Source organism: Podarcis vaucheri, assembly GCF_965113315.1.
Source record: "Podarcis vaucheri genome assembly, chromosome: 5".
NCBI lineage: Eukaryota > Metazoa > Chordata > Lepidosauria > Squamata > Lacertidae > Podarcis > Podarcis vaucheri.
Window position 1 is genome coordinate 67085683 of NC_138763.1, and position 113933 is coordinate 67199615.

General features: G+C 42.2%; 3 protein-coding genes and 2 long non-coding RNA genes across 7 annotated transcripts; 3 read left to right on the forward strand and 2 right to left on the reverse strand.

Annotated features, from left to right (window-relative positions):
* Positions 1-2505: 2505 nt before the first annotated feature.
* On the forward strand, positions 2506-21086 carry LOC309532145 (putative lysosomal acid lipase/cholesteryl ester hydrolase). Its single transcript, XM_082222154.1, has 9 exons — positions 2506-2759; positions 3634-3751; positions 8334-8532; positions 10215-10324; positions 11493-11632; positions 13194-13340; positions 14844-14915; positions 16435-16506; positions 20763-21086. The coding sequence occupies exons 1-9, from the start codon at positions 2631-2633 to the stop codon at positions 20994-20996; spliced, it is 1221 nt and encodes a 406-aa protein (XP_082078280.1). The 5' UTR covers positions 2506-2630; the 3' UTR covers positions 20997-21086.
* Positions 21087-21359: 273 nt separating this feature from the next.
* LOC309532207 lies at positions 21360-24740 on the reverse strand. The gene is made up of 2 exons (XR_014219651.1): positions 22653-24740; positions 21360-22606 (listed from the first exon to the last, which is right to left on the reverse strand). It is a non-coding gene; the product is annotated as an uncharacterized lncRNA (long non-coding RNA).
* A 454-nt stretch (positions 24741-25194) lies between these two features.
* Positions 25195-44538, forward strand: LOC309532147 (putative lysosomal acid lipase/cholesteryl ester hydrolase). 2 transcript variants are annotated; one of them, XM_082222155.1, is made up of 9 exons: positions 25198-25395; positions 25720-25837; positions 30904-31102; positions 32208-32317; positions 33444-33583; positions 35189-35335; positions 36867-36938; positions 38690-38761; positions 44134-44538. In XM_082222155.1, exons 1-9 carry the CDS (start codon positions 25267-25269, stop codon positions 44365-44367), a joined length of 1221 nt encoding a protein of 406 aa, XP_082078281.1. In that variant the 5' UTR covers positions 25198-25266; the 3' UTR covers positions 44368-44538. The 2 variants fall into 2 exon arrangements, with proteins under 2 accessions (XP_082078282.1, XP_082078281.1); XM_082222156.1 differs by lacking the exon at positions 35189-35335 and having other exon boundaries at positions 25195-25395.
* On the reverse strand, positions 39465-50914 carry LOC309532203. Its single transcript, XR_014219646.1, has 4 exons — positions 47753-50914; positions 47134-47203; positions 43035-43994; positions 39465-39594 (listed from the first exon to the last, which is right to left on the reverse strand). It is a non-coding gene; the product is annotated as an uncharacterized lncRNA (long non-coding RNA).
* A 14321-nt stretch (positions 50915-65235) lies between these two features.
* LOC309532150 (putative lysosomal acid lipase/cholesteryl ester hydrolase) lies at positions 65236-94237 on the forward strand. 2 transcript variants are annotated; one of them, XM_082222161.1, is made up of 10 exons: positions 65236-65447; positions 73025-73142; positions 79218-79416; positions 80203-80312; positions 82345-82484; positions 84376-84522; positions 86062-86133; positions 87984-88055; positions 92987-93254; positions 94104-94237. In XM_082222161.1, exons 1-9 carry the CDS (start codon positions 65319-65321, stop codon positions 93218-93220), a joined length of 1221 nt encoding a protein of 406 aa, XP_082078287.1. In that variant the 5' UTR covers positions 65236-65318; the 3' UTR covers positions 93221-93254; positions 94104-94237. The 2 variants fall into 2 exon arrangements, with proteins under 2 accessions (XP_082078287.1, XP_082078286.1); XM_082222160.1 differs by having other exon boundaries at positions 92987-94237.
* Positions 94238-113933: the final 19696 nt, after the last annotated feature.

Here is a 113933-nt window from a genome sequence, read left to right on the forward strand (position 1 = left end):
CTCCCTATGGGGAGATCGGAAGACCTATGGATTACAAATTTGATTAAGGAGAAAGTTGGAGCTTTTGGGACATTTGGGACACTTGGACTTAAAAGGAATAAGAAACATGATTTGGGCTCCACTTTTGATTATGGAGGTCTGGTTGGAAGAAACATAGACCCCATTGGGACAGAGCTTCTCCGAGACTCGATGTCCAACATAAAGGACTACCAACAAAACCGGCAGAGAGGGACTGAGAGAGATTTGAGGGCCTCGGACGTGAGGAATCCAGGCTGAGAACTGATAGACTGATGGATATTCTTTGGGGATCGAAACCGGGAAAGGGGGGGGGTGAGAGTTTTGGAATCCAAAGGGTGTATAATTATATGTTGTTTTTTGTTATTTTGGTTTGTAATTAATATAAAAATTGGGAAATTTGTGGAAGGGAATTTGGGTCGACCTTAGAAAAGGGTGTTAATGATGAGTATTGTGGTTTAATCGAGGTCTATAAGTTAAATTTGGTTAATTAAGACGAATTAAGTAAAATATTAAGAAGGTAAAAGTTGGAGATAAGAACTTGCTGAGTTAACTATTGGAATTGGGATGCAAGAAGGGGAGGTGTGGGGAAGTCAGTGAAAGTAGTTAAGAAATTAAGGATTTAAAATTATATTTGTTATTTGTGTTGTGTTTGTCTGTGGTTGTTTATGTTTTTGTGTTTGTCTTAAATACATGTGAAAACTTTAATAAAAATTTTATAAAAATAAATAAATGAACTTTTCCCGAACTGACTCTGACTCAGGCTTTGACCCGGCGTTTTAAATGAACTAAGGGAGGTGAAGCTGTGTTGCAGGAGTGTTCTGCTTGTGCTTGCCTCTGCCCTCTTGGCTTGTGGGTGGGTCCAACTGTGCTGTGTGCCTGCTCTGTCCTCCCAGCTGTGGATCCAGCTGCCCTGCATGCCAGCGGTGCTCCTGGACTGAAACAGACTGGTGGTCAAGATATATTACTCTGCAGATGACTCAATTGAAAGGCACCTAGGGAATCCAGAGAGGAGGGTTCCACCCTCAAGACTCCAGAGACTCTTAAGCCACAGGGCTGGCAGCTGGTTGCAGCAGAGGAGAGGTATCATCCTGTGGCCCCGAGAACACCAGCTGTGGAGGAAACCAGAGGACTCCTGATGCCAAGAGGAACACTTTCTCTGCCACTACAAGTGCTAGCGCAACAGCAAGAGGGCCCCCCCCCTGAGACCATCGGGCATGGCATTGTCATCGAACAGGGCATTTACTGAGCCTGCCCCGTCTTCCTCTGCCCCTCCCCTGATGTTGCCTGGTTGTTCAGGTTGGCACATTCAGAGATCATTCGAGCAGACTCGAGCTGGCACGTGATGCTACAAGAACTTCATCTGCTACAAGAACTCTAGAACTCTTTTGCTTTCCTTTTCCCCCTCCCACCTTCCTTTGCCATTTGTTTTAGTTTTTTATAGTTCGTTGTTTCATGATAATATATAAATTCCTTGTATACTGTTAGGTGTTTGATTGTTGCTCTTTTGCTCTTTAGGTGTTTTTTCTTCCCTTAATGAATAATTCCCTTAATGAATATCTGTGCTCATTTCTTCTTATGCATTTTTTGGGATAAGAAAAATTGTAACTTAGAGAGATTTCCCTGACAGACCTTTTGTTAGACTTTGACAAACAAAATAGCGTGTGACGCAATGAAAAATACAGCCTCTGAGAGCAGAGAGAGAGCAAAAAAGTGGAAGAAGAGATGCTGTATTACTGGATTACAACAAGAAGAATGAAGAAACAAATGGAAGCTTAACATCTCACACAGAAATTTACAGGACATAAACTCCTCTTGCGGAAATAAAAATTATTAAATATGCAATTACGAATGAAAGTTATGAAATCAGTGGTTGTTAAATAAAGGATTGAGACCAGAACTCTTGTAATTGGACAAATCAAGATTATGGAAGCAGAAAGAAAGAAGAACTTTTTACCCTGAACTCCAGCACACGGGACGTCACCCAAAATTGTTTAATTCTGTATTTGAATAATTGACTTTTTAAATTGTATTGTAATTTGGAATTGTGATAATGTGGCTCTTATTGGATTATTGTAATTAAAAATTAATAAAAAAATATTATACACACACACTAAAAATGGACACAATTTTATTGATTACAACTATAGGTGGACTTTGGCTCAGCCATTTTGTGTAGAATTGTGCCTCAGAAGTTGAACAGAATCCATTACGGAAGTCCGTTTGACTTCCGAAACATTTGACTTCCAAAGCACGGCTTCTGATTGGCTGCAGGAAGCCACAGAAGCCCTGTCAGGTATTCAGCTTCCGAAATAACATTCAAAAACTGGAACACTCACTTCCGGTTTTCAATCATTCGGGAGCCAAAAAGTTCTGCCTGGAAGAACGTAAAATGAAACTCAGTGGAAATTACATGAGAGGATTATCCTGGAAGTTAACCAAGACCAAACCAATAATACCAATTAGATATGACTTGCCATTCCAAGTAGGTGGTGTTTGCTCTTGACAAATAATGTCGACATATTTAAAGTCATGTTGTCTGTCATTTCATTCCGCGGAACCTAAGTACATCTTCTCGGTGACTGAGGAGCAGTCTTGTATATCTGGGCTGAAAGATGGATTTGCTTCCACGCAAATCAATGATATGGCTCTTCGTAATGGGGGCAGGCTTGGTCCAAGTGCTTATTAGTTCGGGGATATTGTGGAAAAGAAGAAAGGTAGATCCAGAAGCGACTATGAATATTGTAAGCCATTTTCCTTTTCCTTTCTCATCTTCTTACCTCAAGGCATCTTTGACAATTAGTGTTGCTTAATGGTGCTGTACGCCACATCCTTGAAGTTAATTTTCCACGGACTGCTGGGGTTTTAGGGGACAAGAAAATATTTATTATAATATTTTGAAATACGTAGTAGCCTGCCCTCCCAATGCATCATTGCTGAGGGCAGCTTGGAATTTTATTTTATTTTTAAATCTCAATAAAATTCCCAACATTTGCTTCACGGAACACCAGTGCTCTGTGAACATCAGTTAGGTGCTCTGCAGTAGCTACTCTAGCATCCTGCACAGTGCATTATAATTGTTCAGCAGCAAGAACAAAAATCACTCAGTGGTCCACCAAGTCCCTCAGCAATTTTCAAGTGGTCCAAGGGAGGGGGAGAGGGGAGGAGTTTGGGAACAACAGCCATAAAAATGTAGAACAGCAGCAACAGCAGCAATTGGCTGGGAAGGTATCCTGGGAAGACATTCTGCAACAAAAGGCTCCCTTTTTTTCTAATTTCAGCAGAGGGAGGCAGGTAATCAGTTCCTGGATTTCTTTGGAACTGACAAATAAGTGATTGTGTGAGACGGTTTTACTACCTTATCTGGCTTATCACCCATCTGCACACTCCAGTTATCAATTCTATCATGTGGAAAATAAGTGTTTAGTAATGCTTTTTTTCCAGGGGGTACTCAAGGATACACAGTATCAGCACCTCTGCTTGTTTGTTTGTTTATTTAAAAGTATGGGACTTACTATAAAAACTTCATGGTGAGTACCAGCACCTAAAAAGCAGTGGTCTGTAGACATCTTACAGTTGTTTGTTAACCTGTCCAACCACACCATCTCCACCCTGCAGAGCGAAATTATTTCTTTCAGAGGATATCCCGGTGAGGAATATGAAGTGGTGACAGACGATGGTTATATTCTGAGTATTAACAGAATCCCTCATGGCAAAAGAAATCAGTCAAACAAGGGTGAGTGTGTGCTTTGAGGTATATATTGTGTGTACACATATATACAAATGTTCGATATTTTGGGGATATTATTATTATTATTATTATTATTATTATTATTATTATTATATTATGAATTCTTGCTTTGCTAAAATTTGATTTGGTGCAAAAGAACATAGGCAGTTTGTTTGGTAATGTGCACTATTATGTTTGTTGAGTGTGTCCTTCTTCTATTTTTTCTATAATATTGCAAAAGATAGGCCATATAGGTAGTTGAGGTCAAGTGCTTCTTACTCCTTTCCTGAACTATTAAAGAAGTAAGGACATATGGTGATAAGGAGATGAGGAAGCTGGAATAAATAATTCATAGTCCATGTTGCCAGCAGCCATTTTCTGTGCTGACGTAGCTGTGCTCTCCATACCTTCTCGACCCAAGTCATAGGGAACTGCATGCAATCTTTTTTGTGGGGGGAAATCTCTTTAGTTGCAAAAGAGTGTTTTTGCAGTTATTAAAGATATATGTTCTTCAGCCATTTATTGGGGTCACAGCCTGAATAAAAAAAAAGGAGAAAAACACCAGGGCTGTGAAGAGTTGGTGACACTGCCAATTCCATTGCCCAATGGCTTTGTGTGCTGTATGCAGCTTTTTCTTGAGTGAGAAGTGAAATGCAAGGGGGGGGGGGAACCAAGTCATGCTGGAAATTCCAAAAGATGTAGGGCATCTTCTTCCACATGTGGTAGGCATGTAAGCAAGCCAAATATACTGGGAAATGATTTATGGGGAACTGAAAAAAATATTAAAGATGACACCCCCCCCAAACCAGAGGCCTTCCTCTTAGGAGTAACAAACTCTGATATCCCCAAGTAGGTACTTAATCTCTACCTCTATGGATGTGGGTGATTTGACACTAAATAAAAGTGAAACAAAAGAAGTGCCATGGTCAGATCACTCCTTGGTGCAACTGGACATCTCTGCAACCCTTCCCCTCTGCAGAATGGTCTCCCCCCCACTTAATGGATCCAAATGGTTTCCAGAGAGTGGTAGGAGATATTTTATCCTATGTTGATGGCCTTTCAGCTGATTCCCTGGTGGCCCGCTGGAGTGCAGAGTTAAGTAGGGCTATCAACTGTCTGGCTCCAAAGTGCCCTCTCCAACTGCATGGAGCCTGGACAGCCCCATGGTTTTCCCCAGAGCTGAGGGCAATGAAACAATCATTGAGATGGCTAGAGCACCAGTGACCGAGAATTAATTCTGAATCGGACCGGACACAGGTTAGAGCTCAACATTGAGCCTACCAAGTGGCAATAGTGACGTTGAAGAGGACCTTCTTCACTGCCTCTATTGCATCTGCAGAAAACAGCAGCAGGAGACTCTTTCAGGTGGTTCCTAATTTAACGGAACCACCTGTGCCATTGGGGCCTGATAAGGCCCCCAAGATCTCCTGCAATGATTTTCCAAAAAAAAAAAAAAAAAATGCAGTTAAAGTTGCTCAGATTTGGAATGAGGTAGACTCCACCATGGGAGCAGGGCTGGGGTGGGAAAGTGCTAGAGTCCTGTCTAGTCAAGTTGCATGGGATCAATTCCAATCTGTTAGCTCCAAGGATGTGGACAGGCTGCTTGGACGAGTGAAACCAACTATCTGTCTCCTTGATCTTTGCCCATCCTGGCTAATAAAAGCGAGCCAGGAAGGGCTGGGCAATGGGCACTGCAGGATGGTGAATACTTCCCAGCCCTGCTGAAAGAGGTGGTCATTAAACTGCTTCTTAAAAAAAACACCTTTGGACCCGCCCGATATGGCCAACTATCGCCCAGTCTCAAATCTTCTATTCTTGGGAAAGGTGATTGAGTGGATGGTTGCAGAACAACTCCAGGCATGCCTTGAGAATGCGGACCATTTTGATCCCTTCCAATGGGGATTCAGGCCAGGTCTACCTCTCTTTTAAATCAGAACCAGTGAAGGCAGTGAAGGTCCTGTGTGAGTGCCTGGAGGTGGTTGGAGGATGGATGGCAGCTAACAGATTGAGGTTGAATTCTGACAAGACAGAAGTACTATTTTGGGGGGACAGGGTGTGGGCGGGTATGGGGGACTCCCTGGTCCTGAATCTCTGAAGCACCAGGTGTGCAGCCTGGGAGTCATTTTGGACTCACAGCTGTCCATGGAGGAACAGGTCAATTCTGTGTTCAGGGCAGCCATCTACCAGCTCCATCTGGTACGCTGGCTGAGACCCTTCCTGCCTGCAGACTGTTTCACCAGAGTGGTGCATGCTCTAGTTACCTCCCACTTGGACTACTGCAGCACGCTCTATGTGGGGCTACCTTTGAAGGTGACCCAGAAACTGCAACTAATCCAGAATGTGGCAGCTAGACTGGTAACTGTGAGTGGCCGCCGAGACCATATGACACTGGTCCTGAAAGAACTACATTGGCTCCCAGTACATTTCTGAGCACAATTTAAAGTCCTAAACAGCCTCGATCCAGTATACCTGAAGGAATGTCTCCACCCCCATCGTTCAGCCCTGACACTGAGGTCCAGCTCCAAGGGCCTTCTGGCAGTTTCCTCACTGTGAGAAGTGAGGTTACAGGGAACCAGGCAGAGGGCCATCTTGGTATTGGCGGCCGCCCTGTGGAATGAACTCCCATCAGACGTCAAGGAAATAAACAACAATCCGATTTTTATTTTATTTTTTTAATAACTTTTTATTCAAAATTAAAACATATTATCCAAAAACATATCATCCTTATTACCCCCCATTTTTCCTCCCCTCCCTCCCCCCACAGAACCCACCCACCCACACCCCCTGACTTCCCTCAGTTCCAGTCTTTGATTTCTCTAAAAATGCTATTTTCTGCATGTTACACAGTTGTATAGATCCTCAAACTATTTAGCTGATTATTATCAATAAAAAGTTTGTGAATGTTTATTCAAAGTCAGCCAAGGAGTCCAGTTTGCTTTGTTGCATTTTCAAATACTTTGTAAAGGGTTCCCCTTCATTCCCATTTAAAGTCCCATTTATTTAGAGTGGGGTAGAAATAATAAATTATTATTATTAACCAATAGATTATGTGGAGCTGGCAAGTATGAAAGCAAAAATTTGGGATCAAGAGGGGACACTGGTAAGGAACGAGTGGAAACCCTTTGTAGAGTAATTGAAGAGGTATAACAGTCAGATAGATTTACAAGAAGGACCTGAACTGTGAGCAGCAGAAATTAACAATTTGGGTATTATGTAGAGTGAATGAGGGTGGTTAAAGGCAATTAACATATGTATGTATTAAAATTTGAGGAAATTCTTAAGTAATAATAATGCAAAGGACAGTCTAAGGGTGTTGCTTTTCGGAAAGATATTAGGGCCACCTAATACCTGAGAAGCAAAGGTGGTATAATGAAGGAAGGGCACGAGGACTTAGCCACCTGCTTCCAGTGCCAAGCTCCCAATATAAGATTATAATTGAGTAAAATGGCTTAAAATGTAAGAATAAGATGACTTATTGAATAATAAGATTATATTGAATAAGATGACTAAAAATATATCAGTTCAAGAATTTGTAATGTCACTGGCTCACTTATGCACATGTGGTGGCAATGCCCCCAAGTTTTTTTGTTTTGGAAAAAAGCTTTTTCATGAAGCAGGCCTTATGACAAAACAGCATATCCCTTTGGATTCTGAAACAACACTTCTATCATAATAGTCAGAAATATTTCAACAGCTTTCCCCAAAATGTATCATTAGTCATTTAATGATCGCATCTTGAAGAAGTCACATAACATTCTGAGAGATCCCACCCACCCTGCTCACAACTTCTTTGAACTATTGCCTTCGGGCAGAAGATATAGGACAATGAAAACACGAACCACACGCCTTCTGAATAGTTTCTATCCAAGAGCTCTGATTGCACTAAATAATGATCTCAGGGCCAGTTGCAAGGTTTAGTAAGTAGGGAGAGGAAGGAATGAGATAGGTTTTAGGTTATGTTATGCCTTAAATAGGTCATGCTATATTCTGGACTATGTATGTTTTATAGATTATGTCCAAATAGGATGAGAGCTCGGAGATACGTGCAAATGTATATGTGTACCCGGTCTTTGGGGTGCAAATGTATATGTGTACCCGGTCTTTGGCTGTGCATACTGTGTATATACGGACAATGACAATAAATTTATCTAATCTAATCTAATGACTGCAGTGTAGTATTGCAAGGTGTTGGAGGTTTCTAAAGGCAGACTTGTTTGAGATCTGGATCTCACCACTCTGTGATTTAACATTCATGGACAACCTGACAACCCATGTCTGAAGAGAGCAAAACAGACAAGGCAAGGTTGGGGGAGCTTGACCTGGTGTTGCATGTAGAGGTGAGGGAATTGGATTGGCTCCGCCAACATGCACTTCTCCCTTTCCCTTCTTACTCTCCGTAAGCACCAGCAACCCAGTTTGCTGGGAAGCCATGAGAGTAACATTGCCCCACCTGCACCACTTCACTGGCTGCTACTTGCAATATGGAATGACAACAACTGCCATTCAAGGTTCTGATGGATCACTGTCTTGTTGGAAAGAAACACTGAAGTTACTTCTTATAACTATACTTAAAAGACTTCTATTGCAGATCCGAAGCCCGCAGTGTTTCTGCAACATGGCTTGTTTGGCAGTAGCGATAACTGGGTGTCAAATCTGGACAACAACAGCCTGGGCTTCATACTGGCTGATGCTGGCTATGATGTGTGGCTAGGAAACAGTAGAGGGAACACCTGGTCCATGAAACACATTAACTATACTGTGGAGCAAGAAGAATTCTGGCGATTCAGGTAGAGTGATCTTTCTAAACTTCATTATGTGTTTCTGGTTCCTAGTCTTCCTTTTGGGGTTTTTAATCTGCCATGCTCTTCTCTCTTCTTCTGTTTCAACATTGAACAGCACCCTGACAATCTAAAGGTATAGAAATATATTTCCAAGTAAATATAATTGGTAGTTGTTTCTTTAAACAAACAAACAAACAAACAAACAAACAGCACATATTGTTCATGTGGGGAATTAGATGCTCTGATGAAGACTGGAAGATGATAAGATCCCCCAAAGATGTTCTCTATGGGGAGCTGACTTCAGGCAGCAGGCCCACTGGCCGACCAACTGTGTATTACAAAGACGTTTCCAAACATGATGTGAAGGCTAGCAACATCAACTCCACCTTGTGGGAATCTCTTGCAGACAACAGCAGTGCCTGGAGACAGATAGATAGGTGGTATATCCACAGTAAAGAAGAGAGGAGAAATTACCACTGGGATGAGAAATGGCATGGTACACCTGCATCAGCAGAACCAGATGCCTTGATCTGCCCCAGCTGTGACAAAACATGGCTCTCCTGTACAAGCACAGCAGGCACTGTAACTCTTTGACAAATAAATAAAAACTAAAAAAAATGTCTAGTAGCACCTTAGAGACTAACTAAGTTTGTTCTTGCTATAAGCTTTGACATTTTGACTTCATCCTCGAAGGCACACTCTTCCTGACCCAGATGGATGTTGGCAACAAGACAAAGCACACAGCTGGGATAACTCCAACTGAAAGGATGAAATATGGCATTGCTAAACTCCGTAGATATAAACAGATCAGGTTGGCTTCGGGTGAAACTAGATTTGATGTGGGAGGACCAAGTGCTAGTGCCAAGTTTTTGTTGTGGGTGCTCAGCACCCACACAACAGGGCCTCCAAGGTGACTTCCAGGGCTCCTAGGTGCCACTGTGGAACGTGCAATGTAATGTGACTTCATGACCTCAAGGGGCAATGTGACATCCTGACCTCACATTACGTTGCACATGCTGCTGGGCACCCTTAATCTGTGGCACAAGTCGGCGCCCCTGGGACCAAGTGTGAGTCCTGCTGATTCTGAATAAAGTTACTTGGACAGAATTTGAAGCTCCTCAGATATGCAGGGAGGTGAGGCAGAGCCTCCTGAAACTTTGGTTTTTTAAAAAGCTTTATGTTTCTCCTTTTGCTTCCAGTATTAGTCACACTAGTGCCAACAACAGAAGCATTCCTCTCCCCCTTCTAATCTGCCTGTGTTTTATTTTTATACCACCCAACAGGTTTATGGGCACTCTACTGGCAATTCCTATTTTGTGCAAATGTGTTCTAAAGTCATGACTTATTTGGCTCTCCAGGTGCTGATATTTGAGATTTAGGGACAGCTTGCCTGTTAAAACTGTCACATTGCAGGAACCCTATGGGCACTGTGAACTATTTGGTGGACTTTTAAAGTTTTCAGTGAACAGCTCATAGTGTTGCATTGACTGCTAGTGAACAGTGCCAGTGGAAATATCTAAAGAAGATGAGTCATGGCTTAATTTAAATCAGATTGTTTCACAAATGTTCAGAGAATTGGTAGTCCATGGAGGAGGTGATCTCTGGTTTGCCAAATATTGTATTGCATTGGCTGGAGATGTCTGTATGCAAGTCTGTAAAACAGAGTCTGTTATTCCTTTTCTTTGCAGTTTTGATGAAATGGCTAAATATGACCTTCCAGCTTCAATAAATTTTATCCTGAGAAAAACTGGACAAGAGAAAATATTTTATGTTGGTCATTCCCAGGGCACCACAATGGGTAGGTTAGGAAGCTTCTGAAACACATGTTGCCAATTCTAATAGCAACATGTTTATTTGTACAGTTGGTGTTGTATATTAATTTCAAGAGAGATTTTGGTCATAGTACAGTGGTTACACATAGAGCCACTGGACATGGAGAACCATCTTGAATAACAATCCCTGTGTAGGTTTCCTGCATTTCCTATAAAAGAAATGTTAGTAACATTTCCTATAAAAGAAATGTTTCAAAGCTGCTATGGACTTAGAGAAAGAAGTGTATGGAATATAATACAGTGGAACCTCGGTTTAAGAACTTAATTCATTCTGGAGGTCTGTACTTAACCTGAAACTGTTCTTAATCTGAGGTACCACTTTAGCTAATGGGGCCTCCCACTGCTGCTGTGTGATTTCTGTTCTCATCCTGAAGCAAAGTTCTTAACCCGAGGTACTATTTCTGGGTTAATGGAGTCTGTAAGTTGAAGTGTCTGTAACCCGAGGTACCACTCACAAACCTTGTTTTATGTGCTTTGTGTTGCTTCAGTTCATCTCAGCTGACAAAGTCTTGTTTAATTTGAATAAAATCCTGGATTTCAAGCTGGGATCAAACCTGGTTTGTAGCTGGAATTTAAACAGAAGTTTCTTAGTCTGGATGTAACAGGAAACTGTAGCTTAACAATCCTGGAAGTACGGTACTTTACTAAGGCTCCCAAGAGGAGGGGATATGAGTGTGTACTTTCCAATATTTCGTTTGACTAGAAGCATGTGACCATAAGCCATTCCTCACAGGTCTTACAATAATGTATACAGTCAAACCTCGGTTGTCAAATGTAATCCATTCAGCTTGCGAAACGTTTGACACTGGGGAGTGACTTCCAATTGGTTGCAGGAGCTTCCTGCACTCAAGCGGAAGCCGCCTCTGACATTTTTCTTCCAAGAAATGTACAAAAACTGGAGCATTTACTTCTGGGTTTTCGGTGTTTGGGAGCCGAAATGTTCCAAAACACAGCCATTGAGGAACTGAGGATTGACTGTATTTATTGCTTTTGTGTTATGAGAAAAGGCTAAGATTTTTTTCTTGTATTGTGATCAAGGCAGTAGTGCTTGCTATATTCATTTATCTTCTATTTCTTGCTATATTCATTTATCTTCATTTATCATCTATTTCTATTTCCCATCTTGTTTCTTAGCATTCATTGCATTTTCAACCATGCCACAGCTCGCCCAGAAGATAAAAATGTTCTTTGGATTGGCACCATTGGTCAACACGGTTTATTCTTTCAGCCCAATATCAGCTGTGATCACTCACCTTCCTGAATCCTTGGTTAAAGTATGCATTTTGGACCAAACACTTGTTTAAAATAGAGGGTGCAAATATCTCTGGCTGTAGCTAAGAACTTGGGAATGTATCCATCATTTGACCTGAGGACATTTGTCATTCCCTATAGACACCTAAACTGTTCAAGCTGGTGAATGCTGAAATTTGGTAACAGGGTGTTGCTCAGTCTAAGCTGATCTGTAAAAATTGGGGTGCCCATTTTTCTATCTTGCTGTAAGTAGCATGGGTGCCAGCTCAAAACACCTGCTGCGGGCAGGAAAGAAAGAGGTGCTGGTGTGAGAACAATCCTCAAGTGCCCAAGCAAAAGGACTTGGTACAAACTTACATGAAGATCTTGATAGTATGATGGCAGATTACACCTGAGCGTAACTCAGCTGCCTTTAAAGCAATAATGCTGAACAGTTATAGGAGCGTGTATTTATTACATTATTGGTTTATTTTAAGTATTAAACAATGTATGACTATAGGACAAGAGAGCCAAACCAATCTACTGAGAAATAACTTGGGATGATCACAGTGTGGTGGGCAGTTACAGGGACATGAGCCCATTTTCTGGGCTCAGAAACATTTGCTGATTGTGTTGGAGGCTTTTGGGGGCTTCTTTGTTGGCCAAATGTCCCCCTCACCCACTTTTAGCTCAGTAATTCATACAACATTGTAGCATGATCAGTTTTGTTCCCAGATTAGAGTCTGGTTGGTGGGAGGATTGAGAACGAGAGATTGTGGGTTGTCTAAAGCCCCATACTGACTGTGGCTAGGGGGATACTTGATTACATTGGGGGCTTTATGATTCACAGCTCATCCTTGGCTTCTATGCTACTCTACTTCTAGCCTAGGCAAAAGCAGACTGAAGTGCCCTTTTCAGATTGTAAGAACAGCCACTCCTTGTATTCTCAACCAGGAGAAGTCAGAAGACAAGGCAGTAAAATCATTCTCCCTTATGTTACCATGTAGACAATAGAGAAGGCGTCATTTGCTGAAATTACTAGGGAATTAAGTAGGATTGCCATATTTCAAATTGTTGAGCTTTTTTGCCCAACATCTGGGCACTACTTCTGAATGTGGTATTTTGGATATGTCCAGACGTATGGCAACCCTAAATTAAGTGATTTCAAGCACAGCACAACTATTTGGCTATTGGCTATTTGTGGGTATGTTTGCATAACAGCAAGTCCTTTGCATATTTGGGCTCCTACTAAAATGATGTTCCTGAACCACGTTGCAAGGGCGCCAGTTGCACATTGCATACATCTCAAGATGCACTTTAACTGTGTCATCCTGTCTCTTCGATGGCTGAAATTACAATGTCCATGTCTTGAATATAGCAGAAGGTCCTTGTGTTTGACTATGCATGCGGGATTTAAATTATTGCTGTTATCATCATTATGGCCATGGATTGTTGAATGGGCATTCTAGCCTAACAGTCTGAGTAGAAGATTCTCATTATATTGTTTGTGATATTTTCTGGCTACCCGATATTGCTGGAAGTATCTCAAGGGAAGCAGTCTTGACTAACAAAATGACCTGTGTACTAATGTTTTTGTTTTGACAGGTAATATTTGGAACCAAGCAGTTTAGTGCTCAAAGCAAAACTTCTAAATGGTTTGCTACTAACCTGTGTAATCGTTTCTTACTTGATCATGTTTGTGCCAGTTTTTTCTTCGTAGAGATGGGCTTTAATGTGAAAAACATGAATCTGGTAAGATTTCTAACTACATAATAGGAGGTAAAGAGTGTGATCTAAAGAAAAGTATGTGGAGGCTTCTTTGAAATGGTTGCTGCTCATAACATCCATTTCTTAATTACCCCTGGAGAAGTGGATCCCAGATGACTACTTCATTGAGCACTAGTGGATAGTGTAATTTGTGATATCTTGGGCTGCGTGCGCACACAAAAACCAACCCAGGACTGCCACTTAAATTTAAGTGTTTAATTTGAGTTAAATTGGTCTACCATATTGATTCAAAATGGTGCCCTGCATGCAAACATAGTTGAAGACTAATATATCCACCTCAGGAGTCCTCGTACCAACTTTGGTGATGATATATTGAGAGGCAACCCTGACTGGTTGGAGCTGTCCCACATTTTGGGCAATGATATCTTCAGAGATGTCCAAGTTGGTGAAGGCTGAAATTGTCACCTCAAATTTAAAAAAGACTTGCAGAATGGGGTGAAATATCTTCAGAGGTGTCCAAATGGGCAGAGCTATTATTATTATTGTTGTTGTTGTTGGAAAATTATTGTCTGGTAGCATTAAGGCAGAAACCTTAAGAGGGCACAACTGCCACATTGAGACAATACAATATAACAAATATTAAACACACAATAGAAATAAGAGCAAAAATAAGAACAAAATGAACCAATATGGCTTTGTGTACAGATACATGTAAACTGGAACTTAATATTTGTGTGCCTTGAAAGATGGTGCACATCAGCCCAAGAAACATGTGAAGAGGTGAGAAGTCATGGTGTGCACCAAGGCCTAGTTAAGGTGCTTGGGGGCCCTTGTGCAATTCCCCCTACAGGGGTCCACTTCCCCAAAACAGAATGCAGGTAATGCCTTATGCGTCACAAGAAGGCTGTGTCTTCCTTGCCACCATGATGCAATAGGACCATAGTTAAGAGCAATACTGAGTTTCAGTTCATAGTTCCTGATAAGAGTCTAGGAGTGGCCCTTAATTATGGTTGGTAACACAACTGGACATGGCACCAAAGCAGGGTGGAGTGAATTCATGTCCTACAGGAGGAATGTACACAACAGCCCGGCCCACTGCACAAATGGATGTTATTTGATATGTCTGTAATTGCCCTGGTTGTACTATATAAAGAAAAATATTATAACTGGGGCTGTAATCCTGTGCATAGTTACCTGGGTGTAACCTGGTTGAACACAGTACAATTTACTTCTTAGTAAATGTGCATAGGATTGCAGTATTAGTAGAAATGTATTTATGTTGTGGGGCAATGCTTTGCTGTAAGCAAATTTCCCTCTTGTTTGGTACCACAATATTGGCATTGGCAGCTAGTTTGAAGTGTCAAGTTCATCTCAAAAACTGGCATGTAATTGCTGCACTGATTCCTGCATGATATCCAGATGTTGAGCACTAGAGTGCACTTGTTTTGTTCAAACAAACCAAATGAAATTGAAATGGCTGTTACACTTTGAGATAATTTCAGCTAATCACTTTGCTCTTTCTTTCAGTCTCGAATCAATGTATATTTATCACACTGCCCAGCTGGGACATCTGTGCAGAACGTGCTTCACTGGAGTCAGGTAGCACCTAAATCCTCAGGTGTTGGTAGTGCCAACTTGCTTAGATGACAGCTCCCATCAGCCAGGCCACACTGGCTGGGGTTGATGAGAATTGTAGTCCAGAACATCTGGAGGGTTCTAGGCTAGTGAAGGCTGTGTGTCAGTAGCAGAAGGCTGGCCAAGAAGTGCCATGATCTGGGAGCACCTGGTGTTGAATGTAGTTGCTGGTAATTTCTTCGTGGCCTTGCAAAAACAAAACAGGGTTGGGGAATCTTTTTGATACCACAGGAGTTTTTTTATCAGGATTAGTTTCATAGGTCACATTTAAAAGCAGGGTGGGGCCGCCTACCTGTCAATTACCTTTTGTAGCAATGGAGGATTTCAAAGTGTGTTGCAAGGTGCAGATGAAACTGATCCCTCCTCTTTATTTTCCCTGGAGATTCTGGTGCAGACCTCTTGCTGATCTGTTTTAACAAGTCTTTTAAGAGAAACTCCTTTCTGAATCGGGAAGGGATTTGCATGGAATTCTGGCAAACTGAATAGGATATTCACTCCCACCCACACCCACCCACCCACCCACCCAGCTGGCTTCAGCAGCAATCTCAGCTGGATAGGAGGTGGGAGACTTTGGGAGAAGTGTTTGGGCCAAACTGGATCCCCTGGCAGAATAAGATTGCCTTGTGGCATGGAAGTTCCTGGTCCCTGGTATATATTTTGACTTACTTAAGTCCCCATAAGTTTAATCTTCCATGAAAGATTTGGAGGATGGCCACATAGGAACTGGCCATTTCCCCAGTAGCTTCCCATTTGGGAATGCTTTCCCCAGGGAGGCTCACCCAGCCCCTTCATTATATTTCTTTAGTCACTGAGCAAAAACATTCCTCTTCTCCCTGGCCTTTGGCTAATTACACAACCTATGGCCTCCTCCCCAGTGACCTCCTCCCCAGCCTGTCCCTTCCAGAGAAGAAGAAGACAGTTCAGAATTACAACAGGGGTTTGAGGGAGGTCACAGCTCAGAGGCAGATGAGGGGAAAGCTGGGAAATGGTGGGAGACGTGGAGGAGGAAGAGGAAGCACCAGAGGGAGGACAGCTGACAGACACAATGTGTTTAGAAAGCATTCCAGACCCCCTCTCTCCCAGAACCCAGCGATCCTTGAAGGTAGTAGAGCAAAGAGCTCAGAAACAAAAGGCCCTCCGTGGCACCCGTAGGGAGATGATGACAATGACAAATGAGAAAAGGGGGAGTGGAGAGTCACTCGCGACAACGCCATTATCCCAAGAGGCTGTGTTCCAAGCCTCTCTTTGTAAATATTGACTAAAAAGCAGATGGTAAGAACTTTTTCTTCTCTTCTACGTTCCTCACAACCTGCTGTGCCTGTTGTGTCTGTGCGTATTGTTTTGTTATTATGTTATGTGCTTTTGTGCTTTTATTTGGTAAACTGCACTATGATCCTCAGGTATTTATTGATTAATAATTAACAGCAATAATAATAATTTCCCCATTTAGTTTTTTCAAAATATGGTACACTTCTCTTTTCAGAATAGGAGGAGTAAGGAGTTCAAAGGTTTTGACTGGGGTAGCAAGGAAGAGAACATGGCTCACCACAACCAGGTAAGAATTTTTCACTAATTGCCACCTCTTTCTCCCTCTTTTTCCTCCCCTCCCTCCCTTCTCTGTTTATATGATGGTAGACATTGGTAAGGTATGGCAAAAGCTACTGATGGCAAAGGCTGCTGTTCATATAATACATGGTGGATAAAATGTAGCTGCAATATGAAACAAAATAGTTAAAGGTCATAATCTTTGACGTTTATAACCAGGCTTTATATACACAAAATGTAATGATAATGATAATGATAATGATAATGATAATGATAATGATGATGATAATGATAATGATAATGATGATGATAATGATGATGATAATGATTTATACCCCACCCATCTGGCAGTTTCCCCAGCCACTCTGGCTGGCTTACATCATATATAAAAACATAACAAAACATCAGTCATTAAAAATTTCCCAATACAGGGCTGCCTTCTGATGTCTTCTAATGGCTGTGATGCCCATGAATACGTTAACAAATTCTAATATGTAAATCTATAAACTATTTATCAAAATAATATACCCACAATTATACAATAAACCCTAATAAAATAAAATTTCTGTACAATGCATGAGATGGTCTTATACTTCTTTAATTATATTAATTAGATAGCTGATATTGCTATATAAGATATTTTTAATGTTTTTTAATCAAACTTTCTGGATAACTGAAATACCAAACACATTTTGGCATTTTACGCTTCTTCAGTGGACTATTGTGCTATGCAGTATTCTGCATGCATGAGTTCAGTCTCTCAGTTTTGTTAAAAATTGTAACCAATATCCAAATAAACCAATCACTTTAACTAAAAATCTCACCAAACAAGATCCAAATATTACCTTTGCTTGTGTCGTGGTCAAAATTCAATATCTTCCGTCAGTACAGGCTTGCAAAAAATGCAATCATCTGTTAAAGCAATGCATATAACATTAGAAACATATCTCAAAAATAGGAACGTATGAAAGTAAGTAAGTAAATATAATGAGAAACTTACCAACTAAAATTTCTACACCGCGGGGATCATGAGTGAACTTAAGTGAAAGAAGCTATTATTTTACCCGCAATATTGCACTGTTGATCTGATTATAATAGTTTCTAGCTCCATTCCATAGAAATTCCCCACACTGTGTCAGGGGCGCAGCATGAGGGGGCAGTGGGACAATGGCTCTGGGCACACAATTTTGAAGTGGCACAAATCAGGCACCCCTATGCAGGGATTCCTGCCCTGTTTCTGGGGGTTTCTGGGCCCTGGAATCTGGCCCAGCCTCACTGCTGTGTCCCTGCCCACCTCGCCCAGACAGCACATGCTTGCTCCTCAGTCAGATGGTGAACAGGTAACAACAACAACAACTTATTATTTCTACCCCGCCCATCTGGCTGGGTTTCCCCAGCCACTCTGGGCGGCTTCCAACAAAACACTAAAATACAGTAACCTACCAAACATTAAAAGCTTCCCTAAACAGGGCTGCCTTCAGATGTCTTCTAAATGTTTGGTAGTTATTTTTCTCTTTGACATCTGGCAGGAGGGCGTTCCACAGGGTGGGTGCCACTACTGAGAAGGCCCTCTGCCTGGTTCCCTGTAACATGGCTTCTCGCAGTGAGGGAACCACCAGAAGGCCCTCGGCGCTGGACCTCAGTGTCCGGGCAGAATGATGGAGGTGGAGACGCTCCTTTAGATATATTGGACCGAGGCTGTTTAGGGCTTTAAAGGTCAGCACCAACACTTTGAATAGTGCTCGGAAACGTACTGAGAGCCAATGTAGGTCTTTCAAGACCAGCGTTATATGGTCTCGGCGGCCGCACCAAGTCACCAGTCTAGCTGCCGCATTCTGGATTAGTTGTAGTTTCTGGGTCGCCTTCAAAGGTAGCCCCACATAGAGCACATTGCAGTAGTCCAAGCGAGAGATAACTAGAGCATGCACCACTCTGGCGAGAAAGTCTGCAGGCAGGTAGGGTCTCGGCCTGCGTACCAGATGGAGCTGATAAACAGCTGCCTGGGACACAGAATTGACCTGCGCATCCATGGGCAGCTGTGAGTTCAGAATGACTCCCAGGCTGTGCACCTGGTCCTTCAGGGGCACAGTTACCCCATTCAAATCTGCAAGATGCCAGATGTCTATCTTCAGTCCCTTGTCATAAAATGAAGATATTGTCTACACTTTCCTCCGAGGGTCTTCTGCTGGTTACTTCACTGCGAGAAGTGAGGTTACAGGGGAACCAAGCAGAGGGCCTTCTCGGTAGTGACGCCCGCCCTGCAGAAAACCCTCCCTTCATATGTCAACGAAATAAACAACTATTTGACTTTTAGAAGTTTGATGTTTTATCATGCTTTTTCTATTCCCTTGGGAGCTACCCAGAGTGGCTGGTGAAACCCAGACAGATGGGCAGGATATAAATAAAATAATAATAATAATAAATATTACTATTATATTTTTATATAGCAATATGTCACCATTATACAGACTGCTTCTGTCCAGTATGTATGTTCCTTCAAATTTATCCATATGGAGATTTGCTAACTCAGATGTCTGCTTTGCATGATGATATCTGAAATGTGCAAGAAGGATCTCTTTTAAAACTGAAATATTGTTGATTTGGTGCTCATGTCACTAATGCAAAAATGAAATGGGTTCTCCCTCCTTCCCTCTGTCTCTCTCTATCTGCCTATATGTGTATTACTTCCATTTTGCTTAAAGGATCCTCTATCATCAATATGACTTCCTCCTGGAATGTTAGTATAAAATGAAGCTCCATGAACACTTGGTTATCAGAGAACGATATGATAAAGGAAATAAATAGACAAATTTTGTATGCAACAACCTTCTTCGACCTAGTTCCTTCCAGATGTTTTGAAGGACAGCTCCCATCAACCCAGGAAATAAAGCCAATTGGCTGCGATGATGGGAATTATAGTCCAAAACATCTGAGGGCATAGGCTTGGGAAAGCTGGCCCTCTGAAATATAGAATAATTCTTATTGTCATGTTGTGTTGGCTCTCATAGTTTGACTTAGTGTCACATACAAAACAGCTCATTTCCTCAGAATGCACAAAATGCAGCACATTCCACAAAACCTGATTGAGAGTATGCAAAATGGCCAGAGAATGTACAAAGGATAGTCAATATATGCACATTGTTCAAAGCCTGTTGGAAACCATGTATATTTACCAGGAAATGTGAACAAGTTACTTTTCATGGATGATGTGCTTATTCTCCACAATGCATCTTAAATCTGCACAATGTCCAGTTGTTATGCACTTTAAGTGCTCAGTTTATATTCCCCTTAACATATTTGTTGTTGTTGTTGTTTAGTCATTTAGTCGTATCCGATTCTTCGTGACCCCATTGACCAGAGCACGTCAGGCACTCTTGTCTTCTACTGTCTCCCGCACTGTCCAACCATCTCGTCCTCTGTCATCCCCTTCTTCTTGTGCCCTCAATCTTTCCAAACATGAGGGAGTCTTCTCCTCTCATGAGGTGGCCAAAGTATTGGAGCCTCAGCTTCAGGATCTTCCTTCCAATGAGTACTCAGGGCTGATTTCCTTCAGAATGGATAGGTTTGATCTTCTTGCAGTCCATGGAACTCTCTAGAATCTCCTCCAGCACCATAATTCAAAAGCATCAATTCTTCGGCGATCAGCCTTCTTTATAGTCCAGCTCTCACTTCCATACATCACTACTGGGAAAACCATAGCTTTAATTATATGGGCCTTTGTTGGCAAGGTGATGTCTCTGCTTTTTAAAATGCTGTCTAGGTTAGTCATTGCTTTTCTCCCAAGAAGCAAGTGTCTTTTAATATCATGACTACTGTCACCATCTGCAGTGATCATGGAGCCCAAGAAAGTAAAATCTCTCACTGCCTCCATTTCTTCCCCTTCTATTTGCCAGGAGGTGATGGGACCAGTGGCCATGGTCTTAGTTTTTTTGATGTTGAGCTTCAGACCATATTTTGTCTTCTCTTTCACCCTCATTAAAAGGTTCTTTAATTCCTCCTCACTTTCTGCCATCAAGGTTGTGTCATCAGCATATTTGAGGCTGTTGATATTTCTTCTGGCAATCTTAATTCCAGTTTGGGATTCATCCAGTCCAGCCTTTCACATGATGAATTCTGCATATAAGTTAAATAAGCAGGGAGACAATATATATGTGTTTGTGTGTGTGCGCGCGTGAGCACATGCACATTTGTTTTGATCTGGAAATTTTTTGCAGAGTCCTAACTTATAAAGTATTTTTTAAGCTGTTATTTCCCCCTCTCTTTTAGGAAACAGCACCTTTCTATGATATTAAACAAATGACTATTCCAACAGCTCTCTGGAATGGTGGAAACGACTGGGCTTCAACTCCAAAGGATTTTGCCCTGCTGCTGCCTCAGGTCTCAAACCTAGTTTACCACAAGTTTATACCTGACTGGGCACACCTGGATTTCATCTGGGGCTTTGATGCCCCACAGCGCATGTATAAAGAGATAGTTGAGTTTATGCAGAATTATCAGTGAGTTTGTGATCCTGAAATAGTCCTTCAAGAAATCAGCACCATCAGTCTATGTCTATGATGACGACAACAACAACAACTACAAACACTACAACTTCCGGGTTTGCGATGTTCAGGGGCTGATTTGTTTGACAACAAAGGTATTTGACAACTGAGGTACCACTGTAGTCATGAAGAAAGGACCTATGATCTTCCCAAAATCTGTTATGCAGTGCAGTGTGAGGTAGAGACAAGTTCTTTGCTAACATCTGTGGAATTGACAATATGGAAACATGATTTGGATCGTACTAAACTAAGTTTTATTCAGAGTATATCTATTGAAATGAATTACCATGACTAAATTGAATGCCACCCCACTGGCCATAACACAGTTAGGAAGACCAGCTCTACATTCAAGTGTTCCAAAACACTAAATCTGCATCCTGAAAGCAACCTGACATGTCACAGTTACTGAAAGACTGGCACCTTGAGACTAAGCACAATTGGAAAGAATTTTTGAAATATACACTGATATCAGTCCCTACTTGTTGGAATGCAGGTTTTGTGCATGTATTAGAATCCTGCCCTCCATGGTAGAACACCTGCTTCACACCTAGGAGGCTCCATGTTCTGCCTATAGTATCTCCAGGTGGGATCAGGAAAGAGCCCATTGTGAAGCCCTGGAGAACATCTGCCAGTCAGTGCAGAGCAGTGGTGGGGAAGTGGATGTGATCAGGAGGCTTGGGCCTTATCTTCCCCATCTGTCAATCACCTGACGTCACAATCATGTGAGGTGATTGTCATGTAATATTCTCAAGACTGAAATGGTGTGAATAGTTTTCCTTTACATGTACAGTGGTACCTCGGGTTAAGAACGTAATTCGTTCTGGAGGTCCGTTCTTAACCTGAAACTGTTCTTAACCTGAAGCACCACTTTAGCTAATGGGGCCTCCCGCTGCCACTGCGCCACCAGAGTACGATTTCTGTTTTCATCCTGAAGCAAAGTTCTTAACCCGAGGTACTATTTCTGGGTTAGCGGAGTCTGTAACCTGAAGCATCTGTAACCCAAGGTACCACTTTATGAGCTTTACAATGCGTTTTCCTGAAACATTTTTTGATGTGTCTAGATCCAGCCATGGAATAGGAGGAGAGGTCTTGTTGTGAATTAGTAACTGTTAATAAACATGAAGTAGGAAGTAGAAATAAATGGACAGTTATCCCAATGGAGGGAGATAGATAGTGGTTCCCCTGACTCCAGGTTTGATATTGACCCAGTGTATCGCAGCTGTGAAAAAGGTGAATTCCATATTAGGGATCATTAGGAAAGGGGTGAAGATAAAACTGCCAGTATCATAATGGCATCCTGATCAAGAGAAGATATTGAGGTGCTAGACCAGTGTTTGGAGGCAGTAACAGGATGCCACAAGATGGAGCTGCGGCCCTTATGAGTGATACTTTGTAACTCGTTTATTACATCTTAAGCTGGGAGATGCTGTTCTTGCAACATAAACAGAACATGAAAGAAACCATCCCTCCATTTAAGTACTATATCTTAAAACAAGATTCCCAATATCTAGACTGCCCTGCAACGTCGCTTCCTTTGCAGCAGCAATTTTGTTTGCTTGAGGAAAAGACCTTGTGGGTTCCTGTGTGAAGATGCAAAAACATACAAATACTAGACCTAGTAGCTGCCTCCAGTACTGCAAGTGTTTTTATAGGAAGTATTTTAAAAAGCAAGTTTGAGGCCTTCGGACTCATTCAGGCCTGCCAGTGTAGTGTAATCCTTTAGGGCACACCTGATCAGGAACGTAGCAAGGGGGGGCAGGTCACCCCGGGTGTCCCCACTGAGGGGGGTGACAAAATGGCGTGTGGCATTCACTGCGGGGCCAGCAGTGCGCCCGAGCCACGTGCCTCTCCTGGGAGTGACGTGGTGGCTTGAGCGCCTGCAGGTTCAGCGCTGCCCCCAACAGTCCGCCCGTTGCCTCCTCCTCAGCTGTAGGGGGGCTGAGTGGGAGGAGGCAGGCAGACTCCTCGGAGGCCCCGTGGAGCATCCTGCCCCAGCTTGCCCCGCTGAGTGACTGCTGAGGCATACGAAGCCTATGAAGAGTCATTTGAAAAACACTGAGGTGGCATGGTTCCCTATCTCCCCAGGCAGAACTTTAATGTGTGGCAGCTCATTCACAAGTTGAGAGCTCCTCAATTAGATGTTGGGGGCTCCTACTCCTTTTAACTTTTTAAACTTTTAAACTTTTTAATCTTTTAACCCTCTTCTTATCAAAAGTTTGGCAACCTGGGGTTTTATATCAGAGAACTTGTGGTGTTGGCGCTGTAAATTAGATCTAACGAAGTCGAACAGCTGAACAGCCACCGCCCAGCCTATTTCAAGGACGCGTAACTCTAAACAATTTAATTAATCTTCTGAACTTTCCCCGAACTGACTCTGACTCAGGCTTTGACCCGGCATTTTAAATGAACTAAGGGAGGTGAAGCTGTGTTGCAGGAGTGTTCCGCTTGTGCTTGCCTCTGCCCTCTTGGCTTGTGGGTGGGTCCAACTGTGCTGTGTGCCTGCTCTGTCCTCCCAGCTGTGGATCCAGCTGCCCTGCATGCCAGCGGTGCTCCTGGACTGAAACAGACTGGTTGGTCAAGATATATTACTCTGCAGATGACTTAGTTGAAAGGCACCTAGGGAATCCAGAGAGGAGGGTTCCACCCTCAAGACTCCAGAGACTCTTAAGCCACAGGGCTGGCAGCTGGTTGCAGCAGAGGAGAGGTATCATCCTGTGGCCCCGAGAACACCAGCTGTGGGGGAAACCAGAGGACTCCTGATGCCAAGAGGAACACTTTCTCTGCCACTACAAGTGCTAGCGCAACAGCAAGAGGGGGCCCCCCTGAGACCATCGGGCATGGCATTGTCATCGAACAGGGCATTTACTGAGCCTGCCCCGCCTTCCTCTGCCCCTCCCCTGATGTCGCCTGGTTGTTCAGGTTGACACATTCAGAGATCATTCGAGCAGACTCGAGCTGGTGCGTGATGCTACAAGAACTTCGTCTGTTACAAGAACTTTTTTTCTTTCCTTTCCCCCCCTCCCACCTTCCTTTGCCATTTGTTTTAGTTTTTTATAGTTTGTTGTTTCATGATAATATTTAAGTTCCTTGCTTACTGTTAGGTGTTTGATTGTTGCTCTTTTGCTATTTATGTGTTTTTTCTTCCCTTAATGAATAATTCCCTTAAAGAATATCTGTGCTCACTTCTTCTTATGCATTTTTTGGGATAAGAAAAATTGTAACTTAGAGAGATTTCCCTGACAGACCTTTTGTTAGACTTTGACAAACAAAATAGCGTGTGACACAATAAAAATACAGCCCCTGAGAGCAGAGAGAGAGCAAAAAAGTGGAAGCAGAGATGCTGTATTACTGGATTACAACAAGAAGAATGAAGAAACAAATGGAAGCTTAACATCTCACACAGAAATTTACAGGACATAAACTCCTCTTGCCGAAATAAAATTTATTAAATATGCAATTACGAATGAAAGTTATGAAATCAGTGGCTGTTAAATAAAGGATTGAGACCAGAACTCTTGTAATTGGACTAATCAAGATTATGGAAGCAGAAAGAAAGAAGAACTTTTTACCCTGAAGTCCAGCACACAGGACGTCACCCAAAATTGTTTAATTCTGTATTTGAATAATTGACTTTTTAAATTGTATTGTAATTTGGAATTGTGATAATGTGGCTCTTATTGGATTATTGTAATTAAAAATTAATAAAAAAACATTATACACACACACTAAAAATGGACACAATTTTATTGATTTACAACTATAGGTGGACTTTGGCTCAGCCATTTTGTGTAGAATTGTGCCTCAGAAGTTGAACAGAATCCATTACGGAAGTCCGTTTGACTTCCGAAACATTTGACTTCCAAAGCACGGCTTCTGATTGGCTGCAGGAAGCCACAGAAGCCCTGTCAGGTATTCAGCTTCCGAAATAACATTCAAAAACTGGAACACTCACTTCCGGTTTTCAATCATTTGGGAGCCAAAAAGTTCTGCCTTGGAAGAACATCAAATGAAACTCAGTGGAAATTATATGAGAGGATTATCCTGGAAGTTAAGCAAGACCAAACCAATCATATCAATTAGATATGACTTGCCATTCCAAGTAGGTGGTGTTTGCTCTTGACAAATAATGTCAACCTATTTAAAGTCATGTTGTCTGTCATTTCATTCCACGGAACCTAAGTACATCTTCTCGTTGACTGTAGAGCAGTCTTGTATATCTGGGCTGAAAGATGGATTTGCTTCCACGCAAATCAATGATATGGCTCTTCGTAATGGGGGCAGGCTTGGTCCAAGTGCTTATTAGTTCGGGGATATTGTGGAAAAGAAGAAAGGTAGATCCAGAAGCGACTATGAATATTGTAAGCCATTTTCCTTTTCCTTTCTCATCTTCTTACCTCAAGGCATCTTTGACAATTAGTGTTGCTTAATGGTGCTGTACGCCACATCCTTGAAGTTAATCTTCCACGGACTGCTGGGGTTTTAGGGGACAAGAAAATATTTATTATAATATTTTGAAATACGTAGTAGCCTGCCCTCCCAATGCATCATTGCTGAGGGCAGCTTGGAATTTTATTTTATTTTTAAAAACTTCATGGTGAGTACCAGCACCTAAAAAGCAGTGGTCTGTAGACATCTTACAGTTGCTTGTTAACCTGTCCAACCACACCATCTCCACCCTGCAGAGCGAAATTATTTCTTTCAGAGGATATCCCAGTGAAGAATATGAAGTGGTGACAGACGATGGTTATATTCTGAGTATTAACAGAATCCCTCATGGCAAAAGAAATCAGTCAAACAAGGGTGAGTTTGTGCTTTGAGGTATATATTGTGTGTATGCATATATACAAATGTTCGATATTTTGGGGATTTATTATTATTATTATTAAATTACGAATTCTTGCTTTGCTAAAATTTGATTTGGTGCAAAAGAACATAGGCAGTTTGTTTGGTAATGTGCACTATTATTATGATTGTTGAGTGTGTCCTTCTTCTATTTTTTTTATAATATTGCAAAAGATAGGCCATATAGGTAGTTGAGGTCAAGTGCTTCTTACTCCTTTCCTGAACTATTAAAGAAGTAAGGACATATGGTGATAAGGAGATGAGGAAGCTGGAATAAATAGTTCATAGTCCATGTTGACAGCAGCCATTTTCTGTGCTGACGTAGCTCTGCTCTCCATACCTTCTCGACCCAAGTCATAGGGAACTGCATGCAATCTTTTTTGTGGGGTGAAATCTCTTTAGTTGCAAAAGAGTGTTTTTGCAGTTATTAAAGATATATGTTCTTCGGCCATTTATTGGGGTCACAGCCTGAATTAAAAAAAGGAGAAAAACACCAGGGCTGTGAAGAGTTGGTGACACTGCCAATTCCATTGCCCAGTGGCTTTGTGTGCTGTATGCAGCTTTTTCTTGAGTGAGAAGTGAAATGCAAGGGGGGGGGAGGGAACCAAGTCATGCTGGAAATTCCAAAAGATGTAGGGCATCTTCTTCCACATGTGGTAGGCATGTAAGCAAGCCAAATATACTGGAAAATAATTTATGGGGAACTGAAAAAAATATTAAAGATGACACCCCCCCAAACCAGAGGCCTTCCTCTTAGAAGTAACAAACTCTGATATCCCCAAGTAGGTACTTAATCTCTTCTTGTATGCAACATCAGCAGATTGAGTAATCTATGCACAAAGGTGAAAAGACCAAGAAATCCCAACTAAAGAGGAGTAGCAAAATAAACCTTAGACATGCCTTAGACCTGGTGTTTATCTCTATGGATGTGGGTGATCTGACACTAAATAAAAGTGAAACAAAAGAAGTGCCATGGTCAGATCACTTCTTGGTGCAACTGGACATCTCTGCAACCCTTCCCCTCTGCAGGATGGTCTGCCCCCCCCCCCACTTAATGGATCCAAATGGTTTCCAGAGAGTGGTAGGATAGATTTTATCCTATGTTGATGGCCTTTCAGCTGATTCCCTGGTGGCCCGCTGGAGTGCAGAGTTAAGTAGGGCTATCAACTGTCTGGCTCCAAATTGCCCTCTCCAACTGCATGGAGCCTGGACAGCCCCATGGTTTTCCCCAGAGCTGAGGGCAATGAAACAATCATTGAGATGGCTAGAGCACCAGTGGCCGAGAATTAATTCTGAATCGGACCGGACACAGGTTAGAGCTCAGCATTGAGCCTACCAAGTGGCAATAGTGACGTTGAAGAGGACCTTCTTCACTGCCTCTATTGCATCTGCAGAAAACAGCAGCAGGAGACTCTTTCAGGTGGTTCCTAATTTAACGGAACCATCTGTGCCATTGGGGCCTGATAAGGCCCCCAAGACCTCCTGCAATGATTTTGCAAAAAAATTAATAATTTGCAGTTAAAGTTGCTCAGATTCGGAATGAGGTAGACTCCACCATGGGAGCAGGGCTGGGGTGGGAAAGTGCTAGAGTCCTGTCTAGTCAAGTTGCATGGGATCAATTCCAATCTGTTACCTCCAAGGATGTGGACAGGCTGCTTGGACGAGTGAAACCAACTATCTGTCTCCTTGATCTTTGCCCATCCTGGCTAATAAAAGAGAGCCAGGAAGGGCTGGGCGATGGACACTGCAGGATGGTGAATACTTCCCAGCCCTGCTGAAAGAGGTGGTCATTAAACTGCTTCTTAAAAACAACACATTTGGACCCGCCCAATATGGCCAACTATCGCCCAGTCTCAAATCGTCTATTCTTGGGAAAGGTGATTGAGTGGATGGTTGCAGAACAACTCCAGGCACGCCTGGAGGATGCGGACCATTTTGATCCCTTCCAATGGGGATTCAGGCCAGCTCTACCTCTCTTTTAAATCAGAACCAGTGAAGGTGGTGAAGGTCCTGTGTGAGTGCCTGGAGGTGGTTGGAGGATGGATGGCAGCTAACAGATTGAGGTTGAATTCTGACAAGACAGAAGTACTATTTTTGGGGGACAGGGTGTGGGCGGGTGTGGGGGACTCCCTGGTCCTGAATGGGGCTGCTGTGCCTCTGAAGCACCAGGTGTGCAGCCTGGGAGTCATTTTGGACTCACAGCTGTCCATGGAGGAACAGGTCAATTCTGTGTTCAGGGCAGCCATCTACCAGCTCCATCTGGTACGCTGGCTGAGACCCTTCCTGCCCGCAGACTGTTTCACCAGAGTGGTGCATGCTCTAGTTACCTCCCACTTGGACTACTGCAGCACGCTCTATGTGGGGCTACATTTGAAGGTGACCCAGAAACTGCAACTAATCCAGAATGTGGCAGCTAGACTGGTAACTGCGAGTGGCCGCCGAGACCATATAACACTGGTCCTGAAAGAACTACATTGGCTCCCAGTACATTTCTGAGCACAATTTAAAGCCCTAAACAGTTTCGATCCAGTATACCTGAAGGAATGTCTCCACTCCCATCGTTCAGCCCTGACACTGAGGTCCAGCACCGAGGGCCTTCTGGCAGTTTCCTCACTGTGAGAAGTGAGGTTACAGGGAACCAGGCAGAGGGCCATCTTGGTATTGGCGGCCGCCCTGTGGAATGAACTCCCATCAGACATCAAGGAAATAAACAACAATCCGACTTTTATTTTATTTTTTTAATAACTTTTTTATTCAAATAAAACATATTATCCAAAAACATATCATCCTTATTTCCCCATTTTTCCTGACCCCCTGACTTCCCTCAGTTCCACTCTTTGATTTCTCTAAAAATGCTATTTTCTGCATGTTACACAGTTGTATAGATCCTCAAACTATTTAGCTGATTATTATCAATAAAAAGTTTTTGAATGTTTATTCAAAGTCAGCCAAGGAGTCCAGTTTGCTTTGTTGCATTTTCAAATAGATAGATAAATTTATTGTCATTGTCCGTATATACACAGTATGCACAGCAACGAAAATGAAACACCCACCCAAAGACCGGGTACACATATACATTTGCACGTATCTCCGAGCTCTCATCCTATTTGGACATAATCTATAAAACATACATAGTCCAGAATATAGCATGACCTATTAAAGGCATAACATAACCTAAAACCTATCTCATTCCTTCCTCTCCCTACTTACTAAACCTTGCAACTGGCCCTGAGATCATTATTTAGTGCAATCAAAGCTCTTGGATAGAAACTATTCAGAAGGCGTGTGGTTCGTGTTTTCATTGTCCTATATCTTCTGCCCGAAGGCAATAGTTCAAAGAAGTTGTGAGCAGGGTGGGTGGGATCTCTCAGAATGTTATGTGACTTCTTCAAGATGCGAGACGTGAAGATCTCATCCAGGGTTGGTAGTCGGAGTCCAGTAGCTTGTATGTCAGTTTTGCCAGTTCTGCATAGTCCATCGATTTTTCTTGCCATGATTCTTCAGTTGGGGTTTCTTCAGTCTTCCATCCTTGTGCTATTAAAACTCCCATGGCCGTTGTCGCACACATGAAGATGTTTTTCAGCTTTTTTGGCAGATCTTTTCCTACAATCCCTAACAAAAATGCTTCAGATTTTTAAACAAATGTTAAATGGAACATTTTCTTCAATTCGTTGTATATCATTTCCCAAATTTTTAAAATTACCTTACAATCCCACCACATATGATAAAATATCCCCTCCTTTTCCTAAAAAGACGACTTTTAGAAAACATCTGAAAGCAGCCCTGTTTAGGGAATTTTTTAATGTTTGAAGTTTTATTCTGTTTTTAATGTTCTATTGAAAGCCACCCAGAGTGGCTGGGGAAACCCAGCCAGAAGAGTGGGGTAGAAATAATAAATTATTATTATTAACCAATAGATTATGTGGAGCTGGCAAGTATGAAAGCAAAAATTTGGGATCAAGAGGGGACACTGGTAAGGAAGGAGTGGAAACCCTTTGTAGAGTACTTGAAGAGGTATAACAGTCAGATAGATTTCCAAGAAGGACCTGAACTGTGAGCAGCAGAAATTAACAATTTAGGTATTATGTAGAGTGAATGAGGGTGGTTAAAGGCAGTTAACATATGTATGTATTAAAATTTCAGGAAATTCTTAAGTAATAATAATGCAAAGGACAGTCTAAGGGTGTTGCTTTTTGGAAATATATTAGGGCCACCTAATACCTGAGAAGCAAAGGTGGTGTAATGAAGGAAGGGCACGAGGACTTAGCCACCTGCTTCCAGTGCCAAGCTCCCAATATAAGATTATAATTGAGTAAAATGGCTTAAAATGTAAGAATAAGATGACTTATTGAATAATAAGATTATATTGAATAAGATGACTAAAAATATATCAGTTCAAGAATTTGTAATGTCACTGGCTCACTTATGCACATGTGGTGGCAATGCCCCCAAGTTTTTTTGTTTTGGAAAAAAGCTTTTTCATGAAGCAGGCCTTATGACAAAACAGCATATCCCTTTGGATTCTGAAACAACACTTCTATCATAATAGTCAGAAATATTTCAACAACTTTCCCCAAAATGTATCATTAGTCATTTAATGACTGCAGTGTAGTATTGCAAGGTGTTGGAGGTTTCTAAAGGCAGACTTGTTTGAGATCTGGATCTCACCACTCTGTGATTTAACATTCATGGACAACCTGACAACCCATGTCTGAAGAGAGCAAAACAGACAAGGCAAGGTTGGGGGAGCTTGACCTGGTGTTGCATGTAGAGGTGAGGGAATTGGATTGGCTCCGCCAACATGCACTTCTCCCTTTCCCTTCTTGCTCTCCGTAAGCACCAGCAACCCAGTTTGCTGGGAAGCCATGAGAGTAACATTGCCCCACCTGCACCACTTCACTGGCTGCTACTTGAAATATGGAATGACAACAACTGCCATTCAAGGTTCTGATGGATCACTGTCTTGTTGGAAAGAAACACTGAAGTTACCTCTTATAACTATACTTAAAAGACTTCTATTGCAGATCCGAAGCCCGCAGTGTTTCTGCAACATGGCTTGTCTGGCAGTAGCGATAACTGGGTGTCAAATCTGGACAACAACAGCCTGGGCTTCATACTGGCTGATGCTGGGTATGATGTTTGGCTAGGAAACAGTAGAGGGAACACCTGGTCCATGAAACACATCAACTATACTGTGGAGCAAGAAGAATTCTGGCGATTCAGGTAGAGTGATCTTTCTAAACTTCATTATGTGTTTCTGGTTCCTAGTCTTCCTTTTGGGGTTTTTAATCTGCCATGCTCTTCTCTCTTCTTCTGTTTCAACATTGAACAGCACCCTGACAATCTAAAGGTATAGAAATATATTTCCAAGTAAATATAATTGGTAGTTGTTTCTTTAAACAAACAAACAAACAAACAAACAGCACATATTGTTCATGTGGGGAATTAGATGCTCTGATGAAGACTGGAAGATGATAAGATCCCCCAAAGATGTTCTCTATGGGGAGCTGACTTCAGGCAGCAGTCCCACTGGCCGACCAACTGTGTATTACAAAGATGTTTCCAAACATGATGTGAAGGCTAGCAACATCAACTCCACCTTGTGGGAATCTCTTGCAGACAACAGCAGTGCCTGGAGACAGATAGTTAGGTGGTATATCCACAGTAAAGAACAGAGGAGAAATTACCACTGGGATGAGAAATGGCATGGTACACCTGCATCAGCAGAACCAGATGCCTTGATCTGCCCCAGCTGTGACAAAACATGGCTCTCCTGTATCAGTCTCTACAAGCACAGCAGGCACTGTAACTCTTTGACAAATAAAAATAAAATAAAATAATGTCTAGTAGCACCTTAGAGACTAACTTTGTTTGTTCTTGCTATAAGCTTTCATGTGCATGCACACTTCTTCAGATACACTGAAATGAAAGTCACCAGACCCTTATATATAGTGGGAGGGTGGGGTAGGGTAATGAGATATGCTAATCATCTGCATACCATCCCTTGCCTTTTCCTGTAGGACTAATTGCAGTTGTCAACAGGTTTACTATACCCATTTAGTCAATCATCCGTCTCCTACTACCCGCCAGAAAAGTTTTCAGTGAACAGCTCATACTGTTGCATTGACTGCTAGTGAACAGTGCCAGTGGAAATATCTAAAGAAGATGAGTCATGGCTTAATTTAAATCAGATTGTTTCGCAAATGTTCAGAGAATTGGTAGTCCATGGAGGAGGTGATCTCTGGTTTGCCAGATATTGCATTGCATTGGCTGGAGATGTCTGTATGCAAGTCTGTAAAACACAGCCTGTTATTCCTTTTCTTTGCAGTTTTGATGAAATGGCTAAATATGACCTTCCAGCTTCAATAAATTTTATCCTGAGAAAAACTGGACAAGAGAAAATATTTTATGTTGGTCATTCCCAGGGCACCACAATGGGTAGGTTAGGAAGCTTCTGAAACACATGTTGCCTATTCTAATAGCAACATGTTTATTTGTACAGTTGGTGTTGTATATTAATTTCAAGAGAGATTTTGGTCATAGTACAGTGGTTACACATAGAGCCACTGGACATGGAGAACCATCTTGAATAACAATCCCTGTGTAGGTTTCCTGCATTTTCCCCTTAGTAACATTTCCTATAAAAGAAATGTTTCAAAGCTGCTATGGACTTAGAGAAAGAAGTGTATGGACTATAATACAGTGGTACCTCGGGTTAAGAACTTAATTCATTCTGGAGGTATGTACTTAACCTGAAAGTGTTCTTAACCTGAGGTACCACTTTAGCTAATGGGGCCTCCCACTGCAGCTGTGTGATTTCTGTTCTCATCCTGAAGCAAAGTTCTTAACCCGAGGTACTATTTCTGGGTTAATGGAGTCTGTAAGTTGAAGTGTCTGTAACCCGAGGTACCACTGTACTCCCCTCACAAACCTTGTTTTATGTGCTTTGTGTTGCTTCAGTTCATCTCAGCTGACAAAGTCTTGTTTCATTTGAATAAAATCCTGGATTTCAAGCCAGGATGAAACCTGGTTTGTAGTTGGAATTTAAACAGAAGTTTCTGAGTCTGGATGTAACAGGAAACTGTAGCTTAACAATCCTGGAAGTACTTTATTAAGGCTACCAAGAGGAGGGGATATAAGTGTGTACTTTCCAATATTTCATTTGACTAGAAGCATGTGACCATAAGCCATTCCTCACAGGTCTTACAATAATGTATACAGTCAAACCTCGGTTGTCAAATGTAATCCATTCAGCTTCCGAAATGTTTGACACTGGGGAGTGACTTCCGATTGGTTGCAGGAGCTTCCTGCACTCAAGTGGAAGTCGCCTCTGACATTTGGCTTTCGAAAAATGTACAAAAACTGCAGCATTTATTTCTGGGTTTTTGGTGTTTGGGAGCCGAAATGTTCCAAAACAGAGCCATTGAGGAACTGAGGATTGACTGTATTTATTGCTTTTGTGTTATGAGAAAAGGCTAATATTTTTTTCTTGTATTGTGATCAAGGCAGTAGTGCTTGCTATGTTCATTTATCTTCTATTTCTATTTCCCATCTTGTTTCTTAGCATTCATTGCATTTTCAACCATGCCACAGCTCGCCCAGAAGATAAAAATGTTCTTTGGACTGGCACCATCGGTCAACACAGTTTATTCTATCAGCCCAATATCAGCTGTGATCACTCACATGCCTGAATCCTTGGTCAAAGTATGCATTTTGGACTAAATATTTGTTTAAAATAGAGGGTGCAAATATCTCTCGCTGTAGCTAAGATCTTAGGAATATATCCATCATTTGACCTGAGGCCATTTGTCATTCTCATAGACACCTAAACTGTTCAAGCTGGCGAATCCTGAAATTTGGTAATAGGGTGTTGCTCAGTCTAAGCTGATCTGTAAAAATTGGGGTGCCCATTTTTCTATCTTGCTGTAAGTAGCATGGGTGCCAGCACAAAACACGTGCTGCAGGCAGGAAAGAAAGAGGTGCTGGTGTGAGAACAATCCTCAAGTGCCCAAGCAAAAGGACTTGGTACAAACTTGCAGCTCCCACTGATGGGGAAAACTGTATATATAGAAGTTCCATGAAGATTTGATAGTATGATGGCAGATTACACCTGTGCGTAACTCAGCTGCCCTTAAAGCAATAATGCTGAACAGCTATAGGAGCGTGCATTTATTACATTATTGGTTTATTTTAAGTATTAAACAATGTATGACTATAGGACAAGAGAGCCAAACCAATCTACTGAGAAATAACTTGGGATGATCACAGTGTGGTGGGCAGTTACAGGCACATGAGCCCATTTTTTTGGGGCTCAGAAACGTTTGCTGATCATGTTGGAGGCTTTTGGGGACTTCTGTGTTGGCCAAATGTCCCCCTCACCCACTTTTAGCTCAGTAATTCATACAACAACATTGTAACATGATCAGTTTTGTTCCCAGATTAGAGTCTGGTTGGAGGGAGGATTGGGAACGAGAGATTGTGGATTGTCTAAAGCCCCATACTGACTGTGGCTAGGGGGATATTTGATTACCTTGGGGGCTTTATGATTTACAGTTCACCCTTGGCTTCTATGCTACACTACTTCTACCCTAGACAAAAGCAGATTGAAGTGCCCTTTTCAGATTGTAGGAACAGCCACTCCTTGTATTCTCAACCTGGAGAAGTCAGAAGACAAGGCAGTAAAATCATTCTCCCTTATGTTACCATGTAGACAATAGAGAAGGCGTCATTTGCTGAAATTACTAGGGAATTAAGTAGGATTGCCATATTTCAAATTGTTGAGCTTTTTTGCCCAACATCTGGGCACTACTTCTGAATGTGGTATTTTGGATATGTCCAGACGTATGGCAACCCTAAATTAAGTGATTTCAAGCACAGCACAACTATTAGTCTATTGGCTATTTGTGGGTATGTTTGCATAACAGCAAGTCCTTTGCATATTTGGGCTCCTACTAAAATGATGTTCCTGAATCACGTTGCAAAGGGCGCCAGTTGCACATTGCATACATCTCAAGATGCACTTTAACTGTGTCATCCTGTCTCTTCGATGGCTGAAATTACAATGCCCATGTCTTGAATATAGCAGAAGGTCCTTTTGTTTGACTATGCATGTGGGATTTGAATTATTGCTGTTATCATCATTATGGCCATGGATTGTTGAATGGGCATTCTAGCCTGACAATCTGAGTAGAAGATTCTCATAATACTGTTTGTGATATTTTCTTGCTACCCGATATTGCTGAAAGTATCTCAAGGGAAGCAGTCTTGACTAACAAAATGACCTGTGTACTAATGTTTTTGTTTTGACAGGTAATATTTGGAACCAAGCAGTTTAGTGCTCAAAGCAAAACTTCTAAATGGTTTGCTACTAACCTGTGTAATCGTTTCTTACTTGATCATGTTTGTGCCAGTTTTTTCTTCCTAGGGATGGGCTTTAATGTGAAAAACATAAATCTGGTAAGATTTCTAACTACATAATAGGAGGTAAAGAGTGTGATCTAAAGAAAAGTATGTGGAGGCTTCTTTGAAATGGTTGCTGCTCATAACATCCCTATCTTAATTACCCCTGGAGAAGTGGATCCCAGATGACTACTTCATTGAGCACTAGTGGATAGTGTAATTTGTGATATTTTGGGCTGCGCGCGCACACAAAAACCAACCCAGGACTGCCACTTAAATTTAAGTGTTTAATTTGAGTTAAATTGGTCTACCATATTGATTCAAAATGTTGCCCTGCATGCAAACATAGTTGAAAACTAATATATCCACCTCAGGAGTCCTCGTACCAAGTTTGGCGGTGATATATTGAGAGGCAACCTGATTGGTTGGAGCTGTCCCACATTTTGGGCAATGATATCTTCAGAGATGTCCAAGTTGGTGAAGGTTGAAATTGTCACCTCAAATTTAAAAAAGACTTGCAGAATGGGGTGAAATATCTTCAGAGGTGTCCAAATGGGCAGAGCTATTATTATTATTGTTGTTGTTGGAAAATTATTGTCTGGTAGCATTAAGACAGAAACCTTAAGAGGGCACAGCTGCCACATTCCATGAGACAATACAATATAACAAATATTAAATATACAATAGAAATAAGAGCAAAAATAAGAACAAAATGAACCAATATGGCTTTGTGTACAGATACTTGTAAACTGGAACTTAATATTTGTGTGCCTTGAAAGATGCTGCACATCAGCCCAAGAAACATGTGAAGAGGTGAGAAGTCATGGTGTGCACCAAGGCCTAGTTAAGGTGCTTGGGGGCCCTTGTGCAATTCCCCCTACAGGGGTCCACTTCCCCAAAACAGAATGCAGGTAATGCCTTATGCGTCACAAGAAGGCTGTGTCTTCCTTGCCACCATGATGCAATAGGACCATAGTTAAGAGCAATACTGAGTTTCAGTTCATAGTTCCTGATAAGAGTCTAGGAGTGGCCCTTAATTATGGTTGGTAACACAACTGGACATGGCACCAAAGCAGGGTGGAGTGAATTCATGTCCTACAGGAGGAATGTACATAATGGTACGGCCCACTGCACAAATGGATGTTATTTGATATGTCTGTAATTGCCCTGGTTGTACTATATAAAGAAAAATATTATAACTGGGGCTGTAATCCTATGCATTCTGGGGCTGTAGTCCTATTCTGTAATCCTGGGTGTAACCTGGTTGAGCACAGTACAATTTACTTCTTAGTAAATGTGCATAGGATTGCAGTATTAGTAGAAATGTATTTATGTTGTGGGGCAATGCTTTGCTGTAAGCGAATTTCCCTCTTGTTTGGTAACACAATATTGGCATTGGCAGCTAGTTTGAAGTGTCAAGTTCATCTCCAAAACTGGCATGTAATTGCTACTTAAACACTGATTCCTGCATGATATCCAGATGTAGAGCTCTAGAGTGCACTTGTTTTGTTCAAACAAACCAAATGAAATTGAAATGGCTGTTACACTTTGAGATAAATTCAGCTAATCACTTTGCTCTTTCTTTCAGACTCGAATCAATGTATATTTATCACACTGCCCAGCTGGGACATCTGTGCAGAATGTGCTTCACTGGAGTCAGGTAGCACCTAAATCCTCAGGTGTTGGTACAGTGGTGCCCCGCAAGACGAATGCCTCACAAGACGGAAAACTCGCTAGAGGAAAGTGTTTTCCGTTTTGGAGGAGCTTCGCAAAACGAATTTCCTATGGGCTTGCTTCGCAAGACGACAATGTCTTGCGAGTTCCTGCTGGGGTTTTTTCCTCCCCCCCTTTTTCTAAGCCGCTAAGCCGCTTAACAGCTGATCTGATCAGCAGATAAGCCGCTAAAAGCCGCTAAAAGCCGCTAAAAGCCGCTAATAGCGCTAATCCACTAATCCTTTAATTGGCTTGCTTCGCAAGACGAAAAAACTGCTAGATAAAGAGAATCACAGAACGGATTCTTTTCGTCTTGCGAGGCACCACTGTAGTGCCAACTTGCTTAGATGACAACTCCCATCAGCCAGGCTACGCTGGCTGGGGTTGATGAGAATTGTAGTCCAGAACATCTGGAGGGTTCTAGGCTAGTGAAGGCTGTGTGTCAGTAGCAGAAGGCTGGCCAAGAAGTGCCATGATCTGGGAGCACCTGGTGTTGAATGTAGTTGCTGGTAATTTCTTCGTGGCCTTGCAAAAACAAAACAGGGTTGGGGAATCTTTTTGATACCACAGGAGCTTTTTTTATCAGGATTAGTTTCATAGGTCACATTTAAAAGCAGGGTGGGGCCGCCTACCTGTCAATTACCTGTTGTAGCAATGGAGGATTTCAAAGTGTGTTGCAAGGTGGAGATGAAACTGATCCCTCCTCTTTATTCCCTGGAGATTCTGATGCAGACCTTTTGCTGATCTGTTTTAACAAGTCTTTTAAGAGAATCTCCTTTCTGAATTGGGAAGGGATTTGCATGGAATTCTGGCAAACTGAGTAGGGTTTACACCCCCACCCCCCACCCACCCAGCTGGCTTCAGCGGCAATCTCAGCTGGATAGGAGGTGGGAGACTTTGGGAGAAGTGTTTGGGCCAAACTGGATCCCCTGGCAGAATAAGATTGTCTTGTGGCATGGATGTTCCTGGTCCCTGGTATATATTTTGACTTACTTAAGTCCCCATAAGTTTAATCCTCCATGAAAGATTTGGAGGATGGCCACATAGGAACTGGCCATTTTCCCAGTAGCTTCCCATTTGGGAATGCTTTCCCCTGGGAGGCTCACCCAGCCCCTTCATTATATTTCTTTAGTCACTGAGCAAAAACATTCCTCTTCTCCCTGGCCTTTGGCTAATTACACAACCTGTGGCCTCCTCCCCAGTGACCTCCTCCCCAGCCTGTCCCTTCCAGAGAAGAAGAAGACAGTTCAGAATTACAACAGGGGTTTGAGGGAGGTCACAGCTCAGAGGCAGATGAGGGGGAAAGCTGGGAAATGATGGGAGACCTGGAGGGGGAAGAGGAAGCACTAGAGGGAGGACAGCTGACAGACACAATGTGTTTAGAAAGCATTCCAGACCTCCTCTCTCCCAGAACCCAGTGAGCCTTGAAGGTAGTAAAGCAAAGAGCTCAGAAACAGAGGGCCCTCCGTGGCACCCGTAGGGAGATGATGACAATGACAAATGAGAAAAGGGGGAGTGGAGAGTCACTCGGGACAACGCCATTATCCCAAGAGGCTGTGTTCCAAGCCTCTCTCTGTAAATATTGAATAAAAAGCAGATGGTAAGAACTTTTTCTTCTCTTCTACGTTCCTCACAACCTGCTATAATAATAATTTCCCCATTTAGTTTTTTCAAACCATGGTACACTTCTTTTTTCAGAATAGGAGGAGTAAGGAGTTCAAAGGTTTTGACTGGGGTAGCAAGGAAGAGAACATGGCTCACCACAACCAGGTAAGAATTTTTCGCTAATTGCCATCTCTTTCTCCCTCTTTCTCCTCCCTCTCCCTCCCTTCTCTCTTTATATGATGGTAGACATTGGTAAGGTATGGCAAAAGCTACTGATGGCAAAGGCTGCTGTTCATATAATACTTGGTGGATAAAATGTAGCTGCAATATGAAACAAAATAGTTAAAGGTCATAATCTTACATGACGTTTATAACCAGGCTTTATATACACAAAATGTAATGATAATGATAATGATAATGATGATGATAATGATTTATATCCCACCCATATGGCAGTTTCCCCAGCCACTCTGGCTGGCTTACATCATATATAAAAACATAACAAAACATCAGTCATTAAAAATTTCCCAATACAGGGCTGCCTTCTGATGTCTTCTAATGGCTGTGATGCCCATGAATACGTTAACAAATTCTAATATGTAAATCTATAAACTATTTATCAAAATAATATATCCACAATTATACAATAAACCCTAATAAAAATAAAATTTCTGTACAATGCATGAGATGGTCTTATACTTCTTTAATTATATTAATTAGATAGCTGATATTGCTATATAAGATGTTTTTAATGTTTTTTAATCAAACTTTCTGGATAACTGAAATACCAAACACATTTTGGCATTTTACGCTTCTTCAGTATTCTGCATGCATGAGTTCAGTCTCTCAGTTTTGTCAAAAATTGTAACTAATATCCAAATAAACCAATCACTTTAAATAAAAATCTCACCAAACAAGATCCAAATATTACCTTTGCTTGTGTCGTGGTCAAAATTCAATATCTTCAGTCGGTACAGGTTTGCAAAAAATGCAATCATCTGTTAAAGCAATGCATATAACATTAGAAACATATCTCAAAAATAGGAACGTATGAAAGTAAGTAAGTAAATATAATGAGAAACTTACCAATTAAAATTTCTACACCGCGGGGATCATGAGTGAACTTAAGTGAAAGAAGCTATTATTTTAACCGCAATATTGCACTGTTGATCTGATTATAATAGTTTCTAGCTCCATTTCATAGAAATTCCCCACACTGTGTCAGGGGCGCAGCATGAGGGAGCAGTGGGACAATGGCTCTGGGCACACAATTTTGAAGTGGCACAAATCAGGCACCCCTATGCAGGGATTCCTGCCCTGTTTCTGGGGGTTTCTGGGCCCTGGAATCTGGCCCAGCCTCACTGCTGTGTCCCTGGCCACCTCGCCCAGACAGCATATGCTTGCTCCTCAGTCAGATGGTGAACAGGTAACAACAACAACAACTTATTATTTATACCCCGCCCATCTGGCTGGGTTTCCCCAGCCACTCTGGGCGGCTTCCAACAAAACACTAAAATACAATAACCTACTAAACATTAAAAGCTTCCCTAAACAGGGCTGCCTTCAGATGTCTTCTAAATGTTTGGTAGTTATTTTTCTCTTTGACATCTGGCAGGAGGGCGTTCCACAGGGTGGGTGCCACTACTGAGAAGGCCCTCTGCCTGGTTCCCTGTAACATGGCTTCTCGCAGTGAGGAAACCACCAGAAGGCCCTCGGCGCTGGACCTCAGTGTCCGGGCAGAATGATGGAGGAATCGCTCCTTTAGATATATTAAAGGTAAAGGTAAAGGTACCCCTGCCCGAACGGGCCAGTCTTGACAGACTCTGGGGTTTGTGCGCCCATCTCACATCTATTGGCCGGGGGCCAGCGCTGTCCGGGGACACTTCCGGGTCACGTGGCCAGCGTGACAACGCTGCTCTGGCGAGCCAGAGCCGCACACGGAACGCCGTTTACCTTCCCGCTGGTAAGCGGTACCTATTTATCTACTTGCCCCCGGGGGTGCTTTCGAACTGCTAGGTGGGCAGGCGCTGGGACCGAGCAGCGGGAGCGCACCCCGCCGCGGGGATTCGAACCGCCGACCTTTCGATCGGCAAGCCCTAGGCGTTGAGGCTTTAGCCCACAGCGCCACCCGCGTCCCTTTAGATAGATATATTGGACCTAGGCTGTTTAGGGCTTTAAAGATCAGCACCAACACTTTGAATTGTGCTCGGAAACGTACTGAGAGCCAATGTAGGTCTTTCAAGACCAGTGTTATATGGTCTCGTCGGCCGCTCCAAGTCACCAGTCTAGCTGCCGCATTCTGGATTAGTTGTAGTTTCTGGGTCGCCTTCAAAGGTAGCCCCACATAGAGCACATTGCAATGTCAAAGTGAGAGATAACTAGAGCATGCACCACTCTGGTGAGAAAGTCTGCAGGCAGGTAGGGTCTCGGCCTGCGTACTAGATGGAGCTGATAAACAGCTGCCTGATAAATCTGATAAAACCAAGGGTTAGGATTTGCTGAAATAGGTTCAGAAATTGGGATGTACAAAGGGGAGGTATGGGGAAGTCGGCGAAGTAAGGTTTAAGAAAAAAAGGATATGATATTATACATGTTTGTTTGTGTGTTTGTTTGTTTGTTTTGTGTATTGTTTGTGTTTAGAAAAACTGTGAAAAACCAATAAAATTTTACATATAAAAAAAGATAAACAGCTGCCTGGGACACAGAATTGACCTGTGCATCCATGGGCAGCTGTGAGTTCAGAATGACTCCCAGGCTGCGCACCTGGTCCTTCAGTGGCACAGTCACCCCATTCAGGACCAGGGGGTCCTCCACACCCGCCTGGCTCCTCTCCCCCCAAAACAGTACTTCTGTCTTGTCAGGATTCAACCTCAATCTGTTAACAGCCATGTTGGCCGGCCATGCTCCCCACTGTGCAGACAGGCAGCAGGAGGCACAGCGTGGCCCCACTTGGCTCTGGGGACAAGGGCTGGCCTCGCACGGTGGACTCCATTCACCAGAAAATGAAGCTGCATTGCTGCATTGTGCAAATACAATTGTGTTCTTAACCTGCATTGTGTTCTTAACCTGAAACTGTTCTTAACCTGAACCACTTTAGCTAATGGGGGGCCTCCTGCTGCCGCTGCGCTGCCGGAGCACAATTTCTGTTCTCATCCTGAAGCAAACTTCTTAACCTGAAGCACTATTTCTGGGTTAGCAGAATCTGTAACCTGAAGCGTATGTAACCTAAAGCGTATGTAACCTGAGGTACCACTGTACATATTTACTATAGGGAGTGGACTCCAGATTCCCTTGAAAATAGCTTATATCTGTATCAAAAGTATATGTATCGCTCAGATTTAATATGGGATGGTGGGTTTGTTGACAAATCTGCAAGATGCCAGATGTCTATCTTCAGTCCCTTGTCATAAAATGAAGATATTGTCTACACTTTCCTCCGAGGGTCTTCTGCTGGTTACTTCACTGCGAGAAGTGAGGTTACAGGGGAACCAAGCAGAGGGCCTTCTCGGTAGTGACGCCCGCCCTGCAGAAAACCCTCCCTTCATATGTCAAGGAAATAAACAACTACTTGACTTTTAGAAGTTTGATGTTTTATCATGCTTTTGCTGTTCCCTTGGGAGCTACCCAGAGTGGCTGGCGAAACCCAGACAGATGGGCAGGATATAAATAAAATAATAATAATAATAAATATTATTATTATATTTTTATATAGCAATATGTCACCATTATACAGACTGCTTCTGTCCAGTATGTATGTTCCTTCAAATTTATCCATATGGAGATTTGCTAACTCAGATGTCTGCTTCGCATGATGATATCTGAAATGTGCAAGAAGGATCTCTTTTAAAACTGAAATAATGTTGATTTGGTGCTCATGTCACTAATGCAAAAAATGAAATGGGTTCTCCCTCCTTCCCTCTGTCTCTCTCTATCTGCCTATATGTGTATTACTTCCATTTTGCTTAAAGGATCCTCTATCATCAATATGACTTCCTCCTGGAATGTTAGTATAAAATGAAGCTCCATGAACACTTGGTTATCAGAGAACGATATGATAAAGGAAATAAATAGACAAATTTTGTATGCAACAACCTTCTTTGACCTAGTTCCTTCCAGATGTTTTGAAGGACAGCTCCCATCAACCCAGGAAATAAAGCCAATTGGCTGCGATGATGGGAATTATAGTCCAAAACATCTGAGGGCATAGGCTTGGGAAAGCTGGCCCTCTGAAATATAGAATAATTCTTATTGTCAGGTTGTGTTGGCTCTCATAGTTTGACTTAGTGTCACATACAAAACAGCTCATTTCCTCAGAATGCAAAAATGCAGCACATTCCACAAAACCTGATTGAGATTATGCAAAATGGCCAGAGAATGTACAAAGGATAGTCAATATATGCACATTGTTCAAAGCCTGTTGGAAACCATGTATATTTACCAGGAAATATGAACAAGTTACTTTTCATGGATGATGTGCTTATTCTCCACAATGCATCTTAAATCTGCACAATGTCCAGTTGTTATGCACTTTAAGTGCTCAATTTATATTCCCCTTAACATATTTGTTGTTGTTGTTGTTTAGTCATTTAGTCGTGTCCGATTCTTCGTGACCCCATTGACCAGAGCACGTCAGGCACTCTTGTCTTCTACTGTCTCCCGCACTGTCCAACCATCTCGTCCTCTGTCATCCCCTTCTTCTTGTGCCCTCAATCTTTCCAAACATCAGGGTCTTTTCCAGGGAGTCTTCTCCTCTCATGAGGTGGCCAAAGTATTGGAGCCTCAGCTTCAGGATCTTCCTTCCAGTGAGCACTCAGGGCTGATTTCCTTCAGAATGGATAGGTTTGATCTTCTTGCAGTCCATGGAACTCTCAAGAATCTCCTCCAGCACCATAATTCAAAAGCATCAATTCTTTGGCGATCAGCCTTCTTTATAGTCCAGCTCTCACTTCCATACATCACTACTGGGAAAACCATAGCTTTAATTATACGGGCCTTTGTTGGCAAGGTGATGTCTCTGCTTTTTAAAATGCTGTCTAGGTTAGTCATTGCTTTTCTCCCAAGAAGCAAGTGTCTTTTAATATCATGACTGCTGTCACCATCTGCAGTGATCATGGAGCCCAAGAAAGTAAAATCTCTCACTGCCTCCATTTCTTCCCCTTCTATTTGCCAGGAGGTGATGGGACCAGTGGCCATGGTCTTAGTTTTTTTGATGCTGAGCTTCAGACCATATTTTGCGCTCTTCTCTTTCACCCTCACCTCATTAAAATGTTCTTTAATTCCTCCTCACTTTCTGCCATCAAGGTTGTGTCATCAGCATATCTGAGGCTGTTGATATTTCTTCTGGCAATCTTAATTCCAGTTTGGGATTCATCCAGTCCAGCCTTTCGCATGATGAATTCTGCATATAAGTTAAATAAACAGGGAGACAATATATATGTGTTTGTGTGTGCGCGCGAGCATGTGCACATTTGTTTTGATCAGGAAATTTTTTGCAGAGTCCTAACATAAAGTATTTGTTATTTCCCCCTCTCTTTTAGGAAACAGCACCTTTCTATGATATTAAACAAATGACTATTCCAACAGCTCTCTGGAATGGTGGAAACGACTGGGCTTCAACTCCAAAGGATTTTGCCCTGCTGCTGCCTCAGGTCTCAAACCTAGTTTACCACAAGTTTATTCCCGACTGGGCACACCTGGATTTCATCATGGGTTTTGATGCTCCACAGCGCATGTATAAAGAGATAGTTGAGTTTATGCAGAATTATCAGTGAGTTTGTGATCCTGAAATAGTCCTTCAAGAAATCAGCACCATCAGTCTATGTCTATGATGATGACAACAACAACTATAAAAACTACAAAAAAAATCACCTTGGAAAGAAATCCCTGTTTTTTCACACAAAATAATTCCTTTGAAAATAATATTTTTGAACTGCTTATCATTATTTATATCAATGCATTTTTAATGGAGGTGTTGAGACATAACTCAAGTGACTTCTCATCACAGTACAGTGGTACCTGAGTGGGAGGAGGCAGGCAGACTCCTCAGAGGGCCCCGTGGAGCATCCTGCCCCAGCTTGCCCCGCTGAGTGACTGCTGAGGCATATGAAGCCTATGAAGAGTCATTTGAGAAACACTGAGTTAGCATGGTTCCCCACCTCCCCAGGCAGAACTTTCATATGTGGTGGCTCATTCTCATGTGATGCTTGGCATGGCAGTCTCTTTACCAAGCCCTCAACAGGACCACATTTGCACCATTTGCTTCCAATTTGACACAGCTAGGCACTAGAGTGCCCATATGCCTTACTTTCCAGAGGACACTCTGTTTGAGTAGCTGTATGGTCCAAGTCCAGTTTAAAGATTAAGAAAAGACAGCAGGAGTCTTGGCATCATGCCCCATCAATGCATAACACGTGGGCAGGAGAATGAGCAGGCCCATCCCTACTATGGTGACATAGATTTCTGTTTAGATTAAGAACAGAAGTAGAGCCTGACCTGCTTCTGACTTGGTTGTTGCATAATACACCTTTGTGCACAAGTTGACAAGCATCATTTGTAATGTGCTCCCACCCATCTTTTTCATTTTCCTACTTTTATTAAGAGTTGTTCTGGTTTAAAGTAATGGTCCATCTTGTCTAGTATTATGTTTCCTCTGTGGGTAAGCCAGATGCTTCTGGCGACTTTACAATTGGGAAATGAAGGAATCAGTTCTCTCCCTCCCTCCCTCTCTCTATCAACGAAGCTCAGATGCTGACGAGAAGAAGAAGCAGGCTTGAAGAGAGAGAACAGTTAACAGCAGAAGGCAGATAGGAGAGGGAGAGCAGCTGTAACCTGAGCTCTGAACAAAGGGGAGATGAAAGACAGGGCCAGAGTGACAGGTGGCTGTGTGAGAGCTTCAATAGTGAGTCAGACATTGGAATGCAGGAAGCAGTCTCTCCCAAATCTCGTAGGATCTCAAAAGTGGCCAGGATGTGTGAAAGATACTGGAAAAAAGGTGGGGGCTTCCGTGCTGGGGAAGGGGGAGGAACTCAGTCCGGGCAGCTCCATCTTCTGTGGAGGATGATGAGTCCCTGTGGAGGATGATGAGGATGATGAGCTCCGTCCTTGTTTGTTGTTTTAGCAATAAATCTGAAATAATTAACAGCCAGAGTGGTCTCATGTTTGTGGGAGAGACCAAGCCATAACACTCTCCCTCCCTCTCTCCGTCTCCCACTTATCTGCAAGGTCTAGGCCAGGGGTAGTCAACCTTTTTATACCTACTGCCCACTGATGTATCTTTCTTGATGGTAATTTCCTTACTGACCACCAGTGCTTGATGGAAGGAGGGTTCAGCTTCTGCCATAGAACCCCCTACTGCTCACCTAGAATCCTGAAATGCCCATTAGTGGACGGTAGGGACCAGGTGGACAACCCCTGGTCTAGGCTTTCAAGGGATATGCATTCTAAGTATGAATATTCACATTTCATTAACATGACTACTAACTCTGTGAAGTTGTTGAACAACATTTTCAAAATCATCTCTGTAAGCTTCCTTGCTCTCCCGGTCTACCCAGATGTTTTAGAGATACAGGATGCAAACTGTTGCACGGATGGATCCACCCACCCACCCACCCACTACCAACCACATAATCTGCTCTGGATGGCTGGAGGGCCTTCCAGGAGAGAGAGAGAGAGAGAGAGAGAGAGAGAGAGAGAGAGAGAGAGAGAGAGCGCAAATGCTTGGGGAGAATCTGCCTTTAACTACAGTTTTAGGTTTTACATAATCATTTAAATTATATCACTAGTAGCTATTTGATTTGAATATATTGCCTGATCATCTGTGGCCAAGTAGCATGGTGTGTGATTCCAAATATGTTGATATTTCTGTTTCTTCTGAGTTCTGGGAGGTAAAAAACACAAGTAAAAACCATTCAAGGTGGGCACAGATATCTTGAGGTTCCCGATCATTGCTTCAGTCAGATGGAGTGAATAAAGTTTTTTGCCTCAACTATTTCTATTGAGCAATAATCATGACATATTATTTTACTGTATTCATGATGCCTTTGATATTTCCTTCCACAATGCAGTTAATGCTTTTCTTTGAGTCTTGGGTTGTTTCAAAAAACTTTCTGAGACCTAAACTGTTTAAGAATCCCAGAGAATTAATCTCAGAGACAAGTTTTTCAGTCTGACTCTTGAGGGGTTTTCAAAGCTTGGGGACTTCTTTATAGAAATTTCCTTGACCACTGCCTTCGTTGCTTGCCACCCTCTCTGCAGCACAGTGAAGCGGATCATGTTCCAAGTAAAGGGATGTATAAGAATCTCTGGTATCTATCAATCCTCTATCTATCATCTATCTATCTATCTATCTATCTATCTATCTATCTATCTATCTATCTATATCTATCTATCTATCTATCTATCATCTATCTATCTATCTATCATCTATCTATCATCATCTATCTATTTACAAAACTGTAATAAAGTAGAAACACGAAGAGTTGTAGCCAAAACGGCACAAATTGAGTTCCACTCATGTGAAAGGTCTTGCCTTGACTTACCTATTCCCACCAAATCAGTTCCAGATGGTCCTGCAACACACTGGAGCAGATTTTGAGGGTGCACAGGAGGCTGTAGGGGGAAGAAGAGGACATGGAATTCCACTTTGCAAGTAGAGGTCTGTTGCATGAGTGGAACAGCAATGTTGGATGCAAACTAAAGTATTCCTAATGTTTCTTTGGGGTGTTTCTAATTGGTGAATATGGTAACACCTTGTGAGTTACATAATTGGCTGTTGAAAGGTGTTTGTTGCTGCTATAAAGATAGCCACACCCCAAGTTTTCAAAGGGCCCTGGGTTAAAAAGTGTTGCCTAAACCATTTGTGCTTCACTAACCTTTCGTGCCTATCTCTCAGATGGTGTTCTTGGAGCATAATTACAGCTGCAGGAAAACATTTTATATGACTTGCCACAAGGGGTGCTGCAAGTGTGACTCAATCTGCTCCAACTTCCACTCAAATTATCATTTGGTATTTTCCATTCTGCTGCAATTGGTTTATTTTACATAATTCTTTCTTCTATATTGTTTATTGATATGGAGATACTTAGAAAGAATTAAATCTCATAACACACAATACACATGCATACATCAGCCACCAGCAGATATTCCAAAATCAATTACCTTACCTGTGTATTCACATTCAAAGTTGAAGAATTTCCAGAAAGGTGGTCCTGTGGAACCTTAAAGGCAGAGCTCATGAAGTGATGAATGGCCCATTTGAAAGCCATCTCTATGTCTGCAATTCTAATGTGCACGTTTTAAAAAACTGTTGCGTGTTGAGTCCCACAATGCCACCCCCAAAAAATTCACACATCACACATCAATTTTTGTTTAAGGTTTTTGGCATAATTTTGGCCACAACTTTATTCAAAATACAAAAAAACTGTGAGTGGTTGCTTAGGCATTGGTTATGACTATCTGTCCTTGCCCCCAGGGACAGAGCTGGCCTTCCGGATTCCAATGGAAGCCAGCGTGGGAAACAAGTATTGGGTGAGAAAATGAAGCTGGGCATCAGTCCCTCACTTCTCACCCTCATGTTCCTGTGGGGCTTGCACGGTCCAAGTCTGATGCCAGGGACAAGGATGAAAAGAATGGCAAGCCCCTGGATTCCTTTAACAGAATTCCCTTTCCGCACCACCATTGGAGGGGTAGGCACTTACCCCTACAACAACCAATTTTAACCAATGCCTAACCGCCATGGAGCCCTCAGCTCACCGCCAAACCACTCACACACCCAACCAAGCCTTCAGGTTAGCCACCACCGCACCCAGCCAAGCCTCATTCCCTAAGGCAGAAAGGTGCACACCATCAGCTCTGAAAAAGGATTCAGCCTGAAAAAGAATCTCAGGATGGGAAATCACATCTCCACCCAGCTCAAAAATCTTTTTGGACACAGCAGAATTGATGTGTTTCCTGGCTCTTTCGGTGGCAGCTGGGCAACGACTACCCATCCAAACGCGTCATCGCAAAAGCTTTGACCAAAATATTTTTGCTGTCGGCACCACTGCCCACAGCTTCTCCAGGTCACCCAAAATTGCAGCACGTAGTGAAAAACAGTCCATGGAAACCAGGTTGTTCTCACCCAGCTGACCACGATAGCCGTGGGCGGTCCTTCTAACAGCATCTGCCTCCGAATCAGCGGCAGGAACTGTGACCAGCACATTCCCCGTCTGGACAGCCAAGACTACTGCACATGTGGAGGAAGGCCGAGACCTGGTCCCAATCCGGACTGCCGTGCTCCGATGCCAGCCCAATGGATGATGCTGTGCCCCACCATCCAGATGCGGACAGCTGCTAAACCTGAGATAAACAAGCAAAAAGAATGTAAGATACCAAAAATTGTTAGCGAACATAACCTCTGAACGCATTTGATTTCCAGCGACCCAAATCCTTTATCCTGGCGGCTGACAAGCCCCAGTGAGCTGCCATCGTGGCAGCCCCGATCCTAAAGGAATGGGGGGCAGAACCATAGGCCGTGTCGCCACAAGCCAGGATTCCCTACGCATCACTTTTGCAAACTGGTGTCTTGACAGGGGCAACCCATTCTCATGCCTCAACAGAGGACCATCCCCTGGGGGGCGAACCGCCAGGCACTTCCTGACATCTTTTACAGGGCAAGGGCCTGCTTCCCCCCATAGCAGGGAGACGAATGAGGGCTCCCTTACCCCTTTGATCCGTTTTTGAGTTCCTAATTGTGATTCTCAGCTCCGCGGGGATAACTGTACGTCCTGGAGCAATAGGCCCCTAGAACGACCGTCCCTGTGAGCCTCCAACACGAGCTCACCCACTCTCAATGCTCGGAAGAAGGCAATAGAAAAGGCTGCCGAAAAAAGGCGAGCCTCATACCCCGACCAGAACACATCCCACAACTTTTTGCGCATCCTACTCAACAAGTCAAATGAGATGGGGTGCCGGGTTGCTGGCCTGGAAGGACAAAGTCTACCCCAACCTTCAAGGGCCTTGCGTACGATAAACTTTGCACACAGATCTTTATCAAAAAATTATTTACAGAAAAATGCTATAGCAGCTGCTTGAATCCTGATTGTCTTAGCTGCACGTCCCAACTGAAATAGGAGTGCCAAATATCTTAACACCTGCGAAGAGGAGGGCGGGACCCCCCTTTCCCCACTGGCCGACTGAAGCGTAAATGCCAAAAAATCAGTCCAAGCTTTAGTGTACGATCTGAGGGTAGAAGGGGAAATAGATGCCGCTGCTCCCTGCAAAACTAATTGCTGCCAAGGTTCCAGAGATGATCCAGGAAATATTCCGGACGTATCTGAGCCTCTGGAACCAGGAGTCTGAACCGCTCCATCTGAAAATGGGACAGAGCATCAGCAATTTCGTTAGATACCCCAGGAATGAAACGTGCAGAAAACACTATATTATAACGTAAACAATGCAACACAAAGGCCCGCAAAAGGGGCAACACCCTGGGGGAGCGTGACGACAGCTTGGTCAGCACAGTCACCACCGCCTGGTTATTGGTCCAGAAGCAGACACGATGGTCCCTGAACTCATCGACCCACAAGTGCACTGCCACTACAATGGGAAAAAACTCGAGAAGAGTTAGGTCCCGCGTAATGGCTCCTCCCTGCCATGCTGGCGGCCAACGCATGGCGCACCATCGGCCTTTCCAGTAAAGACCAAAGCCCAGGGAACCTGCAGCATCTGATTGTACCTGGAAGTCATTATGTAAGTTCAACGTGTCTTGCCATAACGACACCCCATTGAATTCCTCCAGGAATTCAAGCCAAATGCAAAGATCAGCCTTCACCTCACTGGAGAGGCGCACTCGATGATGTGGGGCCCTCAACCCCGCCATGAGTCGAGCCAGGCATGAACAGAAAGGGCGCCCAGGAGCCACCACCCTGCACGCGAAATTCAGGTGTCCTAATAGTGACTGGAGTTGCCTTAGGGACACCTTCTTCAGAGGGAGCAATTCCTCTATGACTTTCTTCAAGGCTACCAGCTTGTCTTTTGGCAAGCTGGAAGTTTGGGAAACCGTATCCAAAAGGAGACCTAGGTAAGTAAGCCGGGTCGAAGGACCCTCGGTCTTTTCCGCAGCGAGCGGAACCCCCAGTTCCTGCGTAAGGTCAGCAAAGGCTCGCAGCAACACCAAGCAATTGCCGGTATCGCGAGCCGAGGCAAATTAAAAATCATCCAAATAATGTGTGACTCCGCCCAGTCCGGTTTTAAATTTGAGGGCCCACTCCAAAAAAGTGCTGAAATATTCAAAAGTGGCACACGCTATTGAACAGCCCATAGGCATGGCTTTGTCAAAGTCATATTATGAAAGGGGGGGCGCCAAAAGGACCAGCCATACGATGCAAAGCCACCTCCTTTGTAATCTTTTCCCGGGCGACCTCAGGTAGCTCGCAAACTGATTTTTGGTTAGAAGGATTCCGTGCCATATTCTGATTTATTAACGTGCATATCCTGATTTGTTAATGTTAAGTAACTGTTTTAAAACACCTCTCTTGTGTAGTTTTGAGTTATACATTATACAATATACATGAGGTTACCAGTAGTTGCTGTACTGATTACAGTCCTGTGGAGAACCAGTGACCTCCATAATTCTCTGGAAAATTCTCGAAGCAGATTCACCCCTTGGAGTGATTGGGAGGTGACTGCCTCTCTGTGTGGTTGCTGTTGTCATGTGATCAGCTTTCTCAGAAGGTCCGTTGTGCATGTCAATCGCATTTGCAAAGTGTTCTTTTTCATCAATCCAACATTAACTCCATATGTCTGGGATGCGGGTGGCGCTGTGGTCTAAACCACTGAGCCTCTTGGGTTTGCTGATCGGAAGGTCATCAGTTCGAATCCACACAATGGGGTGAGCTCCTGTTGCTCTGTCCCAGCTTCTGCCAACCTAGCAGTTTGAAGGCATACCGGTGCAAGTAGATAAATAGGTATCACTGTGACGGAAAGGTAAACAGTGTTTCCATGTGCTCAGGCACTTGTCCTCTGTGCACCAGTAGCAGTTTAGTTATAGTGGCCACGTGACCCAGAAAGCTTTCTGTGGACAAAAGACGGCTCCCTCGGCCTGAAAAGCAAGATGAATGATGCACCCCATAGTTGCCTTTGACTGGACTTAACTGTCCAGAGGTCCTTTACCTTTAACTTTACCCATCAACTCCATAGGATTATGGTCTGAAAAATAATGTTTTTGGAGAAGTTGCAAGAGGACATTAACACTAAAGCAGTTTTAATCTTTGTGGATGCTGAGAAAGCCTTTGATAATATTTCTTGGAGTTTTATGAAGAAAAAATCTTCAGGGGATGGGGGTCGGTCAAGGGTTTGAAAATGGTATAAGTGCAATTTACTCAGAACAAAAGGCTAAATTAATAGTTAACAATGTGGTGACAGAGGAATTTAAGATTGAGAAAGGGACACGACAAGGTTGCCCAATTTCCCCATTGCTTTTTATTTCGGTCCTGGAGGTTTTGTTAAATATGATTAGAAGGGAACATTTGATTAAGGGTATAAAGGTCGGAGGGACGCGGGTGGCGCTGTGGGCTAAAGCCTCAGCGCCTAGGGCTTGCCGATCGAAAGGTCGGCGGTTCGAATCCCCGTGGCGGGGTGCGCTCCCGCTGCTCAGTCCCAGCGCCTGCCAACCTAGCAGTTCGAAAGCACCCCCGGGTGCAAGTAGATAAATAGGTACCGCTTACCAGCGGGAAGGTAAACGGCGTTCCGTGTGCTGCGCTGGCTCGCCAGATGCAGCTTTGTCACGCTGGCCACGTGACCCGGAAGTGTCTCCGGACAGCGCTGGCCCCCGGCCTATAGATGTGAGATGGGCGCACAAACCCCAGAGTCTGTCAAGACTGGCCCGTTTGGGCAGGGGTACCTTTACCTTTACCTTTATAAAGGTCGGAGCTAAACAATACAAATTGAAAGCCTTCGCAGATGACTTAGTATTGACGTTACAGGAGCCAGAATCTAGTACTAAAAGAGTATTAGAATTGATCCAAGAATTTGGTCATGTGGCAGGATTTAAGCTGAATAAGTTAAAAACTAAAGTCCTTGAGAAAAATTTAACAATGATTGAGAAAGAGAGGTTTCAGAATGAGACAGGTTTAACGGTGGTTAAGAAGGTGAAATACTTGGGGATCAATATGACATCCAAAAATGGGAATTTATTTAAAGATAACTGTAATGGGAATTGGGGTTGCTTGTGCGTAAACTGCAAACTGCTCCAAGCTAGTCGTATAGCTAAAACTTTCCCTGGTTTGACAGCCCTTGAAACGCGACTGTCTTAGCCACTGGCAGAATCCATCAGTGGGCGTGACCTAAATTTCTTCCAACATAAAAGTTGCTTGACTCCAAGTCTCCTCCTAGATTCTCTGCGTGGAAGCCTTCTGCGCAGCGTGGGCGTGCCCAGCGGAGGTCCTGTGCTCTCTCCGCTGATTTCACTGGAAGAGTCTCGGAGCCTCCCCTCCGCCGTACTCTCAGCTTCCCCTTTCTCCCTGGTGTCCCCTGAATTTCCTTCCCCCTTGGAAGCTCTCTCTCTCTCCTTGCTAGTTCCCTCCCCTGCATCACTGGAGCGTCTTACCTCTCCTCTTCCCTCTGATGGCAGTTCCCTGACATCCACCTCCCTCCCAGGGCCCTCCCCCTCTCCCATCCTTTCCCTGGACGGCGACGCTGGAAACCCCGGGAAGGAGCTATTCCCTTCCTCAGAAGATTCAAACACCGCTCTCCATCTGTTGCTATCTCTTTCCGCTACCCAATCTCCCCAGTCGGATTCCTCTCCCTCGGCTTCCCCTCCTTCCTCCTCTTCTGAGGCTGGCCACCCCTCAAACTCTTCTTCATCATCCGTGGTGCCGAATTGCTCTCCCCAGAACCTTCCCAGGGGTTTGGGCTTCCTTGGGAACCTGCTATGAAACTCCTCCTGCAGATACTCATCCCTGATCTCTTCCGCAGGAACCCAAGCGTTTTCCGACTCTGGTTCCCCTTCCCAGGCCACTAAATATTCCACCCTTCTTCCTCTCCACCTGGAATCGAGGATTTCCGCTGCGTGACCACTGAGTTCCCTTTCCTCCACCCGTGGATGCCTGGGGATTTCTCTTTCTCCTCCCTGCAATTCCCACCCTTCCTGGTACGGTGAGAGCAAGGACCTGTGGAACACCGGGTGTAGCTTCATGTTGGTGGGCAATTTTAGTCTAAAGGTCACCGGATTTACCTGTTGGGTTACTTCAAAGGGTCCCAGTCGTCTCGGCTGTAATTTCTTACACCCCCCTTTGAACGGTAACCCTTGGGTTGACAACCACACCTGATCTCCAACCCTTATAGTCTCCCCTTCTCTTCAGTGCCTGTCTGCCTGCCTCTTGTATACTTCCTTAGCCCTCTCCAGGTTAACCTTAAATTAGCACTGTAGAGTTGGAAGGGACCCTGGGGATCATCTAGTGCAACCCCCTGCAATGCAGGAATATGCAGCTGGTCCATACAGGGATCGAACCTGCAACCTTGGCGTTATCAGTACCATGGTCTAACCCACTGAGCTACAAGTTGTTGGTGTAAAGCTTCCATTTCTTCCACAAATTGTTCGGCCGCCAGCACACTCCACCTCCCCTCCCCCTCCCCTGGGAAGGACCTGGGGTGACACCAGTAATTGACCATGAAGGGACTCATCCCCGTGGACACATGTTCAGCGTTATTGTATGCAAATTCGGCCAGCGCTAGCTTTTTCACCCAATCGTTCCCCCTTTCGTTGACATAACAGCGTAGGTACTGCTGCAGTACGCTATTAGCTCTTTCTGCTTGTCCGTTGGTCTCCGGGTGTCTGGCCGTCAAGAAGCTCACTTCAATGTCCAGCAGGTCCATGAGCTTCTTCCAGAATCTGGAAGTAAATTATCTGCCTCTGTCGGACAAAACCCTCAAAGGGGCACCATGCAACCTGAAAATGTGATCTATAAACAGCCTAGCTGTCTCCTCTGCTGTCACTGCATGCGAGCAAGCAATAAAATGGCACATTTTGGTCATCAAGTCCACTACCACCATGACTGCTGTTTTCCCCCTGGACTTGGGTAAATCAGTCATAAAATCTATGGATACCACCTCCCATGGCCTTTCCCGGGTGGGTAAGGGCTCCAGTAACCCCGCGGGTGGTGCCCTCTCCCCTTTAGCCCTCTGGCAGCGCTCACACCCCCTTACGTATTCTCTCACATCTTCCCTCACTCTGGGCCACCCGAACTGCCTGGTGACAAGCAACATGGTTTTGTGTTGGCCAAAATGTCCCGCCGTGGGGTTATCATGTAGTTGTTTGAGTACTTTTCTCCTCAAGTCCCCTTCTGGTATGTACAATGCTCCCTTATAGTACAGCACCCCCTCCTTTTCCTCAAAACCCCCCTAATTTTCTTCTGCGTCTCGTATCTCCCTGATTTTAGTTTGTGCGTACTCGTCATTCCTCGTCAACCCGGTTAGTTCTTGTCTCCCTATCAACACTCCCCCACACACCCATCGGTCCTCGGGTATCACATGTCGTGCTTCTGGCTCTCCCTCTCCTTCCACGTACTCTGGTTTACGGGAGAGGGCGTCTGCCCTGACGTTTTCTTTTCCGGGCACATACTGAATTTCAAAGAAGAACATGGAAAACTCCTGTGCCCATCGCACCTGTCTTTGGTTGAGAACTCGAGCAGCCCTCCAATATTCCAGGTTTTTGTGGTCCGTGCACACCTGGATCTTGCGCTTCGCACCTATCAGAAAATGTCTCCAACGTCGAAAGGCTTCATGAATTGCCAGTAATTCCCGGTCATACACCGTGTAATTCTGCTCTGACTTGTTCAGCTTCCTAGAAAAAAAGGCACACGGCTTCCACTCTGATCGATTTCCTGGCTGGAGCAGCACAGCTCCCACCGCTCTGTCTGAGGTGTCTGTTTCCACCCTCATAGGCTTCTGCAGATCCACGTGTAAGAGTTGCTCCTCCGAAGCGAACACCCTCTTTAGCTTTTCAAAAGACTCCTGAGCCGCTGCTGTCCATTCAAACTTCTTCTTGCTGCTGAGACAATCAGTTATGGGTGCCGTTAAGTGGGCGAAGTTCTTGATGAACTTTCTATAGAAGTTTCCAAACCCCAGGAACCTCTGCACGTCCTTCCGGGTCTTGGGAGCTTTCCATTCTAGTACTGCCTGCACCTTGCCTGGGTCCATTGCCAAACCTTTGTCCGACAACCTGTAACCCAGGAACTCCACCTCTCGGGCGTGGAATTGGCATTTCTCCAGTTTGACCCACAGCTGGTGCTCCTGCAGCCTTTTCAGCACTTCCCTGACGTCTTTTACATGCTGCTCCTCGTTCTCTGAGTAGATAAGCACGTTGTCCAGGAAGGCCACACAATCCTTGTACAGCAGGGACCCCAGCACGTGGTGCATGAATGCTTGAAATGTGCTGGAACCCAATTGTAATCCGAAGGGCATCACAAGGTACTCATAGGCCCCCAGAGGGGTGAACATCGTGGTTTTCCATTCATCCCCCTCCCTCATCCTTATCAAATTGTGCGCCCCTCGAAGGTCCAACTTGGTAAAAACCTTCCCTTTCCTTACCCTAGCCAAAATGTCATCAATTCTGGGCATTGGGAAGGTCACTGGTTCCGATACCCGGTTGACCAACCTATAATCTACGACCAAGCGGGGTTCCTTGGAGTCTCTTTTGTCCACAAAGAACACTGGACTGCCCCCCACCACCCTTGATTCTCGTATAAAGCCCCTCTTCAGGTTCTTGTCAATGAACTTCCGCAACTCCTGCATCTCTCTGTCTGACATGGCATACAGCTTACCCACTGGTAACTAAGCCCCTGGGAGTAGGTTGATCTGACAGTCAAAGGGCCTGTGAGGGGGTAGTCTATCCGCCTCTTTCTCACTGAAGACTTCTTCCAGGTCTGCATACTGAGGTGGTACTCTCACTTTTTCTCCCACCGCCATCCCTGCCACCCTGGCTACTGCCATCCTCGGGGCTTCCCCTTCGTGGCAGTGCTCTACGCAGTGAGCTGACCCAAAGGTGAATGTCCGCTGGTGCCCCCCCTACTGGATCGTGCAGTGCTAGCCAGCTCATTCCCAGTATGATTGGTGGCCCTGCTAATGTGGCAACGTGAAAGGCAATTGTCTCAGTGTGTCTGGAGACCCTCATTTTCATGGGAGGGGTCTGGTGGGTCACTCCCCCCCCAAGAAGTTCTCTCCCATCAATGGTTGTTACTGGCAGGGGGTGTCCAAGAGGCACCACATGAAGTTGGTGTTCTAGTGCAAAATCCCTTCTAAAGAAGTTGCAAGAGCTGCCAGAATCCAGCAATGCTTTCACCTTAATAGGGTGTCCGTTGGGGAGTTCTAACACCACCTCTATGGCTATGGCTGCCCGGGGAGGGTCTGGTTTGGGCACCTTCACTGGTTGCTCACCTGGCTGCTGTGCCCGCTCTCCTGCAGCCAAGCCTTCCCGTTTCCCTGCTCCTGCTCCCCCCCGCGGCCCCCACCATTCCTTGCCACGCCTTTTCTGAGGGCAGACTCTGGCAAAATGTCCCGGCTGTAGGCAGAGAAAACACTTCCTGGTCGTTTCCCCCTCTTTCTTGCGAACCTCGCCGGAGTTTGAAACCCCGCGGGCGCGCGCTCCTCCAATTTCCATTGGTTCCGTGGGCTGCACGGGCGGTGCAGGTGGCCCAGGCACGTCTGGAATGCGATTGTCATGCCAACGCTCCGCTCTCCCTTCCCGCCTTTCCAGAGCGCGCGCCTCTTGGCGTACTCCCACAGCAAGCGCCATTTTAGTCAGCTGATCCATCGATTGCGGGCGGGGCGAGCGGGAAAGTTCATCTTTTACCCAAGAGGATAAGCCTTCCTCAAATAGCATTTGCACTGGTTCTGAACCCAGTTCCCACCCGAGTTTGTGGATTAGCATTGCAAATCGTGACCAGTACTCTCTCACTGATTGGTTCCCTTGTTTACACGCCATCAGCTCCTTGCGTGTCACGCTTTGCTCCACATCACTTGACAACATATGGTCCATGGCGCTAAAAAAATTCCTCAAGTCCTTTAAGGCAGCATTCTCCGATGCCATTAAGGGTCTAATCCATTCTCTGGCCCCGCCTTCCAGGTGCCCTATCACAAAGCGACCCTCCCCCCATCATCTACAAAGTCGTCATACTGCAGGTCCAGTGCATATTGCACTTCTGTCTTAAATGCATTATAGTCTCTGGGGTTGCCTGAAAACTTCTGCACTAGTCCCGGTACCTTCCTTGTGATGGGGGTGGGCTTCCCCTGGGCATCCTGAGTCCGCCTTTCATCCAGCCGCGCCGCTAGTATAGCCAGTTGCTGCTCCAACTCTCTGTTTCTCTCTTCGAGCATTGGTTCCTTCCTAGCCCCCTCTTCGGCGCCTGCTCCTCCAGTCTGACTCATGACGCTGCCTCTGCTGCTCTCCGCACAAGCACCAAGAGACTGACGGATTGCTGTAATGGGAATTGGGGTTGCTTGTGCGTAAACTGCAAACTGCTCCAAGCTAGTCGTATAGCTAAAACTTTCCCTGGTTTGACAGCCCTTGAAACGCGACTGTCTTAGTCACTGGCAGAATCCATCAGTGGGCGTGACCTAAATTTCTTCCAACATAAAAGTTGCTTGACTCCAAGTCTCCTCCTAGATTCTCTGCGTGGAAGCCTTCTGCGCAGCGTGGGCGTGCCCAGCGGAGGTCCTGTGCTCTCTCCGCTGATTTCACTGGAAGAGTCTCGGAGCCTCCCCTCCGCCGTACTCTCAGCTTCCCCTTTCTCCCTGGTGTCCCCTGAATTTCCTTCCCCCTTGGAAGCTCTCTCTCTCTCCTTGCTAGTTCCCTCCCTTGCATCACTGGAGCGTCTTACCTCTCCTCTTCCCTCTGATGGCAGTTCCCTGACAATAACTATGAAAAATGCTGGGTGGATATCAAAAAGGATTTAGAAATATGGTCAAATCTGAAGCTTTCCTTTGCTGCTATAAAGATGAATGTATTGCCAAGAATGCTGTTTTTGTTTCAATCACTACAAATTCTGGACAAGATGGACTGTTTCAAGAAGTGGCAGAGAGACATTTCTAGATTTCTCTGGCAGGGCAAGAAGCCCAGAATAAAATTTAAAATATTAACTGATGTAAAAGAAAGAGGGGATTTGCCCTGCCAGACCTTAAACTCTATTATGAATCAGCAGCTTTTTGCTGGTTGAAAGATTGGCTGCTTCTTGAGAACACAGACGTTTTGGATTTAGAAGGTTTTAACAATGTTTTTGGGTGGCATGCATACTTGTGGTACGACAAGGTTAAAGCTCATAAAGCATTTAAAAACCATATTGTCAGGAAAGCATTGTTTAATGTCTGGACAAGATATAAAGACTTACTTGAAAACAAAACCCCAAGGTGGTTGTCACCGATGGAGGCAAAGGCTCAGAAAAAGCTCAATATGGAGGCCAAGTGGCCGAAATATTGGGAAATTTTGGAGCAGGAAGGAGACAAATTGAAATTGCAGAGTTTTGAGAAACTAAAAGATAAAGTGCGAGACTGGCTTCACTATTACCAAATAAGAGAGGCCTATAATTTAGACAAAAAAATTGGCTTCCAGGTGGAAAAATCAAAGTTGGAAACAGAACTGTTAGATCCTAAAAAAAAAGATGCTTTCAAGAATGTATAACTTACTGTTAAAATGGAACACTCAGGACGAGACGGTTAAATCTGCTATGATTAAATGGGCACAAGATGTTGGACATAACATTATGTTTGCTGACTGGGAACAGTTGTGGACCACAGGTATAAAATTTACGGCATGTAATGCCCTAAGAGAGAATATTATGAAAATGATTTATAGGTGGTACATGACCCCAGTCAAGCTTGCAAAAATCTATCATTTGCCCGATAATAAATGTTGGAAATGTAAAGAAACTGAAGGTACATTCTTTCACCTTTGGTGGACGTGCCCAAGAATTGAGGCTTTCTGGGAAATGATCTATAATGAAATGAAATGAAAAAGGTATTTAAATATACCTTCCTGAAGAAACCAGAGGCCTTTCTTCTGGGCATTGTCGGCCAATTGGTACTAAAGAAGGATAGAACTTTCTTTATGTATGCTACAACAGCAGCAAGAATACTTATTGCAAAGTACTGGAAGACACAAGATTTACCCACTCTGGAAGAATGGCAGATGAAGCTGAAGGACTATATGGAATTGGCAGAAATGACTGGCAAAATCCGAGACCAGGGAGAAGAAATGGTGGAGGAAGATTGGAAGAAATTTAAAGACTATTTGCAGAAATACTGTAAAATTAATGAAATGGAAATTCATAAAAACAAAAATCTTACCCACAAGGGTTTTTGCGGACAACATAGTAAAACCACTACTTGTGGAAAAAGAAGATTGTAGATTCAGAAACAAGCTCTATAAAATCGCCAGACAAAGAGATGTTGCTTTCCCCACAGAGAACGGAGGAGATCGTCTGCAGTCCACAACCAGGAACGAATTTGGGTAGTCCCAGAATATCCAGTGATGAAAGCGCCCTTATGAATTCATTTGATGAATTACAATCACAAGAAAAAGAAAATAATAATAATAATAATAATAATAATAATAAATAAATTAGACAAATTAAGAGAGAAGATGTTTCAGGCCAAAAGTAAAATAGGAAACAAAGAAATTCAAACAAACAGGGCCATTGAAGGCTCAGTGGACCTTCTCAAATTTAGCCCACAGCCCCAAAATAGGTCTATAAAATCCAACGCAACGATACAGACAATCGTCCCGCCACCCTCATTAGTCAATTTGGAACCAGCTTACCCTGCACCAACCGGAATGGATATATCTATTAAAGAACAGCAAAATGTAAACAAAATTTTGACACATTCCTCAATGCCTGACTTGGAGTCATCATTATCGGACGGAGAATCCCTAGCTGATGATTTAGAAGTTCAATCTGTTATTGATACGGACTGGACAGAAGATCCCTTCGGCCATATAAATAAGGTGATATACCCACGGAAAGAAAATCTAATAATAGCTAAAACTTGTACCGACCTAATCTCTGTTCCCTTAGGTGATAAGCTCTCTGATAAAACAAGGGATTTCAGAGAGGAGACCAGACCAGACCAGGACACTACCCCTATAGGATCGGGCGAGCAGAGCATAATTATAAACAGCTCAAGTGGCACACCTGCGTCAAAAGGAGAGAAGTCATCTACTATTAGTCAAAGGAAAATTACTGACTTCTTTAAATCTGACATCCCAAGATCAGCGTTCCTCCCTTCTCCATTGTGACTACCCAAACCCCAGTCAAATCTCCCCCCGTTCTCCTTTTTAAGCTGGAACATAGCAGGTTGGAAGGGGAAAAAATCCGACCCGGACTTTGTAAAACTAATAAACTTACACCAAGTAATTCTTTTACAAGAAACATGGGAAGAGGGGAGAGTAGACATTAATGGTTTTGATGTCACATCATTACCGGCATGCCCGTCTACTAAAGGAGGCCGGCCTAGTGGAGGATTAGTTATAGCAATTTCCTTGAAAATACAGGCAAAACTCACGCTTGTAAATGCATCCACCTTTCCAATTACAGCCCTGATTACGGGGAAAAATTTTGAACTTGTTATAACAAATGTCTATCTTCCTCCTGGAGGCAACACTGCAGACTTATACAATAAATGGGGAATTTTGGAGGAACATCTTACTCTTTGTCTCTCCAAATACCCCAATATACCCAATGTTATAGCAGGGGACTTCAATGCTCGCATTGCAACAAACTGGGAGTCTTTAATCAAAGCCAAATGGTGGATAACCCCAGAATTCATTAATGACCTCGCCCTCCATACTCAAAGACTTTCCAAAGACAAAAGGGTAAATGAAGCAGGAACCCTTCTTTACCAACTGGTACTACGTCTAAACTTAGTGATTCTAAACGGGAACTGCCCGCCAGACGTACCGGGTGATTTTACACACATAAGCTCCTCTGCAAACAGTGTCCTGGATTATATGTTAGTATCTCACTACATATTCCCCAAATTTTCCCATTTTAAAGTTGAAAATATTCAACTGAGCAACCACCTACCGTTGGTCGCCACAATGACTATAGACTGGACTCCAGATGGAGACAGGCACCCAACACATCTGATTACGAACTCAGTATTGCAAATCAAAAGTGTTAAATGGTCCGAATTACAGGCCCAAAAATACTCAGCATATTTCCAACAAGATCTAAAACAAGCATATTCAGGCTTAATCGAAGATTATTACGATTATGACCAAACTCTAAGACTATTCTCGAATCTGTCAGAAGATCTAACGTCCTTTTTCTCTGTTCCGATGCATACAATAAATCGAACACAAAGGAAGATAGGTGCATTATGGTTCAATAGTGCTTGTAAACAGGCTAGACAACTTCTTGGTAACATCTACAAAGAGTATAAAGCCTCTGGGGCAACGGTCCTGCCAAAAGAATATTTCCAAGCAAAATCGGCCTACAAGCAAATTCAAAAGGGAGCTAGACAGGAATGGCAAGTGAATCAACGGCGGGCAATCATAGAAGCCTCATCATTACGGAACTCCAGACAATTTTGGCTCCTGGTAAATAAAAGAACTAAAAGATACCCTTTAACTATCATTCCTGCCCCGGTTTGGGAATCTTACTTAAAAAATTATTTTGCCACAACTGACTGTATTGCTAACACACGAGATGAATTTCAAGATCAGCTTCCCCTTTGGCCCCCCACCGATCCGGAGGACATCCATGATTTGATCGTTAAACTCAAAACAGGGAAAGTGCCTGGGCCAGACCTGATCCCGGCAGAAGCTATAAAATACCATGCGGACTGGTGGGCTAAAGTCCTGGCGACTATTTTCGATGCCGTTAACAACTCTGGAATGATCCCGGAAGTATGGAAGGATGCTATTATCGTTCCAATCCACAAAAAGGGCTCACCAGACGACCCAGGAAATTATAGAAACATCAGTCTGCTCTCAATAGTGGGGAAACTGTATGCCCGCTTCCTGCTGAACAGACTTATCCAATGGGCCGAAGAGAAAAAATTAATTGGGCCCGAGCAAGCTAGATTTCGCCCAAAACAGTCAGCAATTAATCATATTCTAATTTTACAGCATCTTGCCTGGAAATATTCCACCCCAAAGGGTGGCCAACTCTGTGTGGCATTCATTGACCTAAAGGCAGCATTCGATAGTATCCCCAGGAGCATCCTCTGGGAAAAACTCACCCACTGGGGCATCGACAGAAGACTTCTCTGGCTAATAATCAAACTCCATGAGAACTCAGTGGCCAGAGTGAGACTCACCCCGGAGGGCGATCTCACCAATTCAATTCCCATTAACAGAGGTGTCCGACAGGGTTGTATATTGGCTCCATTCCTGTTCAATTTGTTCATAAGCGATATGAGGACTCCCCTAATAGAGGCTCAAGAAAGGATTCATGCACCCCTCCTAGCACTTTATCGTTGCCCTTTGTTACTATATGCGGATGTCGCAGTCATCCTTTTCTTTTCTAGAGTAGGTCTCAGGAGGGCCTTAAAATTTTTTGGATCATATTGTAACACAAATTCCCTTACAATTAATTATGGAAAATCTAAGATCCTAGTTTTCTCAAAGAGCCGGAAACTCCACAATTGGAGAATTGATGGGAGAGTCATCGAACAAGTTTATAGATTCCAATACTTGGGAGTTTGGTTACAACATAACCTTAGATGGAAGGCCCATGTAGCTTATGTTACAAACAGAGCCAAAGCTATCTCCTTGGCGATCTTGCGATTCTTCTTCACCGATGGAGCCCTCCACATCCCATTGGCGTTGAAAGTGTTCAAGGCCAAGGTGATCTCGACAATTGCTTATGCCATCTCAACTTGGGGGACTTTTGTCAACCTATCTCACCTAGAGGTTATTCAAAACCAGTTTTTAAGAGGGATATTGAAACTGCTCAACTGTGTAAGTAATACAGCGTTATGCATGGAACTTAATATTGAATCCCTGGAAAATGCCCTGTGGAAGCATATACTCTGTCACTGGCTATCTCTATGGCACAATCTCCCAAACTTGTATTTGATACAATGTGTGTGGAGAGATGATTTCCAGAGCCCATGGGTAAAAAATTTACAACTGAAAATTACGGCAATGGGAATCTCCCCATCTAAATTACTAGAGCAGGACATAGTTCCAGCTAAAAGAACAGTAACCTGTAAACTAGAGGAGATGGACTTGCAGCAGAAAATGGTGTTGGGCAATGGTACCTGCTCACCTCAAAACCTTAGTTTATTACCCCTCTTAAGGATCCCAAATTATTTGAATTCCTTAACCTCTTCGGCTCATAGATATGCCTTTATAAAGGCAAGATTCAACACCTTCCCATCGAACGTGCTGAGAAACAGATTTTCCAATGGGCAGATATCGCTCCTATGTGATTGTAATTGTGGGGCACCAGAATCATTGCATCACATAATCTTTGATTGTGCTTTTCACTCATCGGCCAGGAGCAAGTTTCTTGATCCATATCTAAAGGGAATCGCCGATGATTCGAATGAAGCCAAACTGAGATATCTACTAAATGATGAAGACCCCCTAAGATCACTCATGGTTGCCAGATTTTTGATCAGCGTCCTATCCCTAAAGAAGAAAAACGGACTCCTGTGCGGCTTGGATAACCCTTTTAAACTATGATCTATGTTTTAGGATGTATCTAGGTGATATCACCACTGATGTCTTTTATTAATTTATGAGCAGAGGGCGATGTTTATGTTGCAAATTTATTGTAATGTATGTGTTGGTCTTTTGCTTATTTTGCTTTGGTTTTTGTCTGTTTTTGTAAGTTTTTGGCTGTTTTAAATTTGGAAGTTAAAGTATATATATGTTGGTGGGAAACTGTCGTGTGACGGGCCAATGGCTGTAATAAATATCAATCAATGAATGAATGTTAAAATGATGCTGGGCTGAAAAGAAGTGGTTTTGGTAATAAGGTTAATAAGAATAGGTAAATATAGATAGTTATACGGATGAAAATGTATACGGTAGTTATAATAGGTTAAGTATAGAGCAAAGTCAAATGAAAGAGGGTAAGTATTTGCTGAAAAGACTTGGAAAACGGGAATAGAAAAGGGGAGGTGTGAGGAGGTCAAGGAAATAAGCAAATGAGATCAAAGATGCTGAAAAATGGATTTATTCTTTTCTTCTTTTTCCTATTTCCTTTTTTTCTTCTTTCTAGGTTGCCTTTTTGTCAACTTTCTTGTTAGCTTGTGTTTGTTAGTTTTTGTTTGTTTTTTCTTTATGTGTATTTTTTTGTATAATCTCAATAAATATTCTTTAATAATAATAATAATAATGTGCCTCAGGTCACCCACATGAGCTTTGAATCAGCTACCTGCAAATTGATCATTGTACTCTGAACTGCTGCACTAAATGATCTGTTACATGTTGATTAATCTTTTGTTGAACTGAGACTGCAGTCCCATGCCCACTTGCCTTGAAAGGTGTCACAGGGAAGTCAGTGGAAATTCCTTCTGAGAAGTTTGCGTAAGATGATATTGGGAGTTGGGCAAGACTGAACCAATGATATCAATGAGAGGGTGTTTCTGTTCCTTCCAGGAACGTGTTGTACTTGGTGAAGTGTGGCAACCTATTTAAGCAACACTATTTGCCAATTCATTCTCCAGTATATGAAATAGGTTAAAGCACATATTTTTAATCCAGCTTTGTGGAGCCCAGTCTTGTACTCTACACTGAAAGATGGATTTGCTTCCATGCACATCAAGGATGTGGCTCTTCATAATGGGGGCAGGATTGGTCCAAGCCCTTGTTACTTCAGGAATATTTATGAAAAGAAGAACTGTACACCCAGAAGCTACTATGGATGTTGTAAGCCATCTATCTTTTATTCTTTTATTTGCTTAACTCAAGGCATTTTTTGTTATTAGTGCTGCTTAATTGTGCTATATTCCACATACCTGAAATTTGTTTTTCATGGAATGCTGGGATTGCAGGGGCAAGAAAATGACGATGGTGATGATTTTGAAGTATGTACCCTGCCCTCTCAATGCATCATTGATCAGGGCAGCTTGCAGCATTTTTTTGTTTTAGTTTTTTAAGCATTCTCAAAGTATCTCCAAACATCTGCTTCATGTAACCCCTGTGCTCTTTGGGCTTCATATAGGTATCAACAGTAGCAAGTTTAGCATCTTGCCCTATGCATTATTGTTGCTCAACAGCATGAAGAAAAATCATTAAGTGGTCCACAAAGACCTTCAGCATTTTTTAAGTCGTCCAAGAGGATTGGGTGGAGTTTGGGAACCATTGCTATTAAAGATGTAGTCTTCCGAAAAGCTTCAACCCGTGAGTAAGAGGGACTGAAGGAATTAGAGACTAAATTAACCTTAAAATTCGGCTAAAGTGGGAGACGCAACCAGGAAGTCCATCTCCCGGTTCTGCTTAAAGTTTCAAAGCAAAAGACTTTGATGTACCTGAAGCCTTTGAAGTGGTGTTAAAAGTTTCTAACTCGTGCATCATTACAGCTGCTGTTATAGAGACTAAGGGATTTAATTCTTTGGGATCTGGACTTGACCTGATTTTACCTCTCCCTGTGGATTTATAAAATTTTCTAAGAAACCCAGGTACTTGAGCTGCCAGAGTAATAGAGCTGTCAGACTGCGGACTTTGTTTTTGTTACTTTAAACTGCTACATTTGAGCGTTACTGGACTAGTTACATTGAGACACTGTTTTCTTGCACTTTTTAGAGACATTGTTTCATAATAAGGATTAACTCTGCTGATTACAAGAGAGCTGAAGGTCTTTTGGAAATCTTTTTTTTTTTTTTGCAAATATTTTTTATTACATTTTCTATAAAAACTTCCATCTTTCCATTTTCCACATCACGTATTTTAGTTTGTTGAACCTCCCTCCACTCCTCTGAGAGTCATCCATAATAATTCTCCTATTTACACATTTCTTAATATATAGTATCACCTTTAAGTAATTCCTTTATATCCTTATTTACATTTTTGCGATATTCCTCACTTTTCACAAAGCCTCTTTAAAACACACTAGCGTTGTATTCTCCTCACATATAGTTTTCAAATACTCTCTAAATTTTCCCCAATCCTCCAAAAACTTATGGTCTCTTTGAAGTCTAATTTTCCCCGTTAGTTTGTCTAATTCCGCATAATCAATTAGTTTATTCCTCCATTCGTCCAGAGTCGGTACTTGTTCTTGTTTCCACCTTTGAGCTATCAGCGTCCTCGCGGCAGTTATTGCATATTGGAAAAGTTTGAAATCCTTCCTTTTAATTTCCCTTCTGGTTATCCCTAGTAGAAAGGTCTCTGGTTTCTTAACAAAGCTATATTGTAGCATTTTCCTTACTTCATCATATATTTTTCTCCAGAAACCCTTCACTTTCTCGCATTCCCACCACATATGCATAAACGTGCCCTCTTTCTCTCTACACCTCCAGCATTTATTACAGATCTTATACATTTTGGCCAATTTAACCGGTGTTAAGTACCATCTATATACCATCTTCATGGCATTTTCTTTTAGTGTTATGCATGCTGTGAATTTCAGATTTTGATTCCATATCTTTTGCCACTCTTCCAGCTCTATACTGTACCCTAGATCTCTGGCCCAGTGGATCATTACCTCTTTCACCTCCTCATCCATCATATGCCATTCTAGTAGGATTTTATACATTTTTGATATGATTTTACGATCATTATTAACAATTTCTGTTTGGAACTTCGAATCCTTTTCCTCATACCCTTTTTCTTTCACCTCCTTTTTAAACATATTACTTATCTGCCAGTAGTGCAACCAGTCCCGTACATGTTCTTTCACTTGTTCATATGGCTTAACTGTCCATTTGTTCCCTTCTTTGAATACCAGGTCTCCATATGTGACCCAGTTACTTTTCATATTGAGTTGCTTAATTCCCATCATCTCTAAAGGGGATAGCAAATGTGGTACCCCCCTTTCTAATATATTTTTATATCTGATCCATACTTCGATTAGCGATTTCCTGAATATATGATTTCCAAAAGATTGATGACCTTTTTTACCCTCCTGCCATAGATAAGCGTGCCACCCGGGTCTTTTGGAAATCTTTGGCTGTTTGGACATTGTTAAATTTCTGAAACTTTGGAATAACTTTTTGACAAACTCTTTGTTTTCCTCAAGACACGTTTGAACTCCCCCTAGAGGACTTGGGATTTATAACTGTTTGGGACTTGTTTTTTTTTCTCTTTCCTCCTATCTTGTGGATTACTCTCTGGACTTGTGGATTCCCATGGGAACTTACATAGAAGGTATGGCTGCTGGAGAAACTGTTTCAGTACTAGATAAGATTTTTGAAAAATTGGAAAGTTTGGACAAAAAGGCTGATGTGCATTCGGCTAAGATTGACCAAAACACAGCCAGTGTTAATAAACTAACAGAACAAGTTTATTTACATGCACAATCAATTGGGAAACTCTTTGAAGCCACCACAGAAAATCGCAAATTGGCTGTGGAAGCCAACCAAAAAGCTGAAGCACTAAAAGAGGAGGTAAAACCATTGCACAGGCAGATTGGCGAACACCAGGCCTACCTGTCTATGATAGAATTACGTAGTAGGGAAAACAATCTGAGACTGAGGTCAATTCCGGAATCTGAACAAGAGGACTTAATTGACTATTTGACAAAAGAATTTGCTAAGTTCTGGCCCTTGGAAGAAGATAAGGATTTTAAAATTGTGAGTGCCTTCAGACTTGGAAGAGTAGTAAGGAAAGACAGACCCAGAGACTGTTTGATTACTTTGAGATCCAAGGAGGAAAGAGATAAAATATTAAGTTTACACTACGAAAAGTCAATTGAAATTCAAGGGAGGAGAGCAGAAATTTACAAAGTTATCCCAAAACAACTTCTGGACCTTAGAGCCACCTACACAGAGCTAGCAAAATTATTGAGGAGCAACTCAATTCCTTTTAGGTGGGAATTTCCTCAAGGATTATCTTTCACATTCAGAGGGAAGAAAGTGAAAATCAAAACAGCCGAGGATAAAGATAAGTTTTTGAAAGACTTCGGAGAAGACCTTCAGAAAGGGATCATAGGAATTCCAGGGTCAGGGCCATTGCCTACACCTACACCTTTGGGACCTGAAGACCAGAAGAAAGAGACGCCATCACCTAAGGAATAACAGATTTGTCCAGGATGTCTCTGCAGCTCTTCAGCTGGAATATTAATGGCGGTAACTCCCCGGAAAAAAGGAGAAAGATATTTCATTTATTAAAGAAAGAACAATTGGACATTATTTGTTTGCAGGAAACAGATGTGACTAGGCTCCACAGAAAAGTGTTAATAAATAAGAGGCTAGGCCAAGAATTTATTTCATCAGATCGAGTCAAGAAAAGGGGAGTGGTGATATATGCAAAGGAGAGCCTATCACCAAAATTTTTATTTAAAGATGAGCAAGGAAGAATTTTGGCAATTGAGATACAAACTCAAGGTGAAAAGTTTTTGATTTTGGGAATTTATGCACCGAACGAGGGGAAATCCGAATTTTACAAGAAACTGCATGAGACATTGCTGGACTACCTGGATTATAGCAACATCATTATGATGGGAGACATGAATGGGGTGGTGTCCACAAACATGGATAAGTCACAAAGGCAAAGCTTGACAAAAGATGGCAGACTACCTAAATCCTTTTTTGAACTAACTGACAATATGGACTTGATTGATATTTGGAGGATAAAGAACCCCCTAGGAAGAGAAGGAACATTCTTTTCTGAAGCCCAACTGACATGGACGAGAATCGACCAAATATGGATAACTAGAGGCCTGGCTCCTAAGACTAGAAAGGTGGAAATCTGCCCAAAAACCTGCTCCGACCATAATGCAATAAAGATGGACATGAGACTAATCCCAACCGGCTCCTTCAGATGGAAGGTGAATGACACCTTGTTAAGAGACAAAGAGATTATTCAGAAGGCCCAAAAGACTTTGAAGGACTATTTTGAAATAAATTTGAACGCCACAGTGGAAAAAAGAGTAATCTGGGATGCAAGTAAAGCTGTTATGAGGGGCTTCCTGATACAACAGAACACGATAAAGAAAAGAGCACAGAATGAGAAAAAGGACAAGATCTTGGAGAAAATAAAGGAAGGTGAGAAAAAGTTAAGAGAGAAACCAAAGTCACAAGAGATTTTGAGAGAAATTAAACTTTATCAAGCACAATATTCTAAATTGATAAATCAGGAAGTTGAATGGAAAATTAAATTGATGAAACAAAGGACATTTGAATCGGCAAATAAATGTGGGAAACTGCTAGCTTGGCAGTTGAAAAAGAGACAAAAATTGAACACGGTTACAAACTTAGAGATTGAAGGGAGAAACATTCAGAACCCTGAGGAAATCAGAAAGTGCTTCCAGAGATACTTTAAACAACTATATACGCAAGGGCCGCAAAATGAGACTGAGATAGACCAATTTTTAAGAAGAAATGGATTACCAAAATTGTCTCAAGAAAATAGGATAATTCTGAACTACAAAATAACACAACAAGAAATCGAAGGTGCCATTCAGAACATGCAACTGGGCAAGTCTCCAGGGCCTGACGGGCTCACCTCCAAGTACTATAAGACACTGAAAGACTATCTGATACAACCACTAATGGAGGTGTGCAATGAGATTATGGAGGGGAAAAGGGTACCGGAATCGTGGAAAGAAGCTTTCATCACATTGATACCTAAATCAGAAACTGAAAAGACACAACTCAAGAACTACCGTCCCATCTCTCTCCTGAATGTGGATTACAAAATTTTTGCTTACATTCTGGCAAGTAGACTTAAAAAGGTGCTAAATGAAGTAATTCATAAAGACCAGGCAGGCTTTCTCCCAGGTAGACATTTGTTTGATAACACTAGGAATATTATTGATATTCTGGAACTTCTGCAATCGAACATTAATACAAAAGCAGTATTGATTTTTATAGATGCGGAGACGGCCTTTGATAATATTTATTGGAAGTTCATGAAGAAAAACCTTGAAGGGATGGGAGTGGGGCGGGGGTTTCAGAATGATATAGAGGCAATTTATTCAGAACAAAAAGCTAGATTGATAGTTAACAATGTGGTGACTGAAGAGTTTAAGATCGAGAAAGGAACACAACAAGGTTGTCCTATTTCCCCTTTGCTATTTATTTCGGTCCTGGAGGTGCTCTTGAATATGATTAGAGAGGGCCGGTTGGTGGAAGGAATTCAGGTCGGAGCCAAACAGTACAAACTTAAAGCTTTTGCAGATGACTTGGTTTTGACATTACAGGAGCCAGAATCTAGTACGAAAAGGGTTCTAGAACTGATTTATGAGTTTGGTCGGGTGGCGGGATTTAAACTAAACAAGCAAAAAACCAAGGTTTTGGAAAAAAATTGACGTCTTTGGAATCAGAAAGGTTTCAGAAAGAGACAGACTTAAACGTGGTTAAAAAGGTGAAATACCTAGGGGTGAATATGACTGCTAAAAATCTGAATTTATTTAAGGACAATTATGAAAAGTGTTGGTCAGAAATCAAAAAGGACTTAGAAAGCTGGTCAAGACTGAAACTTTCCTTGTTGGGCCAAATTGCTGCTATAAAGATGAATGTATTGCCAAAAATGCTCTTTTTGTTTCAGACCCTACAGATTGTGGACAAGGTGGAATGCTTTAGAAAGTGGCAGAGAGACATTTCTAAATTTGTCTGGCAGGGCAAAAAGCCCAGAATAAAATTTAAAATATTAACCGATGCTAAGGAGAGAGGGGGGTTTGCCCTGCCAGACTTAAGACTGTATTATGAATCTGCAGCTTTCTGCTGGATGAAAGATTGGCTTCTTCTTGAGAACACTGATGTCCTGGATCTGGAAGGGTTTAACAATGCTTTCGGATGGCATGCTTATTTGTGGTACGACAAGGTAAAAATTCATAAGACTTTCAAGAACCATATTGTCAGGAAAGCAATATTTAATGTCTGGATAAAATACAAGGACTTATTAGAAAACAAGACCCCAAGGTGGCTGTCACCAATGGAAGCTAAGGCCCGAAAAAGACTCAATATGGAGGCCAAATGGCCGAAATATTGGGAAATACTAGAGAAAGATGGAGATTCTTGGAGATTGCAGAGTTTGGAGAAATTAAAGGATAAAGTGCAGGATTGGTTACACTATGCTCAGATTAAGGAGGTGTTTAAATTGGATAAAAAGATAGGATTCCAGGTGGAAAAATCGAAACCAGAAACAGAATTGTTAGAACCTAAGACCAAGGTACTTTCAAAAATGTACAACTTGCTGTTAAAATGGAATACACAAGATGAAACGGTTAAATCAGCTATGATAAAATGGGCACAGGACATTGGGTATAATATCATGTTTGCTGACTGGGAAAAGTTATGGACCACCGGTGTGAAGTTTACGGCATGTAATGCCTTGAAAGAAAATATTATGAAAATGATATACAGGTGGTACATGACCCCGGTTTAGCTTGCAAAAATATATCATTTGCATGATAATAAATGTTGGAAATGTAAGGAGACTGAAGGAACATTCTTTCATCTTTGGTGGACTTGCCCGAGAGTTAAGGCCTTTTGGGAAATGATCTATAATGAGTTAAAAAAGGTATTTAAGTATACCTTCCCTAAGAAACCAGAGGCCTTCCTTTTGGGCATTGTAGGCCAGAAGGTGTTAAAGAAGGATCGAACTTTTTTTATGTATGCAACAACAGCAGCAAGAATACTCATTGCAAAACATTGGAAGACCCAAGATTTACCCACGCTGGAAGAATGGCAGACGCAACTGATAGATTACATGGAGTTGGCTGAAATGACTGGCAGAATTCGAGACCTGGGAGAAGAGACGGTGGAAGAGGACTGGAAAAAGTTTAAAGACTACTTACAAAAACATTATAAGATGCATGAATGTTAAGAAAATGCACGATAGAAAACAACATGGCATCAGTAAAATTAGTTGAAAGATATAAGAGAATAAGTGATGGTTAAGAAATTGATGGAATTTGAAGTAATATGTTTAAGTTAAGTAGTTCAGTATTTGGAAAAATATTTAAAGTTTGGGACATAATATTTAAAAACTACAAAAGAAGAATTGAAATAAGGTAATAAATTGCTGCTTATAATTTTACCATTAAGAACGCAGGAAAGGGAGATGTGAGGAAGTCCAAAAGCTATGGAAATTTGATTTAAGAACAGCTGTTTTTGTTGTATTTTTCCTATTTTATGTTTAATTTTTTGTTCTTTTCTGTTTTTGTTATATTGTGGTGATGGTATTATATATGTTTGGTGTTTTTCTTCTTTCTGTTTAAAAAATTTGCAATAAATATTTTATATATAAAAAATTAAAGATGTAGTCTTCTGTGGAAAAGAAGTGTCCAGGAGTTTTACACTCCCAGCCAAACCTTGCCTTTTCTTTTCTCCCTTTCCACCAAGGGTGAAATGATTTCCTTCAGAGGATATCCCAGTGAGACATATGAAGTGGTGACAGATGATGGGTATATCCTGAGTATTAACAGAATTCCTCATGGCAAAAGAAATAACTGGGAATCAGGTGAGTGTGTTTTTTGAGGTATTTATTATGTATACATGAAAATACTATGAGGACATTTAAAATTTTTATTTAAAAAATGGTAAGTTTTTGCTTTGGAATTTGTTTACTTATTGCAAGAAAACCTCTGTTTGGTTATGGGTGATTATTAATATGATTATATTAATTATATGTTTTGGTCCTATTTTTTCTAAAAAATTCCAAAAAGGCCATAGATTACCATATATTCCGGCATACAAGGTGATCTTTTATCCCTGGAAAATCACCCCAAAAGTCGGAGGTCATCTTATACGCCGGTTATATGCATTGGAAAGGAGGAGAGGGAGCTGGTGAGCAGAGGAGCCCCTTCTGCCGCCACTCCTCCTCCCTCCCCACAGAAGGGGATGCGGAAAGCCCTTCCGAGTGTGGCACTCACCTTCCAGCCTGCCAAACGCTTCGCCTCGGGCTGCTGCTGCTGCTGCAACGTCAGAGGCAATGGAGTGGTGTGCGCTTTGCCCCTGGCAGTGCTCAAACTCTATAACTCTAAAACTCTAAAATTGAACAGCAAAAGTTGGGGGTCATCTTATATGCCCAGTTGCCTAATATGCCTAATATCTACGGTAGGTTAAATACATTTTAGTCCTTTCTTGAGCTATTAGGTCCTCTGTATGGAGAATATGGAGATATGCTATTGGGTGACAGAGAAAAGGCAGAACTGCTTTGCCTCTGTCTTCCTTTTCCTTTTAATATTTTTTTAAAATTAATTTTCCCATTTAAACATTATCATCATATAAACCATAACAAACAACTTCAATAAAATAAAAAAAATAGAAAATAGAAAATAGAAAATAAAACATCTTCACACCATATTAAATCCATATTTTGGGATTACTCAGATCCCCTGACTTCCCTCCATTTCCTCTCCTGGTTCTTTTATAATATCTTATATTATACATGTCTATAATTTATTAAATTTATTAAAATTTCCAATTTTAAACATTCTTAATATTACAAGTGTTTTTAAAAGCCTGCTATTGTATTAACTTCTTTTACAATGCCTTTGTAGTAAACATTTAGTAAACATGCAGTAAACATTTCCCATTCTTTTTTATATTTGTGGTCTTCTTGATTTCTTAGACTTCCTTCCAGTTAATTTAGCCATTTCAGCATATTCCATTAATTTAAATTGCCAATCTTCTTTGGTTGGCACTTGTTCTTTCCAATGTTGAGCTATCAATATCTGGGTGGCTGTTGTTGCATACATAAACAAGTTTTTATATTATTTCGGTATATCTATTCCAGTTATTCGTATTAAAAAGGCTTCTGGCTTTTTAACAAATGTTATTTTTAACATTTCCCCCCCAATTCATTATAAATCTTTTCCCAGAAACTTATTATAACCTTACATTGCCACCACATATGGTAAAAAGTGCCTTCTACTTCTTTATACTTCCAGCACTTATGATCTTTTGTCTTATGCATTTTTTATAATTTAACCAGAGTTTGATACCATCTGTACCTCATTTTCATATAATTCTCTTTAAGAGCTGTACATGCTGTGGATTTTATATCATTTTTCCATAATCTTTCCCAATCTGTCATCTGTATATTATGTCCCACATCTTTTGCGCTTTTTATCATAACACTTTTGACCTCTTCGTACTTGTTTCCCATTCCAACAAAATATTATACATTTTTTATAGTTATTTATATTCATTTTCTATTATTTTTCTCTGGAATTTTGAAATTTCATATGCAAATCCTTTCTTTTTATTTCTTTTAAATGTTTCATTTAATTGAAAATATTATAACCAATCTGTTACCTCTTCTTTTATTTCATTATATTCCTTTAATTTTAATTTATTTCCACTTGCATTAACAGCTCTCTATATGTTGCCCAGTTGGGTTTATTTTTTTGAATGCTATTGCTTCCAGTGGCAAAAGCCACCATGGTGTTTTTTGTTCTAATAGATCTTTATATTTCCCCCAAACTTGAAAAATTGCCTTTCTTATTTTGTGGTTCTGGAAGCTTCTATGTACCTTGGCCTTCTGTTAATAAGCCTACATTCTTTAATGTTATCCAATCCTGTATCCAACACAAACAAGAGGCTTCATAGTATAATTTTATATCCGGTAGAAGCCTCCTCTTTCTTTAAGGTCTGTTAATAATTTATATTTTATTCTTGGCTTCTTGCCTCTCCAAATGAATCTTGAAGTATGTCTCTGCCACTCTTTAAAGCAATTCACATTACTTATCACCAGGATTGATTGAAATAAAAATAACATTTTTGGCAATACATTCATGTCAGCTTCGTTCCGGAGCTGACAGAGGTTGGGAATGAGAACAGACAAAGAGAGATAAGGACACGGGAATGTGAGCTGGAATGTGAGAGGGAGGAGGGCAGCCTAGCGGCATGGCTTCAGAGAACAGAGAGCAGGCAGCAGATAGCAATGGTAATCTGATCCCTGAGCATAGTGACCAAGGAAGGGAGAACCAGAGCAGGGATAAACAAAATACCAATCTTAGAAACAGATGGAGAGAGGCCAGGAATAGCCAGCCCAAAAACTCGAAGGCGCGAAAAGGTCAGTGAGAGGAGGGAAAAAGAGCGGAAGTGAAAGGGTTTTTTCCCCTGTTGGAAGAAGAGGAAGGGGTGGAGTTTAGACTCAGCAACTGAGAACTTGGAGTCAGACACAGAGTGAAGGAGCTCCAGAGTGATTTATGTGTTTGAGCAATAAACCTGAGATAATTACTACCGGTGTCTCGCTTCTGTGGGAGAGCCAAGCCATTACAATTCATCTTAACTACCCCTTTCCTTCCTAGTAAAGATAAATTCATTCTTCCCCAGATTTCTAAATTTCTTAGGGGCCGCTAGGGGCGCCTTGGAAGATGGCGGATAATAACATCTATCCAGCTCGCACGAGGTAATTAGAGGCTGATTATGGGGAGTAAATCAGTCTCCCTCATCTCTCCAGGGGGGAGAGATGCAGTTTTCACCCGCCGTTGCCATAAATCACCCCCGAGTTTGGAAGAAGGAGGGGGTGAGGCACTGGGTGCACAACCCTTGGTGGGTCTCGGAACTCCTCCGAAGCTGCTTCCAGGAGTGAAACTAGTTGCGTTACTTAAAATGAAAAAAAATGGAGAAAGATAACGCACATGCTTCGAGAGAGGCAGGAGTTTTTTTATCTGCTAATAATTTTACCACCGAAATGAAGAAGATTGAGATGGAAGATTACATCAAAGTACTACAGACATGCTGGTATGTGGAATGCATCAGACGGAAGGGGGGATGACTTTTTATTTCTTGTCTTTCATGTGATTACCTAATAACCCTCCCTCTTAGAAGATCCGTCACAACAACTAATTGGCAAATGGGATTAAAAAAGAACTGTGTGGGAACAATGTGAATTTAAAGGCTGTACTCTGTGAAGGATTTGGAAAGAAAAAGGGCTCTCTTGTGACGCAGCAAGAATGGAGATTTGATACGGAAAGAAAGACCTTGTTGCAGGTGATTTGGTCTTGGGGAGGGCGAGCCGAAGATTTATTATTTGGATGTGATTGTGAACTGGAAGGGGCAGCCCTCCTGGAAAAGACTAATTTATGATGCAACAGGTCAGGAAAGTTAACAAGCGAGCTTTTAGACTGTATTTCATCGGAATGACAAGATGGCGATTGCTTGCTCGAGCGGAAACACCTGGACTATTGGATGAGAGTGATTTATGAGAGGGCAGTACAAAGTCCACACAGAAATATAAATAAGACTGTTTTCTTCATCCCACTTGCGGAGCAACTCGGAGGTGAATGAAAAGGAAAATGAGTAATGACAAGGATTGAGAAGAGGGGACTGAAAATATCATTCTTAATATGAGAGCAGCAGAAATATTCGAGGATTGGACTCCTGCCGATCAAAAAGCATGGGTACCCCCCACAAAAATTTATAATTTGGAAAACAATTGGGTTATATGATATGTATTGTTATAATTGGGATTAATTGGTTTGATGTGTTTAATTTGGTAATATGGAAACTTAATAAAAATTATTTAAAAAAAACAACAAAACAGATTTCTAAATTTCTTTTTATTTTTTCCATATTTTTCCATAATTATCTTTTAATATATTAATATTTTTGCTGTTAACCATATTCCATCTGCCATTCATGCCGAACCGTAAGTCCCTTTGCCTCTATCTCTAACTCACAAGGAAAGTGATCCCCAACCTGGTGATGACATATTAAATGATGTAAGGATGGAGCTACAGCCCAAGAAAGGAAAAGAGGTGGTAAGGAAACACCTAGCTACTTTAAATGAATTCAGATCTGCAGGGCCTGGTGAGCTGTGCCCCCAAATACCACTGCCTTGCTTTCCATATTGCATTTAGAAGATACTCATTCCAGACTCAAATTCCAGACACGTGAAATTGCTGGCCTGCTTTGCGTCCCAAGTTTATAGTTGGTGATACACACCAGTGGCGAGTGAGGCCACACATGTGGGGCATCGTTGCTCTCCTGGCTTCCTAACACCACTGTCACTGGTGATTATTGGGAAGGAATCATAGAATCATAGAATCATAGAGTTGGAAGAGACCACAAGGGCCATCGAGTCCAACCCCCTGCCAAGCAGGAAACACCATCAGAGCACTCCTGACATGGTTGTCAAGCCTCTGCTTAAAGACCTCCAAAGTAGGAGACTCCACCACACTCCTTGGCAGCAAATTCCACTGTCGAACAGTTCTTACTGTCAGGAAGTTCTTCCTAATGTTTAGGTGGAATCTTCTTTCTTGTAGTTTGGATCCATTGCTCCGTGTCCGCTTCTCTGGAGCAGCAGAAAACAACCTTTCTCCCTCTTCTATGTGACATCCTTTTATATATTTGAACATGGCTATCATATCACCCCTTAACCTCCTCTTCTCCAGGCTAAACATGCCCAGCTCCCTTAGCCGTTCCTCATAAGGCATCGTTTCCAGGCCTTTGACCATTTTGGTTGCCCTCCTCTGGACACGTTCCAGTTTGTCAGTGTCCTTCTTGAATTGTGGTGCCCAGAACTGGACACAGTACTCCAGGTGTGGTCTGACCAGAGCAGAATACAGTGGCACTATTACTTCCCTTGATCTAGATGCTATACTCCTATTGATGCAGCCCAGAATTGCATTGGCTTTTTTAGCTGCCGCATCACACTGTTGGCTCATGTCAAGTTTGTGGTCAACCAAGACTCCTAGATCCTTTTCACATGTACTGCTCTCAAGCCAGGTGTCACCCATCCTGTATTTGTGCCTCTCATTTTTTTTGCCCAAGTGCAATACTTTACATTTCTCCCTTTTAAAATTCATCTTGTTTATTTTTGCCCAGTTCTCTAATCTGTCAAGGTCGTTTTGAAGTGTGATCCTGTCCTCTGGGGTGTTAGCCACCCCTCCCAGTTTGGTGTCATCTGCAAATTTGATCAGGATGCCCTTGAGTCCATCATCCAAGTCATTGATAAAGATGTTGAATAAGACCGGGCCCAAGACAGAACCCTGTGGCACCCCACTAGTCACTCTTCTCCAGGATGAAGAGGAACCATTGATGAGCACCCTTTGGGTTCGGTCAGTCAGCCAGTTACAAATCCACTGAGTGGTAGCATAGTCAAGACCGCATTTTACCAGCTTCTTTACAAGAATATCATGGGGCACCTTGTCAAATGCCTTGCTGAAATCAAGGTAGGCTACATCCACTGCGTTCCCTTCATCTACCAGGCTTCATCTACCAGGCTTCATCTACCAGGCTACATCCACTGCGTTCCCTTCATCTACCAGGAGAGCTTGGCCAGGTAAGGCTGCATCTTATTGGATGGAGACACTGAAATTACATATTGTAACTATGTTTAAAACAAGGAACTAGGCAGAGGGCCTTCTTAGTAGTGACACCCACCCTGTGGAATGCCCTCCCATCAGATGCCAAGGAAATAAATGACTTTTAGAAGACATCTGAAGGCAGCCCTGTTTAGGGAAGTTTTTAATGTCTGATGTTTTATTGTTGTTTTAATTGTGTTGGGAGCCTCCCAATGAGGCTGGGGAAAACCAGCCAGATGGGCTGGGTACAAATTCTTCTTCTTCTTCTTCCTCTTCAGGTCCCAGGCCCGCAGTGTTCTTGCAGCATGGCGTGTTTGGTTCTAGCAGTAACTGGGTGTTTAATATGGACTACAACAGCCTGGGCTTTATATTGGCTGATGCTGGTTATGATGTTTGGCTTGGAAACACCAGAGGTAACACTTGGTCCAACAAACACATCAACTATACTGAGAAGCATCAAGAATTTTGGCTATTCAGGTAGAGTGAGCTTTCTAAACCTAATTTCTTGTTTCTGGTTCCAGTTTACCATTTGGGGAAAACTTTAATTAGTCACGCTCTTCCTATTGGAGCCATGTTTTTCCACCTCCTCTTATAATATATGATATCGAGGTATAGAAGTACATTTCCAAGTAAGTAAAATTGGTAGTTGTCCCTTTAAACAAACAAGCAATTTGTTTGTTCCTGGGGAAAATATGGCCTTGGTGAAATGTGGCCTTGGTGAACTCCGTAGAATAGATGATAGCAGATCAGCTTAACTTCAGGTGCAATTAGACTTGATCTGGAGAGACTCAATATTGGTCCTTCTGAATCTCTGCTGGAATTTGAAGCTCCTCAGACAGACATGGGTTGGAGGGAAAGCAGAGTCCTCTCCTGCCCACAGCATAAGTACTGTTCCTCCTGAAACTGACTTTTTCAAAATGTTTTTGCTTTCCCCGTTGCAGCCACATGGTTGCTCTTAACTGTGTGGTGGGCATTTTCAGTTTGCAGTGATCAGCTCATAGTGTGGCCCTGCTTGCTAGTGAACAGTGAAAATGGAAATATATAAGGAAGATGAGTCATGGCTTAATTCAGATAACTGTTTCACAAATGTTCATAGACTTGGTGACTTGATGGATCCTTGGAGGAGATGATCTCTGATCTGCCAGATCCAAGCCTGTTCTTGTATTGAACTGGGAGGAGAACAGGGCATTTTAGGCTTTCGCAATGTAGATCCCACTGCATATACATGTCTGTTAAACATAGGCTGTTCCCTTTTCTTTGCAGTGTTGATGAAATGGCTAAATACGACCTTCCAGCTTCAATAAACTTTGTCTTGAACAAAACTGGTCAGGAAAAAATATTTTATGTTGGTCATTCCGAGGGCACCACAATGGGTAGGTTAGCAAGATTCTTAGACACATGCGGGTAATTCTATTTGCTACATAATTATATGTGCAGTTGCTGTTGTATATTAAATTCAAGAGACATCTTGCTCATGGTACAGTGATGTTCCATGGAACCTATGGACACCCATGGAGAAGCATCTTGAATAACAATCCCTGCATTTCGGTTTCCTGCATTGCGTGGACAGGCGGAGTCCCCAGATCCCAAGCAGCCCCTCCCGTCATGTGAAATAACGACTCAAGACAACGTGCTATGGGATTAAATTGGCCACAACTTTATTAAATTTCAAATGTGGGTAGACCTTGGCTCAGGCATTGGGCGTTCTCCCTCCCCAGTCCCCAGCCAGGGACCTAGGGAGCATCAGGGTTATCCAGTGTGTGTGGGAGGGGATGGGCCGGCTCTGGAGAACATATGTTCAAGCAGAGATAGCCGCCCCCATTATGCCGCCGCCGCAGGGGAGAGCAATGACGACCTTTCAGCGTACGGCCAAAGCCTCCCTTCAGAAACCCCTTTAACGGGGAACCCTGGCATCGCTGCCGCAAAGAGGAAGATGGACTAAAGGATTCTGCCCAAGGCCTGATACCGCCAAAGTTGTGACGTTTTGCTACGGGGAAGGCGAAACCTGCCAATGCAGGGAAATTCCTTTCCGGCCCTTTAACAGCGAACTTAACGTAGCAGCGCCCGCATACCTGTGAAGAAAAGTTAATCTGCAAAACCTGTGAAGAAAAGTTAACCTGCAAAATAAGACATTAACTGAGGGTGGGTAGGGTGGGAAAAGCTCTGGAGCCAAGTGAGGATTCCCAGGTAAGATCCTCCCTCTATTTTGTGGGCAGGTAATCCCTCCCCTACCTGGCCTGATCTCATTGGCAACGCTTCCCCCAGGTGGGATTGGACAACTGACTGAGGTAGGCGGAGACCTCCAGGTATCCCATCTGAGGGAAGGCAAAGTCAAGCCTATGCTGATGGAGCCGCTCCAGATCTAGGGACTGCGCGCGTCCACGCAAAGGGCGCCCCCCCCCATTTTAAGCAGGGAGCGGTCATTTTCCTCCTTTGTGATATTTCCCATATAGGTGATGATTCAAATTGGTTAGGGGGCTTATAAAAAGTGGTTTGTCTGGACTGAGAAACTGTTAAAATCCTGGATTGCAAACCAGTATCAAGCCTAGTTTGCAGTCAGAGTTTAGGGAACAGTTTCCCAGTCTGGATGTAACAGGAAGCTATAGCTTAACAACCCCGGGATGTAATGTGTTAAGGCCCCTGAGACAAGAGGAGAAGAGAACTTGTTGGCTGAACACTCCTTCTTGGTCTCATAAATCATAGTTCTATAACCAAAGCGGTTTGAAAGTCACCTCACCTCTGACTGTCACTTCATGTTTTATTGGTTCTTAGTACAGCCTAGAGTGGCTGGAGAAACCCAGACAGATGGGCAGGGTAATTATTATTAATGTTGTTATTAGCCACAGAATGTATTACGCAAGTAAATTTACAATTATTACACCACTGAAAAAACATATGCAGCACTAAACAGTTTTAAGTAGGTCAGAAACAAGGCAGGGCCTTTTCTGTTGTGATGTGTAGATTATAATGCACCATTTCTAGTAGGGTCCTAGGTCAAAATGATCCCAGATCCTGAGATTTCAGGACCCAAACCTGAGACCTAGTGGAGTTGTTATAGGGGTGGCTGTTGGTGGTGTCAGAGAGGTGAACCCCAGGGATGTCATGAAAAATGGCACATTAATCATGGTCTCTGAGAGCGTGTCATTCACATAAAAAGCTACTGTTTGGAAATCAAGACAGAAACCTTAACTGAAGGGGTTGTTCCCAGCTACAGCTGCTCTACGAAGTACTAAAGATTCTTGCTATGAAGAGGTTGAATAAGAGTGGTACTGGAGAAGTCAGTATAAGGTGCATTTTCAGCTCTGCTGAAAGTCTGTAAATTTTGATAATATACACGATTTTGTTATTGGTTTTTTTTCAAGACTGCATTGATAACTTTATTTATTTTTCTCCCCCCCCCCACAGGATTCATTGCATTTTCAACCATGCCACACCTAGCCAAGAAAATAAAGATGTTCTTTGCATTGGCACCAGTAGTCACTGTTAAGTATTTGACAAACACGGCTTTGACCAAACTTGCAATGGTTCCTGAACCTAAGCTCAAAGTATGTATTTCGGGCATCCCCCGCCCCAGCCCCCCGCCTAGGGGAAAAATTATTTTTCCCCTTTATTCCCCCCCCCCAAAAAAAACCTAGGTGCGTCCTATGGGTCAGTGCATCCTATAGGGTGAAAAATACGGTACATGGGAATGTATTTATTACAGTATTGCTTTCTTTATAGTACAGTAAGGCTATGCTCCAGGGATCTAGTTTAATGGCAAAACCTAGTAGAGTCAAAACCTTTTGGGTTCAATGGCAGGTGGGATTGCCAAAGCCCTTTTTCCTGAAACCCTGCCCCATTTCCACCTTCCTTCCTCCCTGCCTCCCTCCCTCCCTCCCTCCCTTCCTTCCTTTCTTAGTTGCGGACTTACTTCTTTACCAACAAGGAATGGCTGTAGGGGAAGAGAGCCATGCTGTTCAAATTACAGGCACATGCACCCATTTTTAGGGCTCAGAGACACTCGCTGATCATGTTGGAGGCTGTTTGCTTGGATCTTCTGTGTTGTCTATCTTTTCCACCCTGCTGCTTTTAGCTCTGTAATCCATAAAACAACATTGGAGCATGGTCAGTTTTATCCCCATGCTACAGTCACCCTTGGTTGCTATGCTACACTCCTGTCATTTTCAAATTGGAGGAATAGCTACCTCTTGTATTTTTAGCCTAGGGTCAAGTCAGGAGACATGACACTAAATTAAGTCACTAGGCATACAATAGAGCAGTAAGACACTTCTGCTGAAACTACTGGGGGATTGAATGATTTCAAGCACATCTATTTAGCTACTGGACATTTGGCAAAATGTTTGCATAACTCATGTCCTTTGTATATTTGGGCTCCTACTGAAATAGTATTCATGTTGTGGGAACCATTATAATCTAGCTTGTTCCTGAACCACTTTAGAAGGACGCCAAAAGTCTAGAAATCAACGAAGATGATAGACTGTGGAATTACCAAAGCTGACAGGCAAAATCTGAAACCTGAGTGACAAAGCGTTCCAGAGAGATTGGAGTAAATTTATTCAATATATAGACACTTATTGTAAACATGTAAAGACACTTGCAAGACTGTGATAAATCTCACAATGCTCATTGGAAGGAACCTTCTACTTGTGCTTTAAGAGTAAAATAACCAAGAAAAAAGTCAAGGATTGAGATGGTATAAATGTGTGGAAATATGATGTAGTTATACAAAAACCAGATAACGGGATGGAGGGAAGCTGAGTGGTTTGGTGGAGCTATGAATTAGTAAAAGGAAATAAGATGTTATAATAATGTTAAAAATGGAAAATAATAATAAAAATATTATAAAATAAAATAAAATAAAATAAAGAAACCAATGCCCTTAGAGGCTATGTTTGCATAACTCATGTCTTTCTTATATTTGGTCTCCTACCTAACTAGTGTTCATCTGACCATCTGACTCCATTCATCTAACCATCTGACTCGGTTGCCCCAGCCACTTTGGGCAGCTTCCAACATATATGAAAACATAACAAAACATTAAACATTAAAAAACTTCCCTCTATAAGGCTGCATTCAGATGCCTTCTAAAGGTTGTATAGTGACTTATCTCCTTGTCTTGGGGGCTGCAAAGCTCCATACCCTTCATCATTTCTCCAGTGAAAATAGGGACATCCTAAGGAACAGTGGAACTTTCTGGGATCAAATCAGAAACCAGGATGGCTTCTGTAAATCTGGGATAGCCGCTGGAAAATAGGGACACTTGGAGGGTCCAGAGGGTCATTCTGTCTGACTGTGCTTGTGGGATTTGAATGGGTATTCTATTCTCATAAGAGGGTTTTTTGGTAATATTTTGTTGCTACTCGTTAGAAGTATCCATAGGAAAAAAGAGAATTGACTAACAAAATGGTGTATGTACTAATGTTTTTGTTTTGGCAGAAGATGTTTGGAACTAAGCAGTTTTTAGCTCAAGACAGAACAATGAAATGGTGTGCTACTTCCTTGTGTAACCGTTTCCCAATGGATTATCTTTGTGGCAGTGTTTTATTCCTGTTGCATGGCTTTAATGTGCTAAACTTCAATGCGGTAAGATTACTTTGTAGGAGTGTGCTCTAAAAAAAAAGTTAGGTGTATGGAGGCTTCTCTGAAGTGATTACTACTTGTGCCATCCATAACTTAATTACATTCAGACAAAACATAGAAGATACCTACACATTTTGCCCCATCACTTTGTGTCTATGATGGATAGAGACTTACTTTTTAAAGGAGAGCTCAGATTCTGGGGCACTAGTAAAAGGCTTTTACTAGTCTTTGCCCTTTCTTGCTTCCTTTCCAGCCAATATTCCTCTAAATTTATTCATTATTTACATTCTACATTTCACCAGGTGGTCACAGGGTGGGTGGGATACCTTTTTTAAAAAACAACAACAACACTTTTTATATGTGCTGTAAGCTGCCCGGAATGGGCGGGAGATAAATAATACTATTATTATTATTATTATTATTATTATTATTACAACAATAAACAGCAGTCAAAAAACAGGCAATCATTTAATCACACAGTTAGGTCCAATATATGTATATGGGTTTGTGTGCATATGCCTGTAAAATGGAACTGAACATTTGTGTACATTGAAAGATGGTGCATATCAGCCCAGGAACATGAAGTGAGAAGCCATAAGTGCACACCAAGGCCAGGTTTGGTACTCAAGCAGCATAGGGTGAATTCATGTCCTGTAGGAGGAACATACACAATGCCATGCCTATTGCATCAATCATTGTTAGTAACCGTACCTGGATTGGTTCTAGTTGTACTGTATGATGAAAAGCATTATAGTTAGGCTGTAATCTAACCAGAGAGCCAGTGTGGTGTAGTGGTTAAGAGCGGTAGTCTCGTAATCTGGGGAACCGGGTTCGCATCTCCGCTCCTCCACATGCAGCTGCTGGGTGACCTTGGGCCAGTCATACTTCTTTGAAGTCTCTCAGCCTCACTCACCTCACAGAGTGTTTGTTGTAGGGGAGGAAGGGAAAGGAGAATGTTAGCCGCTTTGAGACTCCTGAAGGGGAGTGATAAAGCGGGATATCAAATCCATACTACTACTACTACTACTACTACTACTACTACTACTACTATTCTTCTTCTTCTTCTTCTTCTTCTTCTTCTTCTTCTTCTTCTTCTTCTTCTTCTTCTTCTTCTTCTCCTCCTCCTCCTCCTCCTCCTCCTCCTCCTCCTCCTCCTGTGCATAGGTACATGGGATGAAGCCTGGTTGAACACAGTACAATTTGCTTCTTAGTAAATGTGCATAGAATAGCACTGCAAGTAATTTGATATATAAAATGTAAAAAAAATGCATTTAAGTTCTGGGACAGTTAAAATTGAAATGCCTTGCTCTAAGCTAATTTCCATTGGTTTGTTTTTTTTTTGTTTTTTTTGTAACATCATATTGGGATTAGCAACCAGTTTAGAGTGTCAAGCTGTGTAGTTACTATGTAAACATGGATTCCTGTGTGATATCCCGATGTTGAGCTCTGATGCACTGCTTTTGTGCAAACAAACCAAATGGAAGGGAAGTGGCTGTTGCAATTTGTGATAAATTAAGCTAATCACTTTGCGCTTTCTTACAGAGTCGAATCGATGTTTATTTATCACACTTCCCAGCTGGGACATCTATCCAGAACATGCTTCACTGGACTCAGGTGGCACCGAAATCCTCTTTTCTCTTTAAAAAAAGGTTTCCGTATCGATTGAAGAATGGGCAATCAGGACAGGCTTTTACAAAGACTTTTAAGAATGAAAATAATAGATATGATTGAAAGAAAAATTCTTAATAACTCCGCCTCTCTTTTTACAGACTCCAGAAATATGTCTTGTTTTTATGAGAAAGGGTTTAAAGCTGAGAGAGTTTTATTGTGTTTAAATGTTTCCAAACAGGGGTATTTCAAAAGCTACAGATTCAATAATATCCCCAATGGATTTGTTTTTATTGGCAAAATAGTCCCTCTGCATGTAGATGGACAAAATACTACGTTTCTGTGGTATTTTACTGAATTGTGTCTCAGTGAAGAACCCAGTGCTACTGGAAGCTTTGCCCGCCTAATTGGACTACAACTCCCATCAGCCAGGCCACGCTGCCTTTTGCTGATGGGAGTTGGAGTCCAAAGCATCAGGATGGCTCCAGACTAGACCGACACTTTAACTTAGTGTCATCTGAATTATTTGTATAGAAACACAAAGATGACTTGCTAAAGCCACACAGTAGAAGCTTGGAGCATCTAGCTAAGATGTCCTTTCTGATCGGATATACATGGTGGAAAAGAAAATGAATAATGGCTTTAGTAATCTTTCCTTCCAAAGTGAGGGGGAATGACCTAGTTAAGCCTCGCTGGACTGTCTTAAACCCATCATGCTAACCTATAGAGCTAAACATGCTGGTTATTTGAGGCTCATATATCCCACAATTGAGTTGTTTCTTCCTAGCCACTGCTTCCCTTGAAGCTGCTCTCTATTTTGGATCAATTGTGTGAAATAATCTTTAGGATGGAGTTGGTGTTTTCTAACTCTGATTCTGTGACTTAGTCTGCATTTCTAGAAACACTTCCCTGGGAATAAGTCTAAACGAATGGTTCTGAATAGACATGATTAGACGGTATCCCCCCTCCCTTCCCCACAGGTGGGCGGGGTTTGCGGCACCAAGCGAGGCTCACCTGGGCGGGTGCCACCCACCTGCTTGAGCTGGCCTTTGAGCCACCCTCGGCCAGGGAGGACAATGGACAGATGGCCAGGGGTGGCCTAAGGCCAAAAGAAAAGAGGCCGACCCCTGGGCTCAAGCCTCTTTTGCTGTACTTCCTTCCAGGAACCTACTTCCAATGCAAACTCCTTCCTTCATCAGGAAGAGGTTTGCATGGAATACTGCCAAATGAGTGAGATCAGCTGATGGGCAAGTGAATGTCTTTGTGGGAAAGTGTTTGGGTGAGACTGGATCCCCTGGCAGACTAAGTTGGACTGTGGAGTGGAAATTCCTGATCCCTGCACAATATTCTGATTTCTGAGCAATGGGATACCTGGGCTACTTATCCAACCACCCAACTTAATCCAGCTGCCCAGAGGCAGAGAGGAGAATTCATATTAGATCAGAAGAGAAATTTTCAGCCCAAACCTATGTGTGTATACTAAAGTCCCCCTAAGTTAGATGAGAGTTGCTTCTAGGTAGGTGTAAAACAGACAACTCATATCTAGTAGGACACATGTCAAACATTCTCAAGATATCGGATAAACTGAGGAGATGTAGAAGGTTAAGCAGTACTAAAAAACAGCTCTACTGCTTTCAAATAGCTTTGTGTAGCTTTTTTTGTATGTTTACATTAACTTTTGTTCTTCTCACTAAAGATGAAGTTAGACATTATTGCATAGCCTTAATCATAGCATGGTTTTTGACACGTTCAACATCCTTGTTTATGCTGGTACCACGGTCTATTCATATCGCACAATTCTATATCATCTGCTTTTCCCATTTGGTTTTTCAAAGTATGGCACACCTCTTTTTCAGATTGTGAAGGTTGGGAAGTTCAAAGGCTTTGACTGGGGAAGCAAGGAAGCAAACATGGCTCACCACAACCAGGTAGGAATTTATCACAAACTGAGTACCGTATTTTTCGCTCCATAGGGCGCACCTGACCAAAGGGCGCACCTAGTTTTTAGAGGAGGAAAATACGGAAAAAAATATTCTGAATCAAATGTTGCACTAAACTATTTAAAGGAGCAAAGCGGGCGGCTCCTGTCCGCTTTGCTGCTTTAAACTGAGCCTCAGAGGAGGGTAGGAAGGGAAACCATGGCTTATCTAAGTCCAGTTAATAATGCTGAGCCTGACATATGGCCATCGAGATTAGCCTGGCCGTCTCAGTGGAAATCTGGGGAGGCTGGGGTGGACTTTCAGGGGTCAAAGTGTGGTTGTGTCTTCCTGCCCGGCATCTATTTCCTGCCCTCTTTCCCTCCTGCACCCCCGCACCCTGCTTCAAGGGAAGGAAGCGGAGCATGGATCCTCTGCTCGCAACTGCAGTGGATTCCCTCCACTTTGAAGCAGGAAAGTGGGAGAGGAGCTGCTTACATGAGTGTAAGCTGCTCCCCTCCCACATTGCCGCTTCAAAGGGAGCCCAGGAGGAGGGAATCTGCTGCAGCCGCAAGCAGTGGAGGATCCATGGTCCCTTTCCTTCCCTCCTCCATGATTGCTTTGAAGCAGGAAAGTAGGAGAGGAGCTGCTTACACAAGTGTAAGCTGCTCCCCTCCCACTTTCTTGCTTCAAAGGGAGCCCAGGAGGAGGGAATCTGCTGCATTTGCCAGCAGAGGATCCATGGTCCCCTTCCTTCCCTCCTCCGTAGTTGCTTTGAAGCAGGAAAGTGGGAGAGGAGCTGCTTACACGAGTGTAAGCTGCTCCCCTCCCACTTTCCTGCTTCAAAGGGAGCCCAGGAGGAGGAATCCGCTGCAGCCTCTAGCAGCGGAGGATCCATGGTCCCCTTCCTTCCCTCCTCCGTAGTTGCTTTGAAGGAGGAAAGTGGAAGAGGAGCTGCTTACACGGGTGTAAGCTGCTCCCCTTCCACATTGCCGCTTCAAAGGGAGCCCGGGAGGAGGGAATCCGCTGCAGCTTCCCCCACCTCCCGCAGAAGCCGCGCAGCTCCTTTAAAGAGTGCGCGGCTTCTCCTCATAGAATAGCCCCCACCTCATAGAATAGCCTGCAGGAGCCGCGCAGCCTTTAAAGAGGGCGCCGCTCTTGGGGGCTTTTCCCCCAGGAGGGAGAAGGGACTGATGCGGCCAGTCAGTCCCTTCTCCCTCCTGGAGAAAAGCCCGTAAGAGCGCACGAAGCTTGTGTGCGGCTCTTGGGGGCTTTTCCCGCCTGCCTCCCCCCCTACATTCGCTCCATAGGACGCACACACATTTTCCCTTGCTTTTTAGGAGGGGAAAAGTGTGTCCTATGGTGCGAAAAATACGGTATTTCTCTCTGAAGGAGTTTATATGAGGGTAGATAGTGGGTAGCTTAAGTAAATCCATAGACTGAGCATGTATTAAAAGAATTCATCTACAGGGTGTTTTTAAGTTTTCCGAGCTTTATCAGTCAACTATTTTGTTATATAGCATCCTTTATGCAGAGAACCATTCATTTAAAAAGTATTAAAGTACAAGTTGCAGAGCTGTGCCAGACAGAAAATTCCTGACTGGCAGGCTTAGTGAAGAACAAACCTGTTAACATGACAAAAAGTGTTGATGGGCCATTGGGGAGAGAAAGCTTTTAGCCTGGGGAATGAGATGTTGCCAAGTTGATAGAGTGTGTATTTGACGGGACAGGAACAGGGTGTTTTTGAGCAAGGATCGCTGGGAGGAAGAAGCAGGTAGAAGAACAGAGACCAGGGGGAACTGGGGGACAGAACAGGGGGGACTGGTTTGGAAGAGACACCTCAATCAGATCAGAGCCAGTGCACCTCTGAACACGGAACTTCAAGTTGAACCAGAGGACAGAGAAATGGGTACTGTGCCCAGGCCAGGGTGGGAACCAGACGGGTTACCGGTGACTGAGTTACCCAGGCAGGGCCACTTCAGGCTGGAATCCTCAGTGGCTCCATCAGCAGGGACCACTTCAGAGCCGGCCTCACTGAGCTCCCCACTCAGATTGCGGGTACCGGAAGAACCTCCTAGGTCACCCACTCGCAGGAACCGCGATGGCCCAAGTGGGAGCAGAAAAGGCCGGCACACCTTGATCACTATGTTTGTTCCTTTTGTTAGGAAGTTGGGGGAATGAGTGTTATGTATTGGGTTTATTACATTTTATGTTACAAGGCACGTTCTAGCCAATCGTATAAGCGTTGGTAGACGAACGTTCTAATGACAAGTAAGCACATGCACTTTCAGCTGTCAACTGTCAGTGTTCATGCTTGGGTTTATTATTGTATTGTCCAGTCAGTTTGGTTCTTGTGTTCCTATGAGTGAGTTGTTGTCACTGACAAATGTTGAATAAACTTAGTTGACGAATTTATATTGCCTTGGGCTTCTGACTTTTTCTGAACATTTAACACCACTCTTGCCACCACTCGGCCGTTGGAGGGACGGGCACCTGACTTTTGTCACAGTATGCTCACCAAATCAGATCCAATCAGATCCATCACCTTTGCTTATGTGAAGTCAAAAGCCAGTTAACTTTAGTTGATACGGGTTCAACTCATGTAAGAGGACCTGCTATAACTTTACCAACTATAGCAACTGCATTGATAATCAGGTTTCTAGCTCCATTTCATAGAAATTCCATGCATTATGTAAATATAGTGACAACAATAATAACTAATATGGCAATAAATGTGGCACAATTTCCATTAAAAGTACATCTTTAACTTGTTGCATAGCAGACACCCATTTTAGGTTCTCCTTAAGTCCACCGGATGCTACTGTCCTTAATCTATAGATCTCTCTGATTTCCTTCCTTTTAAATTGTGTCTACAATTGTTTCTCAGAACCATGTATGTTCTCAAAGCACCAATATTTTAGATTAAGTATCACGTTGCTCCTCTATACAGTGTTTAAGCAATAACACATTGAGGGGTTTTTTTGTCCTTATGCAACTTTTGCATTCCCATGTCCAAATCTTAATCTTTCTTGTGGCAATGCCAATGTATAAAGGCATTATCATTAATCACTCCCTTGAGTATTGTGGTTATATGCTTCATTAAGGTGGTAAATTTGATTTAAATCAGGATTGCACAAGGAATTCATTTTACCACCATTACAACTCCCACATGGGAATTATTTGGCCCAACTTGATAATATCTAGGAGGTTAAAGAGGTTTTGGATTTACTTTAAGGTAAAGGGACCCCTGACCATTAGGTCCAGTCGTGGCCAACTCTGGGGTTGCAGTGTTCATCTCGCTTTATTGGCCAAGGGAGCTGGCGTACAGCTTCTGGGTCATGTGGCCAGCATAACTAAGCTGCTCCTGGCGAACCAGAGCAGCACACAGAAACACCGTTTACCTTCCCGCCAGAGTGGTCTCTATTTATCTACTTGCACTTTGACATGCTTTTGAACTGCTAGGTTGGCAGGAGCAGGGACCGAGCAACGGGAGCTCACCCTATTGCAGGGATTCGAACCGCCGACCTTCTGATCTGCAAGTCCTAGGCTCTGTGGTTTAACCCACAGCACCACCCGCGTCCCTTTACTTTAGGATATGCCAAAATATCTCTTAAATTAGATGCACATTTACTATAGCAAATGGTCTCCAGATTCCCTTGATAATATCTAATTTCTATAGCCAAAAAATGTATCTCAAATGTAAATTTGTTGACAAATCTGCCATATGCCAGGTGTCTATCTTCACTCCCCTGTCTTATAATGAAGATCATTTTTTTATAAAGCAATACATCACACCAATGAGGATTGTTTCCATTCTTTCTTTCAAATTTATCCCTCTATAGATTAGCTAACTAAGATATGTCTGGTTCTAACAGCCATACTTGAAATTTGCCAGAACAGTCTGTCTTGAAACTGCAATCATGTTTCTTCAGTGCTAACAAAACTGGAGCAGTAGGAAGAATCACTGTTGGGAATAATGATGACCGTTGGGAATAATGAGTCAAAGACACTGAGCTGGTTTGTAGGTGACGGTAAGCCAAATCAAAGCTTGCCATGAATGCTGGTGTGGAAGAGCTTCCTGAGAGGAGATCTGGCCACTTCACCCTTCCCTTGACTCTCCTGCTGCTGCTCTTCTGCACTCTAATCCGTAGTTTGGTTTAGCAAGTTGCTCAACCCAGGCATGTGGCTTGTCTTTCTCCAGACACTGCATGAGTTGTAAATACAAGAACAAACTTTGGTTCCATCTTGTGGTTTGTTTGGAGTGGGACAAACCATGAGCCTGGGTTTGTCCTTCATGCTAAAGCAGCAGTAAGGAGACCAGAGAAGGGTCAAAGTGTCTGTGCACTCCTCTTAGGCAAAGTGCACATTCATGCTCAGTCATAGTTTGGCTTAAAGCTACATGTAAACCATCCCATTATTTTGGAACAATCAGTAAATCCAGACAATCAGTGCTGGATTTACAGCCAGGCAGAGCGGCCTGCAGCTCGGGGTCTTGGCCACTTGATATTACAAACAAACAAACAAACAAATTGGCAGATGTTACTGTCTAGGATCAGTTGCTTAGTAACAGTAAGGACAAGAACAAAGTTTAGGTTCTCAAAAAATCATAGAATCATCACATTATAGAGTCAAACCCCGTACAATGCAGGACACCTTTGCCCAGCATGAGGCTTGAAGCCACAACCCTGAGATGTAGATTGACCAGACAATCTGCACAATTTCTTCTTCATGGATGGATTATGTGCACTTTCTTGCACAACTTCTGATGAATGCGCACAATGCCCAGTTGTTACTCACATTAACAGTTCAACCTGCATTCTCCTCAAATAAGAAATATGTTTGTGTTTTGCATGTTTGTACCTGTGTGTGTGTGAGTGTGTGTGTTTTGATCAGAAAGTCTTTGAAGACTGTTTTTAAACTTTTTTTTATCTTCTGTCTTTTAGTCAACACCACCTTTCTACAACGTACAACGGATAACTGTTCCAACAGCTGTCTGGAGTGGTGGTAATGACTGGATTGCAGACTCAAAGGACATGGCCCTCTTGCTGCCTCAGATCCCAAACTTAGTTTACCACAAGGATATTCCTGAATGGCAACATCTGGATTTTATCATAGGCTATGATGCCCCACAGCGCATGTACATAGAGATAATGGATTTAATGCAGATTTATAAGTGAATGTGAAATATTCCTTCAGAACCCATTACTGTCAATCTGTGTTGATGAAAAGCACTACAAGATTTCTTAAGATTCCATTTCTCATATAGGTTTATCACAGTCTCAGTTATAAGAAAGATTTGCTTAGTAACATTGCCTTTTCTAATTCTGTCAGTGACCATGGGTGTTCCTCCATTGTTTTAGGAGCGGCTAAGGTTCTTTGTTGCTCTTGCTTCACCATGCTGTGTAGCAGAGTCTTGTTCTAGCACAGCATGACTATTGAGGGTAGAAAAAGTACTTGTGGTGATATCCAACTCCTTTCCAATGAGGAACTGGTCCAATTCCAGTTGTTTCCCAGCCATGGGATCTATCTGCTCTGGGATAGAGTGCTGCCTTTTCTTAGCTCCCTCAGCAGTTTCTGGTCTAATCTCTCTCTCTCCCTCTTCCTCTCTGCCCCTGAGTTGTGAACTTTAATTTGATTAGTTTCTCTCTAGATTGGAATCCTCCCTTAGTTAGCAGTTGTACTGCTGGAATTTTCTAGTTAGTTTTTCTTATCTCTAATTATTCACTTTGGATAGAGAAAAGGGGAGAGAAGCACTAATGACAGAGGAGTCTCTGTTGGGATATGTCACTCCCATATTTCTTAAGAAAATTCACCCTGGAAAGCATTCCCTACCTCTCCCTTCTCTCCCCCACCTCTCTCTCACCCCTTCAACTCACAATGCCTACGACAGCAGTGTCTCACACCAAATGTAACTAACCTGTAGAAAAGATGGAAAACAGAAATGCTATATGTTCCTTTGTTATCCATGAAAACCCTTTCATAAAAAACAACCATTGCTAGGATGTCTATGTGCAGTTTAGTAATCCCTTGGGGAATTAAATCTTTGCCCTCCTTTGCCGCAGTGCTGTGCATCGAAGGCTACCTGGAGGTCACTTCGCCACTTCTTCAGCGCTTCTTGGTGGCAGATTGAAGTGCTGCTTGATAATATATATTTTGCTTGTTGTTTGGAATAAAACCTGTAATCTTCTCACTCATTTGCATTTGTATTGCTTCTGAATCTAATTTTAAAAGAACCATCTTGCATTTAGCAAGTCAACAGATTTGATACATTCAGATCAGACTGGGTTTTTATCAGGCCGACAGATGAAAGACAATATGTGAAATATTCCTTCAGAACCCATTACTGTCAATCTGTGTTGATGAAAAGCACTACAAGATTTCTTAAGATTCCATTTCTCATACAGGTTCATCACAGTCTCAGTTATAAGAAAGATTTGCTTAGTAACATAGCCTTTTCTAATTCTGTCAGTGACCATGGGTGTTCCTCCACTGTTTTAGGAGCGGCTAAGAGTCTTTGTTGCTCTTGCTTCACCATGCTGTGTAGCAGAGTCTTGTCTAGCACAGCATGACTATTGAGGGTAGAAAAAGTACTTGTGGTGATATCCAACTCCTTTCTGATGAGGAACTGGTCCAATTTCAGTTGTTTCCCAGCCTTGGGATCTATCTGCTCTGGGATAGAGTGCTGCCTTTTCTTAGCTCCCTCAGCAGTTTCTGGTCTAATCTCTCTCTCCCTCTTCCTCTCTGCCGCTGAGTTGTGAACTTTAATTTGATTAGTTTCTCTCTAGATTGGAATCCTCCCTTAGTTAGCAGTTGTGGATCGAGGGCCCCGACCCCGCTAAGTGAAATAAATACACATGGACACGTGGTATAAGGTTAATGGGCAAGAAAAGGCCACAACTTTATTGATTACAGCAGTGAAAAAAGGTATTGGCTTAGGCATTGGATGACTATAGGTGGTGGGTTTATTCAACAGTAGGTGGAGCCTGTCGATGCTCATCCAACTATAGGCTCACCCCCTGATGTCACCGAGGGTCGTGCCATGGCCTCCCGCCAAGCAGGCATCGGACGGAAACACGACCGCCGGATTCCTTTAACGGAATAACCCACGGTAGATAGCATAGGCGATGGCCACACCTAGCCCTTGACACAGCAAACACATGAATCCAATGCCTAACCGCCACCCGAGCCGCAAAGGGGCTCGCCGCCAATACCCTCACAGCTGCAACCAATCCCTAATGCTGCTAATGACACTGTCCAACCAAATATCATTCCCAATGTCTGTTAGATGAACACCGTCATTCCGGTACGAGGCTTGGTCGCCGATCCGGATACGGTCATGATAAATGACTCGGCCATTCATAAAGCGTACCCAACGGGCTACCGCCCGGTTCAGGAGTTTCCTGTTTTTTTCAATGGCCATGCAGTTCTGCGCTCCGCGCCAGACAATTCGCTTCAAAAAGGAGGACCAGAACACCATTGTTCCAGGGCACAAAGCCGCAATCGACTCCAAGTCTCTTTTTATGCACCACAACAAGTCCCCGCTTCTCCTTTTAGCTAGGTCATTCTCCCCCAGGTGAATGATAAGGATGTTAGGAGGGCCAAACATGGCAACTTTGTTGATCAGCAGTGGCATAAGCTCTTCCCACCGCATGCCACGGCGCGACAACCAGGCAACTCGTATCCCGGGAGGCAGACCAAGATGATGGGTAAGGCCGGAGCTGATTGCCCGAATGCGGGCCCAATGAACGATGCTGTGGCCGCAAATCCACACAGTGCCCCCGGAAACAGCTGAGAAGGAAAGGAAAAGGGGAGAGGCGGGTAAGTAGAAATCAGTATAGCGGTGCACTGACTAACGTATGTAACCCTTATAAGCGTCGGATTTCCACCGGCCCATTTCTTTAATTTTATCCGCAGGTAAGCCCAAGCGCGCGGTGGTCGAGGCAGCGCCAATCCTAAAGGAGTGGGCAGCATAATCGCTGGGAGCTAGGCCGCAAGCTTCAATAGCCTTGCGAAGAACTCTGGCGAATTGGTGCCTCAATAGTGGGGACCCGTCCTCATGAATCAGAAGCGGATCGTGGCCAGGTGGTCTGAGGCAAAGATACCGTCTGGTGTCCTTTACCGGACAAGGGCCTTGCCCCCCAGAAGCCGTGAGTTTTAGAAGGACACCCTTACCGGCCTGGTCGGTTTTGGATTGTCGTATTCGTACTACCATGCTCGCCTCGGACAGCTGTACATCTTCCATAAGGAGGCCCCGCATCACACCCGTCGCGCTACCCTCGGCTACGACCTCGCCCACCCTTAGGGCGGCAAAAAAGGCGATGGCATATGCCGCAGAAAAGAGGTGGGCTTCAAACCGGGACCAACAAATTAATCGTAGTTTTTTGCGAATTTGTGACAGCAACCCATAAGAAATTGGCTTACGGCCTAGAGCCCTAGGGGGTTGTAACCTGCCCCAGCCTTTGATAGCCCTACGGACCAGGAAGTCACTGCATGGATCAAAGGAGAACGTGGCCTTAGCGAAGAAGCTAATGGCGGCTACATGTATTTTTAATGTTTTGGGGGCGCGTCCTAGGTCATCAAGGTGTGAAAGGGCAACTTTGCCTGAATAAACGCTGTCCCTTACAAATGAGAAGGCTGTGGGACAAAGCCCTTTGCTATCGCTCTTTTACCCACTTTGCCCTAAGCAGCAACAGGAAATAAAGCGACTCTCCCTCTAGGCGAGGGGAGGGGGAAATGAAAACAATTAATGTCTAAAAAAAAAAAAAAATACTAAGCTGCGGGTCGACGAGGACTGAGGGGGAGGAGAAGCCGGCGCCGCAGCATTAAGCCGCTAAACACGCCCCCTTGGAGGCACCTGGTTGGCGGCCCCCGGTGGGCGTGGGCGCCGGCTGGCCAGGTAAGGAGGGGCAGGGGCTACGGCCCCTGCCAGGGCGGAGTCCGGGCTCCCGCCCACAACCACTCCCCTCTCTTGCAGGGAGGAGAGTCTTTGTACTGCTGGAATTTTCTAGTTAGTTTTTCTTATCTCTAATTACTCACTTTGGATAGAGAAAAGGGGAGAGAAGCACTAATGACAGAGGAGTCTCTGTTGGGATATGTCACTCCCATATTTCTTAAGAAAATTCACCCTGGAAAGCATTCCCTACCTCTCCCTTCTCTCCCCCACCTCTCTCTCACCCCTTCAACTCACAATGCCTACGACAGCAGTGTCTCACACCAAATGTAACTAACCTGTAGAAAAGATGGAAAACAGAAATGCTATATGTTCCTTTGTTATCCATGAAAACCCTTTCATAAAAAACAACCATTGCTAGGATGTCTATGTGCAGTTTAGTAATCCCTTGGGGAATTAAATCTTTGCCCTCCTTTGCCGCAGTGCTGTGCATCGAAGGCTACCTGGAGGTCACTTCACCACTTCTTCAGCGCTTCTTGGTGGCAGATTGAAGTGCTGCTTGATAATATATATTTTGCTTGTTGTTTGGAATAAAACCTGTAATCTTCTCACTCATTTGCATTTGTATTGCTTCTGAATCTAATTTTAAAAGAACCATCTTGCATTTAGCAAGTCAACAGATTTGATACATTCAGATCAGACTGGGTTTTTATCAGGCCGACAGATGAAAGACAATATAAGAAATATATTGGATGTAGTGGAATATTTGGAGGTGAGGAATGACATTTGACAGAGTCTCCTGGACGTATATGAAAAAATAATAATTGAAATGATGGACTTTGGACAGACCTTTATGAATGGAATAGATGCAATATATTCAGAACAACAAGCGATGTTGATAGTGAATAATGTTGTAATTGAAAAATGTAAAATAACTAAGGGAACGAGACAGGGCTGTCCTCTGTCTCCTTTACTGTTTATCTTGACTTTGGATACAAATAGAAATTGTCTCCTCTAGAGGGAGCTTGCTAAATTGTTGCTGCAGTCTACTTGAGGACTCTACAGCTGTGAGATTAAGATCGTGGGACCAGTCCTTTTTGACCTTGACTAAATATGAGCTGGGAGGAAGTTTTTGTGCTTGCTTTATGCAAGACAAGTGCCTTGTTGGAACAGATGCATGAGAAGGTGGATTTGATGAATGAGAAAATGGATTTGATGACTGTTGTGGTTAATAACTGTGGACAAACAGGGAATATTGATACTGAAACCATTCAGGGACCAACTCAGGAACCTGTACTGACTGGGCAAGTGCAGAAGATAATGGAGGAGGTTGCGATTGCACCTCAAATAATACAAATGGAGAGACCCGAGGCCCTACAGGAGTATAAGCCGCTGTCTTTGAAGATTGAAGTTGGAGTGGGCCAGGGGGAGTCTGGAGCTGAGGAGGTTCTTAACTTTGGAGAGACCTTGAAATAGGCTTTTAAATATTTTTTGGATTACATTGATGACTGTGGGGAGTGGGACTGTGGGGAACGGGCTGGTTTGATGAAGGGAGATGGAGATAATTTTGGGTTGGAAACCTCCAGAGACCTACTCCTCAATGAGAAAGGAAAGAAATTAAGAAAGAGACCAACAAAAGACAAGGAAAAGGGCAAGTATAAACAAGAAGAAGAAGATCTGCAGAAGGGACATGGAAGAGACTTAAGGGCCTCGGACATAAGATTACCAGGTTGATGGACTAGATGGAATGGACAGTAAGGACTGACACGACCCGAGACCAGGAAGAAGAGACGTTGGATGAAGATTGGAAGAAAATTTATAAAGAAATTTTTTTCCCTAGGGAATTAGACTAAAATTAATGAATATTAGGGAAAATGTTGGAATGAAACTATATGACTCTAGTAGAAATGATATCAGGAGTTATGTATAATCGAGTATTAAGCTTTAAGCTCTAAAGTATTTTACGGAAAGATAAGGTTAAATAAATTAAGGTAATATGAATAACAGAATATGGGGAAAAGATGAAAAGGATTTGTTGAGTTAATTAATAGGTTAAATTGTTAAGATAAATTATTTAATAAAAATTGAGAAAGATGGAAAGAATTTGCTGAAATAACTAATCAAACTAGAATACAAAAAGGGAGGTGTGAGGAGGTAAATGAAACAAGCAAATGGAAGTTAAAGATATGTAATATGGGATTTGTGTCTTTTTTTCCTTTCTTTTTTATCTTCTTGCTGTATTGTTGCATTGGTTTTTATGTTTTGCTTTTTTTCTTCTTCTTTAAGTATTGTAGTGTTGTTATTAATTTTTTCTTTTTTTCCTGTAATTTTGAAACTATTAATAAATATTATTATTTTTTTTAAAAAATTAATTTATACAAGGTTCAGAGCTGGTGGTAGAAAAGAAGGTGAAATATCTAGGGGTATGGCTAACAGCTAAGAATATAAATATTTTTAAGGATAACTATTTAAAGGTTTGGAAAGAAATAAAGAGAGTCACAGAGGAATGGGGAAAGATGAACTTGTCTTTGTGGGAAGAATCTCAGTGATAAAAATGAATGCATTGTCAAGAAGGCTATTTTTATTCCAATTGATACCTGTGGTCAGAGGAGCAGAACACTTTAAACAGTGGCTAAAGGATATTGCTAAATTTGTCTAGCAGGGGGGAAAGCCCAGAATTAAATACAAATTGTTAACAGATGCTAAAGAGAGAGGTGGATTTTCTCTACCTGATTTGAAATTATATTATGAAGTGTCCTATTTGTTGGCTACGGGAATGGGTTCTACTAAAAATTCAGGGGTATTGGATTTGGAAGGACATGATAAAAGATATGGCTGACATGCTTATTTGTGGTATGGGAAAACAAAAGTACACAAGGGATTTCTGAATCACATTATAAGAAAATCAAGCTATCAAGTATAGGAAAAGTACAAAAATCTGTTGGAAAATAAAACGCGATGATGGTTCTCCCCATTAGAAGCAATATTGGTCAAAAAAGTCATTATGAAAGGAGAATGTGCAACTTACAAGGAATTGTTAAAGAAGGTGGAAAACCAATTAAAATTGAAAGAATGTAATGATATAAGGTATTTGCTAACAGATTGGTTACAACATCACCAACTCAATGATATTTTCAGGTGTGATAAAGGAGTGGGTTTTGGGAAGGAATTTTCGAGGTTTGAAAAAGAACTATTGGGAAATAATGATAAATTTCTATCAAAAATGTATAAACTACTGTTGGAATGGGAGACAAAAGATGAAGAAGTCAAAGTAGTGATGATACACTGGGCAAAGGATGTAGGTTATAACATACCAATTAATTTATGGGAGAGGTTCTGGAAAGAGAATTTAAAATTTATGGCTTGTTGTGCATTGAAGAAAAACTGTATGAAAATGATGGACTGTTGGTATTGGTATTTCACTCCAGTAAAGTTGGCAAAAATGTACAAAAATACATTTAAATTATGCTGGAAATATAAGGATAGGGAGGGTACTTTCTATCACATGTGGTGGTTATGAAAGGTAGTAAAGGGCTTCTGGGAAATGGTATATTATTATTATTTTTTAAGACAACGTTTAATAAAAAACCAGAAGCCTTCTTACTAGGTTTAACAGGAGAAGAAATACCAAGAGACCTAAAAAACTGTTTATGTATGCGAGAATGTTGTTAGCCCAGATGTGGAAGGAAGAGAAGGTCCCAACAAAAGAAGAGTGGATTAACAAAATGATGGACTATGCTGAAATGGCAAAGATGACCGTGAAGATCAGACATCAAGATAACAAAAATAATAATCAAGAATGGGAAAAATTTCACAGAACAAGCCGGGCACTCTCTGGAGCCACTCCCACAAGCAGAAAATACCTGTTTTCAAAAACGTAATAAGATTCGGACCAAAAACTGGCATGTTCCAGATGGAAGGAGATAAAAGAAAAAATCTGCCTAATTATACAGTCGATGGATGCTAAATTTCAGACTCTAAAAGGACTCTCATCTTAATGCGGCGATTAATGAGGTGAAAGACCTCTGTCTTTTTGCATTCATCATATCTGTTACCTCATGATTTGGTAAAGCTCACCCAGAAAGAAATTAATTATTCAAAGGAAGCACAAGAGGTTAAATTTCAATTGAATGATGCACAGCCCTCAACGTAGAACTCTAATTGGAATTGACAGAGTAAGATCTGATATGAAAGCAGCTCAGGCTGAGGATACAGTACTTAATTTCATCAATACAGTACTTAATTTCATCGTTCTGTATGGGACAATGACAATAAAGATTATCGTATCGTATTGTATCGTAATGGAAACATAAAGACACACCAGCTTATTAAGAGAGATCAGAAAGAATTTGTTGATATGCCGCCATAAACTTCAGAGCCTTAACAAGACTTCATCGAATGAAGGAGAGATCAAAGAAAGAGGACTGCATCAAAATAATTGGACAGAGAATAATATGGAACACAAATGCCTCCTGAGTATTAATAATATAAGGAACTGTTCAAAAAGATAGTGAGTCACAGATATAGCAACTGATGGACTGAGAAGATGAGGAGGGTTAAAAATCAGAGTTATGAAAATGGAAAATAGCGAAAAACGCAGAGACTTTAATGAGGACAATATCTCTAGCCACCTGGAACATGGGGAGTCCTCCTCTGAAGTTTTTTTTATAATTGGAATATATAATTGGTGGTATTGTTATTATTGTAATTAGGAATGATTTGATTTGTCATTAATTGGAAGATTTTTATTGAAAATGAATAAAACTTATTTTTTAAAAAAGAATGAGAAAAATTTGTAAAATATCTTAAAAACCACTGTAGTTACTTAGAAACATTAGCAAGATATATATATATATAAGCAATAAACCTTCATCTTACGGAACACAATGTGTCAAACTTACTTAAAAATTGGCACCTTGGGACTAAACAACATTTACTTGGAAATTATTTTTAAAAAATTTGCATTGATGTCAGTCCCCAGTTATTGGAATGCAAGATTTGACCGTGTATTAGAGTGTTGTCCTCGGTGGACCAGGGCTGAAGTTTCTACTCACCATAACTTTAAAGAGAAGCATGGAAGCTATAAGGAGGACAAAAGGGGCACATAATTTTCCGGAAGTGCTGCTACAGTCAGTTTAAGTTGAAATTGCCACTGCAGGGGCCTAAAAGTGACAACCACTCCTACCCTCCTTCTCTTCTATATCTCTTCCTTCAATATGCCCTCAGCCATTTACCACAAGTACATTTGCTCTAGAGAACAATAGCAACTATTTAGAAACAGAAAGGAAAGAGTAGGAATAAATGGATTCAAAAGGATCTCTCCAAAATGACAGTAAAATGGCAAATGCAATTCAATCCAAGCAAGTGTAAACTGATACACACTGGGGCAGATAAAATCTTAATTTCACATGCTGTATATGCTCATGGGGTCTGTACTGGCAGTGATGGGCCAGGAATGAGATCATGGAGTAGAGAGCTTGATAAAAGATGTTGTGGCTGCTGTGAAAAAGGTGGATTCCATGCTGGGGATCAGTAGCAAAAGGGCTGTAGATAAAGCTCCCAATATCATAATGTTCCAAGAAGCCATTGAGGTGTTAGATCAGTGCTTGGAGGCAGTGACAGGCTGGATGTGGATCAAGTTTTTAAAACTAAATTCTGAAAGAACAGAGATGTTATGTGTTTCAAGTTCTCTAGTCTAGAAAGTACAAAAATGAAGTACCATTCCCAGCATTTAGGCGAAAAGTGAAATGGGCAACCTGCAAGGTGAATTTTGAGGTGGTGAGCATAAGCCCCTCGCACCTTTAATTGTAACTATACAGTATGTGCAAAATCTGTAATTAGACAGGGAAGTTCCTGTTGCCTTTGGAATCTTAAGAGTGCTGCTGGCTTCTGCTTTAGTTTGGATACATTTTCGGAACAAGTTACCACTTTAAGCAAGTTGATGCAATCTGATGCCACAAGATGGAGCTGTGGCCCTTATGAGTGATACTTTGTAACTCGTTTATTACATCTTTAGCTGGGAGATGCTGTTCTTGCAACATAAAGAGAACATGAAAGAATCCATCCCTCCTTTTAAGTGTCTTAAAACAAGATTCCCAATATCCAGCCTGCCTTACAACTTTGCTTCCTTTGCAGCAATCATTTTGTTTGCTTAAGGAAAAGACTGTGGCGATCACACAGGGTCCCCAGACGTTTGACAGTCTATTGATCCCTGTGCCACCACTGTGATTTCCTCTTCGCTGCCACCAACCCATTTCCCTCGGGTGCACACAGAGTCCAGACAGTTGTTAACATTGAAAAATAATCAAGTTTATTTTTATAAGCATGAACACGTTTAAGGTTTCAGTGAATTTTTCTTGGCAGTTTCTTAATCTTAGTTTCTATACTGTCTTATACGTTCCTAACAAGTTCAAACTGATTATCCCAACTATCTATCTGACTCCACCTAAGAGTTCCCCTCACTCCCTCACAACACAACTCGACCAACCCACAGACATATCCTCCCTCTTCCTTCTCCAACTCCTCACTCTCAACTGACTTCCAAAAAACAACCACTCTAACTCTAACTCCTCCTATCAGTTTCCACTGGCCAATCAGATCACACTCATTTTAACCCTTTCCTTATGACCCACCTGGGAGGCACAAAGACTTTGTGGGTTCCTGTGTGAAGATGCAGAAACATACATTTACAGTGGTACCTTGGTTCTCAAATTCCATGGTACTCAAACAACTTGGAACCCAAAACTGCAGACATGGAAGTAAGTGTGATAACTTTTTCAGAAGTTACACTTCCGTTGTGAGTGCCACACTGAGTATTAGGCTAAAGTCTGTCTGTGTTTGCTATTTATTCTGCATTATTTTTGGCAGCTCTTTTTGTTTTGTTTTTGTGACTGAGTGGAACTCAGTTCAGCTACTGATTGATTGATTGTGTGACTGCACTACATTGTTTATTGTTTTCATTTTATGGATCAATGGTCTTGTCAGATAGTAAAATTCCTGTTAAATTGCTGTTTTGGGGGTTGTTTCTAAAAGTCTGGAATCAATTAATCCATTTTGCATTACTTTCTATGGGAAAGTGTGCCTTGGTTTTGGAACACTTTGGTTTTGGAACAGACTTCTGGAATGGATTAAGTTTGAGAACCAAGGAACCACTGTACCAGACATAATAGCTGCCTCCAGTATTGCAAGAATTTTTCATACAAAGTCTTTTAAAAAGCAAGTTTTAAGCCTTTGGACTCATTCAGGCCTGCTGGCATAGTGTAATCATTTAGGGTGACAGCTGAGCATATGAAGCCTAGGAAGATTCATTTGAGAAACACTGAGTTAGGAAATTGAACAAGCAGTTGAGAGTTAAGAGACAGATCTAAGAAGGGAATTTATTAAACGTATACTGAGACCTTGAATGTGTAATTTTATTATTATTATTTTTTTAACCCATTGACATATCATAAGAAATAAAGTATGGATTATAAATTTATTACTTGGAACATAAATGGTTTAAATGAAAAATAAAAAAGGAACAAGGTAGAACATATTCTGGTTAAGCAAAAATATGATCTAATCTGTCTGCAAGAAACCCATGTAGCGGAAAAACATAAAAGAGTATTCATAAATAAAAGATTGGGGCTTGAGTTTATTACATCAAGTAAAGAAAAAAAGAGAGGGGTGGTAATCTATGTAAAACCTCAGCTGGAGCCAAAACTGCTTTACAATGATGAAAAAGGTCGAACAGTGATTATAGAGGTTAAGATCAATAATGAAAAAGTTATAGTTATTGGAATTTATGCACCAAATGAAAGAGAATCCGAATTCTATCAATTCCTGGAAGAAAAAGTCATAGAATATTTAGGGGGGGGGATTATATTATTAGGAGATTTTAATGGAGTAGTCAATCCAAACATGGACAGAACAATAAAGAAGAAAGAAAAGAGGCAGAACAAACTCCCAACTACATTTTTCCAATTAATAGAACTCCTGAATTTGTTTGATGCTTGGAGGTTTAAGAATCCAACAGAGAAAGAATTTACACATTATTTAGAGCCACATAAATTGGCGGGACAAATCGACGCGATTTGGACAACAAAGGATTTATTAAATAATATTACAAAAGCAGAAATCCATCCAAGGACAATTTCAGATCACAGCACAGTCTGGGTTAACTTTAAGGGAAAAGAAGAAAAGGTTAAAAGGTGGAAACTTAATGAGAGTATGCTAAACGATGAAAAAACTGTACAGAAGGCCAAGCAAATCTTAGAAGAATATTTTAAGTTTAATTTAAATCAAGGAGTGGATCTAGAGACAGTTTGGGTCGCGGGTAAAGCCGTCATAAGAGGCTTCTTTATCCAACAAAACACATTCCAAAGGAAAATAAAAGAGAAGAAGAAAATGGAGATTTGGGAGGAAATTAGAAAAAAGGAAAGGATCCTTTTCCAAAAACCAGATGATGAACTAATTAAGCATAGTATAAAAATTTTACAGACACAATTCTCCATGATAATAAATGAAGAGATAGAATGGAAGATAAAATGGCTGAGACATAGAAATTTTAAGTTTGCAAATAAACCAGGCAAACTTCTGGCCTGGCAATTAAAGAAGAAAAAGGAAGATAGAATTATCAATAAAATTAAAATTGAAGACAAATGGATTCAAGAACCGAAGGAAATTAGTAAAAATGTTGCTAGTTTTTTCGGAAAACTATATAAAGAAGGTCCAGAGACTCTAGAAAAAATAATTGATTATTTGGGCAAAAATAAACTACCAATAATACCTAAGGAAAAAACTGAAATCTTGAACTCACCAATAACAGCTATGGAGGTGCAACAAGCTATACAGAGATCAAAATTAGGAAAGACACTGGGCCCAGATGGTCTCCCAGCTAATTACTATAAAAAGTTAGAACAAGTATTATTTCTTCCCATGAAAGACCTAATGAATAATATCCTGGCAAATGGAAAGCTACCGAAAACCTGAAAGGACAGCTTTATTACTCTTATCCACAAACAGGGAACAGATACCTCAAACATGGCCAATTACAGACCCATTGCACTGCTAAATAGCGATTACAAGATATTCGCAGACATTCTTGCAAATAGATTAAAAATGGTGCTGAAAGAGGTAATTCATAAAGATCAAACCGGATTTCTTCCTGGACGATTTATGCAATCCAATATTAGATGTGTGATTAATGTATTAGAATATTTGGATATTAAAATTGATAAACCAGCAGCTATTATGTTGGTGGACGCTGAAAAAGCTTTTGACAATGTGTCCTGGAAGTTTATGAAAAAATTAATGGAAGAAATCGGACTGGGAGAAAATATTTGTAAAGGAACAAATGCCATCTATTCGGAACAATATGCAAAATTGATCATCAACGGAAGAATTACTGAGGAGTGCAAAATAAACAAGGGAACTAGACAGGGCTGCCCACTGTCACCACTGATATTTATCTTGGTGATGGAAGTCTTGAACAATCAGATAAGAAAGGATCAGCTTGTTAAAGGCATCACTCTGGGAAACAAAACATATAAAATTAAAGCTTTTGCGGACGATTTACTTGTTATGACTGAAAACCCTAAAGAAAGTCTGAAAAGAGTGCTGGAATTGATTAAAGAATTTGGAGAAGTGGCAGGCTTTAAGGTGAATATAACAAAAACAAAAATGCTTGTTAAAAATGTAAGCACGGAAGAAAAGGACGACTTAGAAAAAATATTGGGCCTGAAAATCTCCTCAAAAGTGAAATACTTGGGTATTTGGATCACCCCCAAGAACATAAACGTATTTCAGGATAATTACACCAAAACTTGTTTAGAGATTAGAAAAAACTTTGTAACCTGGAGTAAACTAAAATTAACATTTCTGGGTAGGATTTCCATTATAAAGATGAATGTGCTTCCAAAATTAATCTTTTTATTTCAAATGATTCCAATACTGGGTGAAGCAGGTTGTCTCAAGATATGGCAAAGAGAAATTTCCAAATTCTTGTGGGAAGGGAAGAAACCTAGGATTAAACACCTGATCTTAATAGACACAAAAGAGAGAGGAGGCTTTTCCCTACCCGACCTAAAACTCTATTACGAGGCAGTCTGTTTCACCTGGCTAAAAGATTGGTGCACGTTGCAGGATCCGGACCTCTTGGACCTGGAAGGTTTTGACAACCATTGGGGATGGCATGCCTACCTAATATATGGAAAAGCGAAAATTCATAAAATTTTTACCAACCATATAAAAGAAAGTCACTCTTTGCTGTATGGGAAAAATATAAAGATCTGATGGAGCCTAAAGTCCCGTGGTGGACTTCTCCAGTAGAAGCCATAGCAGTAAAACGGAAAAATACTCAGGAAAGCTGGCCAGCATATAAAATACTTCTAAAAAATGAAGATAACCAAATAAAATTAAAAAACTTTGAGGAAATAAGAGAACACATTTCAGACTGGTTCCAATACCATCAGTTATTTGAAAAATTTAAATCTGACAAGCAAAAGGGGTTCTCAACAGAAATTTCCTGATTCGAATCTGATCTTGTAAATTCTAAAAGAAAAACTCTTTCCAAAACTTACCGACTCCTCCTTGACTGGACAGGAGGTGACAGTGGCAATGGTGAGGTGGCCCCAGGATTTTGGCCATTCAATAACCATGGCCCAATGGGAAAATTTATGGAAGATCAATTGGAAATTCACAAATTGTTACACGATTAGAGAGAACTTTCAAAAAATGCAGCATTGATGGTATCTAACACCATGGAAACTTTCAAAAATGTATAAAAATGTGTCAAGTAATTGTTGGCGATGCGGAGACTTGGGAACATTCTACCATATGTGGTGGACATGTAGGAAAATACAGGTATTCTGGGAGAGTATACATGCAGAACTGCAAAAAATGCTAAAGATCTCTTTCAATAAAAAACCAGAGGCCTACCTCCTAGGAATAACAGATTTGGATATTCCACAAAAGAGGAAGGGTATCTTTTTATATGCAACGGTGGAGGGAAGAGTTTTGATCGCAGCAAAATGGAAGAGTAATGAAATCCCCTCTATACAAGATTGGATCCAAAAGCTGACAGAATATGCCAAATTAGATGGTTTATCAGAAAAAATAAAGAATAAATCAAAACAGGAATTTGTTTCTAAATGGGAGGTTTTCAAAGAATATTTGAAAAATAAATATAGTAGTTTAAATTCTGTTGCAGCATTCAAGGAACTTCAGTAATAGTTGCAAGGTAGATATAAGAAATTAGATTTATTGAGAATAAGTTTAATTATGAAAAAAAATGTGTATTGGCAATAAGTAATATGAATTTGAAATATGGAATAGACAGGAGGTTGGGTCTTTAGTGTTATGACCAATAGATGTTTTATTGTTTGCTAAGAAAATTATGTGTCTATGGTTATTTTTGTAATTTGTGTGTAATTTGGTATTTGGGTTTTTTGTTGTTGTTGTTTTTCTTGTTGTATAAATAAAAAACTTTATTAAAATAAAAAAGAACAGAAAAAAAGAGAAACACTGAGTTTCCCACCTCCCCAGGCAGAACTTTCATATGTGGCAGCTCATTCACATGTTATGCTTGGCATGGCAGTCTCTTCACCGATCCCTCAACAGGACCACATTTGCACCATTTGCTTCCAATTTGACACAGCTAGGCACTTACTTTCCAGAGGACACTCCTCTGTTTGAAAAGCTGCCTGGGCCAAGTTTAAAGATTAAGAAAAAAACAGCAGGAGTCTTGGCATCATGCCCCATCAGTGCATAGCATGTGGACAGGAGAATGAGCTGTCTTTCCCACTATGGTGACATAGATTTCTATTTAGATTAATAACAGAAGTAGAGCTTGGTGGATCAGGCCAGGTGCTCTTCTAAGTCAAGCACCATCTTTTTACAGTGGGCAACCAAATGCCTATAGGAAACCTCAAAGAAGGATGTCAGCACAACAGCAATCTCCAGCACTCAATTGTTGTTTAGTCGTTTAGTCGTGTCCGACTCTTCGTGACCCCATGGACCAGAGCACACCAGGCATTTCTGTCTTCCACTGCCTCCCGCAGTTTGGTCAGACTCATGTTTGTAACTTCGAGAACACAGTCCAACCATCTTGTCCTCTGTCATCCCCTTCTTCTTGTGCCCTCAATCTTTCCCAACATCAGGGTCTTTTCCAGGGAGTCTTCTCTTCTCATGAGGTGGCCAAAGTATTGGAGTCTCAGCTTCATGATCTGTCCTCCCAGTGAGCACTCAGGGCTAATTTCCTTAAGAATGGATGCATCTTCTTGCAGTCCATGGGACTCTCAAGAATCTCCTCCAGCACCATAATTCAAAAGCATCAATTCTTCAGCGATCAGCCTTCTTTATGGTCCAGCTCTCACTTCCATACATCACTAGTGGGAAAACCATGGCTTTAACTATACGGACCTTTGTTGGCAAGGTGATGTCTCTGCTTTTTAAGATGCTGTCTATGTTTGTCATTGCTTTTCTCCCAAGGAGCATCTTTTAATTTCATGACTGCTGTCACCATCTGCAGTGATCATGGAGCCCAAGAAAGTAAAATCTCTCACTGCCTCCATTTCTTCCCCTTCTATTTGCCAGGAGGTGATGGGCCCAGTGGCCATGATCTTCGTTTTTTTTGATGTTGAGCTTCAGACCATATTTTGCGCTCTCCTCTTTCACCCTCATTAAAAGTTTCTTTAATTCCTCCTCACAAAAGACAAAAACAGGAATAAAAAAGAAAAAATAAAACCATCATTTTCAAATTCTCCACTTTCTTTACCTTCTTTCCATGACCTCCTCCTCCTCCCATCTCTTGTATCTTGATTAATAATTGTCACAGCAAATCCTTTCCATAATTCATAATATTCTGTCATTACATTACCTTGCTCTATTTTCATCTTATCTTATATAAATCCTTAAAACTTAAAATTTAAATCTTATTTTTACCAGCTTCTTATAACCATTACCTTTTTACCTAATTCTTTAAACATTCTTACAAGAGCCTAGTAATTTCATTTCAACATTTTTGCAACTTTCATAAAACCATTTCTGACGATAAAAAAAAGAGAATAAAAACAATCCAATCTTCTTCCAGCGTCCCCTCCGCCCGGTCCCGGGATTATCAGTCCTTTTTGTCCCATTAGTCTGGCCCATTTAACCTGGTGATCTTGTATCCGAGGCCATCAAATCTCTTCCATGTCCCTTCCGCAGTTCTTCTTCATATCTTCCTTTCACTCGTGGGAACTCCAGCTTGGTAGTGTTTTTGACCCTTTTCGACAAGTCAGCCCCTTTCTCATAGTCCAGACTAAACTCCATGTGGTATTTAAAAACATGTTTCAAGCAGTAAGCACGTTTCAAATTCCCTCCAAGATAAGTCCCAACAGCTCCAAACCTCTGACGGCCCATTTCCAGATTCGGAAGGTCCAAACATCCCTGCATAGGGGGGTCAGTCCAACCCCCCATTTCCAGCCAAACTTTGTCTTTCCAAATCTGGTTTTTTCCAAGTTCATTTATCAAATCCAAAGACTCATTTTCTTGCTGGGCCAAAAGTCCCTCCATCCCTGGCGCCCAAGATTCAGCAAGGTCCTCTTCTTTCAGTTGTTCTGTCATGGCACGCTCCTGTTTTGGTTCCTGGGTGGTCTCCATATAATTTTCCACTACCTGTTCAAAGGTTCTGGCTGCATTAGTCATAAAATCCATCTTCTGACTTAACTGATCCAATAGGGCACTTATTTTACAGAAAGCACCCAACAGTGCTTCTGAAGGCATTGTCCTACAAGGTCACGAATCCTTTCCCACAGTTGTAATCAGTAACAGCTGCAAGTTCCCAGGATTTAGTTACAATCTCATAGTTCCCCTCTAGGGGGAAGACTTCTGGTAGTTCTTTTCCTTAGAAACAATAACAACAAAGTTTCTTTTTTAAGATATTTTGTCCATATTTGTTCTTTTAAAAGACGAAAGGAAACAATGGAGTCACAATGTTTCTCTTCTTTTAACTATCTGTCAAAACTTTTATTTCTGGTCAATGAGCTTCAAACATCAAATCTGACACCCCGCTCCAGGGTCAGGACGGTGGAAAATTACTTTGCTTTAGCTTCACTTGTGCAGGTTTAAACGGCTCAGGAAAAAGTCCCCCTTCTTCTCCTGCTGCCGAAGGGGGGTTCAGCGATTTTAAATGGTGAAAGTCGATCCTTTGAAAGTGATTTTTAAGGCTCTAGTTTGTATTGTCTTTGCTTTGTTCTGACTACAAAGAAACGGAAGGGTGACTTCCTGTTTAATCCTTTCCGTTTCAGTACCAAATTAGGGTTAGTTTTAAAGTCCAAATTCCTTCTTATTTCGCCAGTTCTTATCTGAAGTCCAAATATTTAATGTTCCAGTACTCACGGTTGATTATTTTAGATGCCAAATTGTCCCAGGAAAAAGGCGGCGCTCTCTGGAAACAGCTATGCGGCTTCGCTCCACAGAAAAAGCAATTAACTCACAGCACCGCGCCACTTCCCCCTCTTCACTTCGGAGCCCGTTTATGGGTTCCTTTGTGGGTTGGGGGGAGCTAAGGGTGCCCGCCGAGTCCCACGGTCACAGGCTTCATTCGCCTGTGATTTCCAGAAGGGTCCCCACTACGCCGGAGTGGAAAAGACCCGTTTCATGCGGAGCTGGTCCCTCCGGTTCAGAGGGAGTCCGATATTGCCGGTGGCGCCACCCCGGAAGTCCGTGAAGGTGAATCTTTGATCTTTGCAAGCTTCCCCTAGGGCCCAGCAGGAGCAAAGCCTGGATTTTAGAGGAACCAAACAACTATTAACTGTGAAATATACCTTCTACTGAAGACCCTTATCTGGATTTGCAAAACACCAGTTTGTTAAAAGACTCAAAGGATTGCTGTGTTTTAAATTTCATCAAACAAAGGAAAGCTGGAAGACAACCCAGAGTCCTGGAAGACAAGACTGTGGAATGAGAAAGGGACCTCTGAGGGGGACTGCACCAAAAAACATTTGGTGAACAAATAACAAGAAAAACAAATTTCCTCTTGCATGTTAACATACATATGGATTTGTGAAATACGATTGAAAGTTGAAACCAGTGACTGTTATGATAAAATAAAGGATTAAGATTGGAATTATGATGTGAACAACTGGGAGAGAAAAAGCAGGAACAAGAAACAAAAGATTTTCTCCTGACCAGCCAGAATATGGGAAGTCTCTGTAAATTATATAATTGGGAATGTATGACTGGCTTTGTTATTTGGATTATGATATGGCAAGATTTGATATGTTATTAATTGGAGTGTTATAAATGAAGATTAATTAAAAACATTAAAAACAAAAAATAGAGGTGTAGTAACCGCATGACCAAGCCGTATTTTGCTTTTAATATTTTTTGTTTCATAGCAGTTGTTATCTTTTAGCACACATTCTTCATGTCAGAATATCCATTTTTACCTACCTGACTTCTTACGGGTTAAGTGCTTGGTAACAATCTTAAAGCAAAGCTTTGTTACACAGATTTTTATCTACTACAAATAACAAGAAAGTGGAAAATGAAAATGAAACATATTTTAAAGCCAATGGAAGGAATATCATTATTGCAGTTAGTATCCCAACAAATTGTAGAACCTTGAAGAAGAAAAAGAAAGACTACAGACACTTGCTTTTTCCACTGCAGAGAGTACATAAAACACACAAACACACACAGTCACTGAGCTCAGCATCGCTTGACATGGCATTCCTAAGGCCAGCTCTCTTCATACATGCATTAATGATACATATTATATCTCATTTATTTTTCTATGTTGGAATTTGAGATGTGTATGTAGTTCTCTCATCCAGATTCTGACCTGGTTGTTGCATCATACACCTTTGTGCACCTTGTGAGCACAAGTTGACAAGCATCATTTGTAATGTGCTCCCACCCATCTTTTTCATTTTCCTACTTTTATTAAGGGGACGCGGGTGGCATTGTGGATAAACCACAAAGCCTAGGACTTGCCGATCAGAAGGTCGGCGGTTCGAATCCCCGCGATGGGGTGAGTTCCTGTTGCTTGGTCCCTGCTCCTGCCAACTTAGCAGTTCAAAAGCACGTCAAAGTGCAAGTAGATAATTAGGTACCGCTCTGGCGGGAAGGTAAACGGCATTTCCGTGCGCTGCTCTGGTTCCCCAGAAGCGGCTTAGTCATGCTGGCCACATGACCCGGAAGCTGTACACCGGCTCCCTCGGCCAATAAAGCGAGATGAGCGCCGCAACCCCAGAGTCAGCCACGACTGGACCTAATGGTCAGGGGTCCCTTTACCTTTTTACATTTATTAAGAGTCCTTCTGGTTTAAAGTGATAGTTCATCTAGTCTAGTATTATTCCACTGTGGGTAAACCAGATGCTTCTGTTGACTTTACAATTGGGAAATGAAGGAATCAGTTCTCTCCCTCTCCTTCCCTCTCTCTCTCACTCCCACTTGTCTGCAAGATATAGGCTTTCAAGGGAGATGGATTCTAAGTTTGAATATTCCAATTTCATTAACATGACTACTAACTCTGGGAAGTTGCTGAACGTCATTTTCAAAATCATCTCTGTAAGCTTCCTTGCTCTCCTGGTCTACCCAGAAGTCTTAGAGATACAGGATGCAAACTTTTGCACTGATGGATCCACCCACTACCAACCACATAATCTGCTCTGGATGGCTGGAGGGCCTTCTAGGAGAGAGAGAGAGAGAGAGAGAGAGAGAGAGAGAGAGAGAGAGAACAAATACTTGGGGAGAATCTGCCTTTAACTACAATTTTAGGTTCTACATAATCATTTAAATTATATCACTAGTAGCTAATTGATTTGAATATGTTGTCTGATCATCTGTGGCCAAATAGCATGGCGTGTGATTCCAGATATGTTGATATTTCTGTTTGTCCTGAGTTCTGGGAAGCATAAAACACAATTAAAACTGTTCAAGATAGGCTCAGATATATTGAGGTTCCCTATCCTTCTTCAGTCTGTCAGATGGAGTGAATAAAGAATAATAATAATAATAATAATAATAATAATAAT

Coding starts and splice junctions, on each gene's coding strand:
- LOC309532145 (XM_082222154.1), top strand. CDS start 2,631: ATGGATTTGCTTCCACGCAAATCAATGATATGGCTCTTCGTAATGGGG. Junction 2,760..3,633: donor CAGAAGCGACTATGAATATT/GTAAGCCATTTT, acceptor TCCACCCTGCAG/AGCGAAATTATTTCTTTCAG. Junction 10,325..11,492: donor TTCCCAGGGCACCACAATGG/GTAGGTTAGGAA, acceptor CTTGTTTCTTAG/CATTCATTGCATTTTCAACC.
- LOC309532147 (XM_082222155.1), top strand. CDS start 25,267: ATGGATTTGCTTCCACGCAAATCAATGATATGGCTCTTCGTAATGGGG. Junction 31,103..32,207: donor GAAGAATTCTGGCGATTCAG/GTAGAGTGATCT, acceptor TTTTCTTTGCAG/TTTTGATGAAATGGCTAAAT. Junction 32,318..33,443: donor TTCCCAGGGCACCACAATGG/GTAGGTTAGGAA, acceptor CTTGTTTCTTAG/CATTCATTGCATTTTCAACC.
- LOC309532150 (XM_082222160.1), top strand. CDS start 65,319: ATGGATTTGCTTCCATGCACATCAAGGATGTGGCTCTTCATAATGGGG. Junction 80,313..82,344: donor TTCCGAGGGCACCACAATGG/GTAGGTTAGCAA, acceptor CCCCCCCCACAG/GATTCATTGCATTTTCAACC. Junction 82,485..84,375: donor TTCCTGAACCTAAGCTCAAA/GTATGTATTTCG, acceptor TTGTTTTGGCAG/AAGATGTTTGGAACTAAGCA.